Source organism: Pavona decussata, unplaced genomic scaffold (assembly GCF_977016875.1).
Source record: "Pavona decussata unplaced genomic scaffold, jaPavDecu1.1 SCAFFOLD_45, whole genome shotgun sequence".
Classification (NCBI taxonomy): Eukaryota; Metazoa; Cnidaria; class Anthozoa; order Scleractinia; family Agariciidae; genus Pavona; species Pavona decussata.
The window spans coordinates 1920708-2040778 of NW_028145467.1; the positions used below are offsets into that span (position 1 = coordinate 1920708).

General features: G+C 38.1%; 6 protein-coding genes across 8 annotated transcripts; 2 read left to right on the forward strand and 4 right to left on the reverse strand.

Annotated features, from left to right (window-relative positions):
- Positions 1-21797: 21797 nt before the first annotated feature.
- Positions 21798-26764, reverse strand: LOC146482634 (uncharacterized). The gene is made up of 3 exons (XM_085107071.1): positions 26535-26764; positions 24295-24615; positions 21798-22249 (listed from the first exon to the last, which is right to left on the reverse strand). The coding sequence occupies exons 1-3, from the start codon at positions 26704-26706 to the stop codon at positions 21969-21971; spliced, it is 774 nt and encodes a 257-aa protein (XP_084963197.1). The 5' UTR covers positions 26707-26764; the 3' UTR covers positions 21798-21968.
- A 14694-nt stretch (positions 26765-41458) lies between these two features.
- LOC146482635 (uncharacterized) lies at positions 41459-47237 on the forward strand. The gene is made up of 3 exons (XM_085107069.1): positions 41459-41702; positions 43610-43939; positions 46787-47237. Exons 1-3 carry the CDS (start codon positions 41531-41533, stop codon positions 47065-47067), a joined length of 783 nt encoding a protein of 260 aa, XP_084963195.1. The 5' UTR covers positions 41459-41530; the 3' UTR covers positions 47068-47237.
- A 4513-nt stretch (positions 47238-51750) lies between these two features.
- On the reverse strand, positions 51751-56489 carry LOC146482636 (uncharacterized). The gene is made up of 3 exons (XM_085107072.1): positions 56269-56489; positions 54003-54320; positions 51751-52201 (listed from the first exon to the last, which is right to left on the reverse strand). Exons 1-3 carry the CDS (start codon positions 56438-56440, stop codon positions 51921-51923), a joined length of 771 nt encoding a protein of 256 aa, XP_084963198.1. The 5' UTR covers positions 56441-56489; the 3' UTR covers positions 51751-51920.
- A 13770-nt stretch (positions 56490-70259) lies between these two features.
- LOC146482637 (uncharacterized) lies at positions 70260-75024 on the forward strand. The gene is made up of 3 exons (XM_085107067.1): positions 70260-70497; positions 72400-72729; positions 74567-75024. Exons 1-3 carry the CDS (start codon positions 70326-70328, stop codon positions 74845-74847), a joined length of 783 nt encoding a protein of 260 aa, XP_084963193.1. The 5' UTR covers positions 70260-70325; the 3' UTR covers positions 74848-75024.
- A 15150-nt stretch (positions 75025-90174) lies between these two features.
- LOC146482638 (uncharacterized) lies at positions 90175-98133 on the reverse strand. 2 transcript variants are annotated; one of them, XM_085107055.1, is made up of 3 exons: positions 96632-98133; positions 95426-95540; positions 90175-95161 (listed from the first exon to the last, which is right to left on the reverse strand). In XM_085107055.1, exons 1-3 carry the CDS (start codon positions 97020-97022, stop codon positions 92185-92187), a joined length of 3483 nt encoding a protein of 1160 aa, XP_084963181.1. In that variant the 5' UTR covers positions 97023-98133; the 3' UTR covers positions 90175-92184. The 2 variants fall into 2 exon arrangements, with proteins under 2 accessions (XP_084963181.1, XP_084963183.1); XM_085107057.1 differs by having other exon boundaries at positions 95727-96765.
- Positions 98134-98443: 310 nt separating this feature from the next.
- Positions 98444-116340, reverse strand: LOC146482639 (uncharacterized). Of its 2 annotated transcripts, XM_085107063.1 has the most exons (4): positions 116112-116340; positions 114185-114405; positions 100577-100685; positions 98444-99010 (listed from the first exon to the last, which is right to left on the reverse strand). In XM_085107063.1, the coding sequence occupies exons 1-4, from the start codon at positions 116284-116286 to the stop codon at positions 98562-98564; spliced, it is 954 nt and encodes a 317-aa protein (XP_084963189.1). In that variant the 5' UTR covers positions 116287-116340; the 3' UTR covers positions 98444-98561. The 2 variants fall into 2 exon arrangements, with proteins under 2 accessions (XP_084963189.1, XP_084963188.1); XM_085107062.1 differs by lacking the exons at positions 98444-99010; positions 100577-100685 and adding an exon at positions 111712-112350 and having other exon boundaries at positions 114046-114405; positions 116112-116336.
- Between the last annotated feature and the right edge of the window lie 3731 nt (positions 116341-120071).

Genomic DNA, 120071 nt, shown 5'->3' on the forward strand with positions numbered 1-120071 from the left:
GGATGCTGGCCCCAGACAGCAAGTCCCTAGGTTAGGAAATGATAGATCAGCGACTAATAGATAGTTAATAAACAAATTTTGATATATTAAAATTTGTGTATCAGCCTACGAGACTTACCAAAAATAAAACAACAGAACTTACTTTGAGGCTCAAAGGTGAAAAAATAACTGTTTTTTTTTTATTTAATTTAATTTTATTAATTTAATTTAACGAAAGACCAAATAGAAGAAAAGATCCTCGCAGTATAATAAGCAACTTACTGCGAGAATCTTTCTTAATCTATTTAATCTTTCATCCGCAGTTCAAAATGTATGTTTCATATATTCATATATTAATTTATTCATCCTTTGCGGGCCGGTATATTAGGAACTCACAATATGACCAGCTCCCAGTTAGCTTGATAGCACAGTTGATAGAGCACTGCACTGGTATCACAGAGGTCATGGGTTCGATTTTTTTTTCAGGCTTTCTTTTCGCATTTGTTCTAACTGCGAGGATCTTTCTTCCATTAAAATTTGTAATATGTAAACCCCTTTTTGGCTTGCTGGCATATCGGAGCGTAATATCGAATGTCTCTTGCTAATAGGCTAAAAGTAAGTAAGTAGTTTATTTATTCAAGAGCTTAATATAAGAATCGGTAGAATGTTCATGTGCTACAACTTTTGTATATTACACTACTCGTGAGAAAAATATATTCATATATGCCTAAAATAACAATTGTAAACTACATTTCCATAATTTTTCCTTAAATTCCTTGAGATTCTTACAGTTTCAAACTTTAATTGGCAATTTATTCCACAACTTCTCGCCAATAAAAGAAAATGAATTGTGCATTCACTCGGAATTGAAATGAAATTGCGGCCAGATTACCTGACCCCAACTCCTTAAATTATAACGCGTTTGTAATAATTTGCAGTCGTGATTGCATTTGTATCCGTGTGTAATATAATTTCATTTCCCGATAATATCATTTCCTGATCAATGATGTTGTTTTCAATATCTTGTGAACTGTTTCTCTTCTTGATTTTCAGTGGCTGTTACTCGTCAACATAATCAAGAAAAATAAAAACAAAGTCCAAAATAAACGTAAATGCTCTATTTTTGGAGGTATTTCCACTATATTCAATTGTAAACTTAGCCAGATGCTTAAAAAGAGATACTAAATCAATACTTCGGTATTGGGTCATTTGAGTTCTAATCACGCATTTGCGTTTTTCCGAGTCATTGCCTTTTGTTGTCTGTCTTTCAATTTTCATAGCATTTGGGACATTTTAAAAATAAATTTGTAACTTCGGTTGGGTATTGCTAAGCCTCCAGAAACTACCCTGACGTGCCTAAGCAATTAACCAATTGTCTTGGTGGAAAATGGTCGATTGTCAATTCTAACGAGGAAGTTCTTCCAGATGCGCAAGGATCTAAAATCGAGGTTTTTCTCTTCGTACTTTAGATTTGCTCAATGCTCTAATATTTCTTTCCGAATTGGCTCTCGAACTAATGTCCTGATATCTTAGATTGCTTGAACAAAAGTCTATTTTTATGCTTATCCGGATGGTAGTCGAATACTCTCTTCCATTTTCCCTTGTTATCCACTTCACTGATCGATATCGTCAACAATGATTTGAAACTTGGTATTCATTCGTCTTAAGACCCTCTTTATCATTTAGTGCGCCTACTTGTATCCATATAATGCGCCTTCTTGTCTGCTAAAGCTCTTCAAACCCGCAGTAAATACGAAATATAATCTTCCAAATAACATGGTTCATGAGGGGTTAGTTATAAAACCTTCCCATGTAAAAAACGGTGCTACAATTTACGTTGGAAGGGCCACGACAGTGCACAATCCTTTGTTTTAACGTTCGCACTACAGTTGAATATCTTAACAGTAACGCTTCTATTGGTCAGTTGTTCCAATACATTTCAAATCTATTGTGGTTTGCGCACGGTCAAGGCCAAAAATGCTAACAGAAACATACTTTGATTTATTTATTTGTTTATTAAAGCTTTCACCAACCAAGAAAAGCACTATTCAAATAACGATAATACATTGTTTCTTGCATCCTCGGCTTGAACATATGAAAAAAACGTTTGCTAACAACGGCGCTAAGCTATGGATTGGCCTCCCAGGTTCCATGAATCAAACAGGCGATAAAAAATGTCATCCTTCAAATGAGAGCTATCAACGGCTAGGCTCTACCGGTACCGGTGGTGTCCTTTTTAGATGTGCAGTTCATAGAATGCCTTTTTACAGTTATTATTTTTGTGTTTGGCTTCTATGTAAAACAGTTTCGTAACGTTACTGATTGGAATAGTATTCGTTAATCATATACGTTCTTTTAATGTTGATAATTCGGTGCATCAGAAGAGTCCACCTCTCTGACAGTCGACCGGAGTCACCAGTAAGTGAAGTGAATTCTAGTGGAGTCAATTCAAGTTAAGTCAATTCATCAATCAATCCTTACAGACTGTACATTTTTCACTGATGAAACATTTTAAAAAACACAGTTCCTGATTTTCTGAATACCCTCCTCACCAAATCATTTTCCTTTAGTTGTTGTTAAAGAATGAAAACAGGAATGTTTACAGAGTACATCCTAAGTCCTGGTCTTCGTATGTCGGAAAAAAATCCCAGATGAGAATTGACAATTACGTTTTCTCCCGACTGTCCCAGATTTTGTCGCTGCTGGATAAAAGTATCGGCAACTATCGGCGATGACAAAAAATGAAGACGCTCAGAAATGTACGCCATTTTGAAATTTTAAGGTTTTGAGAGGCTTAGTGCCGATCAAAACAATCGCAGACACGCGGGCTCTGTGTAGAGATCGACCCGATTGGATGGATGGATGTCTTTAAAATCTAGGATGGTAGAGAAACAGCGAATTCTTCGATCGTCTGGGATTTTCCCGACATATGAAAACCAGGCTTAAAGGGACACAGTCACCTGGTGCACATGCGCATTAGATACCATTTCTTAGCTGATTTGCATATCACACTTCATCACAAGTCTCGCGCTGAGAAGCGCATCCTTTGAAAAATGTAAACAAACCTTGTCGAGTCGAAGTATTTGCCAGTCAAAATTATTATAGTGATTATAGACCTAATGTCATTTTAGAACACTCATTTCCTTGATATCATGGAGAATTTACTGATGGACTTGTCCAGGGAAAGTCAAACGTCAACGAATACCTCTGAAGTCGAAGAATCATTTAATCGTTTATTTCGGTATCCGGTCGTGTGAAAAATTATCTTAGCTGTTTCTACGTTTCACAATGTTTGCATGAGAAGCAAATTGAGTTCAAATATTAGAGAATATGTCAATTTTAAAACGTAGCGAATCGACTGAGCTGCAGTGTAGCAAGACGACTTTGTAGCGAAACTACCGGTAAGCTTTATTTCTGCTTTCAATCATATATTTTGCTTTTATAATTCTGATAATGTCAGTCGTTTCTACAACTTCTCCGTTATCTAAATTTAGGAACCAAACCCATGTCGTTGCAAGAACGCTTGCTCGACCCGTAGAAAACAAGGTTCTACTGGAAGTTTTCCTTGTCGAGGAGATAATCGACTGTGCACCGAAGCTTGTCTTCGTCTGAGCTCCAAACCAAGCAGCCATGACGCGTAGTTCGAATCGTTTACGAAGATTCCCACCGCACGAACCTTTCGCCAGGTTGACAAAATGTAATTTTCCAAATATATATAATGGTGATTTGTTCTCCAATGTTTTTGATTGATTTCTCTCGTTATTTTAGTCAACGCAGGCGATTTCTTCCGCCCGGCGCCTTCACGTTTCCCACCTCTTCTTTTCATGTTCTGTTGGAGACGCGATCCATACTGTTTTTAACCAAATATGATAAAATAATATCATAGGATGTGCAAAAGCATACTCAGAAACAGGTTTCCAGTAAAACATTGAAAATCCAATAAAACACTGGGAAGATTGAAGCGGATTTCTAGATGCCGACGCGTACTTTTGATTTCGGGTTGAGGGGGACGCTTTTCAAAAATTGACAAAAACTAGCGTCCAGGTCAGCGCGGTCACAAAGGTGACTGTGTCCCTTTAAACAATTCAGTACTGTGGATAGTCGGTACTGGGCTGAGGAACACTGGTCTTGTGTAGTAACCGCCTAAACTGCATGAAGCCGATTGTTATTGTTTGCTGGAAATTTCCAACAAAAACCCGTATATTAAATTAAATTATAGGGTTTACCTGTGGTGTAGCGGTTATCTAAATTGATTACTGTTGAATCTCCCGTATGGGATATGAAAATACAGGAATATGGTCAGCGGTATTAGACATAATAATGACTAGAGTTATCTCTTCAGCCTTGAATGCAGGAGACTGGGGTTCGAAGCCTTGCCAGCGAACCATATTTCCACATGGTACGTTGAAATTGCTTTTACATGTTTACTTCCTTTTTCTTTTTTTTTTTTTTTTTTCAAAAATATATAAAATAAATTTTAGCCCACTGATCTAAGCCAATGAGAAACAAGAAAATAACGTAGCCACCCAATCAGAACTGGAAACCATTGAACTGTTTCCGCCGTTTTCTTGCTTGTTTGGCCACAGGCCACCAAAGCGTATGTGACACAGGTAACCACGCAAGCGTGATTTAAGAGTTTGTATGGCGTTAAAATTAATCGAAAATTAGAGAACAACATTCCCACAAAACCCACAAAAAATATACTAATATCTGAAAAAGCTTATTCGGTGTCTTTTACTGTGTTTTCAATGCTTCTCGGTGCTTCCACATGCTGTTTTGAGCGGTTTATCTCTCAGCGGCTAGTCCACGTGCATCACTGTATTATGTTAATAGGAAGTTGCAAACTACAAGTCGAATTTGAATGAAATTTGGCCCGTCATTTGAGAACAGCACTTCAAAAACCTCACTAAAATTTGCTTGAAAGTTAAGTACTCGCTTACCTGCCTCACCATATGGCAAGAAGGATGATGTGCGGTCCTTCCTGGACAGCTGATTTTCGGCGAAGTTCATTTATTGGGACGCAGGCCTTCGTTGAAAACAAAGTTCATTTTAAATCGTGTGCCATTTTTGCCGCCTTCCGAGCCGTATCCCTAGAATGCTGTTACAAACCCACGGTCAAACCAAGGCACGAGTACTAACATGCATGTGTGCCCAACAGGGGAAGTCCACGGGAAGCCTTAAGCACGCAACAAACTACACACACCCCCTCTCGGCTAAGTGCACTTCTGTAGCAGCCATCCGTGCAGGTAATGAGAACCTCGAACTACAAAAGGTTTAATGAGCAAAACAATGACCTTACACGTGCGTAAAAAAATGTTGCCATTCTCGGCAAAACAACTAATTGACCAAATTCAAGGGTTTTTTGGAGAACGTGAACACAAGGACAAATTTTCAGTTTCTTTCAGTCAGCTTTTATTCGATAAAAGCCAACTCGTAAGTTACGAGTTGGAAAATCGGGAATTCAAATCATATATATAAAAAATAATACTACAAAAGTCAACTCATATTCTCAAGAGACGTTTCTCGCTGTCACGCCAGGCACGGCTGGCTGGTACAGAACTGCACTTAGCCGGAAGAGGGTGTGTGTGGTTTGTTGCGTGCTTAAGGCTTCCTGTGGACTTCCCCTGTTGGGCACATTTTAGTACTCGTACCTAGGTTTGACCGTGAGTTTGTAACAGCATTCCAGGGATGCGGCTCGGAAGGCGGCAAAAATGGCACACGATTTAAAATGAACTTTGTTTTCAACGAAGGCCTGTGTCTCAATAAATGAACTTCTCCGAAAATCAGCTGTCCAGGAAGGACCGCACATCATCCTTTTTGCCATATGGTGAGGCAGGTAAGCGAGTGCTTAAGTTTTAAGCAAATTTTCGAAGTGCTGATTTCAAATGACGGGCCAAATTTCATTCAAATTCGACTTGTAGTTTCCAACCTTTCATTAACATAATACAGTGATACACGTGGACCAGCCGCTGAGACAAAAACCACTCAAAACAGCGTTTGGAAGCAATGAGAAGCATTGAAAACACAGCAAAACACACCGGATAAGCTTTTTCAGAGATTTTTATATGTTTTGTGGGTCTTGTTGGAATATTGCTGTCTAAATTTCGATTTAATTTTAACGCCATACAAACTCTTAAATCACGTTTGCGTGGTGACCTGTGTTATATACGCTTTGGTGACCTGTGGTTTGATTTGGTTTGACTGGAAGCGCTGTCATCTGCAAAGAAATTATTTTTGGCTACAAAATGTCTGAAAAACCTAAAGAAGATGCAAACTTTAAGTCGTCTCAGCGAGACGAAGAAGCCTCAAAGAAACTCGTGGGCGATGGTGGAAATAATGTCTCCATGGCTCCATGAGCCTGATACGGGCCAAAAACATATTTACGCCCGCGAACATCAAATCTACCGTTATATTCACTTTGTACGAATATTCCTTGCTGTCTGTTTCATGTATAGGGAAAAAGCACTTCGACCGAATTAAGTTTAACCGCCAAAATTTTAATAAAAGCGAAGAAATGCTGTATTTTCTCATGATGACGCTTCTTAACCTCAGCATTTCGTAAACAAAGCTTATTGAACAGCCCCGTCACGAAAGTCTTCGGCAAGTATTTCCAATGTCTTGTTGGACCCAAGCGTTTTTTTCGAAGCCGAAGCGCGGCAGCTAAGCTCTTGGTGTTATCTCTAATCCCTTCTGGGTACGAAAACCAAACTGGACAAACGTGCCAAGCTCGTAACACGCTCCTATGGAAAAACGCCAAATATAGAACTCACAGGTTTCAGGAGCGTAATAAAGGAGCGATAAAACTGAAAACTAGATGGTTGAGAGATCTGCGAGTTCGAAAATATGTGGGCAGTCGGAAGCTGTTTCACGGAATATTTCGTTGTGTGTTTTGAATGTCGCGCCCTGGAGCGAAAGAACTGACTTCGTTCCAAGTTTGGGGAAAAGATACCATCCTCTATCATACGTTTTCTCTAGTTCAGCGCTTGGAATCTGCTCTAAGCGTTTGATTTGTTTTTCGGACTAACGATTGTTGCCATATAAATTTCTCTTTAAGCTTATAAGACAGGGGCACTCAATGACCAAATCGTCCCAAATACGTCAGAAGTGCCTTAAACGGATTTTTGTATGCTTTAGAAGCCTGTTGGGTTAATTTGGAGCTGCCCTAAAAAAATATTTACCTGTTCGGATATGTTAAGAGAACTTTGGTCGTGTCGAAAGTTTAAAGAGACTGGTTTTGCCTAATCCAAAAGTTTTAGCTATACTGACGAGTCTTGTCGAAAGTTCGAGGACACGTAGAGGCCATACTTTCAATCGAAAATTTTAGGGGACGTTTTTTCTCTATTCGTTTGACTATGGAATTTTAGCGAAAATTTTAGGGAATAAAAATGCTCATCCGAATATTATAGGCCTACCACCTGTCCATCCGATAAGAAGAACCAGTTATTTTACTGGTATTAAAATAGAACAGCAAATTTATCCAACTTTGAAGCCACCCGTAGAGGCCGGACTTGTCGCTTGCTCGGGCTGGCAAGTGACTGAAATGCATCAATGTTTCGTCCTGAATAAAATGTTATGAGTGCAACCAGTTTGCTTCATGTTTGTCACATTCTGCAACTAGCCGGGGTTGAAAAGAAAGTTTGGTGCTCTTATCAGCTATAGATGAATTTGGAAAACAATGCTCATATATTTCTTTTTTTTCGGCCCTGTGATTGACCAATAGCTAATAGGCTCCGCTTCGAATAAAACGTTTGGTTAGTATAGCAGGAAATTCGAAACACTCAAACGAAGGCGTAGACATAGATCAGAAACGTAGGGAAAAGACACGTGCAAAACTACTTCTCTGTGAATTTATTTCACTTCATATGATAGAAATTGCACCTAACCCTCTCTAGACCGGGCTTTTTTTTTGGGGGGGGGGGGGAAGGCAGGGAAGCAGGAATCCCCCCCCCCCCCTACATACCTCAGCAACCATAAAAGCTGTGACATTGAGACTTGGATATATAGTACGTTTTTCTATCTTTAAGGTTTTCTTCAAGGTCTTTAACGCCTTCTTGAATTTCTGGATTTTTCCCTAAATTCACTCGCCTTGTAAAAACTAAGCTTTCAGAACGCAATTGTTATCTGGTTATTAAGAGTGGCGGTCAGAAAATATCAAGCATTTGGTGACAGAACTCGTGAAATCAATTTCGCTCATTTTCTGGCTACAAAAAGCCCTTAAGTAGAGAACAGAAAACGAGATGGTTGAGAGGTCTGCGAGTTCGAAAATATATGGGCAGTTGGAAGCTGTTTCACGGAATATTTCGTTGTGTGTTTTGAATGTCGCGCCCTGGAGCGAAAGAACTGACTTTGTTCCAAGTTTGGGGAAAAGATACCATCCTCTATTATACGTTTTTTCTAGCTCAGTGCTTGGAACCTGTTTTAAGGGTTTGATTTGTTTTTAGGACTAACGATTGTTGCCAATATAAATTTAAGACAGGGGTACCCAACAACCAAATCGTCCCAAAATACGTCAGAAGTGCCTTAAACGGATTTCTGTATGCTTTAGAAGCCTGTTGGGTTAATTTGGAGCTTCCCTGAAAAACATTTATCTGTTCGAATATGAAAAGACACGTGCAAAACTACTTCTCTGTGAATTTATTTCACTTTATATGATAGAAATTGCACCTAACCCTCTCTAGACCGGGCTTTTTTTTGGGGGGGGGAAGGCAGGGAAGCGGGAATCCCCCCCCCCCCCCATCCCCCCTACATACCTCAGCAACCATAAAAGCTGTGACATTGAGACTTGGATATATAGTACGTTTTTCTATCTTTAAGGTTTTCTTCAAGGTCTTTAACGCCTTCTTGAATTTCTGGATTTTTCCCTAAATTCACTCGCCTTGTAAAAACTAAGCTTTCAGAACGCAATTGTTATCTGGTTATTAAGAGTGGCGGTCAGAAAATATCAAGCATTTGGTGACAGAACTCGTGAAATCAATTTCGCTCATTTTCTGGCTACAAAAAGCCCTTAAGTAGAGAACAAATTTGACGGCTTTAGTTCTCTCTAGTAGCGCTTAACGCTCTAGAAAACTGAGATACACAAATTTGACCCGCCAGAATCGCGAAAGTACCCGCACGGCAGTGTGAAATTAATATTCTGAACTGACTCTTCATCTGCAAGGAAAGAAGATCCATGGTATTTTTATGCTCGGTATTGACAGAGGAAGCACCGCACGTTTATAGCAGAGTTTGAACTAGACTTAACCATTATTAATAAAAGCACACAGAAGTTAGGAAAATGTCCTATTCTAAACAGGAAAAATCCCGCAAAAACGGATAAAAATTAAAGATGGTTTTCGCTATGTGGTAAAAGGCCGATTTTTCTTAAACTTTACCTTTTAAGTAATGTAATCTTGTTCTTGATAATGTATTAAAATCAGCCTGGGTTTTGAATTAAGCACTTCATTCGACCGTTTTGAAGTCACCATAATTCGTTTAAAATTCCTACAACGGCTAAATAAACAACCGTTCTTGCGTTACCGTGACAATAAACAGACTAATTTTACATATACCGAAAGAGCGTAATGAAAACGAATTTCTTACATCCTTTTTAATTACAATAAGGAAAAGTCCAGTCTTGGAACCAATTTTTCTTGTTTGTGCTGTGAGATTTTTGCTTATAAAACCATATCTAGTAAGGACCAGTATGCGTCTCGATGTTTATTTCTTGAGTTCGCTCAGGTGTCAGATTGCCAATGAAACCTCATCAAAAGGAAATCCGTCGGGTTGAAGATCTCCCCTATGGCTATGGTAAAATGCTCGCGGAAATAAAAATTGGAGACCGATCAAACTTTCCCATTCTGTTTTTATAGTTAGTTTTGTAGTTATAGTTTTATATATAGTTTTTATTATAGTTAGGGTTGCGTTTTACAAATTCCGAAATCACCAATAATCAGTGAATAATATCACGCATTGGTGTTTACTGAAGTAAATTGAAATAATAAAGTAAAAGTAAGATAAATTCAATTACGGAAACTGGAAAATTCGTCACTTTGGTTTGATATTCTTGTGCTGTCATGGAAGCATGGAAGTTAGGTGTTCTTTTAGCTCATTGGTCGGAGGTCCTTGCTCTTACGACCCCAGAGACAGAAGCAGATCAACTGAAGTAAACTAGTGCAAAAGGAACATCGCCGGTCACAAGTCTTCCTTGTCAATAGCCGATGATGAAACCGAAATTGAACTTATTCTGACAAGAATGTTTATCTACTTCACCTTTCGGAATTGACGATTTGTCTTCGACACCGTTCGTCTCTGCCGGGGCATTGGCTGGCGTCGAGGTTCAAATAAGTGTCAAATTCCTCTGCCGATATCGAGCCATGACAGCCAGGCGCAAAAAGTCGCAAAACTAGAACGAGGACTTGGCAAAAATTCGTGCCATTTGATATGCAAGAAAGTAGGACTATTTATTCCAAGTGGTTCAGGTATGCGTTTACATCATTTCCGTTACCTTTTATGTATAATAAACTGTAAAAACGTCTGATGTAACACTTTACTTTTTTGCACATCCGGTCTTTTCCAGCACAAAATATTATGTATTCTGATGTATTTTCAGTTCATCAGATGCGGAGAAAGCCGTTAATTAGATTACACGTGAAGTTTCCAGTGTTCTTTATTTTTTTATTATTTTTATTTTTCTCAGTGTGCTTGGAACCCTAGTTCTAGTGCTACTGACTGTGGTTGACAACATTTTGCTCACTACCTCGTAAAAAGGTCATTCTCTTGAGGAAAGTAAGACATCGGTAAGTCCTAGTTAGAGCTTTTCAGGCTTGTGTAACGTCCATGCTAAAGACTTATTATCCCTATTAAAGGAAAGTATTGAAAACTTTTCAATTGAAGAAAAAGAAGCCTGTTCCCAGCTCTTAAAAGTATGAAGTTTGTGTCTTCGCCACGCCCTAAAGAGGCCTAATGCTAGGATTTTTAGGTTTGCATGCACCGTCCATTAATCTTCAGAACAAGGGAAGCCGCTTATGATGGTCTCAGTGAAACAATGAAGAGGCTGAAATTAAAAAGAAATAAGGGGCGCTTTCTATTCGACCAAAAATTCCGGAATGAAATTTCGAGAATTCCATGTGACGAATGGAACAATATTTTCCGTTTTTTTTTTTAACCAAGCCGTCCCAGTCCATCACGTACCAATTTTCGCGCGAAAATACCAAATAAACAGGGGAATCAAAAAATGGCGGACTCTTTGTCTATTTTACTTGCTTTAGAGTTGCTCGACGAATATGAAGTTGAAATAAGCGAAGTATTGGACGAGGACGACGACATAACGCTGTTCAGTGTGGGTAGCTCCTAATTGCGTAGGAATTTAAACCGAGTCCGCGCCTACTTTGAGGGCACGATAACTCTCTATTTTCCTGACGAGTTTAAGCGTAGCTTATATGCTTTTTCGCACTACTTACGAACGTTTGCCGTGGCTCCAGTGCAAAAAAATATTCAAGTCATTTGTCGCATAATAACAAGCGGAACACTGATATTGAGCAGAAGAATTGGAAGCCATGTTGAGTTCGATTTCCGGGCTCTGTGAAACTTGGCGCGAGCAGGAATGGACGAATGGAACGGAATTTTCCGGTTATTCCGATTTTCCGGAATTTTAGGCCAACCTCGCGAGGTACACCCAAAATTTCGAAATAAAATTCCGAAAAATGTCTGTTCCATTCGCTCCCAAACTCGGAATTTCCGGAATTTTTGGTCGAATGGAAAGCGCCCAAGGTTATGTATCTAACAAGATGCCTATACTGGCATTTACCTGTGATGCCCCTTGATTCTTATACTTGTATGCTTCGCAGACTATCCTAGCTAATGGAATATTTTGAGTCACAAAGATAGCGTTATGTTGTTTCCCTTGTGTTACGCGTCTTATCGTTGTACCGGAATTTCTATTACAATAACGTGGCCTGACTCACGTTTCTGGTTATGTAAATAAAAGTGTAAGATTACAAATTGTTGTCGTCTCACCAAAAAAAAAAAAAAAAAAAAAAAAAAAAAAAAAAAAACCAGAAAGAAAACAGGCAAAAGGCTTTCCTAAATGAAAACTTTTAGTACAAATGGACAATCAAGCCTTTAATCTTTTTGTAAAGTAGATTTCCAGTTGCGTTTAAGCATCAATTCGACAAAGTGATGCGATCTGTGTTTTAGCTTAATGACCTTTCCCCCACATATTCTGGATGGTTCTACAACTGTCAAACAGAAGCATGATTCCATCGCCTTGAACTCTTCGATTTCCACCGTTTTTACTGTCGAGTGCTTCTTAGAAGTTATTCTTTCGATTTACCGCTTCAAAAGGGTTAATTTTCTTTTTGAAAACGGCACATTGGAATCTAAAACATTAAAACAATATGGCCACGCCACTAAAGTCTAGCCTTTTCAGTTCCACCGAAAGACCACTAGGACCTGAATAATCACAATAGTAATTAACTCCCCTCCGATCCCTCCTGACCTACACTAAGATATTGCATTCTGATTGGACCGTTTTTGTTAAAGACAATAGGGACAATAGGAGACAAAAAGATCCCCTCTAGGAGAAAACTGAATTTGATACATCTAAAACGAGTTAATAATTGAAAGATGCGCATTTGTGGATACAAACTGCCCCCATTTTATAACGTGGGCTGCACAGGCATCCCACGTAATTAAGCCACCCCCACTCCCCTTCCCCCTCTATCTTAGGAAAAAGTAAATCTTTGTTCTGCACTTCAGTCAGTGAGTGTAGGTTTTTATGTCTGTTCCTCGGGTGTACCTTTCGCATTGACAGTTTTTGTTGCTGGTTGCTACGAAAAAGAAAATTCAATAAAGAACTACAGGTATTAATCATTTGCGCAAACTGAGTTGTCACAAAAAGTTCGTTATCCTAGATAAGCAGCTGGTATATAAAGCCATACTGTTAAACGCGTCCGTAACAAGGGGAGGGACAAGGGGGCTCGAGCCCCAACCCCACCCCCCAGAATTTCAAGAAGTGTAAAAAAAGCAATGTGTCAAAAAATAAATAATTAAAAAACAGTAATAAGGTACAACTAATAATCTTGAATTCTGACGCTGCAAGTGCCTTTTCACAACCTTTAATAAATAATTATTTATTACCTGACAGTTTCCTCCGCTAACTTAGCCTTTGTACAAAAGCAGCAAAGGCAGTCCTTCCTTGTGAATCGGAAATAAGAACGAAAATCCTCATGACCGATTTGTGTTTGTTAGTAGGGAGTTTCATTGCTGTGTATAAACCCGGAATTTATTTATTTTTTAACATGATTCGACCAAGAGAAAATGAGATTTTCTCCTGATATTCGACCGAAAGGTTACCAAGCTCATCGATGAACTCACAAAATCACGAAGGTTCTGCACGAAGACTTGAGGTGGCGGGTGGTTTGTCACCAATATTTGTACGGGAGCTCGATAAATAAAACAGCCAAATGAATGTTCTTTTTACGAGTACCGCATTTGTTTCAAAAATCCATAGATTGTATCCGTAACGTGGCGAGGTGAACCGAAAGAGAAGAGAAAATGATACGACAGTGTGATTCGACGGTCATGATTCGACCGAGAGGTTACCAAACTCATCGATGAACTCGCAAAACCATGAAGGTTCTGCACGAAGACTTGAGGTGGCGGGTGATTTATCACCAATATTTGTACGGGAGCTCGATAAAGGAAACAGCCAATGTTCCTTTTACGAGTACCGCATTTGTTTCAAAAATCCCCGGGAAAAAATCCGAAATTGTATCGGCAATGTAGCGGCGTCAGCTCCGTTGTCGGAGAGATCCGTGAAACTCATAAGAAAACTAAATGACTCACAGGTTCCACAAGGCTGAGAGGTTTATTGTGCCAACTCTTACCGCAATCCCGTGTAGTAGGACGTTAGCATAAACGTTTCTTTGCCTGGTATTGGAACAGATCGAGAAAACAAAGTTTTAGAGACGATGATAAGGAGCAAGCCGGAACTCTATATATAGATGAATTCCAAGACTAGTTTCACGCCGTTACAGGGACCCGGCTTAGCATTGCAACAATGTGTCGATCGATTCTGTGCCTTGGTTTTACGTACAAAAAGGCAAGTCTAACTCATTATTTTTCCTTTGTTTGAAGTCGAACAAAGTTTGCATTTACACCAGAGCATACATAAATTATTTCCCTCAAAATTCCATCGCTTCTAGTGATCTCTAGTATATGCTGGTATATGAAATGGCTGGTTGCCAAACGTCCCAAGCTTATTGTTTTGCTTTTCTGAACTTCAGCTAAGGGTGATTGCCAAACAGAGAAATGAATTCTTGAGGGCAACATACTGTTGTTTTATGGCTGATTATACAACGACAAATGTTATTGCCGTCCTTTTCTTCTCTTTCGGTTCACCTCGCCACGTTGCCGATACAATCTACGGATTTTTGAAACAAATGCGGTATTCGTAAAAAGAACATTGGCTGTTTCCTTTATCGAGCTCCCGTACAAATATTGGTGATAAATCACCCGCCACCTCAAGTCTTCGTGCAGAACCTTCATGATTTTGCGAGTTCATCGATGAGCTTGGTAACCTCTTGGTCCAATCATGACCGTCGAATCACACTGTCGTATCATTTTCTCTTGGTCGAATCATGTTTAAAAAAATCCGGGTCTATACGCAGCAATGAAATTAGCTGTAACCTTATACCTGGTATGTAAGTTGCAAAAAAAAAAAAAAAAAAATATAGTTATTTCTCTTGTTTCCGCAGGTTCCGCGGTTCCACGGTCTGCAGTTCCGCAGATTAGTGCTACCCACCCTATCTGGTAATTATTTTTCAGCTAACAATGGCCGTGTTTTCACAAGCACTTTTTCAAGTCGCTTAGCGAGTGACAAACGAAAATCCCGTGAAAGCAGTTGCTTTTCCAACTCGCTTAAAGTTTAAGAGCCCGGACGCAATGGGCAAACTTTTGTTTATTTTGCGGAAAAATCTGTCAAGTGCGCCCGGTGATTTTTAGATCTACCAAATTTTGTCACGGCTTACCAAACTTCAAGACGCCGTTGTCCTGCCTCGGAGCAGGACAAATTTTTGTCAGGCGTGAAATCTGACAGATTTGAAGGAAAATGTCAATCAAGAAAATTTGATCTCTATTTTTAGTCGGAGTATTTCAGAAAATATAAAAAATTGCAAAAATATAAGGCAGCGTCCATAAAAATGTACACAACATAACGCAATGAGTCGTGCAGGCCTGTCGTTTCTATTATTATTTCTAAAAGAACTCTTCGGGGATATTACGCCCATAAAAATTAATTTCAAACCAAGAATTGCAAGGCCTAGGTAGGTTCCGATAATAAGGATGAGACCTTCGCCGCCTTCTAAGGACAAATCTGTTGTGGTACTCGTCAAACAAGGTGAAGCCTCCACTGGTATAGTAGAAGTAGCAACTGCCTCTGCTGGAGTTGAACGTCGGGATCGGGGTCGGGGTCGGGGTCGGGGTCATTTTATTTTATTTTTTTATTTTATTTTTTCTTTCTTTCTTTCTTTTTCTTTTTTTTTTTTTTTTTTTAACATCACAGGTCATTTGTGGGTCAAATAAGCCAATATAAAAAAAGTTAAGTCTCTAAAGCTTACTAGCTTAGGATAGGTCATCGGTGACAACACTCGATGCAGTTCCGTATTCTGGCGGACATGAATTGTCCGTGAATTGACTACCTTTTATTCTTCTAAGAAACGAAATGAGGCAGAAAATACAAGGTACGAGACAATATATTTCCTTGAACTAACAAATTCGTGAACTAGAATGTGCATGAACTTACTATGAACACCCCCGCCGCCTTCCATGATCGTGCTCGTTTGTTACAGTCAATCCATGTCACGCGTGACTATTATTTCCGAGAATGAAATAAACATGCGTTCGAATTCCTTTGTAAAGCTCTGCATTTGAATAGAATGTAGAACATTTCTCTGGAAATCTTTCCGAAAAAGACGCATTAACTGACAAAAAAAAAAATTAAGATTCAAAATACTTGAGAGACAATTGTTATTCTTGAAATACTTGTGCTGTAATGTAATGAAAAATTCATAGTTTTATACCGTCAATAAACTAGGGAAATTTCTACGAGAACTCTAAAATCTCATTGCCGACATCAAAACCGACATGTAAATAGGCCTTATCACGGTTTTCGACGCCATTTTGACGAGTAGGCAAACAGGCTTGAAATAACAGTGTTTGTATGGAATCCGATGTCAAATAATTTTCATAAAACATTGCTGCTGAAAAAGTCATGAATTGGAAACTTTTGGCATTAGAAAAAGGATTTTAAGAAAAAAAAATTGGCATGTAAAAAAATGGCATGTAACTGTGCCAGAAAGCTTCCAGTCGTGTTTTGAACTTTCCATACATTTTCCTGTAATTTTTTCCGCGAACTATTTTTAGTAGCAGTTCACGGCTGGTTCGCTTTACAGACGCACTGGACTGACAAAATTTGTTTGGCCCTTCCAAAAATCTCGACAAAATTTGTCAAGCGTGGGCGCACTGAGACACAGCAAAATATTTGTTAACTTTTTTATATTGGCTTTAATCCTTATTTGACCCACAAATGACCTGTGATGTTGAAAAGAAAAAAAAAAAGAAAAAAAAAAAAAAAGAAAAAGAAAGAAAAGAGACCCTGTTACGCCACAAAATGTAATAACTGACACAAAATGTAATAGTAACGCAAAATGTAATACCTTTTGACGCAAAATGTAATAGTAACGCAAAATGAAATAACTTTTGACGCAAAATGTAATAACTTTGTTAACGCAAAATGTAATAACTTTTGACGCAAAATGTAATACCAGAAAGTAACGCAAAATGTAACAGTATTTTCAGTCGGTCTTTACAGTATGTTGGGAGGGGAGGAACTCAGCATCTGCGATGCTGCATTTTACCCGGGGGTTGACTTTGATTATTTGTCTGCAGATATTTGATTTCTGCTGATTCAAAAAGAAGTACGCGATGATTGACCATTTTAAAAGTCATTTTCCCACGCTAAATAAAGCCGCGGTAAATTTTACCGTTGTAACATGCGGTTGCACGTGAATTGTTTATTGTGGTAAATTAGTCGCTCTTACGGCTTCATTTTTTGCCCCACTCTACGCCTTTCACGGTACTGAGTACCGTGGTAAATGATCCTTTTCCCGTGAGAAATTTGGTGTGGTGCATGTCACCGTACTTTCCCGAGATAAACTTACCATGGAGAATATGCATTGATATGTCAAAAAGAATAAAAAAAGCGCCCATAACATTTAACTTGGTAAATAAATAGGGTTTTTCGATACCCAAGGCAAGAAAGCCAATCACGATATTTCATTTGAAACCAACACGAAGCCGCAAAAAAAATGTTAATTTAAACAAGTCTCTTCTGCTTCGCGCTATTGTTGATATATCAGATTTCACGTTAAGATGGAAGTTACAGGGAAGAGAAGAAGAATTTCTTCAGCCTTCCCATTTCATGTTACTAGTCACTCCCCTTCCCCCGCCCCACCCCCCCCCCGCCACCACCACAACTTGGAAAATGATCCGCCGTCCTTGATAACATTAAATCTTGCCATATCGCCAGCGATTATTTCCCCTACAGCTATTGTAGCTCGAATGAAGCCGTAAGAGCGACTAATTTACCATAATAAACAATTCACGTGTAACCGCATGTTACAACGGTAAAATTTACCTCGGCTTTATTTAGCGTGGGAAATGACTTTTAAAATGGTCAATCATCGCGTACTTCTTTTTTGATGCAATTTGAATCAGCAGAAATCAAATATCTGCAGACAAACAATCAAAGTCAACCCCCGGGTAAAATGCAGCATCGCAGATGCTGTGTTCCTCCCCTCCCAACATACTGTAAAGACCGACTGAAAATACTGTTACATTTTGCGTTACTTTCTGGTATTACATTTTGCGTCAAAAGTTATTACATTTTGCGTTAACAAAGTTATTACATTTTGCGTCAAAAGTTATTACATTTTGCGTCAAAAGGTATTACATTTTGCGTTACTATTACATTTTGTGTCAGTTATTACATTTTGTGGCGTAACAGACCCCGATCCCGACCCCGACCTCGACCCCGACCCCCGCGTTTTTGTCGAGATTTTTGGAAGAGCCAAACAAATTTTGTCAGTCCAGTGCGTCCGGGTCGGCAAACTTCAATGCAATTGTCATTAAATTTAAGGCCTAGGGCAAACGTCGAATCTTAGTCGAACTTAATTCGTCGAACCTATTAGTTTTGAAATAGGCGCATGAATGGTGCGACGTTTGCCGCAATTAAGTTTGACTCAAATTAATTGGTTCGACTCCAGCATAAGTTCGACTTGCCAAGTCGGATAATGCGACAGTGGTTCGGCGTTACAGCAAACGCCGTTCTAAACACGCGCTGAACTCAATTCATAAATCATGCAAATTACAAAATAATTAATTCAAATGTGATGAACTGCGCAAAAGTCACAAAAATACCGACTCCCCCATCTGCCAAACGCAATTTCCCCCCCTGACGAGCATGCGCTGTACAAAGACAATTTCGCGACCAGAAATGGCGAGCTATCGAAAGTCATTCCTGACATCGCACAGCGTGATGGAAATGTGTTTTTCGTGTTTCTTGAACACTAAATATAAATGATTGAAATGCGAATTGCCTATTTGCAATAAATGCTCAGTGTTTGAGTTTTCTCTTTCTATTTTTCGCAATTAATTGCCAAAGAAAAGCCCGACGAGCACTGTATCTAGGCATTTCGCTAGCAAGTCCTAGCAGTAACTAGCCGCGCATTGAGTGAATAGGGACCTTACGAATGCAAGACGGTGACGCCAACGCAAACGTCATTTGAAAGTATAACTTTATTTCATTTGTGCTACTTCGCGATTATTTTAACTCATTCAACTTGTATACACAAAGGACAAACTACCCAGGAACCAAATTGGTAGGAGTACCGTTCAAGTTAAGGAAGAGAATGAAAAATTCACTCACGTGGGTTCACGTTCTCCACAAAACCTTAAATTTGGTCATTTCGCGTTGTTGTTTTGCAGAGGACGACAAAGAAATTTAAAACGCACGTGCAGAACGATTGTTTTTGCTCATTAAGCCTTTTGTGTTGTGGCTTTGTCGTCGCCGTCGCCGTGGTGTTTTCGTAAGGTCCCTGGCAAATAGCACGGGGACACGTGCTTATTTCCGTGTTTCACAAAGTGCAACTTGTGAATTAGGGTCTACGCAGGTTCGACGTTTGCTACCACACTGGAATTAAGTCGACTCTTTGTCGAACCTATTTTTAATAAATTCGACGCGACTTAGATTCGACGTTTGCCCTAGGCCTAAGGCCTAGGGCAAACGTCGAATCTAAGTCGCGTCGAATTTATTAAAAATTGGTTCGACAAAGAGTCGACTTAATTCCAGTGTGGTAGCAAACGTCGAACCTGCGTCGACCCTAATTCTCAAGTTGCACTTCGTGAAACACAGGAATAAGCACGTGTCCCCGTGCTATTAGGGACCTTACGAAAACACGCCACAACACAAAAAGATTAATGAGCAAAAACAATCGCTCTGCACGTGCGTTTTAAATTTTGGTACATTTCTTTGTCGTCCTCTGCAAAACAACAACGTGAAATGACCAAATTCAAGGTTTTGTAGAGAACGTGAACCCACGGGAGTGAATTTTTCATTCTCTTCCTTAACTTGAACGGTACTCCTACCAATTTGGTTCCTGGGTAGTTTGTCCTTTGTGTATACAAGTTGAATGAGTTAAAATAATCGCGAAGTAGCACAAATGAAATAAAGTTATACTTTCAAATGACGTTTGCATTGGTGTCACCGTCTTGCATTCGTAAGGTCCCTATTCACTCGATGTGCGGCTAGTTATTGCTAGGAGTTGCTAGCGAAATGCCGAAATACAGTGCTCGTCGGGCTCTTCTTTGGCAATTAATTGCAAAAAATAGAAAGAAAACACTCAAACACTGAGCATTTATTGCAAATAGGCAATTTGCATTTCAATCATTTATATTTAGTGTTCATGAAACACGGAAAACACATTTCCATCACGCTGTGCGATGTCAGCAATGACTCTCGATAGCGCGCCATTTCTGGTCGCAAAATTGTCTTTGTACAGCGCATGCTCGTCAGGGGGGGAAATTGCGTTTGGCAGATGGGGGAGTCGGTATTTTTGTGACTTTTGCGCAGTCCATCACATTTGAATCAATTATTTTGTAATTTGCATGATTTATGAATTGAGTTCAGCGCGTGTTTAGAACGGCGTTTGCTGTAACGCCGAACCACTGTCGCATTATCCGACTTGGCAAGTCGAACTTATGCTGGAGTCGAACCAATTAATTTGAGTCGAACTTAATTGCGGCAAACGTCGCAGCATTCATGCGCCTATTTCAAAATTAATAGGTTCGACGAATTAAGTTCGACTAAGATTCGACGTTTGCCCTAGGCCTAAGCCACCAAACCTTTTTCCGCCAATGAGAAGGAACTTGCGGTCATTTATCTGATAAGGCAGTCAAAGCGAAAACAGAACATGCGTTCTATTTTTATGATTCCCCCGAAACAAGATGAACAATTTTTTCCGTGCCATGATCTCAAGTGAGTGATTATGGTGACAATGTTGCCGATGTTACACATTTAAGACCGTATGTTATTCCAGCAAGGCAAAATTAGCATTAGGCCTTATCACGGTTTTCGACGCCACTTTGACGGGTAGGCAAATAGGCTTGAAATAACAGTCTTTGTATGGAAATCCGATGTCAAATAATTTTCATAAAACATCGCTTCTAAAAAATTCATGAATTGGAAACTTTGGGTCCTAGGAAAAAGATTTTAAGAAAAAAATTGGAGGGATGTAGCTGTGACAGAAAGCGTCCAGTCGTGTTTTGAACTTTCCATACATTTCCCTGTATTTTTTCCCGCGAACTGTTTTTAGTAGCAGTTCACGGCTGGTTCGTTATACAGACAAATGTATGGAAAGTTCAAAACACGACTGGACGCTTTCTGTCACAGCTACATCCCTCCAATTATTTTCTTAAAATCCTTTTTCTAGAGCCAAAAGTTTCCAATTCATGAATTTTTTAGGAGCGATGTTTTATGAAAATTATTTGACTTCGGATTTCCATACAAACACTGTTATTTCAAGCTTGTTTGCCCACTACCCGTTAAAATGGCGTCGAAAACCGTGATCAGGCCTATTGTGGCTTTCTCAACCTGAATTTTGAATTTCGCGCACCTGTTCCCCTCAAATTTCAAGGTAATCGTAGTCGTGAAAACACCCATCATTTTTAAGTCGCTTAACAAAGTCTGTAAACATAGCGCCCTCAGGAATTTTAAGCAAGACATCCGGCGTCGTGAAAACACGGCCAATATATATTTGTTTAATTTCGAAATAAAATTGAGACCAGGTATGTGCCTCATGCTGATTTCTTCATGTTCTTTCCTGCTTTTTAATTTTGCCGGCTGAAAACACAAACTTAAGATAAAATAATGAAAACTTGTAATACTTCACTTCAGGAATACAAAGCTAGTTTATGTAGACGTTTCTGTCTCAATTCAGCTTAGGTCAGTCAACATAAATTACTGGGGAAGCCGAGTAGTAAGACATGATAAACCAAAACATGGAAAGTAAACATCACATATCAAAAATTCCAACTGGAATGAAGCAGATGAGCTGAATGTTTACAAACATGGCTGACAGGAGGAGAGACTACCGGGAAACAACTCAGGCGGAAACCAGAGCGCTACTTTAGCCTAAGTAGATTTCAAGTCCGGCACCTTAAACGCTCAGATGATATGCGAGTGAGAACACTCCTTGACAGAAAAATAAAACATAAGAATGAAATAGAAGCTTCTAACATTTTATTGCCAAATTTCATTCCTAAATGTTACTTTGCCTTTTACAAATTATTTAAGCGTTTTTATTGCTCCTTAAAACTTGCAAAAAACAGTCCTTTTTAAATGTTAACCTGATAAGTCGTCAATTCGGGTGCATTGGCAGGATCATTTGCCATAGTTAGCCGCGTCCAATTCCGATTCGACGTCTCCGTCCCCGTCCTTTGCGCCATCGTCCAATTCTGCGTCTCCTTTGTCGTCTCCGTCGTCTTCGAGATCGTCGTCGTCCTCTTGATGGCCTTCTTCGTCGTCGTCTCCTGCTAGGTCTCCTGCCGCCTCGTCTGCGCCTTCTGGAAGGTCTTCGTCGTCTGCGACGTCTCCGGGATGGTCTGCGTCTTCTTCTACGTCTTATGCGACCCCTTCCTCTCTGAGGATCTTCACTCTTCAACAAATCTTTTCGTTCTGTTATATAAAAATAAGCTTTGTCATTTCATTTGCAGTGCTGTTAAATGTATTTGCGTATCGATTCATGTCTTGATCCTGTGCTTGTGCACAAGGCTCATTTTACTGTCATATTCTCTGACAAATATCGTTAAAAATTAAATGAAAATGATTATTTATTTAAATACTTTTGCTTGTATCACTAGCTCTTCTCCGTTGTTTAAAGTTACCGTATACCTTTAGAGGTGTCTCGCGTCCAAGCGATGTAGTGCGTCCGGTTTAAACTGAAATGAAAGCTTATAGAGCTGACTATCAAACTATACCAAGAATTTTGAAAGAAAATGAATTTTCGAATTTTCTAAAAGCAAGCGTCTTAATCACTTTTTGAAAGCTACAAGTCAAAGCGAATTTTGTTCATCGCTAATTTAATAGGCCTTATCACGGTTTTCGACGCCATTTTGACGGGTAGGCAAACAGGTTTGAAATAACAGTGTCCGATGTCAAATAATTTTCATAAAACATCGCTTCTGAAAAATTTATGAATTGAAAACTTTTGGCACTAGAAAAAGGATTTTAAAAACAAAATTGAAGGGATGTAGCTGTGACAGAAAGCGTCCAGTCGTGTTTTGAACTTTCCATACATTTGTCTGTATAGCGAACCAGCCGTAAGCTGCTACTAAAAATAGTTCGCGGGAAAAAATACTGGGAAATGTATGGAAAGTTCAAACCACGACTGGACGCCTTCTGTCACAACTACATCCCTCAAATTTTATTCTTAAAATTATTTTCCTAGTGCCAAAAGTTTCCAATTCATGAATTTCTCAGAAGCAATGTTTTATGAAAATTATTGGATATCGGATTTCCATACGAAGACTGTTATTTCAAGCCTGTTTGCCTACCCGTCAAAATGGCGTCGAAAACCGTGATAAGGCTTAATTGCTTTTCACTCTCCAGACCCAAGGCGCTAAAAAAACGTGACTGCTTTTTGCCATATTCAATTGCAGTGGAAAGTTACAGAACATTTTCGAAATAGGATTTAAAAAATGTGGAGTGATCGTGCAAAAATCGCTCTCGAAGAAAAAACATTTTGAAAGAAAAAATTCGCAGATAGATTTTTGTTGTGTCTATGTTAAACTAGGTACTGCCCAAATTTGAAGGCAAACGAACAAATTTCATTTGAGTTTTTGCTCGTGTCCCCTTCGAGTGAAAAAACTGTTTCGAACAAACAGAGCTAAAAATTCGACCATTTAATTTACTTCAGAATTCTTGGTATAGTTTAATAGCCAGCTCTAAAAGCTTTAAGTTGTTGTAGAGGTTGAGGTATCTACAGTTTAAACTGGAGTTAACTGTCAAATATCTAAGCAAGTTTCCTTTTGTGGGCGCCATATTAAATTCTTAATTAAGAAACGACTTTTCAAATTGTTCCTGCTCAAACATTTATACGTCAAAAATTTACAATATTTTCCTCACACTATTTAAGGTCAAACATATCGGCATCGTTAACAAAGCTTTATGCGTGGCTAAGCGAGAATTTCTCTGATATGTAAGTAAACCTCGTACAATGCTTGTCAGCGAGTCGCAAGAAACCTATCCAGAATGCTTTCTCGAAGATTTTCAAAGCAAAAAAACGAAAACGAAAACAAAAAAAAAAAAACGGTCTAGAATTTAAAACAATCACTTGCGAATGTTAACGAATTTCAATCTAATTTCTGTTTTTAATTTCGATGAAACCGGTGAGGTAAGACCACTTTAAGGGATGTGAATAACTGCAAGGCTTCTGTCAGCACAAGAAACTGGCGCATTGGATTTCACTGTTGTTATTAATTTTAGAAAATAGCGCTAATTGTTATCAAGTTTGGACTAAAGAAAAGTCCTAGTTTTTAGTGTTTCTGTTCAGTTTTAGTCTAGCCTTCCCGCTATTATTTTCGTGCGTTTTATTTTTGACCTAAAATCAGCCTTAACTACCTTAAACAATTGACGCAAAGTTAAAGGTTAATACCATATTGACTTTTTGGTTAGTAAATGGAAAGCAAGTTTATTAATACTTGATGTTTATCCACACCTACCTTCAAGCTGTGAGGTTTCATCTTCCAATTTCGCGATCTCCGCGCCGGGTTCTTCCTCGGCGTTACCTTCGTCTTCGTCTTCGGCGTCTGCCTCATCCTCATCTACTTCTTCGACTTCATCTTCGTCTTCGGTGTCTTCTTCAATCTCAGACTCATCTTCAAGGCCATCTTCGTTTTCTTCTTCATCTTCGTCTTCGGCTTCCAATTCTTCGTTTTCGGGCCCATCATCTTCATCTTCGGCTTCATCGTCCTCGTTGTCGTCGTTGTCGTCTCTTACAAGTTCCTCGCCCTCAATGCTCTCTCGAATGGGCACAGAGTTTGCTTTAACAAGAACATAGTTCGATTCAATAGATTGATGAATTAAGGGGAAAGGTTAGGTTATACGGATAGAAGGTTTCCAATTTGTCAGCGATTTCAGGAACGAAAAGAGAACGGCTCTCGAGGCATTGATGGAAATAATAGATGTTTCGAAGGTTTTAAAGATGCTGCGATATTTTAGACTAGCTATAGCGTTGTATCACGAATGCTGTTCTCTTATTGACTACGCTACTCACTATCTATTCTATCCTATTTAACAAATAAATTCCATGTTGCCGTGCGTATGTTCAGTAATAGATCACAGATGACGTCAAAATGTGGTAAGAACAAAAAAACAAAGTGTCACAGATGTTCTTACCACATTTTGACGTCATCCATGATCTATCACTAAACAGACGCACGGCGACATGGAATCTATTTGGTAACTGTTGTAGATAGTGAGTAGAGTGAATAGCCTAAAATTTTGCGGTTGCTATATAAAACTTTCAATAAAAGCGTGAGCCTGTCTTGTTGTTAAGTTTTGAACGACTAGTATATTTATGCTAAAACAGTTAGAATTTTCATTCCCAATTTCTATGCGTTTCAATTGATTGGGGGTTCCCCCTAAATAACTATCATGCGATAGAATTTTTGAGCTCATAATCTAATTGTTAAGCAGAAAACATTACGTAACGGTCACCTGATAACCCTCGTTAACGGTTTAAGTTAAAAATAAAGAACAAAGAGGAAAAAATGCCAAATTCCTCTGGAGACATGTCATATTTTAATGTTATAGACACGATTTACAAAGAGCCCTCCACTGCTGCTGAAAAATCTTAGTAAAATAACTTGTCTCGACAAAAAAACACGTGTTTGAGTGACAAATGCCGAAACAAAACATAAACAACAACGCTGAACAACAACCGTCCAGTTGTCCAAGTCTGAGGCCACCGCGGTCGGATCATAACTTGCACAGTTCATTGACTTGAGATACAAAAGATTAGGACAAATTCTCAGTACTCTCTGCTGTGTGAAACCGTAACCCTCCGAATTTTTCGTCGCTACTCTGCTATGCATCTGAAAATACATGCAGTGAAACTTATTTCAAATCTACGAGGGAAAAAACGAAAAAATGTAATCCACCCAACCAAGCCTTTTGCTCCATTCAGTTCTTCTATTCATAACCACTAAACCAACGAGAACTAGATCTGAGGATATATAGAATTACCCATCACAATAAACGAAAGCCCAACGTATTCGAAGACTCTAAATACTGTAGATCGGTGTTAAGTCCAAAAAATAATGTTCCTTGCATAGCTGGGGGTTCTGTTCCCGTGTTCATTAGTACTCTCACGATAAGTTCAGTCAGATCTGGAAATAAGTGTTAACCCTCTACGGGGGATAAGAGCCTTTTAATCAGAAATCTTAGTATAAACTATCTACTGAAAGACACTTCCTGTGGCCCACGCATCCGGAGCTTTATTACCTCGGCCAGTTCTTTAAATCACAACGACTAGCGGTATTTCTACCCTGCTCTTACCGAAAGCCTAACCCTAGAATTTTTGCGTCGGTGCTTAATTATAGATATGTATAGAGAAAAGGACTGAAGAGTAAGTTTCGTGTCTAAGGAAACAACATGAGAATGCGGAGACAAATCTAACATAAAAAAAAAACACTGACCCTCCGATCCCTGACGCGCTAATCTGCGCCCAAACAAGCCTCGCAATGGAAAGGAAACCAACAACTGACACGGATCCACTTCGTTTAGAAAATAAGTTGAATAAAGTTATAGGCGAAACTTATTTTTTAATTGGGTTGATCCTGATTTGAAAAATGGGCTCCATGGTGAACTGTGACAAATTAAAGGGGCCTTGAAGGCAGAGATCTACTATTTTTGCATCGATCCGTAGACAAATACAACCTTACAATGATCAGTCACATACCTTCTCTTTCCTCTATATCATTATCCAGTGCAATCACTCCATTTTCTTCAAAGTTGTCAGCCTTAACATCTCCGAGTGCCGCTTGTGTTTCTTTCGAGATAGTAGCACAGTTGGAAACAGCAAAGAACAGAGCGGCACACAGAGCAAATGAAATCAGCCCTGCCTTCAACATAATTTCTGGTTTGCTGTGTTCACCAGCTCACCAAAAAAACTATGACAGTTTTTTCTCGACTAAGCAGCCAATTTAAAGGCTTCGTGCAGCTTGAAATATCAATCATATTGAATGTTTTCACTTGTTGCGATCTATAATAAAACATACTTGTTTAAAAATAGGGAACTGGAGAGTTTCACGAGAGGAGATACCTACCACCGTTTACGCCTTTTCCGGCACACAATTGTAATTCTCCAAATTTTTGAGGATATCTGCTTTATGATAAAACCCGTTGATATCGTTCTTAATAAGGGTCAATTTATGTATCTGCCATGAACAGAAACGTAATGCAATAATGGATAAGTGTTCTTGATATTGAGACGAATTACATTCACGTCAAGCTTTTGAGTTGGGTTTGCAGAAAGTATTCCTATAATGGGGCAACAAATTTTTGTAAGGCATCTTTAATATGACAATTAAGGCTCAGACAAGGCCATTTTGTTTAAGTTATGCATCAGTTTGAAGCTTGCTTCTACTCGATCGATATGAGAGAAGAAGAAAACGCGTTTACATACAGCCACACTGACAACCAAAACGAGCCACCTTCACGTCGGAAGCATAATTATTTGGCCTGGGCAAACAGGCTTAGAATTCAGCTTCTATCGAAGGTACAAAACCTTTAGTTGGGTTGGCAAGTTGGGTCTTGGTGTTTACAAAGGCAAACCACCTTTATTTTGCGAGCCTTTACAAAGTGTTATTTCGTCGACTTATCAATAGCAAGTCTAGAATATATGTTGAAATTACGATGAAGGATTATATATTAACCGATGTTGCGTTCGGGCGCGTAATCTACCCACGCCTTAGCCAAGGTTCACGTGTCAGCTGAATGAATCAAAATTTCTATCAAATTCGAGCGCGCAAAAGTTAAAATTTAGCGGAAAGTTGCGCGAACCGTAAAGAAAAACTGCAGGAAACAATTGTTTTATCTCTGGAGAAATTTTTCCCGGTGAGCCATCTTGATTTTATGTATGCATGCAGCATTTAGTATGCCACTTCAAAACAAAAAACATTTGCGAGAAAGTTATGCAGTAGAATTTTCTGTAGGTTGAACTGAATGCCTTCATAAAGCAATAATAACGACAGGGGATAGACTTAGTTTTTTTTTTTTAGCCTGTTTGCAAAAACTGAAATTGTGTAGATTATTGTCGCCATGGTAACCGCTATGACGTCAGAACAAGACTTAAAGTGGGAATGATGTATTGTTTAGTAAGTGACACGGGCATATTCAAAAGAAAAAAATCCGAGTGTATCTATCAGGAGTCGAACCTAAGACCTTCTGATTACTAGTTCGGATACTCTACCACTGAGCTAAAGGAGATTCGTGGGAGCTAAAGTATTGCCAAACAACAGAAGTACAAAGCTGTTTCTAGGTTGTCCGGATGATTAGATACGATTTTTTTTCTAACCTTTTATTATTTCACAAACTCTACTAAACAATGAAAAACCCTTTCGAGCCTCCTTAAATGGAAACATACGTAAGTTATATTATACATGGCAGACGACGTTGTATTCTTCTGAACGTTTTTTTTAGGATATCTTTAATTTAGAATGTTATGTCATTCCATAATCTTACAGCAGACTTAGAGAAGAAATCCTCAAAGTGTGTTTATCCAATTTGGAGCTCTTCAGAGGTGGATCAAGTTATGGTGATTATATGAATGGTGGTCGTTTTCTCAACTAATTTCAATTTGCTTATTTGTTCAATATTGTTGTTAATATTCTTGGTTTTCACATGACGTCATAAAAAACTGACATTCATAACTAAACACAATTTTGGGTTTTTATCTTCATCACATATAAGAAAATCTAAATTTCCATCGGCTCACTTGTTTTCAGCAGGATAGCATTCTTTGTTTTGTAAATAGAGCAGTTTGAATTTTAGATTTTTGCGCAGTGCGTGACAGAAGGATTGCAGCTCTAAACATGTCACGTACATGAAAACATCGATTCGCCTCGTGTTTTTTTTAGGTCTGACTAGCTAACATGTAATAGAAGCGTTAATGTCAATGTGTGAAAGTTCAGCAGAGAGAAGAAAGGCTTTGAAATAGCCAAGGTAAACTCCAGATGTTTTTGCTGGTTTCCGGCCGCCATGTTGGTGCCCATCAGACAGGGCACCAACATGGCGTCCCATACTAAACTCTGTAATTTTCCGTAGTACATTTTCTCGAATAACTCGATTAGGAGATATCGCACAGCCCTGTAGCTTTCACACGTTGTTTATGTATCACTCTTCTACAACATATCAATTTCTTGACTTTATCTATTGAATGGTTGAGGATTTTATTTTTTCACTTGCGTGACGATGTGTGAGGTGATAACCACCTATTGCATGCAGGATACAGGCTCATAGTATTCCAAAACTTCAAAGGTAAAAAAAAAAAATCATTAGCGCCAACAATACAACAAAGGAGGATTAAGATCGCGTCTGTCTATAAAATACATCATTCAAAGCGCTCTAGATATTTTCTAGAGAATTAGAATTTGCCAAGTATAGTTTAGTTTAGACTGTATAAAGGTGTAGCTCCTAACTCCAGATAGCAAATCTATATAGGTTAGGAAATGATAGATCAGCGACTTATAGATAGTTAATAAACAAATTTTGATATATTAAAAATCGTGTATGCCTACGTGACTTAGGAAAATAAAACAACAGAAATTAAATTGAGGCTCAAAGATAAAAAAGAAATCCTTATTTTATTTTATTTTCTTAAGCCTCTCGGCCATATAATAACGAAATAATGTATTATCCTGGCAGAGTTTGCCGGAATGGCCAATCAGAACGCGGGGAAAACATTAGCCACTGGTTTCTCTTAAAAGTACTCGTTTTATTTATTTATTATTATTATTATTATTTTGTTTTTTATCACAAATCTAACCCCGGCGTAAGTAAAGACAATCAAATACTTGTGCGCAATTTATGTCCTGGCCATTGGCACCGCGCCACAACTTACTGTTTTCTCTTTACCGCGATAATGAGCTGGAGCATCCAGCCATAACATTTAATCAAAACACTTAAAATATTGTCTTCTGAGTTCCCAGATAATTTTGGGCCCTTTCACAGGCTATATTTTTGTTAGGGGACTTTCGGAAATGCCAGCTAGCTGACCTTTTTTGCATTTGCCCCTTCGAGAACGAAAGGAATTATTTGTTTAAAGTTACGAAATTTTGAGCATTTACATTTTGCTGAGGAAAACTGTAGATTTTCTTTTCAACTAAATTCGAATTCAGTCTGAGATGATTTAAGCCCTCTGAACAGATTCCACCGAAATGAACCGTTGGGCGTCCTTGAAGCGCACATGTTTGAGGAATATATCGTGGGGAGAAATTTGTAATAAAAGAATATGAATGTGTGAAACATATATTTTGAACTGCGAATGAAAGACAAAATATAAGAAAGCATCCTAGCAGTATAATACGCAACTTACTGCGAAAATCTTTCTTAATCTATTTAATCTTTCATCCGCAGTTCAAAATGTATGTTTCATATATTCAAATATTAATTTATTTATCCTTTGCGGGCCGGTATATTAGGAACTCACAATATGACCAGCTCCCAGTTGGCTTGATAGCTCAGTTGATAGAGCAGTCCACCGGTATCACAGAGTTCATGGGTTCGATTTGTTTTTCAGGCTTTCTTTTCGCATTTATTTAAGTTGCGTACTAACTGCGAGGATCTTTCTTCCATTTAAATTTGTAATATGTAAACCCCTTTTTGCCTAGCTGGCATATCAGAGCATAATATCGAATGTCCCTTGCTAATAGGTTAAAAGTAAGTAAGTAAGTAAGTAGTTTATTTGTTCATGTAGACACAAAAGAGGTTAACATAAGACTCGGTATAGAATATGCCTGTGCTACAACTGTTGTATATTACACTACTCATGAGCAAACTATATTCATATATGACACATGCAAATATGCCTGAAATGACAATTGTTAACTACATTTTCATATTTTTTTTCTTAAATTCTTTGAGATTCCCACAATTTCAAGCTTTAATTGGCAATTTATTCCACAACTTCCCGCCAATAAAAGAAAATGGATCGTGTATTCACTCGGAATTGAAATGAAATTGCCGCCAGATTACCTGACTCCAACTCCTTAAATTATAACGCATTTCTCTTAACTAAAAAAAAAAAAAAATCAGTAATATATAGTGGACCCATAAAAATAAAGCATTTGTAAATCAAGATCAAGAGTTGGTAATATAAGATCTCAGAGTATTCATGCGCATGATCGTAGTAAATTTAGTAGGCTTTATTAGTTGGAAATGGGGTTCTTGAAAGGTAATAATATATGTCCCAGAACTTCACAATTGTCCTCAAAGCTTCGCTTCTTGGTCGATTCAGCTGTTTCTTTTTGAACAATATTTCAGCCTTGGCCATTTAACCTCTGATAAATATTTACGCATAACTTGCACTCGTGCTTGCATTTGTATCCGTGTGTAATATAATTTCATTTCCTGATAACATCATTTCCTGATCAATGATGTTGTTTTCAATATCCATTGAACTGTTTCTCTTCTTGATTTTCAGAGCCTGTGGCACGTCAACATAATCAAGAAAGATAAAAACAAAGTCCAAAATAAACCTAAATGCTCTATTTTTGGAGGTATTTCCACTATAATTAATTTTAAGCTTAGCCAGATGCTTAAAAAGAGATACTAAATCAGTACTTCGGTATTGCGTCAATTGAGTTCTAATCACGCATTTGAGCACGCACTTTGTAAAGAAGGGGAACCTTTTATAAAGCAATCTCCAATTGAGACCACTTTTTTCCAAAGCGTTTTTGTGAGTCATTGTGATCTGTCTTTCAATTTTCATAGAGTTTGGGACATTTTAAAAATAAATTTGTAACTTTGGTTGGGTATTGCTAAGCCTCCAGATACTACACTGACGTGCCTAAGCAGAATGTTGTGTGGAAGTCTTTTATATTATTAACTATTCCAAGACAGAAATCTCCAGAGATGGTGGTATCTTCTAGATTACTAAGGTTTTAAGATATCCACCGAATACACCTTTCCAAAAAACCTCAAGTATGTCTACAATTCCAGAAAATAATTGAATCTTGTCTGTAGTTTTCCCACAAAATGTGAAAAAAATCAATCTATTTTATACTTTTTTTGCAAAGAAAGTCGTTGCTTGCCACTCGGCTGTGAAGCAATTTCCAAACGTTGTTTTGTTTCTAATGTACGTAGAAATTTTAAGATATGAGTATTTTTTCCAATTAACATTTGAATTTCTAGTTATTTTTTCAGGCTTTAGCTAACCACTTTCCATGGCTCTTCACCGGATATTGAAATTTATATAGATTTTTTACAAAATGTCGGGTAGGAAAATAAAAATTTCACCATATCAAGAGCTGATGTACTTTTTATAATATCTTAAAGCGCATATTACCTTATAGTGCTCGGGTCCGATTGATATTGTAATGTTGATTTTTTTTGTTTAAGAAATATTGTTGTAGCTTCAAAAGTGCATTAACTCCTATAATAAATATAAGGCAAAAAAAGCAAAATACTGACTCGGAATTAAAAAGAGCTCTAGCGATTTTTTTCAAATGTTAGTTTACTTTGTTCCATTTTTATATATATTTGTCTAAGTTAGAATCGTCCAGTCCTTGCAACCTTTGTTGTTGTTGTTGTTGTTTTTTTTTTTCACTTGTAAATATAAATTCTAAGGTATAAGTATGTATTGTTTAACCAATTGTCTTGGTGGAAAATGGTCGATTGTCAATTCTAACAAGGAAGTTCTTCCAGATGCGCAAGGATCTAAATTCCAAGTTTTTCTCTGTGTACTTTAGATTTTCTCAGTGCTCTAATATTTCTTTCAGAAATGGTTCTCGAACTTATGTCCTGATGTCTTAGATTGCTTAAACAAAAGTCTATTTCTATGCTTATCCGGACGGTAGTCGAATACTCTTTTCCATTTTTCCTTGTTATCCACTTCACTGATCCTCAACAATATTTTGCAACTTGGTATTCATTCATCTAAGATCCCTCTTTATAATTTAGTGCGCCTACTTGTTTCTATATAATGGGCCTTCCTGTCTGCTAAAGCTTCTCAAACCCGCAGTGAATACGGAATATAAACTTCCAAATAACATGGTTCATGGGGGTTGGTTATGTAACCTTGCCATTTTAAAAAATGGTGCTGCAATTTACGTTAGAAGGGCCGCGACCATGAACAATCCTTTGTTTTGACATTCACACTACAGGTGAATATCTTAAAAGGAACGTTTCTACTGGTCAGTTGTTCCAACGCATTTCAAAATCTATTGTGGTTTGCGCACGGTCAAGGCCAAAATTGCTAACAAAAACATACTTTTGTTTATTTATGTATTTATTTATTTTTGTTTTTGTTAGAGTTTTCACCAACAAAAGAAAAGAACTATGCAAAAAAAAAAACGATGATAAATCGTTTCTTGCAAACCTCGGTCTAAAAAAAGAGCTTTTGCTTACAACGGCGCTAAGCTATGGATTGGCCTCCCAGGTTCCATGAAACAGACGATAGATAATATGTCATCCTCCAAACGAAAGCTACCATCGATTAAGCCCAACCGGTATCGGTGGTGTCCTTTTTAGATGTGCAGTTCATAGAATGTCTTTTACAGTTATTATTTTTGTGTTTGGATTTCATGTAAAACAGTTTCGTAACGTTACTGGTTGGAATAGTATTCATTGATCATATTTGTTCTTTTAATCTTGATAATTTGCTGCATCAGAAGTGTCGACCTCTATGAAAGTCGACCAGAGTCACCAGTAAGTGAAGTGAATTCTAGTCGAGTCAATTCAAGTTAAGTCAATTCATCAATCAATCCTTACAAACTGTACCTTTTTCACTGGTGAAACATTTTAAACAAAATACAGGTCCTGATTTTCTAAATACCCTCATCACCGGATGATTTTCCTTTAGTTGTTGTTGAAGAATCAAAACAAGAATGTTTACAGAGTACATCCTACGTCCTGGTCTTCGTATGTCGGAAAATCCCAGATGATAATCGACGATTTCGTTGTTTCCCGACTCTACCAGGTTTTGCGTCTGCGATTGTTTTGATCGGCACCAAGCCTCTCAAAACCTCAAAATTTCAAAATGGCCGACATTTCTGAGCCTATTCATTTTTTGTCATCGCCTATAGTCGCCGATACTTTTATCCAGCAACGACAAAATCTGGGACAGTCGGGAAACAACGAAATCGTCAATTATCATGAGGGATTTTTTCCGACATACGAAGACCTGTGTTTTTTAAAATGTTTCACCAGTGACAAAGGTACAGTCTGTAAGGATAGATTGATGAATTGACTTAACTTGAATTGACTTGACTAGAATTCACTTTACTTACTGGTGACTCCGGTCGACTCTCATAGAGGTCGACTCTTCTGATGTAGCGAATTATCAACATTAAAAGAACGGATATGATCAATGAATACTATTCCAATCAGTAACGTTACGAAACTGTTTTACATGAAATCCAAACACAAAAATAATAACTATAAAAATACATTCTATGAACTGCACATCTAAAATGGACACCACCGATACCGGTAGGGCCTAATCGATGGTAGCTTTCGTTTGAAGGATGACATATTATTTATTGTCTGTTTCATGGAACCTGGGAGGCCAATCCGTCTGCGATTGTTTTGATCAGCACCAAGCCTCTCAAAACTTCAAAATTTCAAAATGGCCGACATTTCTGGGCCTATTCATTTTTTGTCATCGCCGATACTTTCATCCATCAACGACAAAATCTGGGACAGTCGGGATACAACGAAATCGTCAATTATCATCTGGGAATTTTTCCGACAGACGAAGACCAGGACTTAAGGATGTATTCTGTAAACATTCTTGTTTTGATTCTTCAACAACAACTAAAGGAAAATCATCCGGTGATGAGGGTATTTAGAAATTCAGGACCTGTGTTTTTTTTTTTAAATGTTTCACCAGTGAAAAAGGTACAGTCTGTAAGGATTGATCGATGAATTGACTTAACTTGAATTGACTCGACTAGAATTCACTTCACTTACTGGTGACTCTGGTCGACTTTCATTGAGGTCGACACTTCTGATGCAGCGAATTATCAACATTAAAAGAACGGATATGATCAATGAATACCATTCCAATCAGTCACGTTACAAAACTGTTTTACATAGAAGCCAAGCACAAAAATAATAACTGTAAAAAGGCATGCTATTAACTGCACATCTAAAAAGGATACCACCGGTACTGGTAGAGCCTAGCCGGTGATAGCTCTCATTTGAGGGAAGACATTTATTATCGCCTGTTTGTTTCATGGAACCTGGGAGGCCAATCCATAGCTTAGCGCCGTTGTTAGCAAACGTTCTTTTCATATGTTCAGTCCGAGGTTTGCAAGAAACAATGTATTATCGTTATTTGAATAGTGCTTTTCCGTGTTGGTGAAAGCTTTAATAAACAAATAAATAAATAAAAGTACGTTTCTGTTAGCATTTTTGGCCTTGACCGTGCGCAAACCACAATAGATTTGAAATGTATTGGAACAACTGACCAATAGAAGCGTTCCTGTTAAGATATCCAACTGTAGTGCGAACGTTAAAACAAAGGATTGTGCACGGTCGTGGCCCTTCCAACGTAAATTGTAGCACCGTTTTTGACATGGGAAGGTTTTATAACTAACCCCTCGTGAACCATGTTATTTGGAAGATTATTTTTTGTATTTACTGCGGGTTTGAAGAGCTTTAGCAGACAGGAAGGCGCATTATATAGATACAAGTAGGCGCACTAATTAAAATGAAAAAGAGGGTCTTAAGATGAATGAATACCAAGTTTCAAAACATTGTTCACGATATCGATCAGTGAAGTGGATAACAAGGGAAAATGGAAGAGAGTATTCGACTACCATCCGGATAAGCATAAAAATAGACTTTTGTTCAAGCAATCTAAGACATCAGGACATTAGTTCGAGAACCATTTCGGAAAGAAATATTAGAGCACTGAGAAAATCTAAAGTACACAGCGAAAAACTTGGATTTTAGATCCTTGCGCATCTGGAAGAACTTCCTCGTTAGAATTGACAATCGACCATTTTCCACTAAGACAATTGGTTAAACAATACATACTTATACCTTAGAATTTATACGTACAAGTGAAAAAAAAAACAACAACAACAACAACAACTAAGGTTGCAAAGAGTGGACGATTCTTACTTAGACAAATATTTATATAAAAGTGAACAAAATAAATTAACATTCAAAGAAATTCGCTAGAGCTCCTTTGAATTCAGAGTGGAGTTTTGCTCCTTTTTTTTTACCTTATATTTATCATAGGAGTTAATGCAGTTTTGCAGCTACAACAATTTCTTAAACAAAGTCAACATCACAATATTTATCGGACTCGAGCCCTATAAGGTAACATGTGCTTTAAAATATTATAAAAAGTACACCAGCTCTTAATATGGTTGAAAGGTTTCTTTTCCTACCCGACATTTTGTAAAAAAGACACACAAAAAAAATTCAATAGACGGTGGTTAGCTAAAGCCTGAAAAATAACTGGAAATTCAAATGTTAATTGAAAAAAATACTAATATCTTAGAATTTCTACGTACCTTAGAAACAAAACAACGTTTCAAAATTGCTTCGGAACCAAGTCGCAATCAACGACTTTCTTTGCAAAAAAGGTATAAAATACATTGATTTTTGCACATTTTGTGGGAAAACTACAGACAAGATTCAATTTTTAATGGAATTGTAGACATACTTGGGCTTTTTTGGAAAGGTGTATTCGGTGGATATCTTAAAACCTTAATAATCTAGAAGATACCACCTTCTCTGGAGATTTACGTCTTGGAATAGTCAATAATATAAAAGACTTCCACACAAGATTCTGCTTAGGCACGTCAGTGTAGTATCTGGAGGCTTAGCAATACCCAACCGAAGTTACAACTTTATTTTTAAAATGTCCTAAGTTCTATGAAAATTGAAAGACAGATCACAAAAGGCAATGACTCAGAAAAACGCAAATGCGTGATTAGAACTCAATTGACCCAATACCGAAGTACTGATTTAGTATCTCTTTTTAAGCATCTGGCTAAGTTTACAATTGAATATAGAGGAAATAGCTCCAAAAATAGAGCATTTACGTTTATTCTGGACTTTGTTTTTATTTTTCTTGATTATGTTGATGGTAACAGCCACTGAAAATCAAGAAGAGAAACAGTTCACTAGATATTGAAAACAACATCATTGATCAGGAAATGATGTTATCAGGAAATGAAATTATATTACACACGGATACAAATGCAAGCACGAGTGCAAGTTATGCGTAAATATTTATCAGAGGTTAAATGGCCAAGGCTGAAATATTGTTCAAAAAGAAACAGCCGAATCGACCAAGAAGCGAAGCTTTGAGGACAATTGTGAAGTTCTGGGACATATATTATTACATTTTTAAGAGCCCCATTTCCAACCAATAATGAAAGTTATGAAAGCCTGCTACTTTGAGATCTCATATTATCAACTCTTGATCTTGATTTACAAATGCCTTATTTTTACGGGTTTACTATATATTACTGATTTTTTTTTTGGGTTAAGACATACGCGTTATAATTTAAGGAGTTGGGGTCAGGTAATCTGGCTGCAATTTCATTTCAATTCCGAGTGAATGCACAATTCATTTTCTTTTATTGGCGGGAAGTTGTGGAACAAATTGCCAATTAAAGTTTGAAACTGTAGGAATCTCAAGGAATTTAAGGAAAAATTATGGAAATGTAGTTTACAATTGTTATTTTAGGCATATTTGTGTCATATATGAATATATTTTTCTCATGAGTAGTGTAATATACAAAAGTTGTAGCATATGCACATTCTACCGAGTCTTATTGTAAGCTCTTTTGTGTCTACATGAATACATCAACTACTTACTTACTTTTAACCTATTAGCAAGGGACATTCGATATTATGCTCTGATATGCCAGCGAGCCAAAAAAGGTGTTTACATATTACACTTTTATAAGGAAGAAAGATCCTAGCAGCTGGAACGCAACTTAAATAAATGCGAGAAGAAAGCCTGAAAAAAATAATCGAACCAGCCATGACCTCTGTGATACCGGTGCAGTGCTCTATCAACTGGGCTATCAAGCCAACTGGGAGCTGGTCATATTGTGAGTTCTTAATACAGGGGCACCCAACGACAGTTTTCTCTCAGATGCTTTGAAACGCTTTTTGAGGCTATCTGAAGTGCCTATAAAGCTCTGTAGGTTCATTTTAGGCAGCGCTAAAATATTTTTATCTGTTCGGTCATTCTAGGGCAACCTGAGTCTTTTCGAAATTACTAGGGCATCTTTGTCCATTTCCCGAAAACCTTAGGTCTTATTTCCTTTCCGAAAATCTTAGCTGACCTTTTTTCGGTACCCGAAACGACATTTTTGTCAATCCGAAAACACTAGGCCTTAAATTTCCCATATCAATAAAGTTCGAGGTTAAAATTCCCTTCAGAAAATTGTAGGGGATGAAGGGCTTTCCGAACAGATAATTTACCGAAACGATCTGTTGGGTGCCCCTGTTAATATACCGGCCCACAAAGGATAAATAAATTAATATATGAATATATGACACATACATTTTGAACTGCAGATGAAAGATTAAATAGATTAAGAAAGAATCTCGCAGTAAGTTGCGTATTATACTGCGAGGATGCTTTCTTATATTTGGTCTTTCATTCGCAGTTCAAAATATATGTTTTACACATTCATATTGTTTTATTACAAATCTCTCTCAAATGATATATTCCTCCAACATGTGCGCTTCAAGGACACCCAACGGTTCATTTCGGTGGAATCTGTTCAGAGGGCTTAAATCATCTCAGACCGAATTCGAATTTAGTTGAAAAGAAAATCTACAGTTTTCCTCAGCAAAATGTGAAAGCTCGGCAAAATTTCGTAACATTGAACAAATAATTCCTTTCGTTTTTGAAGGGGCAAATGCGAAAAAGGTCAGCTAGCTGGCATTTCCGAAAGTCCCCTAACAAAAATATAGCCTGTGAAAGGGCCCAAAATTACCTGGGAACACAGAGACAATATTTTAAGTGTTTTGATTAAATGTTATGGCTGGATGCTCCAGCTCATTATCGCGGTAAAGAGAAAACAGTAAGTTGTGGCGCGGTGCCAATGGCCAGGAAATAAATTGCGCACAAGTATTTGATTGTCTTTACTTACGCCGGGGCTAGATTTGTTATCAAAAACAACAACAAAAAAATTATAAAAATAATAATAAATAAAAACAACGAGTACTTTTAAGAAATCAGTGGCTAATGTATTCCCCGCGTTCTGGTTGGCTATTCCGGCAAACTCTGCCGGGATAATACATTATTTCGTTATTATATGGCTGCGAGGCTTAAGAACATAAAATAAAAAAAAAAAAGATTTTTTTTCATCTTTGAGCCTCAATTTAATTTCTGTTGTTTTATTTTCCTAAGTCACGTGGGGATGCACGATTTTTAAAATATCAAAATTTGTTTATTAACTATCTATAAGTCGCTGATCTATCATTTCCTAACCTATATGGACTTGCTATCTGGGGTCAGCAGCTACACCTTTATACAGTCTAAACTAAACTATACTTGGCAAGTTCTAATTCTCTAGAAAATATCTAGAGTGCTTTGAATGACGTATTTTATAGGCAGACGCGATCTTAATCCTCCTTTGTTGTATTGTTGGCGCTAATGATTTTTTTTACCTTTGAAGTTTTGGAATACTATGAGCCTGTATCCTGCATGCAATATTAACAACAATATTGAACAAATAAGCAAATTGAAATTAGTTGAGAAAACGACCACCATTCATATCATCACCATAACGTGATCCACCTGTGAAGAGCTCCAAATTGGATAAATACACTTTAAGGATTTCTTCACCAAGTTTGCTGTAACATTATGAATGACATAGCATTCTAAATAAAAGAACTCCTAAGAAAACGTTTAGAAGAATACAACGTCTTCCGCCATGTATAATATAGCTTACGTATTTTCCATTTAAGGAGGCTCGGAAGGGTTTTTCATTGTTTAGTAGAGTTTGTAAAACAATATAAGGTTAGGAAAAAAATCGTATCCAATCATCTAGACAACCTGTAAAAAAACAGCTTTGTACTTCTGTTGATTGGTAATACTTTAGCTCCCACGAATCTCCTTCAGCTCAGTGGTAGAGTGTCCGAACTAGTAATCGGAAGGTCTTAGGTTCGACTCCTGATAGGTGCACTCGGATTTTTTTTTTTAAATTATGCCTGTGTCACTTACTAAAGAATACATCATTCCCACTTTAAGAGTTGTTCTGACGTCATAACGGTTACCATGGCGACAGTAATCTACACAATTTCGGTTTTTGCAAACATACCAAAAAAAACTAAGTCGTTCCCCTGTCGTTATTATCGCTTTATAAAGGCATTCAGTTCAATGAATACAATAAAATCTTCAATTCAACAGCGACAAACCAATGAGTGGTGCCGGATCACTTGTAGACCTGGATCAGCAAATTATCTCAAATACAAAATATTAACGGCAGACTGATCCCAACGGCGGAGGTGACGAGCTTGATAGAACAAACAACAAAAGCTAGAATAACTGAAATAAATTAACAAACCTTCCTCGGGGGCTGCCCCCGAGGATGGTTTATATTGCAAACCAAAATATAGGGCAAAAATTTGTTTGTTTCTTTTTAACAAATATATTTCAGTTATTCTAGCTTTTGTTGTTTGTTCTATCAAGCTCGTCACCTCCGCCGTTGGGACCAGTCTGCCGTTAATATTTTGCATTCAGTTCAACCTACAGAAAATTCTACGGGATAACTTTCTCGCAAACGTTTCTTTTTGAAGTGCCATACTAAATGTTGCATGCATACATAAAATCAAGATGGCTCACCGGGAAAAATTTCGCCGGAGATAAAACAATTGTTTGCTGCAGTTTTTCTTTCCGGTTCGCGCGATTTTACGCTGAGTTTTAACTTTTGCGCGCTCTAATTTAATAGAAATTTTGATTCATTCAGCTGACGCGTGACGCCTTGGCTAAGGCGTGGGTGGATTACGCGCCCGATCTCAACATCGGTTAATATATAAGTCGACGAAATAACACTTTGTAAAGACTCGCAAAATAAAGGTGGTTTAGCCTTTGTAAACACCAAGACCTAACTTGCCAACCCAACTAAGGGTTTTGTACCTTCGATAGAAGCTGAATTCTAAGCCTGTTTCCAAATAATTATGGTTCCGACGTTTCGGTTGTCAGTGTTGCTGTATGTAATTGCGTTTTCTTCTTCTCTCATATCGATCAAGTAGAAGCAGGCTTCAAACTGATGCATAACTTAAACAAAATGGCCTTGTCTGAGCCTTAATTGTCATATTAAAGATGCCTTACAGAAATTTGTTGCCCCATTATAGGAATACTTTCTGCAAACCCAACTCAAAAGCGTGGCGTGACTGTAATTTCGTCTCAATATCAAGAACACTTATCCATTATTGCATTACGTTTTTGTTCATGGCCGATACATGATTGACCCTTGTTAAGAACGATCATAAAGCAGATATCCTCAACAATTTGGTGAATTACAATTGTGTGCCGGAAAAGGCGTAAACGGTGGTATGTATTTCCTCTCGCGAAACTCTCCAGTTCCCTATTTTTAAACAAGTATGTTTTATTATAGATCGCAACGAGTGAAAACATTCAATATAATTGATATTTCAAGCCGCACAAAGCATTTAAATTGGCTGCTTAGTCGAGAAAAAACTGTCATATTTTTTTGGTGAGCTGGTGAACACAGCAAACCAGAAATTATGTTGAAGGCAGGGCTGATTTCATTTGCTCTGTGTGCCGCTCTGTTCTTTGCTGTTTCCAACTGTGCTACTATCTCGAAAGAAACACAAGCGGCACTCAGAGATGTTAAGGCTGACAACTTTGAAGAAAATGAAGTGATTGCACTGGATAATGATATAGAGGAAAGAGAAGGTATGTGATTGACCATTGTAAGGTTGTATTTGTCTACGGATCGATGCAAAAATAGTAGATATCTGCCTTCAGCCCCTTTAATTTGTCACACTTCACCGTGGAGCCCATTTTTCAAATCAGGATTAACGCAATTAAAGAATAAGTTTCGCCTATAACTTTATTCAAAATATTTTTTTAAACGAAGTGGATCCGTATCAGTTGTTGGTTTCCTTTCCATTGCGAGGCTTGTTTGGGCGCAGATAAGCGCGTCAGGGATCGGAGGGTTTGTGTGTGTGTGTTTTTTTTTTTATGTTAGATTTGTCTCCGCATTCTCATGCTGTTTCCTTAGACACGAAACTTACCCTTCAGTCCTTTTCTCTATCCATATCTATAATTGAGTACCGACGGAAAAATTCTAGGGTTAGGCTTTCAGTAAGAGGAGGGTAGAAATACTGCGAGTCGTCGTGATTTAAAGAACTAGCCGAGGTAATGAAGCTCCGGCTGCGTGGGCCACAGGAAGTGTCTTTCAGTAGATAGTTTATACTAAGATTTCTAAGTAAAAGGCTCTTATCCCCCCCTAGAAGGTTAACTTTTGTTTCCATATGTCAAACTGAACTTATCGTGAGAGTACTTATGTAAAAGGGAACAGAACCCCAAGCTAGACAAGGAACATTATTTTTGGGCTTAGCAACGATCTAAAGTATTTAGAGTCTCCGAATACATTTGGCTTTCGTTTATTGTAATGGGTAATTCTATATATCCTCAGATCTAATCCTCGTTGGTTTAGTGGTTAGTTGGCAAAGAGCCCGGGTGGGTGGCTTACATTTTTTCGTTTTTTTCCTCGTAGATTTGAAATAAGTTTCACTGCATGTATTTTCAGATGCATAACTGAGTAGCGACGAAAAATTCGGAGGGTTAGGGTTTCACTCAGCAGAGAGTACTGAGAATTTGCCCTAATCTTTTGTATCTTAAGTCAATAAACTGTGCAAGTTATGATCTGACCGCAGAAGTTTCAGACTTGAACAACTGGACGGTTGTTGTTCAGTGTTGTTGTTTATGTTTCGTTTCGGCATTGGTCACTCAAACACATGTTTTTTTTGTCGAGAGAAGTTATTTTACTAAGATTTTTCTACGGCAGTGGAGGACTCTTTGTAACTCGTGTCTATAACATTAAAATATGACATGTCTACAGAGGAATTTGGCAATTATTTTTCTTTTTGTTCTTTATTTTTAACTTAAACCGCTAACGAGGGCTATCAGGTGACTGTTACGCAATGTCTTCTGCTTAACAATTAGATTATGAGCTCAAACATTCTATCGCATGATAGTTATTTAGGGGGAGCCCCCAATCAATTAAAACGCATAGAAATTGGATATTAATAATCTAATTGTTTCAGCATAAATATACTAGTCGTTCAAAACTTAACAACAACACAGGCTCACCCTTTTATTAAATATTTATATAATAACCGCACACTTTTAGGCTTCTCACTCTACTCACTATCTACAACAGTTAACAAATAGATTCCCTGTCGCCGTGCGTCTGTTCAGTAATAGATCACGGATGGCGTCAAAATGTGGTAAGAACATCAGTGACACTTTTTTTTTGTTGTTCTTACCACATTTTGACGTCATTTGTGATCTATTACTGAACATACGCACGGCAACATGAAATTCATTTGTTAAATAGGATAGAATAGATAGTGAGTAGCGTAGTCAATAAGAGAACAGCATTCGTGATAGAACGCTATAGCTAGTCTAAAATATCGCAGCATCTTCGAAACATCTATTATTTTCCATCAATATCTTGAGAGCTGTTCTTTTTTCGTTCCTAAAATCGCTGACAAATTGCAAACCTTCTATCCGTTTAACCTAAACTTTCCCCTTAATTCATCAATCTATTGAATCGAACTATGTTCTTGTTAAAGCAAACTCTGTGCCCATTCGAGAGAGCATTGAGGGCGAGGAACTTGTAAGTGACGAAGACGACAACGACAGCAATGAAGCCGAAGATGAAGATGATGGACCCGAAAACGAAGAATTGGACGCCGAAGACGAAGATGAAGACGAAAACGAAGATAGCATCGAAGATGAGTCTGAGATCGAAGAAGACACCGAAGACGAAGATGAAGTCGAAGGAATAGATGAGGATGAGGCAGACGCCGAAGACGAAGACGAAGGCGACGCCGAGGAAGAAGACGAAGACGAACCCGGCGCGGAGATCGCGAAATTGGAAGATGAAACCTCAGAGCTTGAAGGTTTGTGTGGCTAAAAATAAGTATTAATAAACTTGCTTTCCATTTACTAACCAAAAAATCAATATGGTATTAACCTTTAACTTTGCGTCAATTGTTTAAAGTAGTTTAAGACTAATTTTAAGTCAAAAATAAAACGCACGAAAACCAATAGCGGGAAGGCTAGACTAAAACTGAACAGAAACACTAAAAACTAAGACTTTTCTTTAGTTCAAAGTTATTTGCAATAAGCGCTGTTTTTTCTAAAATTAATAACAACAGTGAAATCCAATGCGCCAGTTTCTTGTGCTGACAGAACACGTTGCAGTTATTCACATCCCTTTGAGTGGTCTTACGTCACCGGTTTCATCGAAATTAAAAAAAAGATTGGATTGAAATTCGTTAACTTTCGCAAGTGATTGTTTTAAATTGTTGACCGTTTTTTTTTTCTTATTTTTTCTTTTGTTTTTGTTTTCATTTTTGCTTTTTTGCTTTGAAAATCTCCCAGAAGGTATTCTGGATAAGTTTTTTGCGACTCGCTTACAAGCATTGTACGAGGTTTACTTACATATCGGAAAAATTCTCGTTTAGCCACGCATAAAGCTTTGTTAACGATGCCAATATGTTTGACCTTGAATAGTGTGAGGAAAATATCGTAAATTTTTGACGTAGAAATGTTTGAGCAGGAGCAATTTGAAAAGTCGTTTCCTAATTAAGAATTTAATATGGCGCCCACAAAAGAAAAATTGCTAAGATATTTGCCAGTTAACTACCTGCAATTTAAGGACGGCGAAAGACTGTTGTGAAAGACTACTGTGTTTATTTCATAAATTTACACCAAATTATTAAAGACCGGGTTCCTCTCTAGCTATAGGTTAGTGAATACAGCCAGTTGAAAGTAACATTAATTGTGTTGATTTAGAATTTACTCGTCCACTTACCGTTATGTAGCCAAACTGCATGCCGGCCACAATATAAGCACTTAAGGTTACCGTATACGTTTAGAGGTATCTCGCATCCAAGCAATGTAGCACGTCCGGTTTAAACTGTAGATACCTAAACCCCTACAACAAATAAAGCTTTTAGAACTGGCTGTTAAACTATACCAAGAATTCTCAAATAAATTGAATTGTCGAATTTTTAGCTCTGTCTGCTCGAATCAGTTTTTTTTTTTCACTTGAAGGGGACACGAGCTAAAACTCCAATGGAATTTGTTCGTTTGCCTTCAAATTTGGACAGTAGCTAGTTTAACATAGACACAACAAAAACCTATGTGCGAAATTTTTCTTTCAAAATAGTTTTTCTTCGAGAGCGATTTTTACACGATTACTCCACATCTTTTAATCCTATTTCGAAAATGTTCTGTAACTTCTCACTGCAATTGAATATGGCAAAAAGCAGACACGTTTTTTTAGCCTTGGGTCTGGAGACTGAAAAGCAAATTAAATTAGGGATGAACAAAATTCGCTTTGACCTGTAGCTTTCAAAACGTGATTCGGACGCTCGAATTTAAAGGTGGTGAAAAATTCGAAAATTCATTTTATTTCCAAATTCTTGGTATAGTTTGATAGTCAGCTCTATAAGCTTTCATTTTAGTTTAAACCGGACGCACTTCATCGCTTGGACGCGAGACACCTCTATAGCTGAACGGTAACTTTAAACAAGGGAGAGGAGCTAGTGATAAAAGCAAAAATTTTTTAATCAATAACCAGTTTCATATTATTTTTGACGATATTTGTCAGAGAATATGACAGTAATGCACTAGTCAGTGGAAAGCCCCGCACCCCCATACCCGGGGAATAGCGGGGCATTAGACCAGGCGTTTCAACTAAATGAAGCAAATTCCCCGCTATGCAGGGCAATTTCTTATGTCAAAACTTCATTTTTGTACTCCGCCCCCGGGTCAATACTTGAAAAATCCCAAATACACAACGTTGACCAAAATTAATTTATTTCAAGAATTGTTCCTCAAATTTAACTCTTACAAAAACTTTTTCAATGTCTTCATAAAATAGATGAAACAATAATGGCTTCCTCTACTCGTCTTGGTAAGACATAGTTCTGTGAACGTTTCTCTGGACGTGTAAATGACTAAACTGGAACATGGTGATTCAAGCAACGCATCAACACAAAACAAGTTAAAGATACACCCGAAATTGTAAATTTGGCAATAACTTCCTTTAAAATTGGCAAAAACCACTCCTAAGACAGTAATATCAATTAAAGGGCTTAGCTATACCCGAACACGAACTAAAGTAAATACTAGATTCTTTGACATAACAAGTCCCAACATGCATTTGACATACAACTACATCTAGAGTAAGCCAGATGGCGGTTGAATAATCCCAAATAATGGTAGTTTACACACTACTGTGTTTGAAAAAATGCATGATTACATGTAGAAGTGCCCAATGTGTATATTTCAGACACATCATTTGCAATGTGTTTGAATGTCCTTTCGTATGAGAATAAATTGAACAGTTTGGAGATATCACTTTTAGGACATTTTAACTGAACTTATAAGCCAAATTTTCATTTCATATTCTACAAATGCTTATCTGTTGCTGTCTTCACAGTCGGGCCTATTCAAAAGCGAAACCCCCGCCAAAGCCCCGCTTACAGTCCGTGGTCACTGTTATTTGTGTCTAATGTTGTCGAACACCCCGCACACTGGGGCAAAGATGACCACTAAAAACCGCTAAAACCCCGCGCTAATGCCCCGCATTCCCCGGGTATGGGGGTGTGGGGCTTTCCACTGACAAGTGCATAAAATGAGCTTTGTGCCTAAGCACAGGATCAAGATATGAATCGGCACGCAAAACATGCAATAGCACTGCAAATGAAATGACAACGCTTATCTTTATATAACAGAACGAAAAGATTTGTTGAAGAGTGAAGATCCTCACAGAGGAAGCGGTCGCATAACACGTAGAACAAGACGCAGACCATCCCGGAGACGTCGCAGACGACGAAGACCTTCCAGAAGGCGCAGACGAGGTGGCAGGAGACCTAGCAGGAGACGACGACGAAGGAGGCCATCAAGAGGACGACGACGATCTCGAAGACGACGGAGGCGACAAAGGAGACGCAGAATTGGACGAAGGCGCAGAGGACGGGGACGGAGACGTCGAATCAGAGTTGGACGCGGCTAACTATGGCAAATGATCGTTCCAATGCACCCGAATTGACGACTTATCAGGTTAAGATTTAAAAAGGACTGTTTTTTGGACGTTTTAAAGAAGGAATAAAAACGCTTAAATAGTTTGTAAAAGGCAAAGTAACATTTAGGAATAACATTTGGCAATAAAATGTTAGAAGCTTATACTTTATTTTTATGTCTTTTTTTTTATGTCTAGGAGTGTTCTCACTCGCATCTGATCTGAGCATTTAAGGTGCCAGACGTGAAATCTACTCAGGCTAAAGTAGCGCTCTGGTTTCCGCCTGAGTTGTTTCCCGGTAGTCTCTGCTCCTGTCAGCCATGTTTGTAAACATTCAGCTCATCTGCTTCCTTCCAGTTGGAATTTTTGATATGTTATGTTCACTTTCCATGTTTTGGTTTATCATGTCTTACTACTCGGCTCCCCCAGTAATTTATGTTGACTGACCTAAGTTGAATTGAGACAGAAACGTCTACATAAACTAGCAGTTTGTATTCCTGAAGTGAAGTATTACAGGCTTTCATCATTTTATCTTAAGTTTGTGTTTTCAGCCGGCGAATTTAAAAAGCTGGAAAGAACATGATGAAAAAAGTGCATAGTACACGCACAGAAAATAAAAAAAAAAAATAAAACAAACGAAAAGACGCAACCGTTATAAATTCCATGTAATATTATCTCTGTCCTAAGGTCGATGACTCCACTATCCGCAGCGGTGCCACCCCAACATACATGCATTTAGGCCGTAATTTTAATCAGCATGAGGCTCTTACCTCGTCTCAATTTTATTTCGAAATTAAACAAATATATATTGGCCGTGTTTTTCCGACGCCGGATGTCTTGCTTAAAATTCCTGAGGGCGCCATGTTTACAGACTTTGTTAAGCGACTTAAAATTGATGGGTGTTTTCACGAGTACGATTTTATTTCACTCTTGAAATTTGAGGAGAGCAGGCGCGCGAAATTCAAAATTCAGGTTGAGGAAGCCACATTTCTAATTTTGCCGTGCTGGAATAATATACGGTCTTAAATGTGTAACATCGGCAACATGGTCATCATAATCACTCGCTTGAAATCATGGCACGGAAAAATTGCTCATCTTGTTTCGGGGGAGTCATGAAAATAGAGCGCATGTTCTGTTTTTGCTTTGACAGCCTTATCAGATAAATGACCGCAAGTTCCTTCTTATTGGTGGAAAAGGTTTTGTGGCTTAAATTTAATGACAATTGCATTGAACTTTGCCGACCCGCTTAAGGGTCCGGACGCACTGGACTGACAAAATTTGTTTGGCCCTTCCAAAAATCTCGACAAAATTTGTCTCTGCCAAATTTTCAATTTTTCAAGCGTGGGCGCACTGAGACACAGCAAAATATTTGTCAACCAGAAGTGTCAATCACACGGAAGTAAACACCATCGTTTGCGCGCTGTTTGCGGAAGAGGTTACATGAGATCTCAGGTGTCATGAACTTATGGTGATCATTAACCGCTTTGATTGAATATATTGCCTGGGCATATTATTGCTTGTATTCGAGTTTTTTTTCTTCCTTGAATTCGTTCAACTCCAGCAGAGGCAGTTGCTACTTCTACTATACCAGTGGAGGCTTCACCTTGTTCGACGAGTACCACAACAGATTTGTCCTTAGAAGGCGGCGAAGGCCTCATCCTTATTATTGGAACAATTCTTGGCTTAAAGTGCTACTGTGATCAAATTTTTACCTCTTGAATTTTAAGTTTTATCACATAGAATTCTAGGAAAGATTAAAAACGCCGTTTACCGTTTCTAAATATCTGCATTGGTTCCGGAGATATTTAACTTTGAAAAATGTGTAAAATATGTAAATAAGAGGACTGATGACGTCATAGTATCAACTCAATATAACATCAAGCATATAAATAGAGCTATCTCAGTCAATTTACATCAGAGACCATTGAAACCTGGTAGGCTAATAGTTCTAAAGGCAATACACCTACAGCTATAAAAAATTCGGTTCCCTTGGCAACTAACTCTTTTCCAGTCTCCTCCAACCTGATTTCAATATTTTAGTGATTTTCAGCTTGAAAAACATTTAACAAGGCCACGAACTCGACCTAACATATTTATACGCTTGTTGGATTATGCAGATAGGGCCCCATTGGCAAATATCAAAACAGAACGCCAACTGCGGCCAGTTAAGCCTTAAGTATCAGGGAGGACTGGAACCCAGTATGTTGCCATGGTAACAAAATTGATAAGCTCATATTGTGGAGCGCACCTAGAACAATGTCACTGCAAAGAATCAAGCATTTCTGATACACATTGGCTGAGATATCTTTTTTCATAATATTTGATTAAAATTTGGTTGATATTATGACGTCATCACTTGGCTAATTTGCATATTTTAAAAACTGGAATATCTCTGGAACAAAAAGAGATATTTGAAAATAGTAAACAGCATTCTTCTTCTCGTACAGACTACTTGTTTATGTTTTCAAATGGCTTAGATTTGAAAGACGCGAATTTCGTCATAGTAGCACTTTAAAATTAATTTTTGTGGGCGTAATATTCCCGAAGAATTCTTTTAGAAATAATAATAGAAATGAGAGGCCTGCATGACTCATTGCGTTATGTTGTGCACATTTTCATTAACGCAGTCTTATATTTTTGCAATTTTTTACATTTTCTGAAATGCTTCGACTAAAAATAGAGATCAAATTTTCTTGATTGACGTTTTCCTTCAAATCTGTCAGATTTCACACCAAACAAAAATTTGTCTAAAAATCTAAAAATCACTGGGCGCACTGACAGATTTTTTCTCAAAACAAACAAAAATTTGCCCAGTGCATCCGGGCACTTTAACTTTAAGCGAGTTAAAAAAACAACTGTTTTCAATGGCCGTGTTTTATCGAGCAATTTTTCAAGTCGCTTAGCGAGTGACAAACAGAAATCTCGTGAGAACAGTTGCTTTTCCAAATCACTTAAGGTTAAAGGGGCCCAAACGCACTGGGCAAATTTTTGTTTATTTTGCGAAAAAATCTGTGAAGTGTGCCCGGTGATTTTTAGATCTACCAAATTTTGTTAAAGCTTACCAAACTTCAAAGACGCCGTCGTCCTGCCTCGGAGCAAGACAAATTATTGTTAGGCGTGAAATCTGACAGATTTGAAGGAAAATGTCAATCAAGAAAATTTGATCTCTATTTTTAGTCGGAGTATTTCAGAAAATATAAAAAATTGCAAAAATATAAGACAGCGTCAATAAAAATGTACACAACATAACGCAATGAGTCGTGCAGGCCTGTCATTTCTATTATTATTGCTAAAAGAATTCTTTGGGGATATTACGCCCACAAAAATTAATTTCAAACCAAGAATTGCAAAGCCTAGGTAGATTCCAATAGTAAGGATTAGGCCTTGGCCGCCTTCTAAGGACAAATCTGTTGTGGTACTTGTCGAACAAGGTGAAGCCTCCACTGGTATAGTAAAAGGAGCAACTGCCTCTGCTGGAGTTGAACAGATTCAAGGAAGAAAAAAAACTCGAATACAAGCAATAATATGCCCAGGCAATATATTCAATCAAAGCGGTTAATGATCACCATAAGCTCATGACTCCTGATCTCATGTAACCTCTCCCGCAAACAGCGCGCAAACGATGGTGTTTAGTTCCGTGTGATTGACACTACTGGTTGACAAATATTGTGCTGTGTCTCAGTGCGCCCACGCTTGACAATTTGAAAATTTGGCAGAGACAAATGTTGTCGAGATTTTTGGAAGGGCTGGACAAATTTAGACTGTCAAAGCGAAAACAGAACATTCATTCTGTTTTTATGACTCCCCCTAAACAAGATGAAGAATTTTTCCGTGCCATGATCTCAAGTGAGTGATTATGGTGACCATGTTGCCGATGTTACACATTTAAGACCGTATATTATTCCAGCACGACAAAATTAGCAACTGTGGCTTCCTCAACCTGAATTTTAAATGTCGCGCGCCTACTCTCTTCAAACTTCAAGAGTGAAATATAATCGTACTCGTGAAAACACCCATCAATTTTAAGTCTCTTAACAAAGTCTGTAAACATAGCGCCCTCAGGAATTTTAAGCGAGACATCCGGTGTCTTGAAAACACGGCCAATATATATTTGTTTAATTTCGAAATAAAATTGAGACGAGGTAAGTGCCTCATGCTGATTTACCGCCTACATGCATGTATGTTGGGGTGGCACCGCTGCCGATAGTGATAATATTTCATGGAATTTAAAACGATTGTCTTTTCGTTTTTTTTTTTTTTCTGTGCGTGTACTATGCACTTTTTTCATCATGTTCTTTCCAGCTTTTTAATTTCGCCGGCTCAGTGAAAACCCAACTTAAGATAAAATGATGAAAACTTGTAATACTTCGCTTTAGGAATACAAACTGCTAGTTTATGTAGACGTTTCTGTCTCAATTCAACTTAGGTCAGTCAACATAAATTACTGGGAGAGCCGAGTAGTAACACATATCAAAAATTCCAACTGGAAAGAAGCAGATGAGCTGAATGTTTACAAACATGGCCGGCAGGAGGAGAGACTACCGGGAAACAACTCAAGCGGCAACCAGAGCGCTACTTTAGCCTGAGTAGATTTCAAGTCCGGCACCTTAAACGTTCAGTTGAGATGCGAGTGAAAACACTCCTAGACAAAAAAAAATAAGAAATAAAAATAAAATATAAGCTTCTAACATTTTATTGCCAAATATTATTCCTTAATGTTACTTTGCCTTTTACAAACTATTTAAGCGTTTTTATTGCTCCTTAAAACGTCCAAAAAAACAGTCCTGTTTTAATCTTAGCCTGATAAGTCGTTAATTCGGGTGCATTGGTAGGACCATTTTCCATAGTTAGCCGCGTCCAACTCTGATTCGACGCCTCCGTCCCCGTCCTCTGCGCCTTTGTCCAATTCTGCGTCTCCTTTGTCGTCTCCGTCGTCTTCGAGATCGTCGTCGTCCTCTTGATGGCCTCCTTCGTCGTCGTCTCCTGCTAGGTCTTCTGCCACCTCGTCTGCGCCTTCTGGAAGGTCTTCGTCGTCTGCGACGTCTCCGGGATGGTCTGCGTCTTGTTCTACGTGTTATGCGACCGCTTCCTCTGTGAGGATCTTCACTCTTCAACAAATCTTTTCGTTCTGTTATATAAAAATAAGCTTTGTCATTTCATTTGCAATGCTGTTACATGTATTTGCGTGCCGATTCATGTCTTGATCCTGTGCTTGTGCACAAGGCTCATTTTACTGTCATATTCTCTGACAAATATCGTCAAAAATTATATGAAACTGGTTATTGATTAAAATATTTTTGCTTCTATCACTAGCTCCTCTCCCTTGTTTAAAGTTACCGTATACCTTTAGAGGTGTCTCGCGTCCAAGCGATGTAGTGCGTCCGGTTTGAACTGAGATGAAAGTTTATACAGCTGACTATCAAACTATACCAAGAATTTTGAATTAAAATGAATTTTCGAATTTTTCACCACCTCTAAATGCGAGCGTCCGAATAACCTTTTGAAAGCTACAAGTCAAAGCGAATTTTGTTCATAGCTAATTTAATTTGCTTTTCAGTCTCCAGATCCAAGGCGTTAAAAAAACGTGTTTGTTTTTTGCCATATTCAATTGCAGTGAGAAGTTACAGAACATTTTCGAAATAAGATTAAAAAAATGTGGAATGATCGTGCAAAAATCGCTTTCAAAAAAAAAAAATGTGAAGAGAAAAATTCGCAGATAGGTTTTTGTTGTGTCTGTGTTAAACTACCTACTGTCCAAATTTGAAGGCAAACGAACAAATTCCATTCGAGATTTAGCTTGTGTCTCCTTTAAGTGAAAAAAAAAAACTTATTCGAGGAAACAGAGCTAAAAATTCGACAATTCAATGTATTTCAGAATTCTTTTTAGCTTAATGTTGTAGGGATATAGGTATCTACAGTTTAAACAGGACGTGCTACATCGCTTGGATGCGAGACACCTCTAAAGGTATACGGTAACCTTAAGTGCTCATATTGTGGCCAGCATGCAGCTTGGCTACATGACGGTAAGTGGACGAGTAAATTCTAAATCAACACAATTAATGTTACTTTCAACTGGCTGTATTCGCTAACTTATAGCTTGAGAGGAACCCGGTCTTTAATAATTGGGTCGTAAATTTATGAAATAAACACAGTAGTCTTTCACCACAGTCTTTCGCCGACCTTAAATTGCAGGTAGTTAACTGTCAAATATCTAAGCAATTTTTCTTTTGTGGGCGCCATATTAAATTCTTAATTAGGAAACGACTTTTCAAATTGTTCCTGCTCAAACATTTATACGTCAAAAATTTACGATATTTTCCTCACGCTATTCAAGGTTAAACATATTGGCATGGTAAACAAAGCTTTATGCGTGGCTAAGCGAGAATTTCTCTGATATTTAAGTAAACCTCGTACAATGCTTGTCAGCGAGTCGCAAGAAACCTATCCAGAACGCCTTGTGGAAGATTTTCAAAGCAAAAAAACAAAACAAACAAACAAACAAACAAAAAAAAAAAAGCGGCCACGAATTTAAACCAGTCACTTGCAAAAGTTTCAAATTTCAATTCAATTTTTGTTTTTAATTTCGATGAAACTGGTGACGTAAGACTACTCTAAGTGATGGGAATAAGTGCAACGCTTCTATCAGCACAAGAAACTGGCGCATCGGATTTCACTGTTGTTATTAATTTTAGAAAATAGCGCTCATTGTAATCAGCTTTAAACTAAAGAAAAGTCTTAGATTTTAGTGTTTCTGTTCAGTTTTTGTCTAGCCTTCCCGCTATTATTTTGGTGCGTTTTATTTTTGACCTAAAATCAGTCTTTAACTACCTTAAACAATTGACGCAAAGTTCAAGTTTTATACCATATTGATTTTTTGGGTAGTAAATGGAAAGCAAGTTTATTAATAGTTGATGTTTATCAACACGTACCTTCAAGCTGTGAGGTTTCATCTTCCAATTTCGCGATCTCCGCGCCGGGTTCGTCTTCGTCTTCTTCCTCGGCGTCGCCTTCGTCTTTGTCTTCGGCGTCTTCCTCATCCTCATCTACTGCTTCGACTTCATCTTCGTCTTCGGTGTCTTCTTCGATCTCGGGCTCATCTTCGATGCCATCTTCGTTTTCGTCTTCATCTTCGTCTTCGGCTTCCAATTCTTCGTTTTCGGGCCCATCATCTTCATCTTCGGGTTCATAGTCGTTGTTGTCGTCTTCGTCACCTACAAGTTCCTCGCCTCGAATGGGCACAGAGTTTGCTTTAACAAGAACATAGTTCGATTCAATAGATTGATGAATTAAGGGGAAAATTTAGGTGAAACGAATAGAAGGTTTCCAATTTGTCAGCAACTTTACGAACGAAAAAAGAAAAGCTCTCGACGCATTGATGGAAAATAATAGATGTTTCGAAGATGCTGCGATATTTTAGACTAGCTATAGCGTTCTATGACGAATGCTGTTCTCTTATTGACTACGCTATTCACTATCTATTCTATGTTATTAAACAAATGAATTCCATTTTGCCGTACGTCTGTTCAGTAATAGATCACAGATGACGTCAAAATGTGGTAAGAACAAAAAAAAAAAAAAGTGTCACAGATGTTCTTATCACATTATAACGTCATCCGTGATCTATAACTGAACAGACGCACGGCAACTTGGAATCTATCTGTTAACTGTTGTAGATAGTGAGTAGAGTGAGTAGCCTAAAAGTGTGCGGTTATTATACAAATATTCAATGAAAGCTTGAGCCTGTCTTGTTGTTTAGTTTTGAGCGACTAGTATATTTATTCTGAAACAATTAGATTATTCATTCCCAATTTCTATGAGTTTTAATTGATTGGGAATTCCCCCTAAATAAGTAGTATGCGATAGAATTTCTAAGCTCATAATCTAATTGTAAAGCAGAAAACATTACGTAACGGTCACCTGATAGCCCTCGTTAGCGGTTTAAGTTAGAAAAAAAGAACAAAGGGAAAAATTTGCCATTTTCCTCTGGAGACATGTCATATTGTAATGTTATAGGCACGAGTTACAAAGAGCCCTCCACTGCCGCTGAAAAATCTTAGTAACATAACTTCTCTTGACATAAAAAAAAAAAAAAAAACGAAAAAAAAGAAAAACACGTGTTTGAGTGACCAATACCGAAACAAAACATAAACAACAACAATGAACAACAACCCTCCAGTTGTCCAACTCTGAAGCCTCAGCGGTCGGATCATAACTTGCACAGTTCATCGACTTCAGATTCAAAAGATTAGGACAAATTCTCAGTACTCTCTGCAGAGTGAAACCCTAACCCTCCAAATTTTTCCTCGTTACTCAGCTATGCCTCTAAAAATACATGCAGTGAAACTTACTTCAAATCTACGAGGAAAAAAACGAAAAAATGTAAGCCACCCACCCGGGCCGTTTGCTTCATTCAGTTCTTCTAGTCATAGCCACTAAACAAAGGGGGACTAGATCTTAGGATATATAGAATTACCCATCACAATAAACGAAACCCAGACGTATTCGGAGACCTTAAATACTGTAGATCGACGCTAAACCCAAAAATAATGTTCCCTGCCTAGCTGAGGGTTCTGTTCCCGTGTACATTAGTTCTCTAACGATAAGTTCAGTTTGCGATATGGAAACAAGCGTTAACCCTCTAGGGGGGATAAGAGCTTTTTACTCAGAAATCTTAGTATAAACTATCTACTGAAAGAGACGTCTTGTGGCCCACGCAGCCGGAGCTTCATTACCTCGGCTAGTTCTTTCAAACAAAGACTAGCAGTATTTCTACCCTCCTCTTACTGAAAGCCTAACCCTAGAATTTTTGCGTCGGTACTCAATTATAGATATGGATAGAGAAAAAGACTGAAGGGTACGTTTCGTGTCTAAGGAAACAACATGAGAATGCGGAGAGAAATCTAACATAAAAAAATAAAAAAAAAACACCGACCCTCTGATCCCTTACGCGCTAATCTGCACCCAAACAAGCCTCGTAATGGAGAGGAAACCAATAACTGACACGGATCCACTTCGTTTAGAAAATAAGTTGAATAAAGTTATAGTCGAAACTTATTCTTTAATTGCGTTAATCCTGATTTGAAAAATGGGCTCCATGGTGGACTGCGACAAATTAAAGGGGTCCTGAAGGCAGATATCTACTATTTTTGCATCGATCCGTAGACAAATACAATCTTACAATCGTCAATCACATACCTTCTCTTTCGTCTATATCATTATCAAGTACAATCACTCCATTTTTTTCAAAGTTGTCAGCCTTAACATCTCTCAGTCCCGCTTGTGTTTCTTTTGAGATAGTAGCACAGTTGGAGACAGCAAAGAACAGAGCGGAACACAGAGCAAATGAAATCAGCCCTGCCTTCAACATAATTTCTGGTTTGCTGTGTTCACCAGCTTACCAAAAATATATGACAGTTTTTCCTTGACTAAGCAGCCAATTTAAATGCTTTGTGCAGCTTGAAATATCACACATATTGAATATTGTAACTTGTTGCGATCTATAATAAAACATACTTGTTTAAAAATAGGGAACTGGAGAGTTTCGCGAGAGGATATACATACCACCGTTTACGCCTTTTCCGGCACACAATTGTAATTCTCCAAATTTTTGAGGATATCTGCTTTATGATACAACCCATTGCTATCGTTCTTAACAAGGGTCAATCATGTATCGGCCAAGAACAAAAACGTAATGCAATAATGGATAAGTGTTCTTGATATTGAAACGAAATTACATTCACGCCAAGATTTTGAGTTGGGTTTGCAGAAAGTATTCCTATAATGGGGCAACAAATTTTTGTAAGGCATCTTTAATATGACAATTAAGGCTCAGGCAAGGCCATTTTGTTATGCATCAGTTTGAAGATTGCTTCTACTCGATCGATATTAGAGAAGAAGAAAACGCGTTTACATACAGCCACACTGACAACCGAAACGAGCCACCTTCACGTCGGAAGCATAATTATTTGGCCTGGGGAAACAGGCTTAGAATTAAGCTTCTATCGAAGGTACAAAACCTTTAGTTGGGTAGGCAAGTTGGGTGTTGGTGTTTACAAAGGCTAAACCACCTTTATTTTGCGAGCCTTTACGAAGTGTTATTTCATCGACTTATAAACAACAAATCTAGAATATATGTTGAGATTACGATGAAGGATTATATATTAAACGATGTTGCGTTCGGGTGCGTAATCCACCCACGCCTTGGCTAAGGTTCACGCGTCAGCTGAATGAATCAAAATTTCTATCAAATTCGAGCGCGCAAAGTTAAAATTCAGCGTAAAATCGCGCAAAAAAAAAAAAAAAAACTGCAGCAAACAATTGCTTTATCTCCGGCGAAATTTCTCCCGGTGACCCATCTTGATTTTATGTATGCATGCAACATTTAGTATGCCACTTCAAAAAGAAACGTTTGCGAGAAAGTTATCCCGTAGAATTTTCTGTAGGTTGAATTGAATGCCTTTATAAAGCAATAATAATGACTGTGGAACGACTTCTTTTTTTTAATTGTTTGCAAAAACTGAAATTCTGAGATTTTTGTCGCCATGGTAACCGTTATGATGTCAGAACAAGTGCTAAAGTAGGAATGATATATTGTTTAGTAAGTGACACAGGCATACTCAAAAAAAAAAAAAAAAAAAATCCGAGTGCACCTATCAGGAGTCGAACCTAAGACCTTCCGATTACTAGTTCGGATACTACCACTGAGCTGCAGGAGATTCGAGGGAGCTAAAGTATTGCCAAACAACAGAAGTACAAAGCTCTTGCTAGGTTGTCCAGATGATTAGATACGATTTTTTTCCTAACCTTTTATTGTTTCACAAACTCTACTAAACAATGAAAAACCCTTTCGAGCCTCCTTAAATGGAAACATACGAAAGCTATATTATACATGGCAGAAGAAGTTGTATTCTTCTAAACGTTTTCTTACGAATTCTTTAATTAAGAATGGTATGTCATTCCATAATCTTACAGCAAACTTGGTGAAGAAATCCTTAAAGTGTATTTATCCAATTTGGAGCTCTTCAGAGGTGGATCACGTTATGGTGATGATATGAATGGTGGTCGTTTTCTCAACTAATTTCAATTTGCTTATTTGTTTAATATTGTTGTTAATGTTGCATGCAGGATACAGGCTCATAGTATTCCAAAACTTCAACGCGTCTGCCTATAAAATACATCATTCAAAGCGCTCTAGATATTTTCTAGAGAATTAGAATTTGCCAAGTATAGTTTAGTTTAGACTGTATAAAGGTGTAGCTGCTGACCCCAGATAGCAAGTCCATATAGGTTAGGAAATGATAGATCAGCGACTTATAGATAGTTAATAAACAAATTTTGATATATTAAAAATCGTGTATGCCTACGTGACTTAAGAAAATAAAACAACAGAACTTAAATTGAGGCTCAAAGATAAAAAAAAAAAAAAAAAAAAAACACAATTTTTTTATTTTATTTTCTTAAGCCTAGCAGCCATATGATAACGAAATGGTGTATTATCCTGGCAGAGTTTGCCGGAATAGCCAATCAGAATGCGGGGAATACATTAGCCACTGGTTTCTTAAAAGTATTCGTTTTATTTATTTATTTATTTATTATCATTTTTTTTGTTTTTTATCACAAATCTAACCCCGGCGTAAGTAAAGACAATCCAATACTTGTGCGCAATTTGTGTCCTGGCCATTGGCACCGCGCCACAATTTACTGTTTTCTCTTTACCGCGATAATGCGCCGGGGCATCCAGCCGTAACATTTAATCAAAACACTTAAAATATTGTCTCTGTGTTCCCAGATAATTTTGGGCCCTTTCGCAAGCTATATTTTTGTAAGGGGACTTTCGGAAATGCCAGCTAGCTGACCTTTTTGGCATTTCCCCTTCGAAAACGAAAGGAATTGTTTGTTCAATGTTACCAAATTTTGAGCTTTTACATTTTGCTGAGGAATACTGTAGATTTTCTTTTCAACTATATTCAAATTCGGTCTGAGATGATTTAAGCCTTCTGAACAGATTTTACCGAAATGAACCGTTTGGTCTCCTTGAAGTGCACATGTTGGAGGAATATATCATGAGGAGAAATTTGTAATAAAAGAATATGAATGTGTGAAACATATATTTTGAACTGCGAATGAAAGACCAAATATAAGAAAAGATCCTCGCAGTATAATACGCAACTTACTGCGAGAATCTTTCTTAATCTATTTAATCTTTCATCCGCAGTTCAAATTGTATGCTTCATATATTCATATATTAATTTATTCATCCTTAGCAGGCCGGTATATTAGGAACTCACAATATGGCCAGCTCCCAGTTGGCTTGATAGCTCAGTAGATAGAGTACTGCACCGGTATCACAGAGGTCATGGGTTCGATTTTTTTTTTTCAGGCTTTCTTTTCGCATTTATTGAAGTTGCGTACTAACTGCGAGGATCTTTCTTTTATTTAAATTTGTAATATGTAAACCTCTTTTTGGCTTGCTGGTATATCAGAGCACAATATCGAATGTCCCTTGCTAATAGGTTAAAAGTAAGTAAGTAGTTTATTTATTCATGTAGACACAAAAGAGCTTACAATAAGACCCGGTAAAACGTGCATGTTCTAAAACTTTTTGTATATTACACTAATCATGAGAAAAAATATTCATATATGACACAAATATGCCTAAAATAACAATTGTAAACTACATTTCCACAATTTTTCCTTAAATTCCTTGAGATTCCTACAGTTTTAAACTTTAATTGGCAATTTATTCCACAACTTTCCGCCAATAAAAGAAAATGAATTGTGCATTCACTTGGAATTAAAATGAGGTTGCGGCCAGATAACCTGACCCCAACTCTTTAAATTATAACGCGTTTGTCTTAACCAAAAAAAAAAATCAGTAATATATAACGGACTCATAAAAATAAGGCATTTGTAAATCAAGATCAAGAGTTGATAATATGAGATCTCAGAGTATTCATGGGCATGATCGCAGTAAATTTAGTAGGCTTTCATAATTCTCATTATTGGTTGGAAATGGGGTTCTTAAAAATGTAATAATATATGTCCCAGAACTTCACAATTGTCCTCAAAGCTTCGCTTCTTGGTCGATTCAGCTGTTTCCTTCTGAACAATATTTCAGCCTTGGCTATTTAACCTCTGATAAATATTTACGTAGAATTTGCACTCGTGCTTGCATTTGTATCCGTGTGTAATATAATTTCGTTTCCTGATAACATCCTTTCCTGATCAATGATGTTGTTTTCAATATCTAGTGAACTGTTTCTCTTCTTGATTTTCAGAGCCTGTAGCACGTCAACATAATCAAGAAAGATAAAAACAAAGTCCAAAATAAACCTAAATGCTCTATTTTTGGAGGTATTTCCACTATAATTAATTTTAAACTTAGGCAGATGCTTAAAAAGAGATACTTAATCAGTACTTCGGTATTGCGTCAATTGAGTTCTAATCACGCATTTGAGCACGCACTTTGTAAAGAAGGGGAACATTTTATGAAGCAATCTTCAATTGAGACCACTTTTTTCCAAAGCGTTTTTGTGAGCCATTGCCTTTTGTGATCTGTCTTTCAATTTTCATAGAGTTTGGGACATTTTAAAAACAAATTTGTAACTTCGGTTGGGTATTGCTAAGCCTCCAGATACTACACTGACGTGCCTAAGCAGAATCTGGTGTGGAAGTCTTTTATATTATTAACTACTCCAAGACAGAAATCTCCAGAGAAGGTGGTATCTTTTAGATTACTAAGGTTTCAAGATATCAACCGAATACACCTTTCCAAAAAAGCTCAAGTATGTCTACAATTCCAGAAAATAATTGAATCTTGCCTGTAGTTTTTCCACAAAATGTGCAAAAAAAATCAATCTATTTTATAATTTTTTTGCAAAGAAAGTCGTTGGTTGCGTTCGGCTGTGAAGCAATTTCCATACGTTGTTTTGTTTCTAATGTACGTAGAAATTCTAAGTTGGAGTATTTTTTCCAATTAACATTTGAATTTCTAGTTATTTTTTCAGGCTTTAGCTAACCACTTTCCATGGCTCTTCACCGGATATTGAAATTTGTATAAATTTTTTACAAAATGTCGGGTAGGAAAATAAAAATTTCACCATATCAAGAGCTGATGTACTTTTTATAATATCTTAAAGCGCATATTACCTTATAGTGCTCGAGTCCGATTAATATTGTAATGTTGATTTTTTTGTTTAAGAAATATTTTTGTAGCTTCAAAAGTGCATTAACTCCTATAGTAAATATAAGGCAAAAAAAAAGCAAAATACTGACTCGGAATTAAAAAGAGCTCTAGCGATTTTTTTCAAATGTTAGTTTATTCTGTTCCATTTTATATATATATTTGTCTAAGTTAAAATCGTCCAGTCCTTGCAACCTTTGTTGTTGTTGTTGTTGTTGTTTTTTTTTCACTTGTACATATAAATTCTAAGGTATAAGTATGTATTGTTTAACCAATTGTCTTGATGGAAAATGGTCGATTGTCAATGCTAACGAGGAAGTTCTTCCAGATGCGCGAGGATCTAAAATCCAAGGTTTTCTCTGTGTACTTTAGATTTGCTCAGTGCTCTAATATTTCTTTCCGAAATGGTTCTCGAACTAATGTCCTGATGTCTTAGATTGCTTAAACAAAGGTCTATTTCTATGCTTATCCGGACGGTAGTCGAATACTCTCTTCCATTTTTCCTTGTTATCCACTTCACTGATTTTGCAACTTGGTATTCATTCATCTTAAGACCCTCTTAATAATTTAGTGCGCCTACTTGTTTCTATATAATGCGCCTTCTTGTCTGCTAAAGCTCTTCAAACCCGCAGTAAATACGAAATATAAACTTCCAAATAACATGCTTCATGGGGGGTTGGTTATGTAACCTTGCCATGTCAAAAATGGTGCTGCACTTTACGTTGGAAGAGCCGCGACCATGAACAATCCTTTGTGTTAACGTTCACACTACAGTTGAATATCTTAAAAGGAAGGTTTCTACTGGTCAGTTGTTCCAACGCATTTCAAAACATATTGTGGTTTGCGCACGGTCAAGGCAAAAATTGCTAACAAAAACATACTTTTGTTTATTTGTGTATTTATTTATTTATTTTTGTTTTTGTTAAAGCTTTCACCAACCAAAGAAAAGAACTATGCAAAAACGATAATAAATCGTTTCTTGCAAACCTCGGACTAAAAAAAGAGCTTTTGCTTACAACGGCGCTAAGCTATGGATTGGCCTCACAGGTTCCATGAAACAGACGATAAATAATATGTCATCTTCCAAACGAAAACTACCATCGATTAAGCCCTACCGGGATCGGTGGTGTCCTTTTTAGATGTGCAGTTCATTTTTACAGTTATTATTTTTGTGTTTGGATTTCATGTAAAACAGTTTCGTAACGTTACTGAATGGAATAGTATTCATTGATCATACCCGTTCTTTTAATGTTGATAATTCGCTGCATCAGAAGAGTCGACCTCTATGAGAGTCGACCAGAGTCACCAGTAAGTGAAGTGAATTCTAGTCGAGTCAATTCAAGTTAAGTCAATTCATCAATCAATCCTTACGGACTGTACTTTTTTCACTTGTGAAACATTTAAAAAAAAACCACAGGTCCTGATTTTCTAAATACCCTCATCACCGGATGATTTTCCTTTAGTTGTTGTTGAAGAATCAAAACAAAAATGTTAACGGCGTACATCCTAAGTCCTGGTCTTCGAATGTCGGAAAATCCCAGATGATAATTGACGATTTCTTTGTTTCCCGACTGTCCCAAGTTTTGCATCTGCGACTGTTTTGATCGGCACCAAGCCTCTCCAAACCTCAAAATTTCAAAATGGCCGACATTTCTGAGCTTATTCATTTTTTGTCATCGCCGATAGTCGCCGATACTTTTATCCAGCAACGACAAAATCTGGGACAGTCGGGAAACAACGAAATCGTCAATTATCATGAGGGATTTTTTCCGACATACGAAGACCTTTTTTTTTTTTAAAATGTTTCACCAGTGAAAAAGGTACAGTCTGTAAGGATAGATTGATGAATTGACTTGACTAGAATTCACTTCACTTACTGGTGACTCCGGTCGACTCTCATAGAGGTCGACTCTTCTGATGCAGCGAATTATCAACATTAAAAGAACGGATATGATCAATGAATACTATTCCAATCAGTAACGTTACGAAACTGTTTTACATGAAATCCAAACACAAAAATAATAACTGTAAAAAGACATTCTATGAACTGCACATCTAAAAAGGACACCACCGATACCGGTAGGGCCTAATCGATGGTAGCTTTCGTTTGAAGGATGACATATTATTTATCGTCTGTTTCATGGAACCTGGGAGGCCAATTCGTCTGCGATTGTTTTGATTGGCACCAAGCCTTTTAAAACTCCAAATTTCAAAATGGCCGACATAACTGGGCCTATTCATTTTTTTTTATCGCCGATAGTCGCCGATACTTTCATCCAGCAACGACAAAATCTGGGACAGTCGGGAAACAACGAAATCCTCAATTATCATCTGGGATTTTTTTCCGACATACGGAGACCAGGACTTAGGATGTACTCTGTAAAAATTCTTCTTTTGATTCTTCAACAACAACTAAAGGAAAATCAACCGGTGATGGGGGTATTTAGAAAATCAGGACCCGTGTTTTTTTAAAATGTTTCACCACTGAAAAAGATACAGTCTGTAAGGATTGATTGATGAATTGACTTAACTTGAATTGACTCCACTAGAATTCACTTCACTTACTGGTGGCTCTGGTCGACTTTCATAGAGGTCGACTTTTCTGATGCAGCCAATTATCAACAATAAAAGAACAGATATGATCAATGAATACTATTCCAATCAGTAACGTTACGAAACTGTTTTACATAGAAGCCAAACACAAAAATAATAACTGTAAAAAGGCATTCTATTAACTGCACATCTAAAAAGGATACCACCGGTACTGGTAGAGCCTAGCCGGTGATAGCTCTCATTTGAGGGATGGCATTTTTTATCGCTTGTTTGTTTCATGGAACCTGGGTGGCCAATCCATAGCTTAGCGCCGTTGTTAGCAAACGTTCTTTTCATATGTTCAGTCCGAGGTTTGCAAGAAACAATGTATTATCGTTATTTGAATAGTGCTTTTCCGTGTTGGTGAAAGCTTTAATAAACAAATAAATAAATAAAAGTATGTTTTTGTTAGCATTTTTGGCCTTGAAAGTGCGCAAACCACAATAGATTTGAAATGTATTGGAACAACTGACCAATAGAAACGTTCCTGTTAAGATATTCAACTGTAAAGCGAACGTTAAAACAAAGGATTGTGCACGTTCGTGGCCCTTCCAACGTAAATTGTAGCACCGTTTTTGACATGGAAAGGTTTTTCTAACTAACCCCTCGTGAACCATGTTATTTGGAAGTTTATATTTCGTATTTACAGCGGGTTTGAAGAGCTTTAGCAGACGGGAAGGCGCATTATATAGATACAAGTAGGCGCACTAACTGAAATGATAAAGAGGGTCTTAAGATGAATGAATACCAAGTTTCAAAACATTGTTGACGATATCGAGCAGTGAAGTGGGTAACAAGGGAAAATGGAAGAGAGTATTCGACTACCGTCCGGATAAGCATAAAAATAGATTTTTGTTCAAGCAATCTAAGACATCAGGACATTATTTCGAGAACCATTTCGGAAAGAAATATTAGAGCACTGAGAAAATCTAAAGTACACAGCCAAAAACTTGGATTTTAGATCCTTGCGCATCTGGAAGAACTTCCTCGTTAGAATTGACAATCGACCATTTTCCACTAAGACAATTAGTTAAACAATACATACTTATACCTTAGAATTTATACGTACAAGTGAAAAAAAAAAAACAACAACAACAACAATAACAACAACAACTAAGGTTGCAAAGAGTGGACGATTCTTACTTAGACAAATATTTATATAAAAGTGAACAAAATAAATTAACATTCAAAGAAATTCGCTAGAGCTCCTTTGAATTCAGAGTGGAGTTTTGCTTCTTTTTTTTTACCTTATATTTATCATAGGAGTTAATGCAGTTCTGCAGCTACAACAATTTCTTAAACAAAGTCAACATCACAATATTTATCGGACTCGAGCCCTATAAGGTGACATGTGCTTTAAAATATTATAAAAAGTACACCAGCTCTTAATATGGTTGAAAGGTTTCTTTTCCTACCCGACATTTTGTAAAAAAGACACACAGAAAAAAATTCAATAGACGGTGGTTAGCTAAAGCCTGAAAAATAACTGGAAATTCAAATGTTAATTGAAAAAAATACTAATATCTTAGAATTTGTACGTACCTTAGAAACAAAACAACGTTTCAAAATTGCTTCAGAACCAAGTCGCAATCAACGACTTTCTTTGCAAAAAAGGTATAAAATACATTGATTTTTGCACATTTTGCGGGAAAACTACAGACAAGATTCAATTTTTAATGGAATTGTAGACATACTTGGGCTTTTTTGGAAAGGTGTATTCGGTGGATATCTTAAAACCTTAATAATCTAGAAGATACCACCTTCTCTGGAGATTTACGTCTTGGAATAGTCAATAATATAAAAGACTTCCACAAAAGATTCTGCTTAGGCACGTCAGTGTAGTATCTGGAGGCTTAGCAATACCCAACCGAAGTTACAACTTTATTTTTAAAATGTCCTAAGTTCTATGAAAATTGAAAGACAGATCGCAAAAGGCTATGACTCAGAAAAACGCAAATGCGTGATTAGAACTCAATTGACCCAATACCGAAGTACTGATTTAGTATCTCTTTTTAAGCATCTGGCTAAGTTTACAATTGAATATAGTGGAAATAGCTCCAAAAATAGAGCATTTACGTTTATTCTGGACTTTGTTTTTATTTTTCTTGATTATGTTGATGGCAACAGCCACTGAAAATCAAGAAGAGAAACAGTTCACTAGATATTGAAAACAACATCATTGATCAGGAAAGGATGTTATCAGGAAATGAAATTATATTACACACGGATACAAATGCAAGCACGAGTGCAAGTTGTGCGTAAATATTTATCAGAGGTTAAATGGCCTAGGCTGAAATATTGTTCAGAAAGAAACAGCTGAATCGACCAAGAAGCGAAACTTTGAGGACAATTGTGAAGTTCTGGGACATATATTATTACATTTTTAAGAATCCCATTTCCAACCAATAATGAAAGTTATGAAAGCCTACTAATTTTACTGCGATCATGCGCATGAATACTCTGAGATCTCATATTATCAACTCTTGATCTTGATTTACAAATGCCTTATTTTTATGGGTTTACTATATATTACTAATTTTTTTTTTGGGTTAAGACATACGCGTTATAATTTAAGGAGTTGGGGTCAGGTAATCTGGCTGCAATTTCATTTCAATTCCGAGTGAATGCACAATTCATTTTCTTTTATTGGCGGGAAGTTGTGGAACAAATTGCCAATTAAAGTTTGAAACTGTAGGAATCTCAAGGAATTTAAGGAAAAATTATGGAAATGTAGTTTACAATTGTTATTTTAGGCATATTTGTGTCATATATGAATATATTTTTCTCATGAGTAGTGTAATATACAAAAGTTGTAGCATATGCACATTCTACCGAGTCTTATTGTAAGCTCTTTTGTGTCTACATGAATACATCAACTACTTACTTACTTTTAACCTATTAGCAAGGGACATTCGATATTATGCTCTGATATGCCAGCGAGCCAAAAAAGGTGTTTACATATTACACTTTTATAAGGAAGAAAGATCCTAGCAGCTGGAACGCAACTTAAATAAATGCGAGAAGAAAGCCTGAAAAAAATAATCGAACCAGCCATGACCTCTGTGATACCGGTGCAGTGCTCTATCAACTGGGCTATCAAGCCAACTGGGAGCTGGTCATATTGTGAGTTCTTAATACAGGGGCACCCAACGACAGTTTTCTCTCAGATGCTTTGAAACGCTTTTTGAGGCTATCTGAAGTGCCTATAAAGCTCTGTAGGTTCATTTTCGGCAGCGCTAAAATATTTTTATCTGTTCGGTCATTCTAGGGCAACCTGAGTCTTTTCGAAATTACTAGGGCATCTTTGTCCATTTCCCGAAAACCTTAGGTCTTATTTCCTTTCCGAAAATCTTAGCTGACCTTTTTTCGGTACCCGAAACGACATTTTTGTCAATCCGAAAACACTAGGCCTTAAATTTCCCATATCAATAAAGTTCGAGGTTAAAATTCCCTTCAGAAAATTGTAGGGGATGAAGGGCTTTCCGAACAGATAATTTACCGAAACGATCTGTTGGGTGCCCCTGTTAATATACCGGCCCGCAAAGGATAAATAAATTAATATATGAATATATGACACATACATTTTGAACTGCGGATGAAAGATTAAATAGATTAAGAAAGATTCTCGCAGTAAGTTGCGTATTATACTGCGAGGATGCTTTCTTATATTTGGTCTTTCATTCGCAGTTCAAAATATATGTTTTACACATTCATATTGTTTTATTACAAATCTCTCTCAAATGATATATTCCTCCGACATGTGCGCTTCAAGGACACCCAACGGTTCATTTCGGTAGAATCTGTTCAAAAGGCTTAACTCATGTCAGACCGAATTCGAATTTAGTTGAAAAGAAAATCTACAGTTTTTCCTCAGCAAAATGTAAAAGCTCGGCAAAATTTCGTAACATTGAACAAATAATTCCTTTCGTTTTTTGAAGGGGCAAATGCGAAAAAGGTCAGCTAGCTGGCATTTCCGAAAGTCCCCTAACAAAAATATAGCCTGCGAAAGGGCCCAAAATTACCTGGGAACACAGAGGCAATATTTTAAGTGTTTTGATTAAATGTTATGGCTGGATGCTCCGGCTCATTATCGCGGTAAAGAGAAAACAGTAAGTTGTGGCGCGGTGCCAATGGCCAGGACATAAATTGCGCACAAGTATTTGGTTGTCTTTACTTACGCCGGGGCCAGATTTGTTATCAAAAACAAAAACAAAAAAGAAAAATTATCATTTCCTTACCTATATGGACTTGCTATCTGGGGTCAGCAGCTACACCTTTATACAGTCTAAACTAAACTATACTTGGCAAATTCTAATCTCTAGAAAATATCTAGAGCGCTTTGAATAATGAATTTATAGACAGACGCGATCTTAATCCTCCTTTGTTGTATTGTTGGCGCTAATGATTTTTTTTTTTACCTTTGAAGTTTTGGAATACTATGAGCCTGTATCCTGCATGCAATATTAACAACAGTATTGAAGAAATAAGCAAATTGAAATTAGTTGAGAAAACGACCACCATTCATATCATCACCATAGCGTGATCCACCTCTTAAGAGCTCCAAATTGGATAAATACACTTTAAGGACTTCTTCTCAAGTTTGCTGTAAGATTATGGAATGACATAGCATTCTAAATAAAAGAACTCCTAAGAAAACGTTTAGAAGAATACAACGTCTTCCGCCATGTATAATATAGCTTACGTATGTTTCCATTTAAGGAGGCTCGGAAGGGTTTTTCATTGTTTAGTAGAGTTTGTGAAACAATAAAGGTTAGGAAAAAAATCGTATCTAATCATCTAGACAACCTAGAAACAGCTTTGTACTTCTGTTGATTGGTAATACTTTAGCTACCACGAATGTCCTTCAGCTCAGTGGTAGAGTATCCGAACTAGTAATCGGAAGGTCTTAGGTTCAACTCCTGATAGGTGGATGCCTGTGTCACTTATTAAAGAATACATCATTCCCAGTTTAAGAGTTGTTCTGACGACAAAACGGTTACCAGTACTCTACACAATTTCAGTTTTTACAAACATACTAAAAAAACTAAGTCGTTCCCCTGTCGTTATTATCGCTTTATAAAGGCATTCAGCTCAATGAATACAATAAAATCTGCAATTCAACAGCGACAAACCAATGAGTGGTGCCGGATCACTTGTAGACCTGGATCAGCAAATTATCTCATATACAAAATATGAAAGGCAGACTGATCCCAACGGCGGAGGTGACGAGCTTGATAGAACAAACAACAAAAGCTAGAATAACTGAAATATATTTACAAACCTTCCTCGGGGGCTGCCCCCGAGGATGGTTTGTATTGCAAACCGAAATATCGGGCAAAATTTTTTTTTTTTTTTAAAACAAATATATTTCAGTTATTCTAGCTTTTGTTGTTTGTTCTATCAAGCTCGTCACCTCCGCCGTTGGGACCAGTCTGCCGTTAATATTTTGCATTCAGTTCAACCTACAGAAAATTCTACGGGATAACTTTCTCGCAAACGTTTCTTTTTGAAGTGGCATACTAAATATTGCATGCATACATAAAATCAAGATGGGTCACCAGGAAAAATTTCGCCGGAGATAAAACAATTGTTTGCTGCAGTTTTTCTTTCCGGTTCGCGCGATTTTACGCTGAATTTTAACTTTTGCGCGCTCGAATTTGATAGAAATTTTGATTCATTCAGCTGACGAGTGACCCCTTGGCTAAGGCGTGGGTGGATTACGCGCCCGATCTCAACATCGGTTAATATATAAGTCGACGAAATAACACTTTGTAAAGACTCGCAAAATAAAGGTGGTTTAGCCTTTGTAAACACCAAGACCTAACTTGCCAACCCAACTAAGGGTTTTGTACCTTCGATAGAAGCTGAATTCTAAGCCTGTTTCCAAATAATTATGGTTCCGACGTTTCGGTTGGCAGTGTTGCTGTATGTAAATGCGTTTTCTTCTTCTCTCATATCGATCAAGTAGAAGCAGGCTTCAAACTGATGCATAACTTAAACAAAATGGCCTTGTCTGAGCCTTAATTGTCATATTAAAGATGCCTTACAAAAATTTGTTGCCCCATTATAGGAATACTTTCTGCAAACCCAACTCAAAAGCGTGGCGTGAATGTAATTTCGTCTCAATATCAAGAACACTTATCCATTATTGCATTACGTTTTTGTTCATGGCCGATACATGATTGACCCTTGTTAAGAACGATATCAATGGCTTGTATCATAAAGCAGATATCCTCAACAATTTGGTGAATTACAATTGTGTGCCGGAAAAGGCGTAAACGGTGGTATGTATTTCCTCTCGCGAAACTCTCCAGTTCCCTATTTTTAAACAAGTATGTTTTATTATAGATCGCAACGAGTGAAAACATTCAATATAATTGATATTTCAAGCCGCACAAAGCATTTAAATTGGCTGCTTAGTCGAGAAAAAACTGTCATATTTTTTTGGTGAGCTGGTGAACACAGCAAACCAGAAATTATGTTGAAGGCAGGGCTGATTTCATTTGCTCTGTGTGCCGCTCTGTTCTTTGCTGTTTCCAACTGTGCTACTATCTCGAAAGAAACACAAGCGGCACTCAGAGATGTTAAGGCTGACAACTTTGAAGAAAATGAAGTGATTGCACTGGATAATGATATAGAGGAAAGAGAAGGTATGTGATTGACCATTGTAAGGTTGTATTTGTCTACGGATCGATGCAAAAATAGTAGATATCTGCCTTCAGCCCCTTTAATTTGTCACACTTCACCGTGGAGCCCATTTTTCAAATCAGGATTAACGCAATTAAAGAATGAGTTTCGCCATTAACTTTATTCAACATATTTTTTTAAACGAAGTGGATCCGTATCAGTTGTTGGTTTCCTTTCCATTGCGAGGCTTGTTTGGGCGCAGATAAGCGCGTCAGGGATCGGAGGGTTTGTGTTTTTTTTTTTTTTATGTTAGATTTGTCTCCGCATTCTCATGCTGTTTCCTTAGACACGAAACTTACCCTTCAGTCCTTTTCTCTATCCATATCTATAATTGAGTACCGACGGAAAAATTTTAGGGTTAGGCTTTCAGTAAGAGGAGGGTAGAAATACTGCGAGTCGTCGTGATTTAAAGAACCGGCCGAGGTAATGAAGCTCCGGCTGCGTGGGCCACAGGAAGTGTCTTTCAGTAGATAGTTTATACTAAGATTTCTAAGTAAAAGGCTCTTATCCCCCCCTAGAAGGTTAACTTTTGTTTCCATATGTCAAACTGAACTTATCGTGAGAGTACTTATGTAAAAGGAAACAGAACCCCCAGCTAGACAAGGAACATTATTTTTGGGCTTAGCAACGATCTAAAGTATTTAGAGTCTCCGAATACATTTGGCTTTCGTTTATTGTAATGGGTAATTCTATATATCCTCAGATCTAGTCCTCGTTGGTTTAGTGGTTAGTTGGCAAAGAGCCCGGGTGGGTGGCTTACATTTTTTCGTTTTTTTCCTCGTAGATTTGAAATAAGTTTCACTGCATGTATTTTCAGATGCATAACTGAGTAGCGACGAAAAATTCAGAGGGTTAGGGTTTCACTCAGCAGAGAGTACTGAGAATTTGCCCTAATCTTTTGTATCTTAAGTCAATGAACTGTGCAAGTTATGATCTGACCGCAGAAGCCTCAGACTTGGACAACTGGACGGTTGTTGTTCAGTGTTGTTGTTTATGTTTCGTTTCGGCATTGGTCACTCAAACACATGTTTTTTTTGTCGAGAGAAGTTATTTTACTAAGATTTTTCAGCGGCAGTGGAGGACTCTTTGTAACTCGTGTCTATAACATTAAAATATGACATGTCTACAGAGGAATTTGGCAATTATTTTTCTTTTTGTTCTTTATTTTTAACTTAAACCGCTAACGAGGGCTATCAGGTGACTGTTACGTAATGTCTTCTGCTTAACAATTAGATTATGAGCTCAAAAATTCTATCGCATGATAGTTATTTAGGGGAAGCCCCCAATCAATTAAAACGTATAGAAATTGGATATTAATAATCTAATTGTTTCAGCATAAATATACTAGTCGTTCAAAACTTAACAACAACACAGGCTCACCCTTTTATTAAATATTTATATAATAACCGCACACTTTTAGGCTTCTCACTCTACTCACTATCTACAACAGTTAACAAATAGATTCCCTGTCGCCGTGCGTCTGTTCAGTAATAGATCACGGATGGCGTCAAAATGTGGTAAGAACATCAGTGACACTTTTTTTTTTTTGTTCTTACCACATTTTGACGTCATTTGTGATCTATTACTGAACATACGCACGGCAACATGAAATTCATTTGTTAAATAGGATAGAATAGATAGTGAGTAGCGTAGTCAATAAGAGAACAGCATTCGTGATAGAACGCTATAGCTAGTCTAAAATATCACAGCATCTTCGAAACATCTATTATTTTCCATCAATATCTTCAGAGCCGTTCTTTTTTCGTTCCTAAAATTGCTTACAAATTGGAAACCTTCTATTCGTTTAACCTAAACTTTCCCCTTAATTCATCAATCTATTGAATCGAACTATGTTCTTGTTAAAGCAAACTCTGTGCCCATTCGAGAGAGCATTGAGGGCGAGGAACTTGTAAGTGACGAAGACGACAACGACAACAATGAAGCCGAAGATGAAGATGATAGACCCGAAAACGAAGAATTGGACGCCGAAGACGAAGATGAAGACGAAAACGAAGATAGCATCGAAGATGAGTCTGAGATCGAAGACGACACCGAAGACGAAGATGAAGTCGAAGGAATAGATGAGGATGAGGCAGACGCCAAAGACGAAGACGAAGGCGACGCCGAGGAAGAAGACGAAGACGAACCCGGCGCGGAGATCGCGAAATTGGAAGATGAAACCTCACAGCTTGAAGGTTTGTGTGGCTAAAAATTAAGTATTAATAAACTTGCTTTCCATTTACTAACCAAAAAATCAATATGGTATTAACCTTTAACTTTGCGTCAATTGTTTAAAGTAGTTTAAGACTAATTTTAAGTCAAAAATAAAACGCACGAAAACCAATAGCGGAAAGGCTAGACTAAAACTGAACAGAAACACTAAAAACTAAGACTTTTCTTTAGTTCAAAGTTATTTGCAATAAGCGCTGTTTTTTCTAAAATTAATAACAACAGTGAAATCCAATGCGCCAGTTTCTTGTGCTGACAGAACACGTTGCAGTTATTCACATCCCTTTGAGTGGTCTTACGTCACCGGTTTCATCGAAATTAAAAAAAAGATTGGATTGAAATTCGTTAACTTTCGCAAGTGATTGTTTTAAATTCTTGACCGTTTTTTTCTCTTATTTTTTCTTTTGTTTTTGTTTTCATTTTTGCTTTTTTGCTTTGAAAATCTTCCAGAAGGTATTCTGGATAAGTTTTTTGCGACTCGCTTACAAGCATTGTACGAGGTTTACTTACATATCGGAAAAATTCTCGTTTAGCCACGCATAAAGCTTTGTTAACGATGCCAATATGTTTGACCTTGAATAGTGTGAGGAAAATATCGTAAATTTTTGACGTAGAAATGTTTGAGCAGGAGCAATTTGAAAAGTCGTTTCCTAATTAAGAATTTAATATGGCGCCCACAAAAGAAAAATTGCTAAGATATTTGCCAGTTAACTACCTGCAATTTAAGGACGGCGAAAGACTGTTGTGAAAGACTACTGTGTTTATTTCATAAATTTACACCAAATTATTAAAGACCGGGTTCCTCTCTAGCTATAGGTTGGTGAATACAGCCAGTTGAAAGTAACATTAATTGTGTTGATTTAGAATTTACTCGTCCACTTACCGTTATGTAGCCAAACTGCATGCCGGCCACAATATAAGCACTTAAGGTTACCGTATACGTTTAGAGGTGTCTCGCATCCAAGCAATGTAGCACGTCCGGTTTAAACTGTAGATACCTAAACCCCTACAACAAATAAAGCTTTTAGAACTGGCTGTTAAACTATACCAAGAATTCTCAAATAAATTGAATTGTCGAATTTTTAGCTCTGTCTGCTCGAATCAGTTTTTTTTTTTCACTTGAAGGGGACACGAGCTAAAACTCCAATGGAATTTGTTCGTTTGCCTTCAAATTTGGACAGTAGCTAGTTTAACATAGACACAACAAAAACCTATGTGCGAAATTTTTTCTTTCAAAATAGTTTTTCTTCGAGAGCGATTTTTACACGATTAATCCACATCTTTTAATCCTATTTCGAAAATGTTCTGTAACTTCTCACTGCAATTGAATATGGCAAAAAGCAGACACGTTTTTTTAGCGCCTGGGGTCTGGAGACTGAAAAGCAAATTAAATTAGCGATGAACAAAATTCGCTTTGACTTGTAGCTTTCAAAAGGTGATTCGGACGCTCGCATTTAGAGGTGGTGAAAAATTCGAAAATTCATTTTCTTTCAAAATTCTTGGTATAGTTTGATAGTCAGCTCTATAAGCTTTCATTTCAGTTTAAACCGGACGCACTACATCGCTTGGACGCAAGACACCCCCAAAGGTATACGGTAACTTTAAAAAAGGGAGAAGAACTAGTGTTAAAAGCAAAAATATTTTAATCAATAACCAGTTTCATATAAATTTTGCGATATTTGTCAGAGAATATGACAGTAAAATGAGCCTTTTGCACAAGCACAGGATCAAGACATGAATCGGCACGTAAATACATGCAACAGCACTGCAAATGAAATGACAAAGCTTATTTTTATATAACAGAACGAAAAGATTTGTTGAAGAGTGAAGATCCTAAGAGAGGAAGCGGTCGCATAAGACGTAGAAGAAGACGCAGACCATCCCGGAGACGTCGCAGACGACGAAGACCTTCCAGAAGGCGCAGACGAGGTGGCAGGAGACCTAGCAGGAGACGACGACGAAGGAGGCCATCAAGAGGAGGACGACGATCTCGAAGACGACAGAGACGACAAAGGAGACGCAGAATTGGACGAAGGCGCAGAGGACGGGGACGGAGACGTCGAATCAGAGTTGGACGCGGCTAACTATGGCAAATGATCCTGCCCATGCACCCGAATTGACGACTTATCAGGTTAACATTTAAAAAGGACTGTTTTTGGGAAATTTTAAAGGAGCAATAAAAACGTTTAAATAGTTTGTAAAAGGCAAAGTAAAATTTAGGAATAACATTTGGCAATAAAATGTTAGAAGCTTATACTTCATTTTTATGTCTTATTTTTCTGTCTAGGAGTGTTCTCACTCGCATCTCATCTGAGCGTTTCAGGTGCCCGACTTAAAATCTACTCGACTAAAGTAGCGCTCTGGTTGCCGCTTGAGTTGTTTCCCGGTAGTCTCCTCTCCTGTCGGCCATGTTTGTAAACATTCAGCTCATCTGCTTCCTTCCAGTTGGAATTGTTGATGTGTTATGTTCACTTTCCATGTTTTGGATCATGTGTTACTACTCGGCTCCCCCAGTAATTTATGTTGACTGACCTTAGTTGAATTGAGACAGAAACGTCTACATAAACTAGCTTTGTATGCCTGAAGTAAAGTATTACAAGCTTTCATCATTTTATCTTAAGTTTGTGTTTCAAGCCGGCGAAATTAAAAAGCTGGAAAGAACATGATCAAAAAAGTGCATAGTACACGCACAGAAAAAAACGAAAAGACAATCGTTATAAATTCCATGAAATATTATCTCTGTCCTAAGGTCGATGACTCCACTATCCGCAGCGGTGCCACCCCAACATACATGCATTTAGGCGGTGATTGAATCAGCATGAGTCACTTACCTCGTCTCAATTTCATTTCGAAATTAAACAAATATATATTGGCCGTGTTTTCACGACGCCGGATGTCTCGCTTAAAATTCCTGAGGGCGCTCTGTTTACAGACTCTGTTAAGCGGATTAAAATTGATGGGTGTTTTCACGAGTACGATTATATTTCACTCTTGAAATTTGAGGAGAGCAGGCGCGAGAAATTCAAAACTCAGGTTCAGGAAGCCACAATTGCTAATTTTGCCGTGCTGGAATAATATATACGGTCTTAAATGTGTAACATCGGCAACATGGTCACCATAATCACTCACTTGAGATCATGGCACGGAAAAATTATTTATCTTGTTTCGGAGGAGTCATAAAAATAGAACGCATGTTCTGTTTCTGCTTTGACAGTCTTATCAGATAAATGACGGCAAGTTCCTTCTCATTGGCGGAAAAGGTTTGGTGGCTTAAATTTAATGACAATTGCATTGAAGTTTGGCGAGTCCCTTAAGGGTCCGGACGCACTGGACTGACAAAATTTGTTTGGCCCTTCCAAAAATCTCGAGAAAATTTGTCTCTGCCAAATTTTCAATTTGTCAAGCGCGGGCGCACTGAAACACAACAAAATATTTGTCAACCAGAAGTGTCAATCACACGGAAATAAACACCATCGTTTGCGCGCTGTTTGCGGGAGAGGTTACATGAGATCTCAGGAGTCATGAGCTTATGGTGATCATTAACCGCTTTGATTGAATATATTGCCTGGGCATATTATTGCTTGTATTCTAGTTTTTTTTCTTCCTTGAATTCGTTCAACTCCAGCAGAGGCAGTTGCTACTTCTATACCAGTGGAGGCTTTACCTTGTTCGACGAGTACCACAAAAGATTTGTCCTTAGAAGGCGGCGAAGGTCTCATCCTTATTATTGGAACCTACCTAGGCCTTGCAATTCTTGATTTGAAATTAATTTTTATGGATGTAATATCCCCGAAGAATTCTTTTAGAAATAATAATAGAAATGACAGGCCTGCACGACTTATTGCGTTATGTTGTGTACATTTTTATGGACGCTGCCTTATATTTTTGCAATTTTTTATATTTTCTGAAATACTCCGACTAAAAATAGATCAAATTTTCTTGATTGACGTTTTCCATCAAATCTGTCAGATTTCACACCTGACCAAAATTTTGTCCTGCTCCGAGGCAGGACGACGGCGTCTTTGAAGTTTGGTAGGCCTTGACAAAATTTGGCAGATCTAAAAATCACCGGGCGCACTTGACAGATTTTTTCGCAAAATAAACAAAAAAGTGCTCGGTGCGTCCGGGCCCTATAACTTTAAGCGAGTTGGAAAAGCAACTGTTTTCAATGGCCGTGTTTTTACGAGCAATTTTTCTAGTCGCTTAGCGAGTGACAAACGGAAATCTCGTAAAAACAGTTGCTTTTCCAACTCAGTAAAAGTTAAAGGGCCCGGACGCACTGGGCAATTTTTTTAAAAACTTGTCAAGTGCGCCTGGTGATTTTTAGATGTACCAAATTTTGTCAAGGCTTACCAAACTTCAAAGACGCCGTCGTCCTGCCTCGGAGCAGGACAAAATTTTGGTCAGGTGTGAAATCTGACAGATCTGATGGAAAATGTCAATGAAGAAAATTTGATCTCTACTTTTAATCGGAGTATTTCAGAAAATTTAAAAAATTGCAAAAATATAAGGCAGCGTCCATAAAAAAGTGCACAACATAACGCAATGAGTCGTGCAGGCCTGTCATTATTATTATTATTTCTAAAAGAATTCTTCGGGGATATTACGCCCATAAAAATTAATTTCAAACCAAGAATTGCAAGGCCTAGGTAGGTTCCAATAATAAGGATGAGGCCTTCGCCGCCTTCTAAGGACAAATCTGTTGTGGTACTCGTCGAACAAGGTGAAGCCCCCACTGGTATAGCAGAAGTAGCAACTGCCTCTGCTGGAGTTGAACGAATTCAAGGAACAAAAAAACTAGAATACAAGCAACAGTATGACCAGGCATTATATTCAATCAAAGCGGTTAATGATCACCATAAGCTCATGACTCCTGAGATCTCATGTAACCTCTCCCGCAAACAGCGCGCAAACGATGGTGTTTATTTCCGTGTGATTGACACTTCTGGTTGACAAATATTTTGTTGTGTCTCAGGGCGCCCACGCTTGACAAATTGAAAACTTGGCAGAGACAAATTTTCTCGAGATTTTTGGAAGGGCCAAACAAATTTTGTCAGTCCAGTGCGTCCGGACCTTTAAGGGACTCGCCAAACTTCAAACTGCGGATAGTGGAGTCATCGACCTTAGGACAGAGATAATATTTCATGGAATTTATAACGATTGTCTTTTCAGTGTTTTTCTGTCATCTGCGTGTACTATGCACTTTTTTCACCATTTTCGTTCTTTAATTTCGCCGGCTGGAAACATAAACTTAAGATAACATGATGAAAGCTTGTAATAATTCACTTTAGGAATATAAAGCTAGTTTATTTAGACGTTTCTCTCTCAGTTTAACTTAGGTCAGTCAACATAAATTGTTGGGGAAGCCGAGTAGTAAGACGTGATAAGCCAAAACATGGAAAGTGAACATAACATATCAAAAATTCCAACTGGAAGGAAGCAGATGAGCTAAATGTTTACAAATATGGCCGACAGGAGGAGAGACTACCGGGAAACAACTTATGCGGCAACCAGAGCGCTACTTTAGCCTGAGTAGATTTCAAGTCCGGCACCTGAAACGCTCAGATGAGATGCGATTGAGAACACTCCTAGACAGAAAAACAAGACATAAAAATGAAATATAAGCTTTTTACATTTTATTGTCAAATTTTATTCCTAAATGTTACTTTGCCTTTTACAAAAACTAGCAAAAAACAGTCCTTTTTTAATCTTAACCTGATAAGTCGTCAATTCGGGTGCATTGGTAGGATCATGTGCCATAGTTAGGCGCGTCTAAAAGGCCTTCAGTGGGTCCAGTAGGAGGCCCACTACTAGGATCGGCAGTAGGCACGTTAGTTGGACCTGCAGTGGACCGGATTGTTCCTACTCGGATTATCGGTCTTATCGGTCCAACTCTGATCCGAGTCCTCGCACGCGGCCGTCTTCTTCCTGGACGCCTTCTGCGCGGACGCCTCCTGCCTGGACGCCTACGTCCCTGTCCTCTGCGCCTGCGTCCAATTCTGCGTCGTCCTCGTCCTCGAGAGCGTCTCTTTGGTCGCCTCCCTCCCTCTTCGACCCCTTCCAGGTCGTCGTCGTCCTCTTGATGGTCTCCTTCCTTGCCATCTCCTACTAGGTCTCCTGCCACCACGTCTGCACCTTCTGGAAGGTCTTCGCCGTCTGCGACGTCTCCGAGATGGTCTGCGTCTTCTTCTACTTCCTCTGCGACCGCCTCCTCTCTGAGGATCTCCACTCTCCAACAAATCTTTTTGTTATGTTAGATAAAAAAAGCTTTGTCATTTCCTTTGCAGTGATGCTACTGCATTTATTTGCGCGCCGATCGATTCATGTGTTGATCCTGTGCTTGTGCACGAGGTTCATTTTACTGTAATATTTGCTGAAAAATATCAACGAAAGTTGTATTAAAGTGGTTATTGGTTACAAATTCTTGCGTTTTTACTTCGGCTGTCTACACCGCCGCCTCTTATCACATTGTGGCCTTCGTGCAGTTAAGCTACCTGGAGATAGCTATGCGAGTTACTTCTAAATTAACAAAATTAATATTACTTTAGAGTGGCTGTATTCACTAAGCTATAGCTGAAGAGAAAGTCGGTCTTTTATAATTGGGTGTTAACTTGTACACAATAGTCTGCCGCACGTAGGAACTGTTTTTGTCAATTTTAAGGACGGTGTCTCCTTTTGCTATTACGCATACGTTCTGCTCATCTCGGAATGGTCCAAAAGAACTCTAATTTGTTAAGGACGTTGTCCACCAATACAAAAGTATATTGATTGCTCGGGAAAGAAGATCCTAGCAAGGAGTTAAAAAGGAAAACTGAGAGTAACCACGCATAATATTAAGCTTCAACCTGGAAGAAAAGCCATACCTTGTTGTACAATTTGCAGCTTTTTAGAATGATTGTTGCGTTATCATGTTTAAAAATTAATTAAAATGCTTGGTCACTCCCAATTTCCTTTTGGGGTTCAAATAGCTCGCGCTAAGATCTGCTTTTCCCGCATCGTCATACGCTGCGCAAAAATACCTTTTTCGTTCAGGGCAGGTACTGTCCTTACAAATTGAGGCCAGACACTTAAGGGTACAAATCGCATTTGAATCATGGGCTCAAAGTAAATGATGTTCGTTTTGTAGCTCAACATTTAACGCGAAACTCAAAACATAATTAACAATTATTCCATGAGCGCGCGTTGGTAAATAGCCAACGAGACGCGAAGCGCCGAGTTGGCTATAACTAATCTCATATCCAACAAGCGCGAATGGAATAATTGTTTTATTAAATTCTCCGCGTTTGGACATTGCTGTTGAAGTTCACTAAATTTTTATATTAAAAAAAAAAAAAATATTTCAAATTAAAACGACGGGATCTCCGACCAAAGCGCGCGAAACCTAATGATCACATGACACGCGTAGCTCTTTACAAACGGAGTTGAATGAAAAATCGAAAGCGAAGAAAATCGGACACAGTCGGACATATAAAATTGAAGAAACGTTTAAATGTACGAATTTTAACGTTTCTGAGACTAGCATTCAAGTGCTTTTGAAGTTCCAGCTCATCGAGAAGCGTAATAGTTGTGCACATTTGAGCAAATGTTCTGTTGTGTGGTACCGAGCGAAGGAAGAGATCAGGGCAAGGACGGCTTTTTTCATGCTAAACTGAATTCCTCGCGGACGATTTAAAACACTAAAGGCAAGTCCAAGTGTACGAGGTACAACCTAACTGAGACAAGCATTCAGTGCAAGTTTTTAAACTTCAAGCTTATTTGAGAAGCGTAAGAGCTGTGCAAATGAGTGTAAATGTTTTGCCGAGTGGTGCTGAGCAACGGAAACGAACATTATAGCCGCCGCTCGTACGAATTTCATAGATGAACCATCTGAAGTCCTCGTAAATTCGTAAAAACATAAAGGCAGGCATGAAGCTCTTCCTGAGAAATTTATTCGATTGGTTTAACCTTTTACCGCCAGGATTTGCAAGCCATCCTGAAATTTTTGAAGGTAACCGGTTGTTATTGTTGTTGTTATGTGATCTAAAAAATCGTAAAATCTTGCAATTTTGAAGATTTAAAAGGAAACTTCAGGGATACGTACCATTAAATAGTGTCATACCGAACTTTGTGGCTTTTATTGTTGTTATATTGAGATGGAATTGCTTGGTATTTCTTTATTTTCCTTTTTTTTCTACATTTTTCCGAAGAAACTTTTGCTTCCCGCAGAAAAAAAAATTTAGCTTTGCGACACCTGGGGCATTCGTTTTCCATATAAGGTCAAAGTACGGTATATTAGGTGATAACCAAGATTTAGCGAACCAATCAGAACGCTAGAAATGCAATATCCAAGGCTGAGAATTTAATAATGAACAATATTATCCAACAGAGAATTAAATAACCTAAGAATTTCCGGACAGTATGAAGCCACATCCCTGAGACAACGGGTTTTAAACTACACAGCACAAACTAACCTTCAATTTGGAGAACTTTAAAATCGAATTGAAAGCTATTATCGATTCGGTATTTTGTACAAAGCTTTTTCGTATTGATGTCAACAGTTAGGCAAATTTTAATATCTTTATCAGTTATTTCTTTTACCACAGTCTGTCGTGGTCTTTAAAATGCAGGTAATAAACGGTCAATTATCTATGCAATTTTCCTTTTGTGGGTACCATATTAAATTCTCAATTAGAAAACGGCTTTTCAAAGTGTTCCGGTTCAAACTTTTATACACCGAAAATTTACGATATTTTCTCCACACTATTCAAACATGGTATCGTTAACAAAGCTTTATGGGTGGCTAAGCGAGAATTTCTCTGATATGTAGGTAAATCTCGTACAATGCTCGTCAGGGAGTCGCAAGAAACCTATCCAGAATGCCTCCTGGAAGATTTTTAAAGCAAAAAAAAAAAAAAAAAAAAAAAAAAAAAACCGTCAAGAAATTAAAACAGCCACTTGCGAAAGTTAACGAATTTCACTCCATTTTTTGTTTCTTATTTCGATAAAACCGTTGACGTGAGACCACTAATCGGGAAGTGAATAACTGCAACGTTTCTGTCAGCACAAGAAACTAGTGGCGCGTTTGATTTCGCTGTTGTTATTAAGTCTAGAAAATAGCGCTAATTGCAACTAACTTTGAACTAAAGAAAAGTCTTAGTTTTTTGTGTTTCTGCTCAGTTTTAGTCTAGCCTTCCCGCTACTATTCTGGTGCGTTTTATTTTTGACCTAAAATCAGTCTTTAACTATCTTAAACAATCGACGCAAAGTTAAAGGTTAATACCATATTGATTTTTTTGGTTAGTAAATGGAAAGCAAGTTTATGAATACTTGATGTTTATCCACACGTACCTTCAAGCTGTGAGGTTTCATCTTCCAATTTCGCGATCTCCGCGCCGGGTTCGTCTTCGTCTTCTTCCTCGGCGTCGCCTTCGTCTTCGTCTACGTCTTCGGCGTCTGCCTCAACCTCATCTACTCCTTCGGCTTCATCTTCGTCTTCGGCTTCCAATTCTTCGCTTTCGGGCCCATCATCTTCATCTTCGGCTTCATCGTCGTCGTTGCCGTCTTCTTCACCTACAAGTTCCTCGGTCTCACTGCTCTCTCGAATGGGCACAGAGTTAAACTCTGTGCCCATTCGAGAGAGCTTTGCTTTAACAAGAACATAGTTCGGTTTAATAGCTTGATGAATTAAGGGGAAAATTTAGGTCAAACGGATAGAAGGTTTCCCCTTTTTTAGCAATTTTAGGAACGAAAAAAGAAACCGCTCTCAAGGAATTGATGGAAAATACACCTTTTGCCCTTCAATATCAGGAAATACATTTTCATTAGTGCGAAAACATTGGTCAATAAAATTAATGTATAATCAGTTTAACTAGGAAATGAAACAAAGATGCTGCGATGAAACGAAGATGCTGTGATATTTTAGACTAGCTATATTTTTCCTGCTTGTCAAAATGGCTGACAGGGAACATAGTAGGACGAGCATTTTCTTCTTGATTATAAAACCCAAATTATTGTAACGGCGAATTTCATAAACTGGGAGAATGGTTCTAACGTCTGTATGAATTTCATTTGAATTGGTTCACATGCACCCGAGAACCAGACTGGTTTACTTTTACTTTTTGAGAGTGGAACTTTTGCTCAAAACATGGTCCCAGGGCCGACGTCATATAGTGCGGTTACCATGGCAAAGATACATCTGCCGATCCAAATATGGTTGTTTTTGTATATCCCCCAAGGTAACCTACCTACACACAAAAATTGAAGAAGGGTTAAAATTTTTCATTTCCAACTTTGCTTCACTTTCCTGGAGAATTGCTCTTAAATGCTTTGTGAAGCTTGAAATATCAATCATATTGAATGTTTTCAGCTGTGATGGTCTATAATAAAACATAATTGCTTAAAAATAGAAAACTGGAGAGTTTCGTGGGAGGATGTACCTATCTGTTTGCGTACCGCGAGCGTACACTCGTAATTCTCCAAATGTTTGAGGACATCCGCTCATTTTGAGTGTTTATTCCGATTTTTTAAAAATAACTAAGATAAGTCTTCAACTTGTTGATATCCTTCTTGTCTTAAGTACTCGCTCGTATATCGATGATGATTACTCAACGCAAAACACTTATGTATCGGCAGAGCTCTTCATATTGAGACGAAATGACATTCAACCAAGGCTTTGCGTTGAATGCCGACAAATTTTTCGTTTATTGGGGCCTTAAAATTTTTGATGCCAACTGAGACCCCGACTAAGACATTTTCTCCGTGTCATGATCATAAGTAAGCTAGCCTTCTTCAGTAAATTGATACTCACAAAAAAATGTAATACATTTACATACTGACCCACACTAAAGACCCAACCGTGCCGCGTGGGTGGCAGAAACCAAATTTCAAAAACGTTTGACAAGCTTAAAATCCAGCTATTGTTCTAGAAATGAGCAATTAAGTTAAAGTCAGTGAAATCTGTGCGGCGACTGCTCAATTAACCAATGATGGAGCAATGAAAACAATAATTTAAAGTATGTTGAATTTTCTGTTTTCAAGTGCTTCCATTATTGATATTCTGGAATTTGGTTATTAAGTATATTTTGTGTTTATAAATAGCAGCCATGTAAGGTGTTGTTTTGAGTTTATTATAAATAACAATAACTATTCACCAAAGTGGAGGTTAATTTATTGGTTGATGTTTACCAAGTCGTGAAACAAAGAGGTGCCCAAATATCTCGTACCATTCACTGGCTATGAGAGCCATCCCCATTTTTCATTTTATTTTGACAAATTGACAAGAAACTGGCGCGCACAATTCAGGGAAATGTTGCCCTAGTCCAGACATGTACTAAGTTATTTCTCTCTAAAAAATAATCTTCAGAGATCGGAGAAAAAAATAGATATTTTCTATAGTTTTTGTTATTATTTAGTTATCCCTGCTTTTTTAAACTATCATTGACACCTTCCTGAATCAATAAATCGTCTTGGTTTTCCATAATATTTAAAAGCGAGCGGGAATGTACTGTGTTGAACGTTTCTTGGGCAAATGTCTAGTATGGTATGTCATTCCACAGTTTTACAGCATACCAGGAGACGAAATGCTTTATGAGGCTTTCCAGTCTGGAATGTATAAGACAAACGTTTCCAGCGGACTGGACATAATGATCGTGTAAAGTATATTGAATTCAATGCTGCACGTTTTCTACAATAAATTCAAGATGTCTAATTTATTGGCTTAATATTACTGTTGACATCATGCAATAAATTGTAAACAGGATCATAGTATAAAAAATCAATGGTAGAATATTAGCATCTGTTCAATAAATAAAAAAATGAATGATAGCAAGACTTCATTCTTATACATAAAATGATAACAACATGACTGGCTTACAAAAAGCAATTGCTAGTGTAGGTGGGCGGGTCAGTCGAAACATAGCTCTGATCAATTTATGAGAAAGATGGCCGCATTGTATACAATACGACACACGTTAGGAAAAACAGAATAGAGGAAAGTAAAGAATGCATGAATGGAGCAGTCAATCAGTGTAAAGACAATAATTTAACATGTTCTCGCCTCCCATCAATGTGGCTCGGGTTTGATTCCCGGACTCGCCATGTGGGTTGAGTTTGTTGTTTGTTCTCGTCCTTGCTCCGAGAGTTTTTCTCCGGGTACTCCTTTCTAAAGGAACTGTTAATATATTTGCAAATATTAGGGACTCCTTGTTCAGCTTAAATGTCATCTTAAAATGTATGGACATAGAGCATTTTCATATATTGCGCCCAAGCTGTGGAATGCCCTGCCTGTCAATTAATAAACGCACCTTCTGAATGTAATTATGACTAATGTTTGCCTATTTTTTTTGTTAGTTTCTTTATTAATTACTTAATTTCGTAGGTAATGAAGGCACTAATGGATTTTTAGTGAATAGTAGGAGCAGCGCTATATAAGATAGAATTGTTATTAATTGTTATTATTATTATTATTATTATTATTATTATTATTATTATTATTATTATTATTATTATTATTATTATTCCGTTTTTCTCCAGACTCCTCAAGAAGCGACATTCGGACCGAATTCCAATTCGATCTGGAGAGTGTTCCCAGCCAGTGCTCTGTACTAGGTACATTGACACTTAAATAAAGTGATTTGTTTGATTTTATTTAATGCCTTCAATTCCTCATCCAAGGGAATGGAGTCACACTGTATGCCTAGCGCATGTAAATTGAAGCGATATTAAATGCTAACTTGTGAAGTGTGCATGAACAAGGTGAGATATTGCTCTGAATGAGAAAGTTTACAAATTTTTGGGTTTGTAAAATGTATGAAAAATAAAATATACATCCTCACAAATTCAGACAAAACAATTTGGACACACAGCAAAGTTACTTTTCTAACTCATTAAACAACCAGTTGGAATTCAAGGGTCTTGTACTTTTGATTCGTTTGAAATATTGAGCCAGTAGTTTTACGCATTTGGCTAAGTTAAGAAAAATATATATATTGTGATGAATAGCAGCAGATCAGCACCTTTCAAAAACTCTATTTTCACTTTACCGGCTGATAACCTGCAGCTGCATCGTTTTTAGGGCTGGGAACATTGTTCTGTTGTTCGCTCCTCTGTCCTCTCGACCAACTATGTAAGACGTTAAAAACGGTGCAGGTCGCCCAATAAATAGATTATTTACATTAGTTTAATTTTAACTTCTTTTTATCTCTTTGATAGTGTTGATATCATCAAATGCTGGAATGGCAAAAACATTGTTGACCGAAATATGACTGAAATATCATGCTGACGATGATAATGCAAAAACACTTGCAATTAATGTAGTCCGATGTCTTTGGATTTTTGCAATTGATAGTGAGAATAAAGTGATTTACACCAGTATTTGAGTTAAGTATGAAAAAATATTCCCTGGATGGGGCAATGAGTTTTCGCAAGCCCATTTCTGCGATAACATCGGAGACAGTGTCTTCCAGAAATAATCAGCAACCTCTTTGACTAGTACTTTACTTGCGTGAGATTCCAGTCATTAGTAAACTTCCTTGAAGGCGATAGCAGACAAGAAAGAAACACCTTACTTTACAAACACGAACATTGGCAACACAGCCAAGCTGTCGTCAGGTGATGAAAATATAATATACTTGGCTGAAAAACTAAGGATCCATTTCGCAAAACTCGGGACAAGTTCTCGGACCCGGGCAGCAATTCCACCCTCTTATATCGATTGGGGTCAGCTGTTTTCACCACAAATCAAACCAGTATGGGCTATCCACTCGATTAGCCTTACAGCTATTTAGATTTTCAAAATTTCTTGCCAAATTTTTAAGTTCATCTTTTCTTTAATTTACATTTACCCTTGTCAGAGTAGATATATTTTTTAGTTTGTGACATTATCCTGTTGTAAACAGTTAAAAGAAGTTAAATAACGTTAATCGAATTAAACTTAATTGAATTAAATTGTGGTTCTTAAATTTGTGAGATTGTCAAAGTTCGATTCGAAATACAATTGTGACACAATGGACTAAATATGAATAACATTGAATTCACTTGTATTAAGTTGGATCCATTCTGATCTATTTTTCATTTGCGACAGTACCCGGGTTGATTTTGAATATTTATATTTTTTCAAAAGTAAACCCAACAAACTTTATCGGACTATAGTTTACTATAATAATTGATTGCTCAAGTGACTTGCTTCTATGACAGCCTGGTTATTTTCAAATTAATTTGAATTTTTTTTACCTCTTTATGAGAAATTTTAAGTTTTACCCTTTACTTCTATATTTTTTTTGCGATTTTGATTTTTGTTTATTAATTTTGGTACATTTGGAATTTGGAATTTGGACGGATTTCTGCGGGTTTAGAGATTAATCGAGAAATCCAAGATGGCGAATTTATGGTGGCTGCTGATCTCGTACCCAAAGTCCTCAGGCTCTTTGGCCAGCGGTTGGTCACCAAGAGACGCTCTGAGTTACTGAAATTTTATTACCGCAGTATTTCTGTGGTAAAACAATGCAAGCCCTTACGGGGAAGCCAATCAAAAAAAAAATAATTTTTTCGAGTCCTCCAGAGTCTCTCCTGGCGACCAAACGCTGGCCAAACAAACTGAGGACTCTGGATACGAGATTGGATGGCTGCTATAAAGATTAAATTACGCAAAATTTCTCACGTGATTCGACTTCATCAGTCCATTTTGCGGGCCTCAAGCCTCTATGCACGTTAAGTTACGCAACCGCTTGGCTCAAAAAGGCCAGGTTTGGCTTCGAAAAGAAAGCCTGAAAATATTCAGGCTTAAAAGGGAATTCCAACTTATGACCTCTGCGATACCGGTGCAGTAAATTTAGCTATCAAATGAGGTATTAAGCCCAATGGGACTGGTCATTATATGAATTTAAATGCCCGCTTAAGTGAGAGTTATTTGTGAGTCAGAGTCAGAAAAAAATGCATCTTAGAGTCGCTTATCTTCAACGGACTTTGGTGGTAGGAGCGTCAGTGGGTAGGACATTACGTCCCGTAGTCGACCTGGAAGTAGGGCCACCAACAGGCTCGGCGGCCGCCGTTAGTGACGGCGGTAGCTCCGGCGCTTGGCCCGGTGGTAGCGCAAGGACGACTCCGTGGCACAATGATATTTTGTCTCTCGTTCCTTCAACACTGATGCGCGAATGGGCTAAAAAGTGTTCCTCTTCATCTTGGCAATATCGAGATTACTGTCGGTCACCACCATCCTAGAAGCCTCCAGAGACGTCCACGGCCCCTTCTTCGTTGCCACTGTTCTCTTAGCCCTCTTCCATGTCTTCCTCGTCCTCTTGATCGCCTTCTTCGTCGAGCTATCCTACTAGGTCTAATTCTATATCCTGTTCTACGTCTCTTGCGACTCCTGCCTCGTCGTCTCATAATTGGTTTATTTCTAAGGCGTCGACGACGTCTCTGGGAACGTCTGCCTCGTCTTCTGCGCCTCCTGCGATGCCTGCCCCGTCTTCTCTGAGGATTTTCACTTTTCAACAAATCGTTTCGTTCTGTTCAGATAAAAATACGCCTTCTTATTTTATTATTTGATTTATTTATTTTGCCACCCCACAAATATAATGAAAACAAAAAATAATAGAAATAGATTTAACAATGGTGAGGAGACCCAAAGGAAACTATGAAGCTTATATTAATAATTTAGGTCTCTTCAATTATTGTTTTACAAGATGCAATAAAAAAAGAAGACAAGAACATGACGCGGATACAATCACTACATCACAGCGACTCTATTTATGCGCCGATTAATGCCTGGATCTAAGGCTTGTGTGTTGCTAAAAACTATCAGGATAATTTGTATCAGACGAACAATAATCTTCGCCTATCTCTTCTCGCTAGTTTAAGTTCTCAACTTTAAGTGCCCCTAACCCCTAAATTTTGCTTCAATCAAAATCAAAATCTCTTTCTTTCTGACCATTTTGGCGAAAATATTTCGGCCATAGCACGCCACTTCTGTTCTAGGCCGAAAATTTAGGAGAATGGGTCTAGTTGTGGTCTGTGACGTCAACAGAGGCTCGAAGAGGAAACTTAGTGCGAAAGCGGTGTTTGTTGAATGGTCTAAAATGCCAGATAGATGCGTTGTCAGTGTTGTAGCTAACTGTAGCAACGCTGTAAATAGAGAAATTGGTATTTTCGTTCATATAATTTCTTTCTTTTTCGATTTGCAGCCTGAAGCGAAGAAACGACCCAAAAACAATGGGGGGACTTCATGAACAGAAACTCAAACTAACTCCATAGCTCCATACGAAGCAATCAGTAGCAGTCTGATCGCAGCACTTCGACAAATCAGGCCCCAGTTGTTTAAAGAGTAGATTATTATCTGTTATCCAGGAGATAAATCGCCATCCAGTGTATAAAATTTTTCGACTTTTATTATAAATTTCGGTTGTTCGACGTTTGAATCGTGCCATCCACCCATTATATAAAGTTATCCACATCAAGGCAGGTCAATAAAACTGTGAAAAAAGAGTCATGGTTGTTTGAACATTTACTTGAGCAACTGAAACAACTGGAAAAATACAAGAAGTACAACACTGAGAAAATCGCTAACAACAATTCATCGATGTTATTGCTGACATTTTGTTTACTTGAAAAAACACCCTTTGTTGCCATTGTTTTGAATTTATATAGCCTGGTCAAGTCTACGGAAAGCTTTATAGGAGAAGAGCAATGATCAGGGCGTCATATGTTCCTTCAAAGATAAAATTAAGCATTTTTTACTAATCACTTGACAAACGTCATCGATCATCGCACATGTACGTTGGTCACTCAGCTCAAAACATTAACTAAGGCTGTCTAAAAATTTAAAATAATTATTAAGGTTATGGGGCTGGAAGAAAAGAAATCAAGCAATACTTTTGTTTAGAACTACAGACTTACCGTTGATCACCGAATTTTAAATGGTCGTAGTCAAACACGTCATCAAAATTTTAAGTCGCGAAAAAATGCAAACCACCGAGGAAAACAGATCTTTGGATTACTTTATTCTTGGCGTACTTGTTATTTTATGATCATTTCTAATCGTTTATTGATGAAAATTGTTATGCTGGTAAGAGTGACTGAAATGCATCAATGTTTCGTCCTGAATATAATGTTATGAGTGGATTGGATTGTTTGGTATATACCGCGGATATTGGGGTCATCGACCTTAGGGCAGAGATAATATTTCATTAAATTTATAACGATTGTCTCTTTTTTTTTCTGTGTGTGTACTACGCACTTTTTCATCATGTTTTCTCCAGCTTTTAATTTAGCCGGCTGAAAACACAAAGGGAAAACGACGAAAACTTGTGGAAAGAGAAGAATGATGTCAAAAAGAAGCTTCAGGAATGCAAAGCTAGTTTATGTAGATGTGCTTGTCTAAATTCAACTTAGGTCAGTCAGCATGAATTGCTGGGAAAGCCGAGTAATAAGACTTAAGAGGGTGTCTTTTTTAAAACCACCCACTCGAATTTCGCATCAAAATCAATCTTGCCTGAAACTCTGGCAAATGAAAGCCTACACCAAAGCAAGAAATAAGCAGGTTTGGTTTGGTTCAAATTGATCTTGTGTTCGCGCTGTGAGCCGTTAAAAATTTTGCCCCGTCTGGGGGAAAAAGGGCCATCCCGAAAATTGAAAATTAGGCATATTTCGTAGCGCTGTAAAATATTTTATTCGCAACAACTAACCACACATTTTACATCAAATTACTCATAAACCTTTCTAGTTTTCTAATACAGCAACAATTTTTCTCTTAGTGCAGATAGAAAGGCGAAATTATGCGTATTATGGACCCCCTCTATTGGCCATCGAACGAAGGCTGGAAATGGCCTTAGATTAGAGGCCAATTTCTAAAATTTGGGACCTAGCTGAAAGCTCTAGCTTATACAGCCGTAAAGTATAGTCATTTAGTGGCAAAACTACGCAAAAACCCCTGTACGATTTCAGTATTTTAAAAGTTATGACCGTTTGTATCAGCCCATGTGCGAGCATTCAAGATACTTACGTCTATTGTCAAATTCACTACTCACAAGCACATTTTGTCATAGAAACGACTTACCTGCTTCGCAAGTGGAGATAACTTCCAAATTCCTCCATTTTCTAGTCCCTCAGATGTTTGAATTCCGTAAAAGATCCAGTAAATAGGCAGCTGTAGTTCTCAAAACTTTACAACGGCCTCCATCGGGTCGCTTGTCAACAGACCACAGCTCGAACACATGACCACCTTTCGCGATAAACATCTTACTAATGCATCAGCTCAGAGCTGAATGTCTCCGGGAATCAGACAATAAACTACTTAATTCCGAACTCAAGAAAGAAAATTAAAATATAAGGGCCTCAATTTCGAAGAAATCTCGCTATTTAGATCACTAAATAATCGAACACTGTTGTGATTGCTGCTTCTAAAGGTAGGTACTTCATATATGGTGGTTGTTACGTCCCCATATTTTATTTTTCGTAATCACTGTATGTGCAATGCATGCAATGTACCTTGCGCTCTTTACCTTTTTTTAAGGTGGATTCCCACTGTCGCTAAGAGAAAAAGATATAAACGGTTTGCACAAATATAAAAAGTTGAGCCTCACTCAGCTGTGAAAAAGCCACAATTTCGCCAGCCTCGCCACCGAGGCGACTAACCACATACAAAGAGTCTGCGGACTCTGGGGCGCGATTGTTACCTTGAAATGGCCAGATGCGTACTAATGAGACCGAAAATCATGCTGGGTTTACAACAACACACTAATATTTTGTTCAGCGTTACAGGGGCGGATCCAGGATTTCATAACGTGGGGGGGGGGGGGGGAGGGGTGGGGTGGTTGTCAGTCGGTATGAGTCCATATGGGGTCCAGGGGGACATGCCCCGCCAAGAACGTTTGAAAATTAACATCGTAAATAAGATATTTGCACCGTTTTCAACCCCTCATAGTGGCCCCTTTAACCCTGGATCCGCCTCTGTGGCACCAGATACAAGTGACCAAATATAAACTGTACAATCAGATGACGGTGCTGTCCATAGCTATGAAATGTCCTGAACTTGCTGTTCGTTTTGATTCTGCTGAGTTCACAGACCTGACAGTCAGTTAAGTGGTCAGCTTCTTGGTGAAAATTAACGTGCTATCAGTGTTTTTTCTGAGATGTTTCAAATTTTTTACGGTTGTTCTAAGAAACAATGCTGTCAGACTACCACGCAACAGATAATAAACCATTCTATAGCATACTTCAACTGAATGATTTTCCGCTAAGAGCGTATACATCATCATAGAATATAATGTTACAGTTATTCGTATCTTGCAAACACAATTAATGTGATGGAGGCCACTACAGCCGTGACGCTGAACTCAACTGTACATTTTCCACACTACAGAATGATGTGGCTAGGTAGCTCCATAGCCTTACGACATGGACCGGTGACAAACTATCGGATATGATTAGCGAATGTGAGTGTGATGGTTCTAGTGAGTAACACACTCACATTCGCGGATCATATCAGACAGTTTGTCTATGAGAACTTTCTTTTTGTCTCTCGATTTTACATGGATCTCAAAGTGAATAAAGATGGTCTTCAACATGGCAACATTAAATTCTTGGAGTGTGTTGCTGTGATAACGTTCACAGAGGTCATAGGTGTCGTAACAGATGGGATGCGAGACGTTGATTTCGCTGTTTACCATGTCTACCAGATCTTGTCTGTCAGCAGTTTCCTTCAAGCATTCGACATCTTCCTCATCATCCACCGACATTCCAACAACACCCTGACCTTTGCGACGCGTTGCTGCTAGCCGCGAGAAAAAGCTCTGGACTTGAGTCTTCTTCAACCATTCGGCTCTAGTGAACACACGCTCATTCGATTCATTTCTGGTGTTTCGCATGTCTGCTGCAACTTGGGTAGGATCGGCCTTGCGCCCAGTTCTTTCTCCAAGCATAAACCGTGCTGTAAGGTACTCTTTAACTTTCTCTGAAAATCTAACGTTGATCCTGGGTTTGCTCAGGGCCCACCCTGTTTGTAGAGGTGAGCTAGCAGTAGTGTCTTCTTGAGAGGTTTGTGGCGCCCTGGAATGTAACGAACTGCTCTTGCTATCAGCTGTATTTACGGATGAGAATTTGAGTGCCCAGTCCCTTCTGATCGCATCATACTGGTTGAACTTGCTAACAGTATGCTTGCCAACGTCCAGGTGTAGCTCTAGCTGCGCAAACGTTTCGAAAGCCTCAACACATCCAAGCACAGAACATTCGAACAGTGGTATCGGGCTCTCATTTGTCTTGCTGGTTTCTGAACGATGCTTGACTTCCCGCTTATCCGGAGGATCGTAAAACCCTTGAGATTCTATCGTTTTTAGCACTGTTGGGTCCTGGTGCTTTGTATAGATCTTGTCATACGGAATATACTTCCCGTTACCGATACCATAACATTTCCAAATTCGCATGCCAGAATCTTCATATTGGAAATTGTGGAAGCTACTAAAATTGTCTATCTTGTTTACAGATAAGGTCTTCTTAGACTCGTTCACAATGCTGACTGCGGCGGTTGTTCCCTTCACTGGGTGTTGCGTTAGTGCTTGTCTCATTTCCAGCGCAGTTAGAACGTCGTGACCTTCATTGCAGTAAGTACGGATCGAGGACTTCATTGGGCAAAGGATGCGATCACAGATATCCTTTCCAGACTGTGGCTCCGAGTAATGGTAACTATCGAGTGCAACGCCAGCTCTGTTCGCGACATCTCTCATAGCGGCTAACAAGGAGCTGTTGTGATAACAACCAGCTTCATCTGACCTTAAGAAGACTCTCTCGAGCAAAGGGTTGTTGACTTTCAGCAGGTTGAGCAGGTCTTCTAGAACTGATGTCACTGCGTACCAGTCCTGCGTACATTGGTCGAATAAGTGCGCGTAGGAGATGACTTCAGTCGTTCCAGACTGGCTTCGAGATATCACGCTACTGATGTGCCAACTCAGCCCTCTTTTTCCAAACCAGTCGCTTTGTTTCTCTCTATAGCGCAGTTGCAGAAACTTCATTGCCCAATCTACCACAATGAGACACGAGCTTGGGTCAAGCTTTGCGAGGATATCTTGCTTCGCGCATTCTTGGTTGACAGATCGCATTATGTGAGCTTTCCATAGGTTAATGGTCTCCGAAGCCTTCTGGATATCGTCCAGCAGGTCATCTTGTTGTTCTTTGCTATAAAAGTTCAAGGTTCTGTCATCCTTGACAATCAGGTGCATCTTGCTCAAACAGGAAGTGACGTCATCGCAATTAGGACAGCAAAGCGTATGTTCGTGGGAACATTGTTCTTGTAAATCGCGATCATTGGGATCACTCAGTCCACATTTACGACAGTGGTCGGGACATTGGCTTTCATCATCCTCGCAGTGACTCTGGTAATTTGTTTTGAAATATTTTTTACCGTCTCGAAGGGATGTACGCAATTTATCTGCCGCGCTCTTCTCCAGGCCTATTTGGTCAAGTTCGTCTACTATTCGACAGAGACGATCAAATGCCGCTGACCCGTCAGCTGCTGTGTTGTCTAAGCCACTAAGGGACTTTTGTTGGGAAGCTTCCCTTACCTCGAGAATGCGAAATAAAGTCGCACGGCTTAGTGGATCGAATTGTTCTTCTTCGCAGAACTGAAGGTACTGCTTGACCATTGTTGACCTTGTGACTTTGCGAATGGCATTTGGCATTGTGATCTTCTCGCCACTAGTGAGCCTCAGTTTCCTCGTACCGAACGCCACATCTTGATAGAAGTAGGGGCGGTTGACAAAGTCTAAAAAATGGTCAAGTTTCACTGGTGGCAGTCGAACTCGATGGGACGGCGATTTTTCTACTAAGGAACCTGGACCACAATCTCTCGCATGAGCTCTGGCGCGTCTGATTTGCCACTCTGTCAACTTGGCGTAAGGTTCATGGATCTTCTGAATCTTCTTGACTGGATATCGATATGCATATAGGCTCAGAATCTGGGTCTTTACGTTTATCGTCGTAGCATTGCTATAGGCCTGTATTAGTGATATAAGTTCTCCATAGTTGGTCTCTTTATCTGGTGAGAAACAGGATTGAAATAGCTCCTGTCCAGCCTTTGGTGCTATGACGTCGCACACGAGACTACAGGCTTCAGTGGCCTTATCAATGCACACTTCTTTCTCGTCTTCCCTTGCCTCATCCCATGTGGTCTTCAGCTGGGACGTTAAGGGACTGACCTGACCAGCATTGGTTGCCACTTGGTTCAGATTCTCCACAGCAGCATTGAACGCTGATATTGCCGACTCGCCAGCACTTTCAACTACCTCGTCGTCTTCGGAGCTCTGACTGTTCGAACCGGGTCTATACTCTAAAGTCCACTCAGCTGTGCAGGCAGCTTCGTTTGGTCGAGCTGGTGTTATAGCAGGGGTTGACGTGACTAATGTAAGATTCATGGCTGCGATACGTTTAGCGAGTCTGAGGGAGTAGTAAAAAAAAAACATTATAACCTATCTTCACTTATTGATCCATTGTAAGGTTTTATCCCAGACCGTGACCACTATAAACAACATTATACTCCCCTGTAAATAACCTCAAAATAAATACTGCTGTTTTATTAACAACCGCTAAGAAGAAATAAACTTCGAAAGAAAGTCTTGTTCGCAAGCGTTTTCCATAATAGCAAATACAGGTTACTTAGTAATATGATAAATTGGCTTCATTCATACGAGCAAACATCACCTTGAAGGCTCATCCTTCTGTTCATCACTTTCCTGGGCCAGCTGCTGCCCCTGAATCCAAGCCATATTTTCATCAAGCTTGATTTTGTGTAGGTTAGAGCAAGATACACAAATCACTGAAAAGCACAGTAAAAAATAAGCAATACAGCGCTAGGAAAGAAATGAAAATCGAAACTTATTGAGGAACGTAACACAAACCAAACAAAGAAGATAGGCACGCAATGTATTCAGAAATGATTACATTTTCAGACATGAGTTTTGTCGTAATTTTAGGCTATGGGACAAATTCCGAAGAACGCTACCTTATTATGCATCCGAGTATTGAAATGAACAGTACAGGCTAACCGCCTACCCCAGTTCACCGTATGTCAACCCGACGTTCTCTCCAAAGATGTATACTGCATTTGAAAATTTGAACTTTGCAACGCAGTAAATTAAAGAAATCTCTGTTCAATCAATTGCACTACCCTGCATATTTTATAAACAAAATCCATAGTCCACAGTCCACAGTCCGGATTCCTAATTATAACCTAATAAACTAGCAGATGGAACCTGTTTTTGTAACATTGCTGGCTGCCAGGGCTCGAAATTGCGACTGATAAGTTGCGGCTAAAGATTTGCAGTAGTTGCCATTTGGGGACTATTTGATAGCCAAAGTTCATTTTGAACAGGAACAAATTCCTATTTCATGTTGCGTGATACAAGATTAGCGCGTAATTTAGCCATATGAAACAGCGATTTGTTGGAATGAAATGTTTCCAATCAGAACAATTTCCTTTGTAAAAAGGCGCTTTATTTTTGTCTTCTTTTAATATAATTATGTAGTGTAAATGTAAGAAAATTCCACAACTTCTGCGAAATTAAACATGCCACGAAACAAGGTCCGATTTATGCAAATTTCGTGCAAAAGTGTAATTCGATATCATGTTTGTTTTCATGACCACAGGACTTTTGTCGCGAAAGGTGGCTTGTTTCTTTCTCTTTTCTTTCTTTTTTTTTACTTTCGAGCCTTGTCAACTTGCCCGTAAATATTTCCACAGTTTGTTATGAAAACAAAATAATTATTACAAAGTCAGGTATATCTCTTGCTTCTTGGAAACAAATTTTGCCACCGTAGCAATTTCATTCCTGCGCGCATACTAAGGAAACATTTGGGGAAATATGTTGTAACAAAAATTTTCATCGTTTGCGGCGGAGATTGACTTACAGGATCCTACTGGGACTTGTTTTCCGTAGATAGTGTTGATTTCCTTTGACATAAAAGGGTTAACCGCATTTCTGGTCCTGAGTTTCTTTTTTCTGCCGGGATGCAGTGGGTACTGACAGGTGCGACGCGGCCGCCAGTTTCTCCCCATGTCACTTCTGTGCTTCTCACAGATCCATAGCTGCTGAAGCTGATCTGAAGAAAGGTCGTGAGGCAGTCCCGACCTAGTGATGATAAGCTCATATTCTTGCAAGGTTCCTTGAATCTGACTGAGGTGCCATGCTTGTAACTGGTCATCGATATTACTTCTGCACTCAGACAGCTTTATCAACTTGACAGCGGAATCACTGCACACTGACTCCCCTCTGGTCTCAAATAAGCATTTGCATTCCATTTAAGTAACAGAAAAAGCCAAACGTGCTAAGTAATAAAAAACTAAAAGAACTTTCATCTGAATTACAGTGGAATTACACCTGTACTTTACAAAGCTTTCATCCAAAACGATGTGTTGTCCGCGATACATCTGGATAGCGGAACTCTGTAGAAACCGCATCACGGAAGCAGTCGATCTTTCGGTGATCAACATGGGAGTTATTTCTCAATATTTCGTCGAAATTGAAGCCAAATTTCAATTTTCTTTCTAAACAGCAGAGCAGTATAGTTCATTTTTCGACTCTCCAAGAAATCTGACCTCTTGCTGCCCTTAGCTGAAGTCTTTAGAAGATATATATCGAGAGATCGAACTGTGGTCCGTTGACAAGCGACCCGATGGAGGTTGTTCTAAAGTTTTGAAAACTACAGCTGCCTATTTACTGGATCTTTATGGAATTCAAACATCTGAGGGATTAGAAAATGGGGGAATTCGGAAATTATCTCCAGTTGCGAAGCAGGTAAGTGATGTCTATGACAAAATCTGCTTGTGATTAGGGAATTTGACAGTAGGCGGAAGTACCGTGAATGCTCGCACATGGGCTGATACAAACGGTCATAACTTTTAAAATACTGAAATCGTACAGGGGTTTTTGCATAGTTTTGCCACTAAATGACTATATTTTACGGCTGTATAAGCTAGAGCTTTCAGCTAGGTCCCAAATTTTAAAAATTAGCTTCTAAACTAAGGCCATTTACAGCCTTCGTTCGATGGCCGATAGAGGGGTCCATAATACGCATAATTTCGCCTTTCTATCTGCACTAAGAGAAAAATTGTTGCTGTATTAGAAAACTAGAAAGGTTTATGAGCAATTTGATGTAAAATGTGTGGTTAGTTGTTGCGAATGAAATATTTTACAGGGCTACAAAATGTGCCTAATTTTCAATTTTCGGGATGTCACTTTCGCCCCAGACGGGGCAAAATTTTTAACGGCTCACAGCGCAAGCACAAGATCATTTTGAACCAAACCAAACCTGCTTCTTTCTTGACTTGGTGTAGGCTTTCATTTGCCAGAGTTTCAGGCAAGATTGATTTTGATGCGAAATTCGAGTGGGTGGTTATAAAAAAGACACCCTCTTAATCATGCAAGACATAGAAAATGAACATAACATCAACTGGGAGGATGCAGACCAGCTGACTGTTTACAATGTATTAGCGTGGCCGACAGGAGGAAAGACTACCAGGAAAACAACTCTGGCGGCGGCCAGAGCGCTTCTTTAGCCTGCGTAGACTTCAAGTTCAGCACCTTAAACGCTCACCAGCGCTGCATCCTATAAACGCAGTACGTTGATAACAAAGCAACCCAAAGTACGCCCGAGAATACTTCTAGGCAGAAAAATAAGACACAAAAATGAATTATAAGCTTCTTACATTTTATTGCCTACGTGTTAATTAGCCTTTTACAGATTATTTTTCCAGTTTTATTGTTCCTTAAAACTTGCATCCAACAGTCTTTTTTGAAACTCAACCTGACACGTCGTCAATTCGGGTACATTGACAGGATCATTTACCAGAGGTAGGCGCGTCCGTAGGACCTTCAGTGGGCCCGGCGGGAGGCCCACTAGAAGGACCGGCAGTAGGACCATTAGTTGGGCCTGCAGTAGGCCGGACTGGTCCTACTCCGTTTATCGGTCCTATCGGTCTAACAACGATTCGCCGAATCAACCTACGAAACCGTCTTCCTCCTTGACGTCCCCTGCGCGGACGCGTCCTGCCTGGACGCCTACGTCCCCGTCCTCGGCGCCTGCGTCCAATTCTGCGTCGTCCTCGTCCCCGAGAGCGTCTCCTTGGTCGCCTCGGTCCTCTCCGCCCCCTTCCAGATCGTCGCCGTCCTCTTGATGGCCTCCTTCGTCGTCGTCTCCTGCTAGGTCTCCTGCCACCTCGTCTGCGCCTTCTGGAAGGTCGTCGCCGTCCTCTCTGAGGATCTTCACTCTCCAGCAAATCTTCTCGTTCTGTTATATAAAAATAAGCTTTGTCATTTCATTTGCAGTGCTGTTGCATGTATTTGAGTGCTGATTCATTTCTTGATCCTGTGCTTGTGCACAAGGCTCATTTTACTGTCATATTCTCTGACAAATATCGTCAAAAATTATATTAAACTGGTTATTGGTTAAAATATTTTTGCTTTTATCATTAGCTCTCCTCCCTTGTTTAAGGTTACCGTATACCTTTAGAGGTGTCTCGTGTCCAAGCGATGTAGTGGGTCCAGTTTAAACTGTAGATACCTAAACCCCTATTGAAATACAATGAATTGTCGAACTTTTCACCACCTCTAAATGCGAGCGTCCGAATCACCTTTTGAATGCTACAAGTCAAAGCGAATTTTGTTTTATTATCGCTAATTTAATTTGCTTCTCAGTCTCCAGACCGAAAGCGCAAAAAAAAAAAGGTGTCTGCTTTTTGCCATATTCAATTGCAGTGAGAATTTAGAGAACATTTTCGAAACAGGACTAAAAGAATGTGGAGTAATCGTAGAAAAAATCGCTCTCGAAAAAAAAATATTTTGAAAGAAAAAAATACCGCAGAAAGGTTTTGTTGTGTATATGTTAAACGAGCTACTGCCCAAATTTGAAGGCAAACGAACAAATTCCATTCGAGTTTTAGCTCGTGTCCCCTTTAAGTGAAAAAAAACCTGATTCAAGCAAACAGAGCTAAAACTTCGACAATTCAATGAATTTCAGAATTCTTGGTATCGTTTAATAGCCAGTTCTAAAAGCCTTAATTTGTTGTGGGGTTTAGGTATCTACAGCTTAAACCGAACGTGCTACATTTCTTGGATGCGAGATTTCTCTAAAAGTATACGGTAACCTTAAGTTCTTATATTGGGGCCGGCATGCAGCTTGGCTAAATGACGGTAAGTGGACGAGTAAATTCTAAATCAACACAATTAATGTTACTTTCAACTGGCTGTATTCACTAACCTATAGCTAGAGAGGAACCCGGTCTTTAATAATTAGGTGTAAATTAATGAAATAAACAGTCTTTCACCACAGTCTTTCACCGACCTTAAATTAAAGGTAGTTTAAATGGTCAAACATGCCTTCTGGAAGATTTTCAAAGCAAAAAAACAAAAAAGAATAAAAACCAAAAAAAAAAAAAAAAACTGTCATGAATTTAAAACAATCACTTGCGAAAGTTAACGAATTTCAATCCAATTTTTGTTTTTAATTTCGATGAAACCGGTGACATAAGACCACTCAACGGGATGTGAATAACTACAACGCTTCTGTCAGCACAAGAAACGGGCCCATTGCATTTCACTGTTGTTACTAATTTTAGAAAATAGCGCTCATTGTAATCAACTTTAAACAAAAGAAAAGTCTTAAATTTTTGTGTTTCTGTTCAGTTTTAGTCTAGCCTTCCCGCTATTAGTTTTGGTGCGTTTTATTTTTGACCTAAAATCAGTCTTTAACTACCTTAAACAATTGACGCAAAGTTAAAGGTTAATACCATATTGATTTGTTTGGTTAGTAAATGGAAAGCAAGTTTATTAATACTTGATGTTTATCCACACGTACCTTCAAGCTGTAAGGTTTCATCTTCCAATTTCGCGATCTCCGCGCCGGGTTCGTCTTCGTCTTCTTCCTCTGCGTCACCTTCGTCTTCGTCTTCGACGTCTGCTTCATCCTCATCTACTCCTTCAGCTTCATCTTCGTCTTCGGCTTCCAATTCTTCGTTTTCGGGCCCATCATCTTCATCTTTGGCTTCATCGTCGTCGTTGTCGTCTTCGTCACTTACAAGTTCTTCGCCCTCACTGCTCTCTCGAATGGGCACAGAGTTTGCTTTAACAAGAACATAGTTCGGTTTAATAGATTGATGAATTAACTGAGGAAAACTTAGGTTAAACGGATAGAAGGTTTCCAATTTGTCAGCAATTTTAGGAATGAAAAAAGAAACCGCTCTCGAGGCATTGATGGGAAATAATAGATGTTTCGAAGATGCTGCGATATTTTAGACTAGCTATAGCATTCGTAATAGAATGCTGTTCTCTTATTGACTACACTACTCACTATCTATTCTATCCTATTTAACAAATAGATTCCATGTTGCCGTGCGTCTGTTCAATAATAGATCACAGATGACGTCAAAATATGGTAATAACAAAAAAGAGTGTCACAGATGTTCTTACAACATTTTGACGTCATCCGTATTCTGTTACTGGACAGACACACGGCAACATGGAATCTGTTTGATAACTGTTGTAGATAGTGAGTAGCGTGAGTAGCCTAATAGTGTGCGGTTATTATATAAATATTCAATAAAAACGTGAGCCTGTCTTGTTGTTAACTTTTGAAAAACTTGTATATTTATACTAAAACAATTAGATTATTCATTCCCAATTTCTATGCGTTTTAGTTGATTGGGGGTTCGCCCTAAATAACCATCATGAGAATTTTTGAGCTCATAATCTAATTGTTAAGAAGAAGACATTACGTAACGGTCACCTGATAGCCCTCGTTAGCGGTTTATGTTAAAAAGAAAGAACAAAGGAAACAGCGTAAGATTGCAGAGACAAACAAAACGTGAAACCACCGACCCACCGATCTTTGGAACGAAAGTCTGACGTGTCGGCAAACATCGCAAGTGAATTGACACGGAAGGGTTCTATTTTTAAGTTTTAAGACTGAATAGAACTCGACGCTAATACCTTTATTAGGTTTATCCTGATTTGTAAAACAGGCCCCAGTTGTTGAAAGTCCGATTAAGCTAATCCTGGATTAAAGTGAACTTTGATTCGATATTAAGGACTAATCATTACAGATTCTTCCAAAAGACTTTTGTCTCTCAGTTTTGCCTTAGACTTTTGTGTAACATTAGCTTCAAATTAGCTTTCAAAACCACTTTTAACGAGCAAGATGTAAACCTCGGTTACATTTAACCGTGAATAAGTGTTAAAACGCTTTCGAACAACTGGTCCCCGGAGGTTGCAAGGTAGTCTGAGGCAATTTGAAGTGGTAAAGGCAAAGCGCTTTTTTTTCTGCATCGATCCATACAGAATTGGAACTTTACATTGATCAATTACGTACCTTCCCCTTCCTCTATATCATTATTCGCTACAATCGCGCCATTTTCCTCAAAGGTTTCGGCCTGATCAATATCTCTCAGCTCCGCTTGTATTTCTTTTGAGAAAGCAGCACAGTTGCAAGCTGCAATGAACAGAGCAGAGCACAGAGCTAATGAAATCAGCCCTGCCCTCAACATAATTTCTGCTTTCCTGTGTTGATCAGCTCATCAAGAAATTGTGACTTTTCTTCTCGATTAACAAGCTCTTTTAAATGCTTTGTGCAGCTTGGAATATCAATTATATTGAATGTTTTCAGCTGTGATGGTCTATAATAAAAGATAATTGCTTAAAAATAGAAAATTAGAGAGTTTTTGTGGGAGGATCTACCTATCTGTTTGCGTACCTTGAGCATGCACTTGTAATTCTCCAAATGTTTGAGGATATCCGCACACATTTTAAGTGTTTATACAGATTTTTTTTTAAATAGCTGAGAGGAGTCCTCAACCTGTTGATATCCTTCTTGGCTTAAGTATCACGTATAATTATCGGTGATGACTACAGCACGCCAAACACTAATATATTGGCAGAGCTCTTGATATTGGGACGAAGTAAAGTCCAACCAAGGGTTTGGTTTGAATGCCAATAAAGTTTTGTTTAACGGGGCCATAAAATTTTTGAAGCCTAAACTAAGACCCGTACTAAGACATTTTCTCAATGTCATCAGTAAGCCTGTTTTAAACGCGGGTACCGCAAAATAATATATCGGTATTGGTACGAAATGAGATTCAACCATTAGGTTTTGCGTTGAATATCGACAAATGTTTCGTTTATTGGGGCCTTAAAATTTTTGAGGTCAACTGAGCTCCCGACTAAGACATTTTCTCAGTTTCATGATCATTAGTAAGTTTGCCCTCTTAAGACGGATACTCACAAAAATATGTAATACATTTACATACTGACCCACATCAACCGTGCCGCGTGGGCGGCAGAAACCAAATTTCAAAAAGGTTTGACGAGCTAAAAATTCAGCTTTTGTCACTACATATTTGAAAATTGTTTTTCCAGAACTTAAAAATTTAGTTGAAAGTCGGCGAAACCATCGATCGAGCAATGAAAATAATACACTTAAAGCATGTCGTATTTTGCGTTTTCAAGTGCTTCATCACTGATATTCTGAAGTTTACTTACGTATATCTGTTTGCTAAGTTTATAAATAGCAGCCCTAAAGGGTAAGGTCTTGAGTTCATTATAAATTATAATTAAATATTCACCAAAGTGGAGGTTTATTTATTGGTTGGTGTTTACCAAGCCGTGGAACAAAGGGGTGCGCAAATATCTCGCACCAATCACGGATCATGAGAGGCATCCCCATTTATCACTTTATTTTGACAAATTGGCAAGAAACTGGCGCGCAAAATTCGAGCAATGTTACCCTAATTCCAAACGTTTACTACCCTTGCTGGTTTTCCCTAATAGAAATTCATGCGTGGGTTGGTGACAACAGCCCCAGAGAAGAGAGACTACTATGTTCATTGCTGCTTAACTTCCCATATCAGTTTTGTTTGAGTATAAACTTCCAAGATCGGAGAAAAGAGAGATATTTTCCATTTATTTCGATATTATTTAGTTACCTTTTCTAAAGTATCACTGACACCTTTCTGAATCAATGAATCGTCTTCGTTTTCCATAGTATTAAATAGCAAGCGGCGATGTTCCGTTTTGAACGTATCTTGGGCAAATGTATAATATGGTATGTCGTTCCCAATTTTGCAGCATATCAGGAGACGAAATTCTTATGAAGTTTTCCAGTCTAGAGCGTTTAAGACAAACTTTTCCTGGCGGACCGAACATAATGATCGTGTAAAGTATATTGAATTCAATGCTGGACGTTTTCTACAATAAATTCAGGACGTTTAATTTATTAGCGTAATATTACCGTTGACATCATGCAATAAATAGGAAACAGGATCATAGTATAAAATTAAGTTCAGTGGTAGAATTTTAGTATCTGTTCAATAAATAAAAAAAAAAATGAATGATAGCAGGACTTTATTCTTATACATAAAATGATAACAACATGACAGACTTACAAAAAGCAATTGCTAGTGTAGGCGGGTCAGTCGAAACATAGCTCTGATCAATTTGTGATAAAGATGGCCAGCATGTATACAATACCACACACGTATACAATACCACACACGTTAGGCAAAACAGAATAGAGGAAAGTAAAGAATGCATTAATAGCAGTCATTCAGTGTAAAGACGATAAGTTTACATGTTCTCGCCTCTTATCATTGTTTGCTCGGGTTTGATTCCCGGACTCGCCATGTGGGTTGAGTTTGTTGTTTGTTCTCGTTTTTGTTCCGAGAGGTTTTCTCCGGGTACTCCTTTCTAAAGGAACTCTTTAAAATATCTTCATATATTAGGAACTCCTTGTTCAGCCTAAATGTGATCTTTAAACGCCCAATTTATTGCTCCCAAGCCTTGGAATGCTCTACCTGTCAAATTAAGAACTTGCAGCTCGCCTAAGTACCTTTAAGTCCAAGGTTAAGACGTATCTTTTTAATAAACGCACATTTTAAATGCAATTATGACTAATGTTGCCTATTTGTTTTTGTCAGTTTCGTTATTAAATACTTAATTTTGTAGGGATACTGTAAGGCACTGATGGATTTTAGTGAATAGTAGAAGCAGCGCTATATAAGATAGAATTATTTATTATTATTATTATTATTATTATTATTATTATTATTATTATTATTATTATTATTATTATTATTATTATTGTTATTATTATTACTTCGTTTTTCTCCTGACTCCTCAGGAACCGACATTAAGTTTCAATTCGATCTGGAAAGCAGTTAGTGCTCTGCACTAGATACATTGACACTTAAAGTGATTTGATTAATTTTATTTAATTTAATTCCTCATCCAAGGGAATGGAGTCACAATGCATATCTAGCGCATGCAAATTGGCGCGATATTAAATGCTAACTTGTGAGATATATGAATAAATGAAATTCATGAACAAGGTGAGATATTGCTCTGAACGAGAAAATTTTGGGGTTTGTAAAATGTATGAACAATAAAATATATATCCTCACAAATTCAGACAAAAAACTTTGGGCACACAGCAAAGGTACTTCTTTACCTCATGAACAACCAGTAGAAATTCAAGGGTGTTATACTTTTAATTCGTTTAAAATATTGAACCAGTAGTTTTACGCATTTGGCTAATTTTAGAAAAATATATATATTGCGATGAATAGCAGCAGATCAGTACCTTTCAAGAACTCTATTTTCACTTGACCGGCTGATAACCTGCAGCTGCATTGTTTTTTAGGGCTGGGAACATTGTTCTGTTGTTCGTTCTTCTGTCCTCTCGACCAACCACGTAAGACGTTAAAAACGGTGCAGGTCGCCCAATAAATAGATCATTTACATAAGCTTATTTTTAACTTCTTTTTATCTCTTTGATAGTGTTGATATCATCAAGTGCCGGAACCAAAGGCAATATGGCAAACAACATTGTTGACCGAAATATGATTGAGATATCATGCTGACGATGATAATGCGAAAACACTTGCAATTAATGTAGTCCAGTGTCTTTGGATTTTTGCAATTGATAGTGAGAATAAAGTGATTTACACCAGTATTTGAGTTAAGTATGAAAAAATATTCCCTGGATGGTGCAATGAGTTTTCGCAAGCCCATTTCTGAGATAGGATCGGAGACACTTTCTTCCAGAAATAACCAGCAACCTCTTTGACTGACTTTACTTGCGTGAGATTCAAGTCATTAGTAAACTTCCTTGAAGTCAATAGCAGACAAGAAAGAAACACCTTACTTACTTTACAAACACGAAAACTGACAACACAGCCAACAACAACACCGCAAAAACACCGGAAATCAACCGGCCCAGTATGGGCTATCCGGGTCACTCGATTAGCCTTACAGCTATTTAGATTTTCCAAACTTCTTGACAAATTTTTAAGTTCATCTTTTCTTGAATTTACATTAACCCTTGTCAGAGTAGATATATTTTATAGTTTGTTACATTATCCTGTTGTAAACAGTCAAAAGAAGTTAAATAAAGTTAATCAAATCGAATTGAATTGAATTGTGGTTCTTAACTTTGTGAAATTGTCAAAGTTCGATTCTAGTCTCAGAATTATGGAAATCGGATTTCTGATAATGAACATTGTGAACGTGAAAACGCTTTTGGACCCAAAATGTTTTTGGAGTTTGACAAAGCACGGAAGCATGCATTTGACCTTAAAGGGGAAGTATCACGCAAATTTGCTTGTCATTTCAAAACCCAAAAATGTTTGTCTGTCAGCAGAAACAACAAAATAATTGTCAAGTTTGTTATAAATTATCACCCCAGTGCAATAAAACTGTCGATAAGGGCCTCTGGCCAGAGACAGAGTAGGCCGGTATGGATTGAAACTTGAAAAATTTTAGGCTAATGTTTTTCAAGTTCTGGCATTTTTGTTTCCAAAATGCGCTAGAACAGATCGCGAGTTGTTTCTTTCAAGAATTGTGTTGATTTCTTTCCTCTCGTCATTGTATGATTATTTGTCAGCTGATTGAAGGTCTTATTTCATCATTTTTAACAAAAAGTATCAAAAACTCCATGATACTTCCCCTTTAAGCCACGGACTAAATATGAATAACATTGAATTCACTTGTATTAGGTTGGATCTATTCTGATCCATTTTTGTGGTTTCAGCTTTTACAAAGCTGGAATCTACATTGTCATCGTGTAGTGTAAGTCAGTAAGTAAGTAAAAAAAGTAAGGAAGTCCAATTTCCGTAAAGGTTCGGCATGTCGAAGGTTATTGGCGATCTTTCATCGATAAATACGATGTCTTTTAGTGACAGGCGTACTCTTTTCTTTTGGACCTGGGAACGAGGTTAACGAAGTTGCAGTCGATATTTGTTCGATGCTTTGGTGCCTTTAATCGTTCGATACCCTGGTTCGTTGTATCTCGTAGATTTCGACAATCTTCGCCGGATTTCATGCGGTTGTCGGTTTTATATCGATTTTAAAAACGTCATAGCTGCGCTTGCCATGTGCCACGACAGGTTGACGAGCTCTCAGTCGGCTTTATTCGTGCAGAAGATCCTTGTATGCAATTCAAAATGGCTGCCGCATCTCTCATGCGTGGATTTTCAAGGTGGCAGTTTGCAGTTCTTGGAGGGAAAACACAGGTTTTCAATTCCATAAATTATAAGAACAACCTCTAAGGAACACTTGGCTGCTTAAAAATAGCTTTGGCGAAATTTTCGAAAAAAATACTTAGTTGCTTTTAGTGATTCGGAGTGCGCTTGGATCGGTCTCCTTCACGTACATTCATTCGATGTAGCTTCATTCGAGGCGAAAATTGAACGCATTTGCTTTTCAAGGGTGAAGACAGGTCTGTCTGAATAAATTTTTTTTCAATGAAGAAAGCTTATTGTCTGTTTATTTGTGTCTTGGTTCACGCTTATGTAAACCATGGGAGAGCCAAACCATATCTATTACTGTTCCCTGTGTATTAAGGTGTAAACAAACCGAAATCCTCCAGCGCATACCAAAATGCGCCTATACGACAACACGATTAAATTACGCCGCACAATTTTGACACTGACTAAAGCTATTCATTTACCCCTCTGAAATTTATATACAACATTGCTTTTTTACTGCAATATTCTACAATCGTTACACGGGCCGAGCCATTGATTGACTGATTTAAAATGGACCGCATGTTTAGAATTCCTACATATCATAGTTTGAAACCTACCTCAAGGACTTGAGCTTCCCTTACGCTTAGTCAATAACGCAAATAGAGATACCTAGAGTATAAGGGCAGTCTAAAAATCCCCCTCTATCACTTGGAAAATAACCTCCCTTCCAATTTGCAACCCCACTAACATAGAACATACACCTACCGTAGTAACACCCCAGCTTTGCAACTTTTTCATAATTGCACAAAAAGGGAGTCAATAAAGCACGCAAAAAATACTGTAAATGTAACAGTCACATATAATTTATTGATCTTTGAAGAGATTCCTTTTCACTTTCTTACAATGACTTTTTTCAGGGTCACTCGAACACAGGCAATAACTTTTCATTGGGGTAGCTGAAACCACATGCACTCCTTCGAGTGCCTATTTTTGATTTACGAGAGTGCCCGCGTTGACTTTGAATATTTATATTTTTTTCAAAAGTAAACACAACAAACTTTACCTGACTATAGTTAACTATAATAATTGATTGCTCAAGTAACTTAAACGGCAGCAACATTTTGACAGCCTGGTTATTTCCAAATTAATTTGGATTTTTTTTTTACCTCTTTATGAGAAATTTTAAGTTTTATCCTTTACTTCTATATTTTTTTTTTCGACTTTGATTCTTGTTTGTTAATTTTGATACATTTGGAACTAATTTAGACGGGTTTAGAGATATCGAGAAATCCAAGATGGCGAATTTAAGGTGGCTGCTAATCTCGTACCAAACGTCCTCAGCCTCTTTGGCCAGCGGTTGGTCACCAAGAGAGACTGTGAGTTACTGGAATTTTATTACCCCAGAATTTGTGTAGTAAAACAATGCAATCCGTTACACGGAAGCCAATCAAAAGATTTTAATTGTTTCGAGTTCTCCAGAGTCTCTTCTGGCGACCAAACGCTGGCCAAACAAACTGAGGACTCTGGATACGAGATTGGATGGCTTCTATAAAAATTAAATTACGCAAAATTTCTCACGTGATTCGACGTCATCAGTCCACTTTGCGGGGCTCAATCCTTTATGCCCGTGAAGTTACGCAACCGCTTGGCTCAAAAAGGCCTGGCTTTGCTTCGAAAAGGAAGCCTGAAAATATTCAGGCTTGAAGGGGATTTGAAGTTATGACCTCTGCGATACCGGTGCAGTAATTTTAGCTATCAAATGAGGTATTAAGCCCACTGGGACTGGTCATTATATGAATTTAAATACCCGCTTAAGTAAGAGTTATTTGTGAGTCAGACTCAGAAAAAAGATGCATCTTAGAGTTGCTTATCTTCAACGGACTTTGGGGGTAGGAGCGTCAGTGGGTAGGACAGTACGTCCCGTAGTCGACGGGCTACCAGTAGGCTCGGCGGCCCGCCGGTAGGGACGGCGGTAGCTCTGGCGGATGGCCCGGTGGTAGCGCAAGGACGACTCCGTGGCACAATGATATTTTGTCTCTCGTTCCTGCAGCACTGTGGCGCGAATGAGCTAACAAGTGTTCCTCTGCATCTTGGCAATATCGAGATTATTGTCGGTCACTACCATCCTAGAAGCCTCCAGAGTCCACGGCCCCTTCTTCGTAACCACTGTTCTCTTAGCCCACTTCCGTGTCTTCCTCGTCCTCTTGATCGCCTCCTTCGTCGAGGTATCCTACTAGGTATAATTCTATACGCTTGAGAACGTCTGCCTCTTTTACGTCTCCTGCGACTCCTGCCTCGATCTCGTCGTCTCCTAATTAGTTTATTTTTAAGGCGTTGACGACGTCTCTGGGAACGTCTGCCTTGTCTTTTGCGCCTCCTGTGACGCCTGCCCGGTCGTCTTTGAGGATCTTCACTTTTCAACAAACCGTTTTGTTCTGTTCAGATAAAAATTCGCCTCCTTATTTCATTACATCACAGCGACTTTATTTATGCGCCGACTCATGCCAGGATCCAAAGTCTCAAAGTCTATCGGAATAATTCGCAAATCTAATTTCTACTTGTCGACCGAACATTATATTTTTCACTAGCCTACACATACTTTTTTTACTGCAACTTAGTTTGGGCCTCCACTTACAAATCTAACCTTGCTCGTCTTGACATTCTTCAGAAACGAGTGGTGAGAACTATAGCTAATACCCATTTCTACGCACATACTGATCCAACCTTTAGAAACCTTGGTATTTTAAAATTTCATGACATACACCTATTTCAATTAGGTTTATTCATGTACTCTTACCAAAACTCTACCCTTCCTTTAAAATTTGACTGTAAATTCACCTTACAGAAAGAAATTCATTCGTATCATGAAAGAAACTCTCATTTATATCGTTTGCCTCTTTGTCGAACTAACATCAAACAATTTTCCGTTTTTCACCAAGGACCTAAATTTTACAACTCCTTGTGTACCGAAATCGTCAACTCGTCCTCCCCTGTCTCCTTTAAGAAAGCACTTGAGTCGTTCTTCTGTAACAATTATTAGTAGTTTTCTTACAAATATGTTTAAGTATTAACTTTTCTTGTAGCTTTTTTTCTCGTATTGTATACTTCCGTTTGACATCGTAATTGTACGAAATTGTAATTGTGTCCGTCGTCATGTTCTTATCTTCCTTTTTTGATTTCATCTTGTAAAACAATAACTGAGGACACCTAATTAATATAAGCTTCATAGTTTCCTTTAGGTCTCCTCGCCATTGTTACATCTATTTTTTTTCTATTTTTTTGTGTTCATTATATTTGTGGTGTGGCAAAATAAATAAACTAAACTTGTGTGTTGATAAAAACTACCAGGATAATTTGTATCAGACAAACAATGCTCTTCACCTGGCTCTTCTCGCTTTTTATCAAAGCTTTAACCAACCAAGAAAAGAAGATAACGATAGTAAATTGTTTCTTGCAAACCTCGGACTGAACATATGAAAACAGCTTTTGCTTACAACGACTCTAAGCTATGGAATGGCCTCCCAGGTTCCATGAAACAGGCGATAATTTGTCATCCTTCGGTATCAGTGGTGTCCCTTTTAGATGTACAGTTCATAGAATGTCTTTTTATAGTTATTATTTTTTTGCTCCGCCTTCCAAGTAAAACAGTTACGCAACGTTACTGATTGGAACCCCGAGGGCAAATAAAGTGTCAATCAATAGTATTCGTTGATCATATACGTTCTTTTAATGATGATAATTCCCTGCGTCAGAAGGGTCGACCTCTAGGAGAGTCGACCGGAGTCACCAGTAAGTGAAGTCAATTCTAGTCAAGTCAATTCAAGTTAAGTCAATTCATCAATCAATCCTTACAAACTGTACATTTTTTACTGATGAAACATTTTAAAAAACACAGGTCCTCATTTTCTCAATATCCTCATCACCGAGTGAGTTTCCTTTTGTTGTTGTTGAAGAATCAAAACAAGAATGTTCACAGAGCACATCCGACGTCCTGGTCTTCATATGTCGGACAAAAAATCCCAGATGATTGGCGATCTCGTTATTTCCCGACTGTCCAGATTTTGTCGTTGCTGCATAAAGGTATCGGCGATTATTGGCAATGACAAAAATAAAGACGCAGAAAAATGCCCGTCATTTTGAATATTTGAGGTTTTGAAAAGCTTGGTGCCGATCTAAACTCGCAGATCCCGGATTGACCCGAATTCCCCCCCCCCCCCCCCCCCCCACCACCTATGAAATATTTCTTTAATTTCGACTTAATTGAGACGAGGTAAGTGCCTGGATTTAATTACCGTCGCCGACAGGAGGAGACAGGACTACCAGGAAACAACTCTAGCGGCGACCAGAGCGCTACTTTAGCCTAATTAGACTTAAACGCTCAGTAACGCTGCCTCCTATGAACTCAGTACGTTAATAACAAAGCCACCCAAAGTACGCCCGAGAATACTCCTAGACAGAAAAAAAATAAGATACACAAAAATGAATTATAAGCTTCTTACATTTTATTGCCTACCTGTTAATTAGCCTTTTACAGATTATTTTAGCGTTTTTATTGTTCCTTAAAACTTGCAATATAAATCAACAGTCCTTTTTGAAACTCAACCAGATACGTAGTCAATTCGGGTACATTGACAGGATCATTTGCCAGAGGTAGGTGCGTCCGTAGGACCTTGAGTGGGCCCGGTGGGAGACCCACTAGAAGGACCGGCGGTAGGCCCGTTAGTTGGGCCTGCAGTAGGCCGGACTATTCGGATTATCGGTCTTATCGGTCCAACTCTGATTCGAGTCCTCCTTCCTGGACGCCTCCTGCGCGGACGCCTCCTGCCTGGACGCCTACGTCCCCGTCCTCTGCGCCTGCGTCCAATTCTGCGTCGTCCTCGTCCTCGAGAGCGTCTCCTCCGTCGCCTCCGTCCTCTCCGACCCCTCCCAGGTCGTCGTCGTCCTCTTGATGGTCTCCTTCCTCGTCGTCTCCTACTAGGTCTCCTGCCACTACGTCTGCGCCTTCTGGAAGGCCTTCGCCGTCTGCGACGTCTCCGGGATGGTCTGCGTCTTCTTCTACGTCCCCTGCGACCGCTTCGTCCTCTCTGAGGATCTCCACTATTCAACAAATCTTTTCGTTCTGTTAGATAAAAAAAAGCTTTGTCATTTCCTTTGCAGTGATGCTACTGCATGTATTTGCGCGCCGATTCATGTGTTGATCCTGTGCTTGTGCACGAGTTTCATTTTACTGTAATATTTGCTGAAAAATATCGACGAAACTTGTATTAAACCGGTTATTGATTACAAATTTTTGCTTTTTTTCACTTCGGCTGTCTACACCACCGCCTCTTCTCACATTGTGGCCTTCATGCCGTTTAGCTATATGAAGATAGGTATACGAGTTACTTCTAAATCAACAAAATTAATATTACTTTAAAGTGGCTGTATTCACTAAGCTATTCGGTCTTTTATAATTGGGTATTAATTTATACACAATAGTCTGCCGCACGTAGGAACTGTTTTTGTCAATTTTATGGACGGTGTCTTCTTTTGCTATTACGTATACGTTCTGCTCATCTCGGAATGGTCCAAAAAAAAAAAAACTAATATGCGTTATCATCTTTGAAAATTAAAATGCTTGGTCACTCCCAATTTCCTTTTGGGGTTCAAATAGCTCTCGCTAAGATCTGCTTTTCACGCATAATCATACGCTTCGCCTTTTGCGTTCAGGTCAGGTACTGTCCTTACAAGTTGAGGCGAGACACTTAAGGGTGCAAATCGCATTTGAATTATGGGCTCAAAATGAATGATGTTCGTTTTGTAGCTCACATTTAACGCGAAGCTCAAAACATAATGAGCCATATTCTCCAATAGAGAATTAAATAACTTAGAAATTCCGGACAGTATGAAGCCACATCCCTGAGACAACGGGTTTTAAACTACACAGCAGATACTGACCTTCAATTTAGAAGACTTTAAGATTGAATTGAAAGTTATTAACGATTAGGTATTTTGTGAAAGTTTTTTCGTATTGTTGTAAAAAGCTGGGCAAATTTTAACCTCTTTATCAGTTATATCTTTCACCACAGTCTGTCGCGGTCTTTAAAATGCAGGTAATAAACGGTCAAATATCTATACAATTTTACTTTTGTGGGCACCATATTTAATTCTCAATTAGAAAACAGCTTTTCAACGTGTTCCGGTTCAAATTTTTATACGCCGAAAATTTACGATATTTTCTGCACACTATTCAAGGTCAAACATAGCACAGTTAACAAAGCTTTATGAGTGGCTAAACGAGAATTTCTCTGATATGTAACTAAAACTCGTACAATGCTCGTCAGCGAGTCGCAAGAAAGTTATCCAAAATGCCTTCTGGAAGATTTTTAAAGCAAAATAGCAAAAAAAAAAAAAAAAAAAACCGTTAAGAATTTAAAACAATCACTTCCCAAAGTTAACAATATCACTTCAGTTTTTGTTTTTAGTTTCGATGAAACTGGCGACGTGAGACCACTAATCAGGTTGTGAATAAATGCAACGTTTCTGTCAGCACAAGAAACTGGCGCGTTTTATTTCGCTGTTGTTATTAATTTTAGAAAATAGCGCTCATTGCAACCAACTTTGAACTAATGAAAAGTCTTAGTTTTTTGTGTTTCTGCTCAGTTTTAGTCTAGCCTTCCCGCTATTATTTTGGTGCGTTTTATTTTTTTGCCTAAAATCAGTCTTTAACTACCTTAAACAATCGACGCAAAGTTGAAGGTTAATGCCATATTGATTTTTTTGGTTTGTAAATGGAAAGCAAGTTTATTAATACTTAATGTTTACCCACACGTACCTTCAAGCTGTGAGGTTTCATCTTCCAATTTCGCGATCTCCGCGCCGGGTTCGTCTTCGTCTTCTCCCTCGGCGTCGCCTTCGTCTTCGTCTTCGTCTTCGTCTTCGTCTTCGTCTTCGTCTTCGGCGTCTGCCTCAACCTCATCTAATCCTTCGACTTCATCGTCGTCTTCGGTGTCTTCTTCGATCTCAGGCTCATCTTCAATGCCTTCTTTGTTTTCGTCTTCATCTTCGTCTTCGGCTTCCAATTCTTCGTTTTCAGGCCCATCATCTTCATCTTCGGCTTCATCGTCGTCGTTGTCGTCTTCGTCACTAACAAGTTCCTCGCCCTCACTGCTCTCTCGAATGGGCACAGAGTTTGCTTTAACAAGAACATAGTTCGGTTTAATAGATTGGTGAATTAAGGGGGAAATTTAAGTTAAACGGATAGAAGGTTTCCAATTTGTCAGCAATTTTAGGAACGAAAAAAGAAACGGCTCTCGAGGAATTGAAGGAAATTACACCTTTTGCCCTTCTTTATCAGGAAATACATTTTCATTTGCGTGAAAACATTAGTCAGTAAAATTAATGTATAATCAGTTTAACTAGGAAATGAAACGAAGATGCTGCGATATTTTAGACTAGCTATAGCGTTCTATCACGAATGCTGTTCTCTTATTGACTACACTACTCACTATCTATTCTATCCTATTTAACAAATAGATTCCATGTTGCCGTGCGTCTGCTCAGTAATAGATCACAGATAACGTCAAAATGTGGTAAGAACAAAAAAGAGTGTCACAGATGCTCTTACCACATTTTGACGTCATCCGTGATCTATTACTGAACAGACGCACGACGACATGGAATCTATTTGTTAACTGCTGTAGATAGTGAGTAGAGTGTGTAGCCTAAAAGTGTGCCGTTATTATACAAATATTCAATAAAAGCGTGAGCCTGTCTTGTTGTTAAGTTTTGAACGACTAGTATATTTATACTAAAACAATTAGATTATTCATTCCCAATTTCTATGCGTTTTAGTTGATTGGGGGTTCGCCCTAAATAACTAGTATGCGATAGAATTTTTGAGCTCATAATCTAATTGTTAAGCAGAAGACATTAAGTAACGGTCACCTGATAGCCCTTGTTAGCGGTTTAAGTTAAAAAGAAAGAACAAAGGAAAAAAAATGCCAAATTCCGCTGGAGACATGTCATATTATAATGTTATAGACAAGAAGTTACAGAGAGCCTTCCACTGCCGCTGAAAAATCTTAGTAAAATAACTTCTCTCGACAAAAAACACGTGTTTGAGTGACCAATACCAAACAAGACCAAAACATAAACAACAACCCTTCAGTCCTATGTCTGAGGCCTCCGCGGTCGGAGCATAACTTGCGTAGTTCATCGACTTGAGATACAAAAGATTACGAGAAATTCTACCCTCTGCTGGGTGAAACCCTAACCCTCAGAATTTTTCGTCGCTACTCAGCTATGGATCTGAGTGGAGAAAGACAATGTACGATAAGTCATTTTATGTAAGGAAACAGCGTAAGATTGCAGAGACAAACAAAACGTGAAACCATCGACCCTTCGATCTTTGGAACGAAAGTCTGACGCGTTCCGCTACGCCTCGGCAAACATGGCAAATGAATTGACACGGATCGGTTCTATTTTTAAGTTTTAAGACTGAATAGAACTCGACACTGATACCTTTATTAGGTTTATCCTGATTTGTAAAACAGGCCCCAGTTGTTGAGGCCCGATTAAGCTAATCCTGGATTAAAGTGAACTTTGATTCGATATTAAGGACTATTCATTACAGATTCTTCCAAAAGACTTTTGTCTCTCAGTTTTGCCTTAGACTTTTGTGTAACATTAGCTTCAAATTAGCTTTCAAAACTACTTTTAACGAGGAAGATGTAAACCTCGGTTATATTTAATCGTGAATAAGTGTTAAAAAGCTTTCGAACAACCGTTCCCTGCAGGTTGCAAGGTAGTCTGAGGCAATTTGAAGTGGTAAAGGCAAAGCGCTTTTTTTTCTTCATCGATCCATACAGAATTGGAACTTTACATCTATCAATCACATACCTGCACTTTCCTCTATATCATTATTCCCTACAATCGCACCATTTTCCTCAAAGGTTTCGGCCTGATCAATATCTCTCAGCTCCGCTTGTATTTCTTTTGAGAAAGCAGCACAGTTGCAAGCTGCAATGAACAGAGCAGAGCACAGAGCTAATGAAATCAGCCCTGCTCTCAACATAATTTCTGCTTTCCTGTGTTGATCAGCTCATCAAGAAATTATGACTTTTCTTCTCGATTAACAAGCGCTTTTAAATGCTTTGTGAAGCTTGAAATATCAATCATATTGAATGTTTTCAGCTGTGATGGTCTATAATAAAACATAATTGCTTAAAAATAGAAAACTGGAGAGTTTCGTGGGAGGATGTACCTATCTGTTTGCGTACCTTGAGCGAACACTCGTAATTCTCCAAATGTTTGACGATATCAGCACATTTTGGGTGTTTATTCCAATTTTTTAAAAATAACTAAGATGAGTCCTCAACTTGTTGATATCTTTCTTGTCTTAAGTACTCACTGGTATATCGGTGATGACTACTCAACGTAAAACACTTATATATCGGCAGAGCTCTTGATATTGGAACGAAATGACATATTCAACCAAGGCTCTGCGTTTAATGCCGACAAATGTTTCGTTTATTGGGGCCTTAAAATTTTTGATGCCAACTGAGACCCCGACTAAGACATTTTCTCACTGTCATGATCATTAGTAAGCTAGCCTTTTTCAGTAAACGTGTAATACATTTACATTTACATACTGACCCACACTATAAACCCAACCGCGCCGCGTGGGTGGCAGAAACCAAATTTCAAAAAGGTTTGACATACTTAAAATCCAGCTTTTTTCACTATATATTTGGAGATTGTTTTTCTAGAAATGAGCAATTAAGTTGAAAGTCAGTGAAATCTGTGCGGCGACTGCTCAATTAACCAATGATCGAGCAATGAAAACAATAATTTAAAGTATGTTGAATTTTCCTTTTTCAAGTGCTTTCATCATTGATATTCTGGAATTTCAGTTGCTGAAGTATATTTGGTGGCTAAGTTTATAAATAGCAGCCATGTAAGGTAATGTCTTGAGTTCAGTATAAATAACAATTAACTATTCACCAAAGTGGAGGTTAATTTATTGGTTGATGTTTACCAAGTCGTGAAACAAAGAGGTGCCCAAATATCTCGTACCATTCACTGGCTATGAGAGCCATCCCCATTATTCATTTTATTTTGACAAATTGACAAGAAACTGGCGCGCAAAATTCAGAGAAATGTTGCCCTAGTCTAGACGTGTACTAAATTATTTCTTTTTTTAAAAAAAATTCATCCATAGGGTGGCGACAACAGTCCCACTGAGTAGGGAGAAGTTCCGAGGCTTATTGTCGCTAAATAATTTAACTTCCCAGCCCGGAAGTTTTTCTTTTAATATTAATCTTCTGAGATCGGAGGAAAAAGAGATATTTTGTATAGTTCTTGTTATTATTTAGTTATCATTACTTTTTTAAACTATCATTGACACCTTCCTGAATCAATAAATCATCTTGGTTTTCCATAATATTAAATCGCAAGCGGGAATGTATTGTGTTGAACGTTTCTTGGGCAAATGTCTAGTATGGTATGTCATTCCCAATTTTACAGCATACCAGGAGACGAAATGCTTTATGAGGCTTTCCAGTCTGGAGCTCGAGTGTTTAAGGCAAACGTTTCCAGCGGACTGGACATAATCATCGTGTAAAGTATATCGAATTGAATGCTGGACGTTTTCAAGAATAAATTCAAATTGTCTAATTTATTGGCTTAATATTACTATCGACATCATGCAATAAATTGGAACCAGGATCATAGTATAAAAAAATCAATGGTAGAATATTAGCATCTGTTCAATAAATAAAAAATGAATGATAGCAGGACTTTATTCTTATACATAAAATGATAACAACATGACGGACTTACAAAAAGCAATTGCTAGTATAGGCGGGTAAGTCGTAACATGTGTCTGACTAATTAATGATAAAGATGGCCACATTGTATACAATACGACACACGTTAGGAAAAGCAGAATAGAGGAAAGGAAAAAATGCATAAATAGCAGTCATTCAGTGTAAAGACAAGAATTTAACATGTTCTTGCCTCCATCAATGTGGCTCGGGTTTGATTCCCGGACTCGCCATGTGGGTTGGGCTTGTTGTTTGTTCTCGTCCTTGCTCCGAGAGTTTTTCTCCGGGTACTCCTTTCTAAAGGAAGTGCTAATATATCTGCAAATATTAGGGACTCCTTGCTCAGCCTAAATGTCATCTTAAAATGTATGGACATAGAGCATTTTCATTTATTGCGCACAAGGTGTGAAATGCCCTGCCTGTCAAATTAAGAGCTGGCAGCTCGCCTAAGTACTTTTAAGTCCAAGGTTAAGACGTATATTTTTAATAAACGCGCTCTCTGAATGTAATTATGACTAATGTTTGCCTATTTGTTTTTGTTAGTTTCTTTATTAAATACTTAATTTCGTAGATACTGAAGGGACTAATGGATTTTTAGTGAATAGTAGAAGCAGCACTATATAAGGTAGAATTATTATTATTATTATTATTATTATTATTATTATTATTATTACTATTATTATTATTATTATTATTATTACTCCGTTTTTCTCCTGACTCCCCAAAAAGCGACATTCAGACCAAATTCCATTTCGATCTGGAGAGTGTTCCCAGCCAGTGCTCTGTACTAGATACATTGACACTTAAATAAAGTGATTTGTTTGATTTTATTTAACGCCTTCATTTCCTCATCCAAGGGAATGGAGTCACACTGCATGTCTAGCGCATGCAAATTGAAGCGATATTAAATACTAACTTGTGAGGTATATAAATAAATAATTAAATGCCTGAACAAGGTGAGATATTGCTCTGAATGAGAAAATTTACAATTTTTTGGGTTTGTAAAATGTATGAAAAATAAAATGTATATCCTCACAGATTCAGACAAAAAAGCTTTGGACACACAACAAAGTTACTTTTCTATCTTATTAACAACCAGTAGGAATTCAAGGATCTTATACTTTTCATTCGCTTAAAATATTGAGCCAGTAGTTTAACACATTTGGCTAAGTCTAGAAAAAATATATATTGCGTTGAATAGCAGCAGATCAGCACCTTTCAAAAACTCTAATTTCACTTCACCGGATGATAACCTGTAGCTGTAGTACGGTTTTTTAGGGCTGGGAACATTGTTCTGTTGTTCGTTCTGCTGTCCTTTCGACCAACCATGTAAGACGTTAAAAACGATGCAGGTCGCCCAATAAATACAGTATTTACATTAATTTATTTTTAACTTCTTTTTATCTCCTTGATAGTGTTGATATCGTCAAATGCCGGAACCAAAGGCAATATTGCAAACAACATTGTTGACCGAAATATGACTAAAATATCATGCTGACGACGATAATGCCAAAACACTTGTCTTTGGATTCTTGCAATTGATAGTAAGAATGAAGTCATTAACACCATGTATGGTGTAATGAGTTTTCGCAAGCCCATTTCTGACATAACAACGGAGACACTTTCTTCCAGAAATAACCAGCAACCTCTTTGACTTTACTTGCGTGAGATTCCAGTCATTCGTAAACTTCCTTGAAGTCGATAGCAGACAAGCAAGGAATACCTTACTTTGCAAACACGAACACTGACAACACAGCCAAGCTGTGTTGAAAATATAATATACCTGGCTGAGAAACTAAGGATCCATTTCGCAAAACTCCCGACAAGTTCTCGGACCCGAGCAACAATTCCACTCTTCTATATCGATTGGGGTCGGCTGTTTTCACCACAAATCAACCCAGTATGGGCTATCCACTCGATTAGCCTTACAGTTATTTAGATTTTCCAAACTTCTTGACAAATTTTTAACTTCATCTTTTCTTTAATTTACATTTACTCATGTCAGAGTAGATATATTTTTTAGTTTGTTACATTA

Excerpts from the sequence above, each read along its gene's own strand:
- LOC146482634 (XM_085107071.1), bottom strand. The coding sequence starts at position 26,706 with ATGTTGAAGGCAGGGCTGATTTCATTTGCTCTGTGTGCCGCTCTGTTC. Across the intron at positions 24,616-26,534 it reads TGATATAGAGGAAAGAGAAG|CAAACTCTGTGCCCATTCGA; the intron begins GTATGTGACTGA and ends TTCTTGTTAAAG. Across the intron at positions 22,250-24,294 it reads TGAAACCTCACAGCTTGAAG|AACGAAAAGATTTGTTGAAG; the intron begins GTAGGTGTGGAT and ends TTTATATAACAG.
- LOC146482635 (XM_085107069.1), top strand. The coding sequence starts at position 41,531 with ATGTTGAAGGCAGGGCTGATTTCATTTGCTCTGTGTGCCGCTCTGTTC. Across the intron at positions 41,703-43,609 it reads TGATATAGAGGAAAGAGAAG|CAAACTCTGTGCCCATTCGA; the intron begins GTATGTGATTGA and ends TTCTTGTTAAAG. Across the intron at positions 43,940-46,786 it reads TGAAACCTCAGAGCTTGAAG|AACGAAAAGATTTGTTGAAG; the intron begins GTTTGTGTGGCT and ends TTTATATAACAG.
- LOC146482636 (XM_085107072.1), bottom strand. The coding sequence starts at position 56,440 with ATGTTGAAGGCAGGGCTGATTTCATTTGCTCTGTGTTCCGCTCTGTTC. Across the intron at positions 54,321-56,268 it reads TGATATAGACGAAAGAGAAG|CAAACTCTGTGCCCATTCGA; the intron begins GTATGTGATTGA and ends TTCTTGTTAAAG. Across the intron at positions 52,202-54,002 it reads TGAAACCTCACAGCTTGAAG|AACGAAAAGATTTGTTGAAG; the intron begins GTACGTGTTGAT and ends TTTATATAACAG.
- LOC146482637 (XM_085107067.1), top strand. The coding sequence starts at position 70,326 with ATGTTGAAGGCAGGGCTGATTTCATTTGCTCTGTGTGCCGCTCTGTTC. Across the intron at positions 70,498-72,399 it reads TGATATAGAGGAAAGAGAAG|CAAACTCTGTGCCCATTCGA; the intron begins GTATGTGATTGA and ends TTCTTGTTAAAG. Across the intron at positions 72,730-74,566 it reads TGAAACCTCACAGCTTGAAG|AACGAAAAGATTTGTTGAAG; the intron begins GTTTGTGTGGCT and ends TTTATATAACAG.
- LOC146482638 (XM_085107055.1), bottom strand. The coding sequence starts at position 97,022 with ATGGAATGCAAATGCTTATTTGAGACCAGAGGGGAGTCAGTGTGCAGT. Across the intron at positions 95,541-96,631 it reads ACAAGTCCCAGTAGGATCCT|TGATTTGTGTATCTTGCTCT; the intron begins GTAAGTCAATCT and ends TGTGCTTTTCAG. Across the intron at positions 95,162-95,425 it reads CAGAAGGATGAGCCTTCAAG|ACTCGCTAAACGTATCGCAG; the intron begins GTGATGTTTGCT and ends CTACTCCCTCAG.
- LOC146482639 (XM_085107062.1), bottom strand. The coding sequence starts at position 116,286 with ATGTTGAGAGCAGGGCTGATTTCATTAGCTCTGTGCTCTGCTCTGTTC. Across the intron at positions 114,406-116,111 it reads TGATATAGAGGAAAGTGCAG|CAAACTCTGTGCCCATTCGA; the intron begins GTATGTGATTGA and ends TTCTTGTTAAAG. Across the intron at positions 112,351-114,045 it reads TGAAACCTCACAGCTTGAAG|AACGAAAAGATTTGTTGAAT; the intron begins GTACGTGTGGGT and ends TTTATCTAACAG.